This window comes from Choloepus didactylus, chromosome 9 (genome assembly GCF_015220235.1).
Source record: "Choloepus didactylus isolate mChoDid1 chromosome 9, mChoDid1.pri, whole genome shotgun sequence".
In the NCBI taxonomy this organism is placed as follows: Eukaryota; Metazoa; Chordata; class Mammalia; order Pilosa; family Megalonychidae; genus Choloepus; species Choloepus didactylus.
The window spans coordinates 116772908-116903308 of record NC_051315.1 but is presented as its reverse complement, the minus strand read 5'-3'; the positions used below and the strand labels follow the sequence as shown (position 1 = coordinate 116903308).

The 130401-nt window shown below is 39.1% G+C and overlaps 3 protein-coding genes, 1 long non-coding RNA gene and 1 pseudogene across 4 annotated transcripts in view; 3 read left to right on the top strand and 2 right to left on the bottom strand.

The window, feature by feature from the left end:
* The first annotated feature begins 12265 nt into the window (after window positions 1–12265).
* Window positions 12266–14180, top strand: LOC119544555 (annotated as a pseudogene).
* Window positions 14181–19357: 5177 nt separating this feature from the next.
* Window positions 19358–28369, bottom strand: MRPL44 (mitochondrial ribosomal protein L44). Its single transcript, XM_037850309.1, has 4 exons — window positions 28142–28369; window positions 26061–26529; window positions 23024–23202; window positions 19358–19866 (listed from the first exon to the last, which is right to left on the bottom strand). The coding sequence occupies exons 1-4, from the start codon at window positions 28315–28317 to the stop codon at window positions 19695–19697; spliced, it is 996 nt and encodes a 331-aa protein (XP_037706237.1). The 5' UTR covers window positions 28318–28369; the 3' UTR covers window positions 19358–19694.
* Window positions 28370–31177: 2808 nt separating this feature from the next.
* Window positions 31178–32231, top strand: LOC119544379 (GTP-binding nuclear protein Ran-like). The gene has a single exon (XM_037849818.1). The coding sequence runs from the start codon at window positions 31220–31222 to the stop codon at window positions 31868–31870; it is 651 nt and encodes a 216-aa protein (XP_037705746.1). The 5' UTR covers window positions 31178–31219; the 3' UTR covers window positions 31871–32231.
* A 439-nt stretch (window positions 32232–32670) lies between these two features.
* On the top strand, window positions 32671–97400 carry WDFY1 (WD repeat and FYVE domain containing 1). The gene is made up of 12 exons (XM_037849582.1): window positions 32671–32901; window positions 50881–50948; window positions 54907–54980; window positions 67609–67663; window positions 72268–72418; window positions 73856–73968; window positions 75701–75827; window positions 86706–86811; window positions 93071–93172; window positions 94721–94851; window positions 95918–96026; window positions 96826–97400. The coding sequence occupies exons 1-12, from the start codon at window positions 32765–32767 to the stop codon at window positions 96883–96885; spliced, it is 1233 nt and encodes a 410-aa protein (XP_037705510.1). The 5' UTR covers window positions 32671–32764; the 3' UTR covers window positions 96886–97400.
* Window positions 97401–125393: 27993 nt separating this feature from the next.
* LOC119544885 overlaps window positions 125394–130401 on the bottom strand; it is a 5459-nt gene continuing 451 nt past the window's right edge. The window contains exons 2-3 of the long non-coding RNA XR_005218953.1: window positions 129504–129643; window positions 125394–125471 (exon numbers count right to left, since the gene is read on the bottom strand). This is a non-coding gene — a long non-coding RNA (uncharacterized LOC119544885). The remainder of the gene's footprint in view (window positions 125472–129503; window positions 129644–130401) is intronic.

Sequence of the window (130401 nt, the reverse complement as noted above, 5' to 3'; positions counted from 1 at the left end):
ACATTCATCACCAAAATTAATTTTTGAACATTTTCATTACCACACACACAAAAATAATAAGAATAAAAATTAAAGTGAAAAAGAACAATTAAAGTAAAAAAGAACACTGGGTGCCTCCCCCCCCCCCCATTTCTCTACTTATCCATTCATACACTGGACAAAGGGGAGTGTGGTCCATATGGCTTTCCCAATCACATTGTCACCCCTCATAAGCTACATTTTTATACAATCGTCTTCAAGATTCAAGGGTTCTGGGTTGTAATTTGATAGTTTCAGGTATTTACTGCTAGCTATTGCAATTCATTAGAACCCAAAAAGGGTTGTCTATATTGTGCGTAAGAGTGCCCACCAGAGTGACCTCTTGGCTCCTTTTGGAATCTCTCTGTCACTGAAGCTTATTTCATTTCCTTTCACATCCCCTTTTGGTCAAGAAGATGTTCTCCATCCCACGATGCTGGGTCTAGATTCCTCCCCGGGAGTCATATTCCACGTTGCCAGGGAGATTCACTCCCCTGGGTGTCAGATCCCATGTACGGGGGAGGGCAATGATCTCATCTGCCAAGTTGGCCTAGCTAGAGAGAAAGGGCCACATCTAAGCAACAAAGAGGCATTCAGGAGTAGTCTCAGGCACAATTATAGGCAGGCCTAGCCTCTTTCTTGCAGCAACAGTCTTCCCAAGGGCAAGTCCCATGGTAGCGGGCTCAGCACATCAAACCACCAGTCCCCTATGTCTGTGAGCACATCAGCAACCATCGAGGTGGGGAAGCCCAACACCCCTGCATTCTCCACCAGCTTCTCAGTGGGGCTCTGTGTATTTTATATCATTGTTTTTTGTTTTTTTTTAAATTAAGTCTTTTTTTTTTAAATTAACTATTAAGTATATAAAAAAATTTTTTAAACATATAATAAAAAAACATTTCAAACAAACCATAACAAAGGAGTAAGAAAAAGACAACTAACCTAAAATAACTACTTTACTTCCAACATGTTCCTACTCTACCCCAAGAAAGTAACCTAACATAGCAACATTTCTGTGAACTTGTTCCTGTCATACCCACCAGAAATTAACAAACCATAGTCATTCTTGGGCATTCCCAGAACATTCAATTTACCCGTGATAGCTTATCTGTTCTTATTGGGTTATCGTTCCCCCTTCATTAATTGCTCTCTATCGCTAGTTTCCCTACATTCTACATTATGAACCATTTATTTTACATTTTTCAATGTTCACATTAGTGGTAGCATATAATATTTCTCTTTTTGTGCCTGGCTTATTTCGCTCAGCATTATGTCTTCAAGGTTCATCCATGTTGTCATATGTTCATCCATGTTGTCATATGTTTCACAACATCGTTCCTTCTTACTGCCGCGTAGTATTCCATCGTGTGTATATACCACATTTTATTTATCCGCTCATCTGTTGAAGGACATTTGGGTTGTTTCCATCTCTTGGCAATTGTGAATAATGCTGCTATGAACATTGGTGTGCAGATATTTGTTCGTGTCACTGCTTTCAGATCTTATGGGTATATACTGAGAAGTGCACTTGCTGGATTAAAGGGTAACTCTATATCTAGTTTTCTAAGGAACTGCCAGACTGACTTCCAGAGTGGCTGAACCATTATACAGTCCCACCAACAATGAATAAGAGTTCCAATTTCTCCACATCCCCTCCAGCATTTGTACTTTCCTGTTTGTTTAATGGCAGCCATTCTAATCGGTGTTAGATGATATCTCATTGTGGTCTTAATTTGCATCTCTCTAATAGCTAGTGAAGCTGGACATTTTTTCATGTGTTTCTTGGCCATTTGTATTTCCTCTTCAGAGAACTGTCTTTTCATATCTTTTGCCCATTTCATAATTGGGCCATCTGTACTACTGTCATTGAGTTGTAGGATTTCTTTATATGTGCAAGATATCAGTCTTTTGTCAGATACATAGTTTCCAAAATTTTTTCCCATTGAGTTGGCTGCCTCTTCACTTTTTTGACAAATTCCTTTGAGGTACATGAACTTCTAAGCTTGAGGAGTTCCCATTTATCTATTTTTTCTTTTATTGCTTGTGCTTTGGGTGTAAGGTCTAGGAAGTGGCCGCCTAATACAAGGCTTGAAGATGTTTCCCTACATTATCTTCTAGGAGTTTTATGGTACTGTCTTTTATATTGACGTCTTCGATCCTCTTTGAGTTAATTTTTGTGTAGGGTGTGAGGTAGGGGTCCTCTTTCATTCTTTTGGATATGGATATCCAACTCTCCCAGCCCCATTTGTTGAAAAGACTGTTATGTCCCAGTTCAGTGGCTTTGGGGGCCTTATCAAAGATCAATTGGCCATCGATCTGGGGGTCTATCTCCGAATTCTCAATCCAATTCCATTGATCAATATATCTATCTTTGTGCCATTGCCATGCTGTTTTGACTACTGCGGCTTTATAGTAAGCTTTGAAGTCAGGGAGTGTAAGTCCTCCCACTTCATTTTTCTTTTTTAGAATATTTTTAGCAATTCAAGGCATCTTACCTTTCCAAATAAATTTGATAACTAGCTTTTCCAAGTCTGCAAAGTAGGTTGTTGGAATTTTGATTGGGATTGCATTGAATCTGTAGATGAGTTTGGGTAGAATTTACATCTTAATGACATTTAGCCTTCCTTTCCATGAACATGGAATATTTTTTCATCTTTTAAGGTTCCCTTCTATTTCTTTTAGGAGAGTTGTATAGTTTTCTATGTATAGTTCTTTCACATCTTTGGTTAAGTTTATTCCTAGGTTCTTGATTTTTTTAGTTGCTATTGAAAATGGTATCTTTTTCTTGAGTGTCTCTTCACTTTGTTCATTTCTAGCATATAGAAACATTACTAACTTATGTGCATTAATCCTATATCCTGCTACTTTGCTAAATTTGCTTATTAGCTCTAGTAGCTGTATGGTCAATTTCTCAGGGTTTTCCGGATATAAGATCATCTCATCTGCAAACAATGACAGTTTTACTTCTTCCTTTCCAATTTGGATGCCTTTTAGTTGTCTTGCCAGATTGCCCTTGCTAGCACTTCTAGCACAATGTTGAATAACAGTGCTGTCAGCAGGCATCCTTGTCTCACTCCTGATCTTAGAGGGAAGGCTTTCAGTCTCTCACCATTGAGTATTATGCTGGCTGTGGGTTTTTCATATATGCTCTTTATCATATTGAGGGCGTTTCCTTCAATTCCTACCTTTTGAAGTGTTTTTATCAAAAAGGGATGTTGGATTTTGTTGAATGCTTTTTCAGCATCTATTGAAATGATCATTTGATTTTTCTCTTCTGATTTGTTAATGTGTTGTAATACATTGATTGATTTTCTTATGTTGAACCATCCTTGCATGCCTGGCATGAACCCCACTTGGTCATAGTGTATGATTTTTTTAATGTGCCTTTGGATTCGATTTGCAAGTATTTTGTTAAGAAATTTTGCTTCTATATTCATTAGGGAGATTGGCCGGTAGTTTTCCTTTTTTGTAGCATCTTTGCCAGGTTTTGGTATTAGATTGATGTTAGCTTCAAAAAATGTGTTAGGTAGTATTCCATTTCTTCAGTGTTTTGTAAGAATTTAAGTAAGATTGGTGTCAGTTCTTTTTGGAAGGTTTGGTAGAATTCCCCTGTGAAGCCATCTGGCCCTGGGCATTTATTTGTGGGAAGCTTTTTGATGACTGATTGGATCTCTTTGCTTGTGATTGGTTGGTTGAGGTCTTCTGTTTCTTCTCTGGTCAGTCTAGGTTGTTCCTATGTTTCCAGGAAATTGTCAATTTCCTCTACATTATCCAGTTTGTTGGCATACAGTTATTCATAGTATCCTCTTATAATTTTTTTAATTTTTTCAGGATCCACAGTAATGTCACCTTTCTCATTCATTATTTTGTTTATTTTGTCTTCTCTCTTTTTGATTTTGTCAGTCTAGCTAGGGGCTTCTCAATCTTGTTGATCTCCTCAAAGAACCAATTTTTGGTGTTATTTATTCTGTTGGTTTTTTTGTTCTCCATGTCATTTATTTCTGCTTTAATCCTTGTTATTTCTTTTCTTCTACTTGGTTTAGGATTGGTTTGCTGATCATTTTCTATCTTCTTCAGTTGCTCCATTATTTCTTTGGATTTTAGCTCTTTCTTCCTTTTTGATGTATGCGTTTAGCGCTATAAATTTCCCACAGTACCACTTTTGCAGCATCCCGTAGGTTTTGATATGTTGTGTTCTCATTTTCATTCTTCTCTATATATTTAGCAATTTCTCTTGGTATTTTTTCTTTAACCCACTGATTGTTTAGGAGCATGTTGTTTAACCTCCAGGTATCTGTAAATTTTCTAAGTCTCTGGTGGTTATTGACTTCTAATTGTATTCCACTGTGGTCAGAGAATGTGCTTTGAAGAATTTCAATTTTTTTAAATCTATTGAGGCTTGTTTTATGTCCCAGCATATGGTCTATTCTGGAGAAAGTTCTGTGATCACTAGAGAAGAATGTATATCCTGGTGATTTGGGATGTCATGTTCTATATATGTCTGTTAAACCCAATTCATTTATCAGGTTGTTTAGGTTTTCAGTTTCCTTATTGGTCTTCTGTCTGGTTGATCAATCTATAGGAGAGAGTGATGTGTTGAAATCTCTCACAATTATTGTGGAAACATCAGTTGCTTCCTTCAGTTTTGTCAGTGTTTGTCTCAAGTATTTTGTGGCACCTTCCTAGATGACTTTTGGAACCTGTGTAGAATCTCTGGACTGAAGAAAAAAAGATTCTCTCAAATCACTTTTTATATCATTTAACTTTGACCTTTTGATACACTTAAGTCAGTGAGTTCTCTAGGCCCTGTCTTACACCAAAGAGATCTAGTTATGAAAACTCCTTTTCTTGAGTGAACTTGAAATGAATTTAAGATACTGAGTTTGAACATAAGACAGGCTGAAATTTCCCTAAAATAACAAAATGGTAGACCTAAGGGAACATAGGGACAGCAACCAAGCATCTTTTTTGACTCTTAATGGGATTTGTACTTTCAAGTTGGCCTGAGACACAGTGGAAAATACAAGCAAATAGGGACTAACCCAAATAAGATGAAAGCTATATGTATTATTGGCCTTCGAGTCTTTGTTCTAAAAAGATCATGATAGGTGACCTAAAAACAGAGCTTCACCAAAAGACACGGAAAGTGGCTTTTGTACTGGTATCTTTTGTTTTCCTGAAAATGAAAGACTGAATGACCAATGAGCTCTGCAGAAAGGGGTCTAAGAAACTAAAGTAGGAGTGGCCAGGATTTGCTTTGAGAAGGTGAAGTACCAAATGTCCTCTCCTGGTCAGTTGTGGGAGAGAGATGAGGGCTAAGTAAGCTGGTGGGTGACTTCTATGTCATCAACCTCCCATGAATGCTGAGTGACACTGTGTCACTTGCTCACAGAGTGTCTACTTTGGGAGGGCAAAGAGTGGGTGACACCACTAGCTCTAAAGTCCCTTTTCTTTGGAGATCCTCCAGGCTGCCTCTTTGAGACCCCTCTCCCAAATCTTGAAGAAAAAGGGAGGTTTGTGTTATGATTTAAATAAGCAACAACTCCATCACTGTTCTGCATGATGATACCAAGTACATTGTTAGTATTTTCAGATTAAATTATTGAATATTAGGTAGCAAAATGGAAGAGTATTTTTTTTTACTTCTTAGTGCTTTAGCTCCATCTGATGTTTATAATCCTACCTACTGAAGATAAACTGAAGGGTGGCAGGCCTTTGTGCCTGTCTTTGCTAAATGAGAAAACAGTCCTAGGATGAAGAACTGAGTCCTGGTGACAAGTAATGGGGAGCTCCATGGACATTTTCAAGTAGTTAATTGATGGTTACCTGATTTTGACTATATTTGTCTTATTAACTATATAATCTATTGATAAATGTTTCCTGGCCCTTACTGATATGTTGTCTTGTTATGTAGATGCTGCCAACAATAATTTATGTAAAGAAATATCAGAAAGTCAGGAATACCCTTCCTTGCCTGATTTAGAAAGATCCGTCTCTAGCTATAATTACCTCATTACTCATATCTTCTGGAAAAAAAAAAGGATCAGAATAGAATATTTTGCAATTCTAATACCTCTAGTAAAAAGGTATTCTGCAGATAATCAAATGACAGAATTCTTCCTCAGTTGGGGGTGGGGGTAGGGGAGAGAAGGGGAGGTTAATATTTTCCATTTTCTCTTTTGTTTTCATCCTAGAAATTTTTCCTTAATCATTTGGTCTTCTGATATTAATAAGCACTAACAGGGAGCCAGATAAATGAAAAAGAGCACATGTTAATGGAGAGATAGAACCTGCTGAGCCACTGTACATGGAGGAGCCATTGTCTGGCCTGTGTGGCCCCAGGTCTTCTGATTCTCTGTAGAAGCCAAACTCATCAGTCACTGTTCTTCAAAATGCAATGGAGATCACCGAACTGAGCCATAATGGTCTTTTCAACAAATGGGGCTGGGAGAGTTGGATATCCATATCCAAAAGAATGAAAGAGGACCCCTACCTCACCCCCTACACAAAAATTAACTCAAAATGGACCAAAGATCTCAATATAAAAGAAAGTACCATTAAACTCCTAGAAGATAATGTAGGAAAACATCTTCAAGACCTTGTATTAGGAGGCCACTTCCTAGACTTTACACCCAAAGCACAAGCAACAAAAGAGAAAATAGATAAATGGGAACTCCTCAAGCTTAGAAGTTTCTGCACCTCAAAGGAATTTCTCAAAAAGGTAAAGAGGCAGCCAACTCAATGGGAAAAAATTTTTGGAAACCATGTATCTGACAAAAGACTGATATCTTGCATATACAAAGAAATCCTACAACTCAATGACAATAGCACAGACAGCCCAATTATAAAATGGGCAAAAGATATGAAAAGACAGTTCTCTGAAGAGGAAATACAAATGGCCAAGAAACACATGAAAAAATGTTCAGCTTCACTAGCTATTAGAGAGATGCAAATTAAGGCCACAATGAGATACCATCTAACACCGGTTAGAATGGCTGCCATTAAACAAACAGGAAACTACAAATGCTGGAGGGGATGTGGAGAAATTGGAACTCTTATTCATTGTTGGTGGGACTGCGTAATGGTTCAGCCACTCTGGAAGTCAGTCTGGCAGTTCCTTAGAAAACTAGATATAGAGCTACCATTCGATCCAGCGATTGCACTTCTCGGGATATACCCGGAAGATCGGAAAGCAGTGACACGAACAGATATCTGCACGCCAATGTTCATAGCAGCATTATTCACAATTGCCAAGAGATGGAAACAACCCAAATGTCCATCAACAGATGAGTGGATAAATAAAATGTGGTATATACACACGATGGAATACTACGCGGCAGTAAGAAGGAACGATCTGGTGAAACATATGACAACATGGATGAACCTTGAAGACATAATGCTGAGCGAAATAAGCCAGGCACAAAAAGAGAAATATTATATGCTACCACTAATGTGAACTTTGAAAAATGTAAAACAAATGGTTTATAATGTAGAATGTAGGGGAACTAGCAGTAGAGAGCAATTAAGGAAGGGGGAACAATAATCCAAGAAGAACAGATAAGCTATTTAACGTTCTGGGGATGCCCAGAAATGACTATGGTCTGTTAATTTCTGATGGATGTAGTAGGAACAAGTTCACTGAAATGTTGCTATAGTATGTAACTTTCTTGGGGTAAAGTAGGAACATGTTGGAAGTTAAGCAGTTATCTTAGGTTAGTTGTCTTTTTCTTACTCCCTTGCTATGGTCTCTTTGAAATGTTCTTTTATTGTATGTTTGTTTTCTTTTTAACTTTTTTTTTCATACAGTTGATTTGAAAAAAGAAGGGAAAGTTAAAAAAAAAAAAAAAAAAGAAAAAAGACAAACAAGGATAAAAAAAAAAAAAAAAAAAAAAACGATGTAGTGCCCCCTTGAGGAGCCTGTGGAGAATGCAGGGGTATTCGCCTACCCCACCTCCATGGTTGCTAACATGACCACAGACATAGGGGACTGGTGGTTTGATGGGTTGAGCCCTCTACCATAAGTTTTACCCTTGGGAAGACGGTTGCTGCAAAGGAGAGGCTAGGCCTCCCTGTATTTGTGCCTAAGAGTCTCCTCCTGAATGCCTCTTTGTTGCTCAGATGTGGCCCTCTCTCTCTGGCTAAGCCAACTTGAAAGGTGAAATCACTGCCCTCCCCCCTACGTGGGATCAGACACCCAGGGAAGTGAATCTCCCTGGCAACGTGGAATATGACTCCCGGGGAGGAATGTAGACCCGGCATCGTGGGATGGAGAACATCTTCTTGACCAAAAGGGGGATGTGAAAGGAAATGAAATAAGCTTCAGTGGCAGAGAGATTCCAAAACGAGCCGAGAGATCACTCTGGTGGGCACTCTTACGCACACTTTAGACAACCTTTTTTAGGTTCTAAAGAATTGGGGTAGCTGGTGGTGGATACCTGAAACTATTAAACTACAACCCAGAACCCATGAATCTCGAAGACAGTTGTATAAAAATGTAGCTTATGAGGGGTGACAGTGGGATTGGGAATGCCATAAGGACCAAACTCCACTTTGTCTAGTTTATGGATCGATGTGTAGAAAAGTAGGGGAAGCAAACAAACAGACAAAGGTACCTAGTGTTCTTTTTTACTTCAATTGCTCTTTTTCACTCTAATTATTATTCTTGTTATTTTTGTGTGTGTGCTAATGAAGGTGTCAGGGATTGATTTAGGTGATGAATGTACAACTATGTAATGGTACTGTAAACAATCGAAAGTACAATTTGTTTTGTATGACTGCGTGGTATGTGAATATATCTCAATAAAATGATGATTTAAAAAAAAAAAAAAAAAAAAAGAGAAATGGAACAAATAAAGTTTCAGTGGCTTAGAAAAAAAAAAAAAAAAAAAAAAAAATGCAATGGAGAGATGGAAGAAGATGGTGGCATAGAGAGGAGCGGAAGTTGGTTAGTCCCTCCAGAGCAAGTAAAAAATGACCAGGAATGAGTAAATGATCTGGAATAACTGCTGGGGGATAACCATGACTGTCCACACATCATGCACCAACCTGGATTGGGAGGAATGCCTGAGATTGCAGTGTGGAATCTGTGAGTGGAAACTGCAGATGCAAGCTGGGAGCCCCCTCCCCCCACGGCAATACAAACTGCAAAGCCTCACTGTGATAGTGAGCAGCACTCTCTGAACAAGAGAATATATCTCAGGCCAGCTCCAACTGGGGTATTAATTGGAAAACATGGACTGCTCAATGCAAGCTGTAAATCCCCAACAAGCAGACAGAGGCTTTTAGTGACAGCTGACCTTGAAGAGCCAGGGGACTTCTCTGTCTCGGGAGGGGGAGCCCAAAGGACCAGGTACTATCTCTGGCTGATGGGTGAAACTGGGGGCCGTGCACTGACCCTGAAAGGGGGATTTTTGTCCCTTTTTCTCTCTCTCAACCTGCGGTTCAGTGGAGAAAGCCTCAGCCATTTTCAGTTTGCAGTGCTCTGCAGTGAAGAAAGACTCAGTCATTTTCAGTTTGCAGTTCTCTGATCCAGACAAGAGTGGAGATAGCAGAGTCAGAGAAACAAAGAGCCTATTTAAATGCAAATGAAAATTCCCTAGGGGGTGTATCTTCCCTAAGAGGAAAGAGGTGGTGCCCAGCTCTACTACCCACCTTCCATTTAGAACCAGACCTCAGGGCCTGGGGGAAAGCAATTAAACCAGAAACAATTTAAGCTGATAATTAAAGGGGCCCACCTCCTTACACCAGTCAGGAGCAACAGGCTGACAGGTGCCACCTGCTGGGCAGGTTAGGAAAAGCACAGTGCCTTGAGGCCTCACAGGGTGTGTCAATCTTCTAAGACACACCCTGAGGGAAAGCTGGTGCTGAATATTACCTCCTTCTGGGATCTAAGCCACTTCTGGTCAGGGAAAACCTGATTGGGGTAACCAAGGAAAACAGATGCCTAGACAACGGAAAACTACAACCAACACTAAGAAAAACAAAGATATGTCCAAAGGAACAAACTTACACTTCAACTGAGATACAGGAATTGAAACAACTAATACTAAATCAATTCAAAAAGTTTAGGGAAGATACGGCAAAAAGAGATGAAGCATATAATGAAAACACTGGGTGTATATAAGGTAGAAATAGAAAGTTTGAAAAAACAACCGGCAGAATCCATGGAAATGAAAGGCACAACACAAGAGATGAAAGACACAATGGAGACATACAACAGCAGATCTCAAGAGGCAGAAGAAAACACTCAGGAACTGGAGAACAAGACACCTGAAATCCTACACATGGAAGACCAGGTGGAGAAAAGAATGGAAAAATATGAGCAACATCTCAGGGAACTGAATGACAAAGTGAAGAGCTTGAATGTACATGTCATGGGTGTCCCAGAAAGAGAAGAGAAGGGAAAAGGGGCAGAGGCAATAATAGAGGAAATAATCCATGAAAATTTCCCATCTCTTATGAAAGACATAAAATTACAGATCCAAGAAGTGCAGCATACCCCAAACAGAAAAGATCTGAATAGGTCTATGCCAAGACACTTAATAAACAGATTTTCAAATGTCAAAGACAGAGAATTCTGAAAGCAGCAAGAGAAAAGCGATCCATCACATACAAAGGAAGCTTCATAAGACTGTGTGGATTTCTCAGCAGAAACCATGGAGGCAAGAAGGAAGTGACATGATATATGTAAGATACTGAAAGAGAAAAACCACCAACCAAAAATCCTATATCTGGCAAAACTGTCTTCAAATATGAGGGAGAGTTTAAAATATTCTCTGACAAACAGACAATGACAGAGTTTGTGAAGAAGATGTCTGCTATACAGGAAATACTAAAGGGAGCACTACAGACAGACAGGAAGAGACAGGAGTGAGAGGTTTGGAGCACATTTTTGGGTGATGGTAGCACAGCGATGTAAGTCCACTGAACAAAGATGACTGTGAGTATGGTTGAAAGAGGAAGGTTAAAAGCATGTGGGACATCAGAAGGAAAAAGGAAATATAAAGACTGGGACACTATAACTCATTGAAACCTGGAGTGCTCAACAATTGTGGTAAAATACAAATAAGTTTTTTCATGAGGGAGAACAAATGTCAATCTTGCAAGGTGTTAAAAATAGGGAGGTATTAGGGGAAAAATACAATCAATGCAAACTAGAGACTATAATTAACAGGAACATTGTATTATGCTTCGTTTAATGTAACAAAGGCAATCTACCAAAGCTAAATGCATGTAAGTGGGGGACATAAGGGAGGGGTGTGGGACTCTTAGCATTGGTAATTTTGTCTGACTCTTTATTCTACTTTAGTTTAATGCTGTCTTTCCTTTTGTTGCTTCCCAGATGTCATGTTTATTTTTCTTACTTTTTTTTTTCTCTTCTCTCTCTACCTTCTTTGACTCTTCCTTCTGCTTTGTGGAAGAAATGGAGATGTCCTTATATAGATAATGGGGATGGTGGTGAATACTTAAATATGTGACTATATAGGGAACTATCAGTTGTTTACTCAGGATGGACTGTATGGTGTGTGAACAAAACTGTCTTAAAAATGGGTTGATGAAGAAACTTTGAGGGCACTATATTGAGTGAAATAAGTCAGACACATAAGGACAAATATTGCAGGGTCTCAGTGATATGAACTAATTATAATATGTAAACCGATAGACACAAAATGTAAGTTACCAGGATACAGAATGAGGCTAAAGAATGGGGAGCAGTTGCTTATTATGACAGAATGTTCAACTAGGTTGAACTTTAATGTTTGGAAATGGACAGAGATGACGGTAGCATGTTGCGAGAATAACTAACAGTGCTGAATGGTGTATGAATGTGGTGGAAAGGGGAAGCTCAGAGTCACGTATGTCACCAGAAGGAAAGTTGGAGATTAAAAGATGGGAATGCATAAAACAGTGCATAAAACAGGGGCATATAGGGAAAAATATATACCTATTGCAAACTATATACTACAGTTAGTATTTAACATCCTTTCACCAACAGTAACAAATGTGCTATACCAATACTATGAGTCAACAATGGAGGGGGGTTGGTTAGTGGTATGGGAGGATTTGAGTTTCCTTTTTTTGTCTTTATTTCTTTTCTGGAGTAATGAAAATGTTCTAAAAGCTGAAAAAAAATTGTGGTGATGGATGCACAGCTGTATGATGGTACCAGGGGCAACTGATTGTACACTTTGGATCTCTGGATAACTGTATGGTATGTGAACAATCTCAATAAAAAAATTTTTTTAAAATGCAATGGAACCCTCTATGGACTATATCTTGACTGACACATTGCACATGGCTGGACCCATATAAACTGATCTTATTGGACACTGTCACAGCCTAAAGGGACTATTACTTTTGTATAATGCTGATTCCAAAGTAGTTCTGGTACGGGGCCCTCAAAGACAATGGCTGCACTTATCTGCTGTCTGGTGTGTTGCAAAGGGAAGGAAGCCACTTGATGTCCATTCACCCCAACTTGGGATCCTTCACCATAAACAATGGGGGCAAGATATTTCATCCAGGAGAGCTGTAGCATCTAGTGCCAAATCCCAAGGAAATCCAGCAGGAAAGAAGGAAGGACCTGATACTTTACAAGACAAATCTGTTAGTTTGTATTGATGATTTAAGAAAACATATAGACAATATGGAGTTTTGATTCCAGTGTGCCTAATAACTTCTGGTGTTTTGGTTTAGAACATTTTATTACGTGGCTATAAAAAGAGTGAATGTTGTCTCTTTCCTGGAACTAATTGGGTTACCCAACAGCATAGTGAACATTCTGAAAATTTTGCAGAATGGAAATGCACTCACGGCATGCACCTTGCTTAAGGTTTCCACCCCTGCCCGGTACACCTTGACTCCAGGAGGAACAGCCTTGGCTGTGAAATATTTGCATCATCGTGGCTACATGTCAACACCTCCCCCAGTTAAGGAGTACCTACAGGACAGAGTGGAAGAGACAAAGGAGCTTATCACCAAGAAAATAGAAGAAACAAAGGATAGATTCACTGAAAAATTACAAGAAACATTTTTTAAAAAGTGGAATAATATAATTTAAAATAAATAAAATAATAATATAATAATAACAGATTATAGAAAAGCCATGCACCTTTAACCCTTGGAAACCATGAGCAAGGATACATTCTCCTGATTGTTTTTAGCTACTTAAATATACCAGTTCTTTGAGCATTAAAGAACAAAAGATACCTTTTTTAAAGTTAAATATCACCAAAAAAGTCAGTGTTTTTTGAAAGGAAATAATGTACCCAATATAAGAATTTCACATCAACAGCAGCACTAAGCAGTGGTTGCTGTCTTGTAAGTCAGAGTTCTTTTTGAAAGTTGTCAGAATCATCCTCACTGTCTGGTTGCCAGCTGTACTATAGGTGGGCACAGCATGATTCAGATAACTGACATGGTCCTTGGACAGGATGCTAATACTGGGTCTTAATTTTTAATGTTGTTCATTGCGTTATCTGTATTTAGTTCTCAATATGGAGACAAACAGTTATCATCAAAACTGCCTGTGAATAAGAGCATATTTAAAGTCTTTCTATAAAAACAGCATGTAAGTTATATACGGGATAAACTATAGGGTTTTGATGAAGTTGAATTAAAATTGAAACATGTAAATAAGATGCATTGGTTATATGTAAATGAAAGAATTGATCTTTAAAAAATGATTTTTACCTGAAGCTTCTGGTAATCAATTTTTTTAAAGCAAATACATATCTGGTCACAGTTCTTTTTTAAACTTGTATTTTGGGGATGATCATCTAGAACATAAAACATTGTGAATTGTCTGTGTTCTCTTTAATCTTTCACAGGACAAGTGAAAATAATTATACCTTGTGTTTATTGTTGAAATCAGATCCTCTTAAGCAACAGCTCAAGCTTGTGCTTCTCAACTGGTTAAGAGTTTGGGAGACAAAACAGCAGGTTGCCACAGAGGTTGCTTCCTCTCCCTGCCTTTCATCTTAGCAAGCTGGTGATCCTTTCCCGGTGATGTCCATTTCATTATGGAGTAAAGTTTAAAATCATAACTTCTGTGCCAGTTTGAATATATTATGCCCCCCAAAATGCCATTATCTTTGATGTAATCTTGTGTGAGCAGATGTATCAGTCTTGATTAAATTGTAATTCTTTGAGTGTGTCCATGGAGATGCGCCCCACCCAACTGTGGGCGATGACTGTGATTGGATAGTTTCCCTGGAGGTGAGGCCCCGCCCATTCAGCATGGGTCTTGATGAGTTTACTGGAGCACTATATAAGCTCAAACAGAAGGAGCAAACTTGCCGCAGCCAAAAGGGACACTTCGAAGAATGCACAGGAGCTGAGAGAGGAAATGCAGTTTACGGAGACATTTTGGAGACAGCCTTTGAAAGCAGACTTTTGTTCCGGAGACGCTAAGAGAGGACAAACGCCCCAAGAGCAACTGAGAGTGACATTTTTGAGAGAAGCTGAAGCCTAGAGAGGAATGTCCTTAGAGAAAGCCATTTTGAAACCTGAACTCTGGAGTAGATGCCAGCCACATGCCTTCCCAGCTAACAGAGGTTTTCTTGACACCACTGGCTGTCCTCCATTGAAGGTACCTGATTGTTGATGTTACCTTGGACACTTTATGGCCTTAAGACTGTAACTGTGTAACCAAATAAACCCCCTTGTATTAAAAACCAATCCATTTCTGGTGTTTTGCATTCTGGCAGCATTAGCAAACTAGAACAGCTTCTTTGAAATATCTTTGTTTGAGCATTTTACTTGAATTGTTGATAGCAAAGCTAGGCAATAAATTATGAAATTCAGCCACTATCAGATACAAAAGTTGCCTTGAGTTTGTGGGGTGTTTGAGTTTGTGTCTATTTCCTTTGCTCTAAATGCTTTTACTACGTATCTAACCCTTGAATTGATATTTGGGAGAGGAAATGGTCTCTTTAAATTGTCATTGTTTTCAGTTATCTGATGAGGCATGAGGTCAGGGAACAGCCAAAAACTGGCAGGCTGGGATCACCGCTGTTTGGCAGGATTATTCTGGTTTGACAAAATTTAGAGAATAGTTTAAAGGGAAAAAATGTTTACATTTGATAAATGTAACTATTATCCTGGAAGCCTTTTAAAATTAATACACTGTAATTGGAACTTCTTTTGGGGGAGGAGGTTAGTAGAGAGGCTGAGAGCTATGTAGCTCTGATCAGGGCTAGTGGTTTGTCTCCTAGTACAGGTTGTTGAATGCACCATTCAAACCAACAGCACAGTATCATATCTAAACATGATTAACATGCTTTTGCTTGTTTATTAAATAATCCATATTTTTACAGCCCTTAAATGCTAAGATATTAAACTTTTTTTTTCTTTAACCACTTGAAACTATGCCTGTGTTTTCACATCTTGTGTTATATGTAATTCTTTCATCTAACACACTTCCCTTTTATTTTTCCTATTGTGCAGGGTCTATTTTCTAATGGAGATAAACTGGGGATTCTTAGAAGTCACTGATAATCCCGAGACTAGAATTTCTTTTTCTTGAGTACCCATCATTTGTTCAGTCCACTTGAGTTGTGCTGCCACCCAGTCTCATAGTTGTGTTATGCTTAGCCAGTTAGAGCAAATAGGATGCTGCTTATGGGGGCTTTGAAATTCTCTAGTAAAAAAGTCTCTGATGATGTGGGCAATTCTTTTGTCATTATTTGGCATCAGGAATGCTGCAAAAAATGCTGTTGCTAGCATCCCACTAACCTAGTCCTTAAGGCAAGCTACAGATAGCTCACAGGGAGACATCTATAATATATTGGGTTTAGACTACTGCTATCAGGTTAACCAAACACAATAATGTATGTTGAAGTAAATAAATTATCCATAATGTATGTTGAAGTAAATTAAATATATATTGCTTTGGCAGTAAACCTTACCCATCTATAAGCACGAGGCAGGTGGCTTCCTCTCTGTGCCTGACATGTATGTGTCTAAGGACAATGACTGAGATTTAATTTACATAATGGTTGAGAAGGGCTTGCTCAGCAAATCAGTAATTGAGATGAAAGATGGATTAGGTAAGGAACTTAGTTTGTTCAAGAATAGCAAAAACAGCCTTTTAAAGTACCACACCCATAAAAAATGCCCTTTACTGTCTTAAGACAGCCTTTTGCATACAACAGAATACCATTTACAGATTTCAACAAAGAAAAAGAATGCATAAAGATTACCTTCCTCCCAATATTGAAAGTAATATAATTATGCCTCCAGATATAATCTACAGTCTATCTCTTGTGCCAGAATCTTCCCACATCTATCCTGGTATTTTTGAAATGGTATGTTTATAAAATGTTTTTGTGAGACATGGTTCTGAATTATTATTAAAGAATTCCTTCTGAAAAAAAAAAAAAAAAAAATGGAAAGCAGATGTTGCCAGTGCCTAGAAAGCTTTCTTTTTGAGGAGCATGTGTGCTTACAGTTGTGACTTTTTGATTGCATGAATTTTCTACCAGAAAAATTGTTCTTAGTTTGAAGGAAGGGGTTTAAATCTAACAATCATTCTTGGTGTTCTACAGAGAGAACTGTGGCTTTCAAGTGCTCTGTTATCCAAATATAAGAGCTGCAGCTCTAGGTCCTAAGGAATAGTGGTAGAATGTCTTTACAGACTGAGGTTTGGAGAGATGATAAAGAGGTCAGTTCAGGGGAAGAAAAACAGTGTATTTATAGATCCAGAACTTGGGCGCCATGCTGCCAGCTGAGTGTCCTCCAGTGGGGCACCCCTCAGCTGGGGAATGTTGTGAGCTGGCTCCCCTGGTGGGAAGAATATCCACATTTGGTTTTAGGAAGTGTCAAGCCAGACACCAGGATTCCCTTGCCTGTGCAGTGGATTTTCTCCTATCATAAAGAGAAGTAGGGAAAAGGAATAATAAGGGGCGAAAACGTTGTCTTAAATTTTTTTATCTGTGGCAGCCCTGCCCTTTTCCCTCTTTCCAGTAAACATAAGAATTCAAACTTCTATCCCTTGGCATCAGAAGTGAATTGTTCATACATCAAATTCTTAACTTACAACATCTTGAGGTGAAGGGACAAAAGTTTGCTACTTTATGTAGACATATTCATAGAATATTAAGAGTTGTTAAGGAGCCTTGAAAAGTCATGTTTCAGTGTAACCATTTGCCATACATACATACATATACACATATACATACACACACACACACATATATATATATAATCTGTCTATATAGGTAGAAAATGCCACATTCCCCATGATGGCACTTTTTGTACTATTTAACTGTGAAATGATTAGAGCACCATCTTGTGGCCAGTATCAATACAATGCTGACACAGAAGCCCCTATTCATTCCATGCTGACTTAGAGTACAGTTTTGAGTAATAGTTCACTTTCTCATTTCTATTTAAAAGCACTTTGAGAATAATATCCTTACATTTCTGGCTAAGGAATTTTTTGGTGCAATTACTTTGGGCTTAGGGAACTGGACAGTGGGTAAAGGTGGGAAAGGGGTATCAGAATTTCAAAGAAAATGCATTTGATACTTTTCTCTGGTGCCAACTCAGTATTAAGTGCTTTTATAACCCAACGACTTACTTGTGTAAGGATAAGACCTTATTCAAAAAGTCAGTCCTCTAAATGGTCACTGAATGATTGGTGTCGCATGCTCTATTTGATAACACCCACAATTCTCTTGCCCACACATCAATCTTAGGCAGTATTTAGCCTCATACGACAAATTAAATAGCTTGCCCAGAGGTCCAAGCTCTTTCATATGAACTGCAAAACTATAAAAATAATTGTTTCTACATTCCAGTCCATATTTTATTGTGCTTTAAAAAATTATAATTTAATAAAATTTAACTTAAAAGAAGACTACTTAGAAATGTGTTGAAATCACATTCCTAATGAGAACTCCTCAATTGCAAAACAGATTTTATGAAATAGGTCTACATTTGTTCCAATGTAATCCTAGAAATACTCAAAGATCAAGAGCTTGGGTAAGAATAAGGATAGTTCCTTTCCAACCTTAAGGATTAAGGTCCTGCAAATTGCCCCAAGCAGAGGAAATTAGGGATCTCATTATCATCACTACTTGATGGGGTAGGGGGTGGTTTACAATAAAAAACAAGATTACTGACTTTATAACTGAATTTTCCAAAGATCTTAAAGAAAAAAAATGTTCACCTAAAAAAGAATTAAGATAATACTCTTCAGTAGAATTTGACATTTTGCAGATGCTGGATGAGTAAATGGTTAGAGAATATTTACCATATTTTGCTTCCCAGAAACTTTCTATGATTTCCCTCCTATGGTATCAATAAGATGCTTATTAAACCATGCTGACTGTGGATGACACATGGAAGTGGCATTTTATTATTGGGATTGGTCCTCTATCTCTGTGTTCAATCATTAGGACTTGGAGTTAACACCCAGTCCTCAAGACAAAGAAACAGAATAACATGACTGTTTAGATGGAGAAAAGAAAGGTGAAATAACTTACATTTAAACTACTAATTTAGCCAATTGACTATTTCTCAAACTCACCCCTCTAAAATAGTCTTTGCTCTACTTGTGGTAGCTTTAAGCTCTCTTACACATGACTTAAGTTTCTCTCTCCTAACCAGTTCCTGGAAAGGAATTTCAAAGGGCCTGAAATACTTTCCATCATTTTTCTTTATAAAAAGACTTCATGGCTAATATACTGTCTCATTTTAACATTTTACCTTTTCTCTTCTCAATTCCCAAGTATCCATTTTTCTCTTAATTCTTGAGTTACTGGCAAACTGAATCTAAAAATTACTACTGTTACCAATACATTTAAAAAAATAAATCAAAGGGAATTTGCAGTAGAGAAGGATTACTGAACACAAGAAGTAAAGAACCATAAAGACACATTCAGTAAGATTTGTCCTCTACTGAGTTAAATTCATTAATACAGTAAAATAGAACAGTGGTTGGTACACAGTAGCTATTATGATTATGGAATGTTAAACTGAATTCATAAATACATTATTTTTTCCAACAGTAAAACTGCATTAGCATCATTTTAAGCTGCTGTTGAATTTATTTTCATAGAAAAGGCAATTTCATAAAAGCACAAATAGTACCTCTTCTGCCATTTATTCATTTTATAGAAATTGAACAACTAAGAAATGTATTAAAAGTCCACAGAATTTTAAAACTAGACAGAATCTAGAGATAATATAAATATATGCCTAATTGTTATAATCTGCACCTTGCATTTCTAGAAGAGTGATAACATTACTGTGTAAACTAATGTAACATTAGAGAGGCAAGGTTCATAAACTTCCTAACATCCCTGGGCATATCAAATTAAACTACAATTTACCATTTAGAGAAAGAATAACATTTTATTGGTATTACAGCAAAGTACACGTAAAATACATATTCAAATTATGATACCTCAAAGCTAGAGGGGAATAAAATATACCTAACTGTACGAACTACGTACAGTAATAAAATCAAGGACTTTAAGGGAAAAAAGTTAAAAAAAATATCTTTTGACAAATCAAAATGTGACCTCATTAACGCTTCTTTAATTTTAGGTACACAGTACGGAGAATGGGACATAGTTCTTTATAATTTGAAAAATGTCTGGCATTGAACATCTTGACATTTGTCTCATTGTTTTGCTCACAAATTTCAGGTTGCCACATCTCTTGACTGGCTAGGTGGCAGTGATGAACTTCTCTGCTCTCAGATTCTCTTTGGGCTTTGAATAATCCCAGGGTCGTCTATTCTCAGTGAATCCATAAAGTTTCCTAAGTGCCACTCGAGCAGCTTCATCTTCTGCAACCAATACTGTCTCCCCAGGTCCTTCTGCAATCAACTTTTTATCACTAGAAAGAAAGCAGACAGTAAGTAGTCTTAAATTACATGGTACATCATAAAACCTATTACACAAATCAGTTCTGCTTTCAAGATCCTATTTTGGTAATAATATCTACCAGAAGTAATGCAATACATTTGGATATATATATATTTTTCTTACTTTAACAGATTCTGTTGCAAATTCATAATGTATACAGCAGTTAGACCACAAAACATTTACATTTCCATATAAACAACTCATTAGAAAAATCACTTGATTTTTCAAGTCAAAGAAGCAAGGCACATCTGTATAGGTATGGAATTTTATTTTCGTTTTTGTTTTTTACTGTTGCTGTGAGAATTGGAAGATATTTAATGAAATATCTTGTTATAAAATCCTAAAACTATTAAAAATATTCTTGGGAGCAATGATCAGATTATTTTTTAACTCATTTTGAATCTGTGATATAACATGAGGAAAGATTCTGTTGAAAAAAACAAAGATTTTGGGTTTGTTATCTAAACTTGAAAACAAATGAAAAACCTGTATTTTAAATGAAGAGCTTTAGATCTTCAACATCATGCTGAGATTTTTTAAAAATTATTTTATATATTTATAGTTCACACTCCAGTAATTCAGACTCTAATAATTTACCCCCAAAAGATGCTGAGGTAGCAGTGTTCTGCTTTGCTAATGCTCCCTTTATGCAAAATACGAAGTGGATTTATTAAGTTACAAGTTTACAGTTCTAAGGCCATAAAAGGGTCCAAACTGAGGCATCAACAAGATGATACTTTAACTGAAGAATGGCTGATGGCGTCTGGAACACCTCTGTCAGCTGGGAAGGCAGAAGGCTGGCGTCTGCTGTTCCTTTGCTCCCAGGTTGCGTTTCAAAATGGCTTTCCAGAATGCCTCTGGCTCTCTCTCAGCTTCTTTAGCTCCTGTGCATCTAAGCATCAGGGTCCTCTCTTAGCTTCTCTAGAGCAAACTCTGAGCTAGCATCTCCAAACATCTCCAAGTGTCAGCATCACAGTCACCTCTTAGCTTCTTTCCAAAATGTCCCTCTCAGCTGCTCTGAGCTCCTTCTGTTTGTGAGCTTTTACAGGACTCCAGTGATTAAATCAAGACTGACCACTGAATGGGCAGGGCCCATATCTCCATGGAAATAATTTAATCAAACGGTTTGCCCACTGTTGATTGAGTCACATCTCCATGGAGACACTCAATCAAAAGATTCCAACCTAATCAACACTAATATGTCTGCCTCCACAAGACTGCATTAAAGAATATGGCTTCTGGGGGACATAATATATCCAAACTGGCACACACAGTAAATGATTACAAAATGTTGACTGTTTAGTCTTCTATTAAAACTAGGTAAAATAGAAATGAGTAATCCTCTGCTTTACTGATATTTCTGTTATTATAACCAGCAAACTCTTGTTTAAAAATGTAAAAATATTCCTGCAAGGGAGCAAAGGATATAAATCTCAAGCAACTAAAATCCTGTTTTTTTACTAAATAAGTATGGTACACATACATTACTTATCAATCATATTCAACTTTTTCATGGAAATTTCCTGACCCAAAATTTCACCTATGCAACTACACAATCCTTCTGAAAACTTTATGCCGAACAACTTCACTTAATAACTTGGATTTAATGTAAACTGACTTGAGAAATATTAGAACCAAAAAGAAAAATGAGCAAAGCAATTCATGTAAAAGAACTACAATGGGGAAAGAGTTTATTATGAAACATTTGCTATGACAGGAATTTGAAATGAAACAACGGTTGATCACATAGGCTAAACTTTATAATTATACATATACATATTTGCACAAAGTGAGGAATAGAGGAAAACATTTAAGAGTTAATTTTAAGCACAAAGTTTTATCATGTTTTAAGTCCAAAGATGGTGAAATTGTATCACGGATGATGTTTTGAAAAGTCACTATGTAAAACCTAGGAATAAACTTATCAGGACCCAACAATGACCACTGTCAATAATTTCACAAATTGCTTTTTATGCTTTCTTTTTTAACCTAAGAGATCATTCCCCCTAAATTTCCCAATGTCATTAAAAATTTTTCAAAATGTCACCTGCAACAGCTGTACTATAGTTTATCATTTCCCTCCTGCTAGATACCAAACTTGTTTCTAACTTTTTGGCTAATTTTTAAAATGTTCAAGTTTATTAATTCAGCAACTACTTGTGTACCAGAAATTGTTCTATGTATGGGGCATAAAGAAGGGAAACAATAAATGAACATCTTTGTTCACACATTTTTGTCTGCAATGTTAAGATACACCCAGAGGTGGAAATACCAAGTCAAAGGACATAGAAAATCCAAAGATTCTTGGCACACTGTCTCAATTACTTAAAGAAATATTGTACTTTTTTTTTCTTCTACCAACAGTGTTTGAACTGCTGACAAGGAATGTGTTTTTTAAAGTTTGCCAATCTGATAAACTATAGTGTCTCACCTTTTAATTTACATTTCTTTAATTAAAACTGAAGATGAAACTTTTTGCACTATCCATTTATTTCTTTGTTGACGTCTGTTGTTACTTTTATACCTATAAAGTCATTTGTGATACAAAGATTAGAAAAACATTTAACTGAATTTTAAATTTTAGAGACTCAGTGTTACAGTTAACACTTTAATCCACTAGAAATCCATTTGGGGACAAGTAAACTTTTTACTAACAAAACCAAAAACTTCAAGAAGGATTGATTTATACATTTTGAAAAACTAGATTCTTTCTTTTTCAGTTCTAGGCTCACCAGAAGTTGCAGCCATGAGTGGATTACAATTAAATCTATAATATGCCTAAGTCAAAACATATATTTTTATACAGAAAATTTTTAGATTCATGTGTACTTCGTGAAACATAAAATATAGATTAATGTATACTTCGTGAAATGTTACAATGAATAGTCAGCTATCAAAAGCTACTTTTAGTAAATCATACATTACTTACCTTTCCCTAAGAATGACATTCAGCAGGAAAATTAATAGTATAGAGATCAGAAGGAAACCAAGTAGTAAAAAGATAATCATGGGGATGAGGTTGAAAAATATCTTTTAGTGCAATTAGAGGTTATGTTAAAGAATTGAGAAAAGTACATCTATAAGGCTTCCAATCAACATTATAAAGTTAACATGAAAATTTTACTAACCAGTATAAACCAACAAAATATACTGGCAAAGCTGTGGTGGTTCCAGACTGCCTAGTAAGTCTAGGTTCAGGAGGCGAAATATTCCTTTTCTTCAACTCTTCTACCAGTAGTCCCATGGGATTTATTATCTTCCAAATCTCAAAGAGCTCTTTTCCAGTCAATTGAGTAATTAGGAAGTCCTGCATATAAAAATACAATTTATACACTTACAAAGAAAATAAGAATCATAATTCAAAGTACACCTTTAAATGAAATGAGAAACTTAATGGGAAATAAAAAAGTATTTACTTCATTGTTTAAGTTAATGATTTGTGAAAATCATTAATAAATACTTTAAAAGACTAATTGAACTGAGAAACACTTCTGAACATTCAAAGCAGAAGGCACTTCATTTGCTAATTTAAAAAAGTATGGAAAAGATGGAAACAAAATTAATTTTCACAACAATTTATATACTGTGATAGAAAGGGTGAAAAGGGGGAGGAGGGGAGAAATTAATAAAAAGTTAATTTCATGACAACACTCTCCCAACAACCACAAGAACTCTTATTTCAGCTTCATTAATTAAAAATGTTTATAATTCCATTCTCATTAGAGGATTTTGAATCTTTTTATGTACAGAGAGTGAGATGCTTTAGGAGACATGTATGTGTATGGATGCATGTATTACTGGATTATTATTTGTCTTACAGAATAACTGGCTGTAGGGTAAGGAAAAACAATTCTTTTCTAATGACCAAGCTGTGAGTAGGAATACAGAAAATAATCTCAGTTTTTCAGGGGTCATTACCTATGCCTCCTCTTTTTTCCTACTGCCCCTGGTCTTATTAATTTATTATTAGAACTTTCCAATCTCATGCCCCTAGAGCAGGGGGGGGGGGGCAATATGACAGAAGTACTGATGTTCTGAAAACACATATTTCATCATGAAACTCTCCCACTTAAAACGTCTCCAGCGTCTCTACCTTAGCCTTTACAAGATCATCAAATACACACTCCTTAGTATGACTAAAAATAGTGCTGCTCAAATTTTCAAGTACAGAAGAATCTTCTGGAGAACTAGGCAAAACCCAGATTCCTAGACCCTACTTCCAGAGATCCTGATTCAGTAGCCTGAAGTGGTGCCTCTGTGTCGGCATTTCTAGTAAGTTCTCAAATGATGCTGTTACTGATGCCCAGACCATACTCTGAGCAGCACTGACTGAAAAGACCTCCCGTAAACCAGCTCCTCAAGGTCCAGACTCGTCTCCTGTCACTCCCCCAGATACAATATGACCCAGTCATACAAAATGATTTGTAGTTCCCTAAGCATTAGCTCTTTCTTGACATTCCTAGAATGTCCTTTTTAGGGGCAAGATCACTTCAGTAAAATGTTCCCTAATCCTGCTCAACAGAGTTGGTAGTTGCTTCTCTGATCTCCCTCTGCACCTTCTGCATTCTGTACTTCCCACATTCCACCCTGCCTAATGAGCTGTAAGTCCCTAAAGGCAAGGAGCTCATCCTATTTAGCCTTCTGGCTCCAGGGCTTAGCACAGTGACTGGCATGGAGTAGACAATAAACATTAGTTGAGTGAGTGAATAAAATAAGGCAATTCAAACCAGTTAATTCTGCTAGAGACAGCAATGGAAGACATCGACACTCTTGACTTAGAAAACAGGTATCTGAACTATGTCTAATGGGATCTTAAATTGAAAATGTCAAAAAAAAGCACTAAATTGTGGTAAACGAAAATTTCCAAAATGGTTTGATAACTACCTTGGGGAAATTTCAGAGAAGTGTCCCAAACTGGTTAAAATTATAACCCCCTCCCCATTCCCCAGAGGCTACAAGGATAAAGAGTCTAGAAATCGAGAGAGAAGACTTTGTGAGGAGAATTTCTTTAAAACAAGCTATATTGTAATTAACTCTGGGGTAGGTGAAGGAGAGAAGAGCTGTTCTTTCCACCTTAAGCCCAGTGGGCTTCAAAGGGTCCGATCACCCCTGGAATCTGCAACTGCTGTCAAAGATGTAAAAATCCTTGGGACCACATGTGGAACTCATACAAGGGATGTCATTTTTAAAGGTATCCATTCCAGTCAGGATAGTTTTCTACCAGGAAACGAGAAGCTAAGAAGGGAAAGAACAGCCAAGAAACATGACTAGAAGGTTTCAGCAGGGTGTTGTAACCATCAACCAGGCTCAGAGAACATTAAGCCAGCTTACGGCCATCAAGTCAAGTCAGAGCCTTCTGTTCTCCTTTCTCCTTCTCTCTCCTTTAGCTCCAACTCCAGAGGGGTCAGCTAGCATACCCGCTAGCAGATAAGCCACCTGTTATAGAACCTAGATGGGGGAGGAGGAAGACAGTTCTTACCTATGAACAAAGTTTGAAGTGTTAATTAGTACAGGTATTCTTTGCTATCAAAACTATCAAAATTGGTAACAAAATAAAATGACTAGAAGGTGCTTAAAATGGAAAATGTTATGTTGTATGTATGTTACCGCAATTAAAAAAAAAAAAAAAAAGATTCTAACAGCAAGGGAGGTTGGTTTAAAGGACCTGACATTCAAATGCCTGAATCAAGACTGTTTTTTGTGACTTAAAGTGATTGGGTGGCCTTTCTGTCATCTGAGTGACCAAAAACTTGTTTTCATCCTAGGATGGAGGATAACATGGCCTTCAATTCACAGATTCTAAAAGGGCAGTGGGAGTCAAAATATGCCAGTTACATAAGTAGTTTTTTAATTAACTAAGTTATTGGCTAACAAAGTTGGTTATATATCACAGGAACTCAGAAATCCTAGATGTGATCTCTTGGAAGAACAGAATAGCAGCTCGTACTTAAGCATGAGGCTCCTATGCCACAAGGCCCTGGCATAGTGTCCTTTGGTCTCATTCATTCACCAAACAGCTACCAAGCATCTACCATGTAGGCACTATATATGGTTCTAAGAATGCAAAGCTAAAGATCACAAGGCTTACAGTCTTTAAGAAATCATAAACCTTTACTTTTGTCTACCTCAAGAATGTCAGAGCATGTGCAATTAATAATTACCTACCCTGATGAAAATTGCAGTCCTCTGAGGTCCACTGCTCTGTAGTAGGGCTCCAATTACTGCAAAGAAAGTCTGCTGTAATACAGGTGGGGGAACTGGAAATTCTGCGCTCAGTGTTAACTGCTCCACAGCCAAGTTCCTAGCCACATGACACACTACTTCCTCACCAGTGAGAAAATCTACAAGACTTTTGATGCCTTCGGTGGGCAAGTCTGGATACACATCTTCAAGAAATTGTGTGAGGCAAGTTTGTGAAAAAGATGTCCCTTGTTCAGATAGTTCTTGATTATCTTTAAGATTCAGAAGAACAGCTTCCTTCTCTATCCCAAGTTTTTGGCGTTTGGCCTCCTCACTTTTAATATAGCAGCTATTAACAAATGCAGTTTTGAGAAGATCTATGGAAAAGGTTTCATGTAACCGATGTCCAAATGCTTGTATTTCAGCATGGTAATCCCAGTTGGGCTTCTCTGAACTGAAAATGTCAAACAGAAGACAGTAAGGGATGGTAAAGAGAACATGTCACTATGATTTAAAATTCTTCATTGTGCTGTAATTTTAAGTATATAAAGGGGAAAAAAAGGTTACTTTTCCTTTAGTGCCAGGCTCTGATTTTCTAACTGTTAACACTCAAGTCAGATGATTACTTGCTATCCTTTGCTACATGCTATGTATGTTGTTGGATTAATTTTCCCTTTGAATTAGTTGCCACATTAAAGTGCTTCTTCAATATGAGACACTAAGCTATTATGTTAACTTTCAAGTTCCTTGGTTCTGCTCTAACCATGAAACTATGTTCTAACTTAGGTATCAAATGTAATTTCAACAATTCAGGCTATAAACAATAACTACATTATATTTATTTTGCATTTTACTGACTTAAATTTTGGAATTTGGAATTTTCCATTTAAACAAGCACTTGAATAATCTATCATCAATATTATATAAATGAGTTAAAAACTCATCGTTTTCAAGAATGGGCTAAAAGGTTTTTTTTTTTTATTAAAAGAAAGATGATAAACCCAAAGAAAAGTCCTTGTAAGTAAAAATGGCAACAAAATACAAAGAACTGGGCTTAAGGTCACAAGATTTATATAATCCATAAAATTTCTTCCAATTTTAAAAGTCTATGTTGCCTATCCTCATAATATTCAAAGAAATGTGAGTTAAGGGATGCTTTTTTTTTTCCTATTAAGAAAAGAAGGCAATATTCTATGTTGGAAGACTGTAGGTATATGGATACACATATTCCTACTGGTGGAAGAAAAAACTGGATTAATCTTTGTTTTGGAGGGCAATATGAAAGTAGGTATCAAAATTTCAAACCATGTGTAAGTTCCTCGAGGTTTAAGTTCAAGGACATTCTTTGTCACATCGGTTGTAACAGTAATAACATGGAACACAAACGTCCAAAAATTGGAGTACAGGTATACAACGGACAGGCAGCCATAGAAAAGGAGGTTCAACCTATTTGTGCTGCATGACAAAACGTCAAAGATACATTATTAAATAGAAAACGCAAGTTGCAGAACCACATGTACAGTGTGATCTCATTTGAGACTATAAAAACCTGCCCGTTTTCTGCCAGAATTCCTACTAGTGGAACAAGATTAATTAGGGTAAAAACCTAAAGCTAACCTTTTTTTTATTCAGGACAGTGGACCTGTAGTTGTACGTAATCTTTTTCTTCCCCCAAACCCCAATGCTGCAAAGTGCTTTATTCCCTACTACATGTATCCGAAGAATTCCCAGGCATTACATAACGGGAGTTACAATACACTCCAAATTCACATAAAGATTACCCTCTAGTCGGCCTCATTTCTCACAACTCTGGGTTGGGAGGATTCTAAATGGGAGTTTCAAAGCATAGGGGACCGCCCGGCGCTCTACCGCCTTGGCAGAAATTCACTTTCTTTGCCTCAGGTAACGCTTCCCGGTCTCACCGGGGCTCTACCGCAAACCTCGTAGGTTCGAGCCAGGACTGCATTAGCAACCAACAATCCTCCCCGCCACTGCGCCGAAGCCGCGGGCGACAGGGCCTTGGGTCCACGACCGCTAGCCCTACCCCTTCCCGAGGCTGCTCCTACCGGCGCACGGGCGGCGGCGGGCACCGGAGCAGGCGCCACCGCTCCAACTCCTTCTGGAAGCGTAAAGCAGCGCGGAATCCCTTCTTCACGCCCCGAACTGGCGGGGCAAGTATGGGGGCCGCCGGAGCCAGGAGGCACCGAGGCCGCAGGGCCAGCCTCACCAGCCCGGAAGCCATTGCAGGAGAGAAATCGGCGGTGGGCGGAAGGAATAAAATCGGACCGGTGTCGCGGTTACACACTCCTGCAAGAATTAGCAGGGAGAGAAAGAGACCGCGCGAGAGGCCGGCGGCGGGGCCAATACGCGGAGGGCGAAGCGGCTGCGGCTCCGTTTTACTACGCATGCGCAAGGGCTGCTGCTTGCCACCTAGGGGTTACTTTCAGATAAACAGGGCGTCGGGAAGAAGGCAGTTGGTTGTGTTTTGTTGACTTCTTTTCTTTCCCATTAATTAAAACAAAACACCTGTTTCACTCCGCTTAAACAAAGCACTTAAATTCTCAAAAATAAAATATTTCTTGTTAAAGTTCCAAACCATCAATCCAGCCACTGTTCAGTGAGCAAATATTTACTGAGCTGCTGCTTTTAACCCGCCACGTCTCCAAAAGCTTTCCTTTCAGGAGCCCTAGGCTAAGAAATACTGATCAACCCAAATTAAATTTTTATTTTAAAAAAATCTAACAGTACAAACATTTTTTTAAACCATAGAAAAAAAGCCTGGAAAGAAATACACCCAAATGGGAACTTTGTCAATTATTAGTGAATAAATCTTGACCAAGCTGGTTAGTGTCTTTCTGTGGCTTCTACTTGTTAGTGGCTTTGGCATCTCCCACAGTCAGCCGGATTAGACTCCTATGACTTTGATTGTTTCTATAACCTCAAAACATCCTCAAATATCCAGTTGCCAAGTCCTTTTTTCAATTTACTACCACAGCAGCCACCTGACTGCTCCCCTTACCTCTCTTCCAGGCTATTGTAATCGTCCTCCAAACAGACCTTCTTCTACCTTTTTCTCCCTTTTCCAGACCCACCTCATCTACACTCATCTCCCTGAAACACAGAGTCAAGCATTTTCCTACTCAGCTCAAGAATCATCTGATGTCTACTGACAAGTTGACAAGTGCTACTAATTCCTTCCCTCAATCTCTTTTCCTTCTGTCCCACTCCCCATACCTTCTTGTACCTACTACTCTGCAGACCAGCTGCTGTAGAGCTAGCTCTGCAGCATCAACCAAGTTCCTAGCCTTCAGGAACTGTGCAAGGTAATAAATGCATGTTGCTTTAAGCCACTGGGTTTTGGAGTAATTTGTTATACAGCAGCAGATAAAGAATATAATGGGATCAAATCAATCGGGTCAAAATGACAAGATAAAAAATATTCTGTGTTCATGAGCCTCAGGGGAAGACTGGGTCTAGATGAATGTATGGGATTTTACTATATGCAGAAAGGATGAGAGGAGGAACAACATTCTACAGCATGTGCAAAGTCAAGGCAAGAATGAATATGACTTAGTAAATTTCCCTCTAAAAAGGTGGAAATTGTCCCACTCTTTAATCCCTAGATAAAGATTCTCTTTCCTGTCATCAGAGATCCTTTTGGGAGATGAGTTTGAGAAATCTGGGGAAAGAGAATCTCAAGCTCAGTGTCTCCATTTTAAACTAATGTTTTTTGATACTTGTGCTAAACTGAGCAAAGCTTGGATCTGAGCAGAAGGGGCTATTGCAGGAAGAGGATTTATCAAAGGGTTATAAATGTAAGTAAAAACTAGTTATGAAAGAGAAAGTGAAGATATTAGACCACTGTGGTTATAATCTTGAACTTCAAACTTTTGTGTGTGTGTTTTTTGTTTGTTTTCGGTAAATAAGTCACTGTAGACGTTCTTTGCAATGTTATTATTACGCTGGCCTGCAGCTTAAGTCTTGGGTAAAAACCAGATAACAGTTGTAAAGAACTCCTGACAAAACTACTAAACAGGGTCATCAATTCTTCTTTCCTCTTTGGGATGAATAAATGTCTCTGTATCTTTTGGAAAGGCCTAAGGGTGGTGAAGCTTGTCCCACAAAGGAGAAGAAGGAGCAAAAAGAAGGGGAAAGAAAAGAAAAGGAAAGGAAAAGAAGTCACTGTAGATTCCATGTTCAGTCTATTGCACAGATTCAACAGGTTTTGAATAAACATTGATTAGGTAAATATATCATATGCTGGAAGATGCTGATAAAGTTTTTAAAGTTTTTAAAAAGTATTTCCTCTTGATTGGCCTTTTCCAGATTATAGTCATTAAAAGTTGTAATTAAATAATCTAGATAATCTAGATAATTCATGTAAATGAATTCTTTCATGAGACTGTTTATATTAGTCATATTGTACTTTTTAAAAATTAATCGTTGGCTAAGTATCACATTATAACTTATGTATGTGATGTCATATTTTTCAATGAGTTCTCCCCACTATTCCTAATGATACGTCTAATGATAAGTATCAGTACTGCAGTAACTGTATCCGTCAGACTCTAATAGAGAAAGCAGAATGTACACCAGATCGTTAATGGAGGAAATTTATTACAGGAAACTAATTACAAAGGTGTTGGAAGAACCGAGAGGCCAAAGAAGGATCTTAGGGTAACCTACAGATTAGCAACAGCAGGACTGGAAGGACACAGGTAACAAATGTGTTACCAGATTACAGGACCAAGGGGACCCAAAACCACAGGAGGGGCTGCTGAGACCAAAGGCAGAATGTAGCCACCGAGGAGACACAGTCCCTAAGCAGAAAGAAAGGAAGAGGAATGCCCTGCTTTGTTTTATCTGTGTTTCAATATGATTGTAGTCTTGTATGATGGTCACAGAGTAGTCTGTGTGTGTGTTTCACAGGGGAACACCAAGGCTGAGCTGCGAGGACCTGGTCAGCTCCTAGGTCAGGGGCTGCTTTCCTGTTTCTCATTGTTATGCGACCGTACGCAACTGTTTTAACTCGTCCCATCTCAAAAAACTCTTCTACCGCTCAGTCTATTAAAGTTATCAGTATTAAATGAGAAGATTCGCTCAGTCAGACGGGGGACGGAGACGCTTCTGGAAGAACCATCGCGATGGCCGCCCAAGGAGAACCCCAAGTTCAGTTTAAACTTGTATTGGTTGGCGATGGGGGTACTGGAAAAACTACATTTGTGAAACGTCATTTGACTGGTGAATTTGAGAAGAAGTATGTAGCCACTTTGGGCGTGGAGGTCCATCCCCTTGTGTTCCATACCAATAGAGGGCCTATTAAATTCAACATGTGGGACACGGCTGGTCAGGAGAAATTCGGTGGCCTGAGAGATGGCTATTACATCCAAGCCCAGTGTGCCATTATAATGTTTGATGTAACATCAAGAGTTACTTACAAGAATGTGCCTAACTGGCATAGAGATCTGGTACGAGTGTGTGAAAACATCCCCATCGTGTTGTGTGGCAACAAAGTGGATATTAAGGACAGGAAAGTTAAGGCAAAATCCATTGTCCTACACCGAAAGAAGAATCTTCAGTACTATGACATTTCTGCCAAAAGTAACTACAACTTTGAAAAGCCCTTCCTCTGGCTCGCTAGAAAACTGATTGGAGACCCTAACCTGGAGTTCGTGGCCATGCCTGCTTTCGCCCCCCCAGAGGTTGTCATGGACCCGGCTTTGGCGGCACAGTATGAACACGACTTAGAGGTTGCTCAGACGACCGCTTTGCCGGATGAGGATGACGACCTGTGAGAACGTGAAGCTGGAGCCCAGCGTCAGAAGTCTAGTTTTACAGGCAACTGTCCTGTGATGTCAGTGGTGCAGCGTGTTTGCCACTTTATTATATAGCTAAGCAGAACATGTGCTTAATCTTTGGGATGCTGACGGAGATGAATGGGCTTCGGAGTGAATGTGGCAGTTAAAAAAAAAAAAAAAAACCTTCATTTTTTGGACCTGCATATTAGCTGTTTTGGAACACAGTTGTTTCCTTTTTGAGTTTCAAATATAAGACTGCTACAGTCACATCACAATATTCAGTGGTGAAGTCTTGTTTGTTACTGTCATACCCATTCCTTTTCGTTTAGAATCAGAATAAAGTTGTATTTCAAATATCAAAAAAAAAAAAAAAATGAGAAGATTCATGTAAAGAAACTGAGCTAGTGCCTGGTGTGTATAGTCACTGCTAAATGAGTAGTATCTACTTATTTCAAGGATCCTAAGATGCACTGTATTTTTTTCACATTTTAACATCTTGTAAATAGGGGTATGCCCTCCAAACAATGGCTTCTTCGAATGCATACAACATTGTATTACTATTTTCTGAAGGCTTTGATTTGGGGAACAATTCCTTGTCCCCTCCAATTGCCCAATCCATTCCTGGGTGATTACTTCTTATCTTTACTACTTTCCTCACTTCTCTGTAGGCTCCCTCCGTGTTACCCTCCAGGCCGAGTAATTCTGGATGCACGGCTTCCCCAGGCAATACGGGCGCTGATGCGGCAGCATTCGCGAACTTACGGTGGCGCGGCGCCCACGCGGCCGGGGTAGTCGGAGAGAAACCGGCGCGTCCCCGCCCGCCCGGCCGTCAGCTGATGGGCCGCCGGCCGGGGAGGTCGCCGCCGCCGCCGCCGCCGCCGCCGCGCGAACATGGCGGCCGAGATCCACTCCAGGCCGCAGAGCAGCCGCCCGGTGCTGCTGAGCAAGATCGAGGGACACCAGGACGCCGTCACGGCCGCGCTGCTCATCCCCAAGGAGGACGGCGTGATCACCGCCAGCGAGGACAGGTAGCCCCAGCGGGTCGCGCGCGGGGCCGAGCCGCGACGCTGGCGGCCCTCGTCCGGGCGGCGGCGGGATGTGGGGGGCGACTGGGTTCGCGGCCCGGTCCTTCCCTTCAGCCCGCGGGGATCCCCGGTCCCTTCCGCCCCCCGCGGGCCCTCCAGTCCTGACTCCTGCCGCGACCGTCCGGCCGGGGACCCAGGCTCCCTCCGTTTCCGGCCCCAGCCGCGCCCCTTTAGCTGGAGATGCCGTCTCCACCACGCTCCTCTAGGCCGGGACCCCCGTTGCAGCCTTGAAGTGAGGAGCCCCTCTAGTCTGCACCCGTCCAACCTGGGACCCCGCCCTTCCGCGCCTCTCTAGCCTGAGACCCTTTTCCCTCCACCTCGGGACCCCCATCGCGCCCTCCAAGTCGGGACCCCCGCCCCGCCCCCTCTAGCCTGGATCCGGGTTCCCACCGCGCCCCTCCTGCCCTCGAGGGCCCCCGCCCCGCTCTCTGCTAACAGCTCTGTGGGGTTTTGCCTGGCGCTCGGAGGTGTCCGCACCTCTGGAGGACTCTTGACTCTCCCCCGGTCAAGCCGCGGCCTCTGGAGGAGCAGCGGCCTGGTTACAGTGGGCCCTCCTGATGGGATTCCCTCCCTTCTCCCTATAAACGCTCAGGTCTTCTTTGCAGCAACCCCCTAGGGGCTCTCACTCTCTTCCTTCTTGCTCTTCTCTCCTTGCTCCGGGGCTCTCTTTCCCGGAATACCAGGCCCCTAGACCGGTTATTTTTGCCACAGATACTAAATAGAACCACCTGAACTCTTACTTACTAAATAGCTTTTCCAAAAGTGACTCACTGTTTTAAAAACTTAAATGCGTTTATTTTAAAGGAAACTTTTTTTATCTCTACCATTACCGGAAAACCAGTATCTTACAAGAATAAACTAATAATGAACTAATAACGATTAAAATAACGCACATTAGCACCTACAGTGATCTCTTTCTTGTACTAAGACCGGCTTGCATTGGATGTTCACTACACTTTGGAAAACGCTGATCTGGTCCAATTTTCTCATTTTACCCAAGAGGAAACTGAGGCCCTTGTTGGTAAAGCTAGATTTTCTGAGTCACAGAGATACTGGTGATGCCGGAAAAGCAACCCAGGACTTCCCATCCCAGCTGTCTGTCTTCAGAGGGTTGTGTGATTGGATTGGAACCATATTATCATTTGTTTGAAAACTTTAGGGGCTTTCAGTGGCTTTATTGTGTGAATTTGGAGGAAATGACTGATGTTTATTGAGTGGAACTGTGTTTTTTTGGTACAATTAATGGTTTTAAATGGTGATATTCCAAAAACTTAAAAGATGTTCAGGAAGATGGAAAGTACTGCTTTTCCCTTAAGGCTAAAGGCCTAATCCAGCCTTTTGCAATCACATCTTTAGAATTAAGTAACATTGAGAGCCTCTCCTGAATGGGTAGAGAAAACCTGAAGCCCCCAGTTCCTGTGTGACCTTTGTATTTTGTTTTTGAGTGAGCTTATGCCTTTTTCCTCAGCTACATTGTGAGCTTACATGTAGCACTTGTGCAACTTTACGTGTAGCAAACCTCAAACTGTATGGGCTGACTGCTGGGACTGGGTGCGTGTGTGTAAGCAGGAAGAAAATGAGGGAGAGAGAGAGGGATGCATGAACCACAGGGAGAAATTGGGAATGAAAAAGAGGCAAAGGACAGAATAATGACATTTGCATGATATGAATATGATTTTGATGCAAACACTTTACAAAAGTTAGCTGTCTTTACTCAGTGAAATGTTTTATTCATGACTATGTATTTAGGGTAAATTGCTGAATATTTGAGTTACTGGCCAGGAGCAGTGCTGATAACTGTTTTATGGAAAGTGATTACATAGCAGCTCTGGGACTGAAACATTCTGGGGAAATCAGTTCATTTTTCTCACTTGGGCACTACTGTTACTGCAGTGCCCTGGCAGATTGCTGGGCAGAGTGAGGGTTAACTCCTTGGGTTTCTATTTTGTGTTTCAGATCCATGGAACTTCCTTGAAAGAGGGACAATCTTTTTAGTAGGTACCATACTTTATGGAGATGTCATCAAAGCACCTGACTTTTTCTGTTGTTGGTGGTGATGGATTGTTTTTAAATTGTCATACATACATGTGGTATTCCTCAATCATTCATTCATTTATTCAGAAATACTGTATTTATTGAGTGCCAGGTCCTGGGGAAACAACAGGGATCAAAAGCCACAATACCTGCCCTCATATGACTTCTGATTCATTGATTTTGATGGCACCTGACGTGATGAAAGCCACATCTCTGAGGGAATGGAATTGACTGCCCTTAATCATCCAACAAGCATTTATGGGACACTGACCATGCTAGGACTGTGGGGTGGAGAGAGGACTGACACCAAATAGCTCTTTTTAAGGGGCTAGACAGTCTATGAAGTGATGGCCCTGTGTACCCGGCATCCAGAGTTCTGGGAAGACACAGCTCCTTGGGGTGGGGCTGGGGCTTGGAGGAAAGCCGTCTAGAGGAGAGGTCATTGGAACTGGTCTTGATGAATAGGGGAGTGTCTGTATGAAGGAAGGAGGAATGGACATCCCTTTCCAGACAGAGGGAAAGAACAGGAGGGAATATTGAGGAGTAATGAACCATAGTTATTTGGAGGTCACTGGAGCAAAAGGTGTGGGAGGCAATGACCGGAGAGAGGACTGAATTGCTGGAAGGTCCAGTGTCCAGTTTGGGAAGGGACCTCCTTGGATGCTCACTCAGGAGTGTGGACTTTATTTTGCAGGCAGTGAGGAAACGTTAAATAGTTCAGAGAAGGCAAATGACATGATCAGAATTTGCACTTTAGCAATAATGATAGCAAACCTTTTTGAGATCCTCTCCTCTCTACCAGGACAGAATTAGACCTTAACTTATGTTACTGCATCCAGTCCTCACATTCCCCCTTAAAAGAGTACAATTCTCCTTCCCTTATCCTAGTTCCAAAATTTAAAACATTCTGAAGGGCAAAAGTTGCAGGGTCTTTTTGTTTTTTGTTTTTTGTAAATTGGGCTTGAAATCTCATTTGGTGCTAAAACTTCACCTGAATAGCTGAATATATTTATTATCTGTATCCTATGCAGTGTGAATATTCATCTGTTTTATTGCAGACATAGCAGTGCATTTAATTGCAGATGCTGTTGCGGACCCCTATTGGAAATGTTATGGAGTAATGGTATATGTGTTAATTTGCAATCACCATTTGACAGGTCAGGAAACTGAGGTACAAAAGACGTTGAAGTAACTGCCCATGGGCACCTAGCTAGTAAGTGATAGGGCTGAAATTTGAACATAGGTCTGACTCTGAGGCTCTAGTTCTTTCCATAATGCACCCCATCTCTTTACCAATTTGGAGAAACTGAGTCCAGGCAGTGTTAAGTCAGCAAGTGTCTACTCTAGCAGCAAGTGTAAAATGCTGGAATTCTACCTTTTGCTGTAATTCAATTATCCTTCCTTTCTTTCTACTAGTTTTTAGGGTTTAAAAAAATTGGCTTGCACCTTTCTATGCAAGTTTTGATTTAATGCTTAGAGAAGTAACTTTTAACATTTAAAGTGGGATCTAATTTAAATTAATTCATTTTATAAAATCTAAAAGCAGTGAGAACCAGCTGAAAGCATTTTTGAGAGGAAAAGTGAAACGTATGAGAGTTGTCCTGAATTTATTGTCCATTTTTCTAAACTCTAGGCCTGTGGTTCAACCAGGGATGATTTTGCCCTTAGGGGACATTTGGCAATGTCTGGAGACATTTTTGGTTGTTGCAACTGAAGGAAAAGTGCTGGTGGCATCTAGTAGGTAGAGGCCAGGGATACTGCTCAACATTCATCAACACGCAGGGCAGCCCTCCACAACAAAGGATTATCCGGCCCCAAATGTCAGTAGTGATGAGGTTGAGAAACCCTGCTGTAGGTTTAACATGTTTGTTTTTCTGTTCTCTGTAGAACAGTGATTCTCAAACTTGAGCGTGCATCAGAGGTGATGTGTTAATCAAGGGGGTTTGTTAAAACTTGGATTGCTGGGTCCACCCCCAGAGTTTCTGATTCCGTAAATCTGGGAAGGAGCCGGAGAGTTTGCATTTCTGACAAGTTCCCATTGCTGGTCCCAGGACCACACTTTGAGAACCACTGCCCTACAGGGAAGGAGTTATTTGTCACTTGTGCTCGTCTAGGTCAATTTGCTGTGGGAGAAATACTATTTACACTTTTTTTCCTTTGTCAGCTTCTGGGAGGTGTTTGCCTGGGGTCATCCATGTGTACCCACCTATTTCCCAATAGAACCAAAGTAGGTAACACAGAGCTAAGTAGAAATCCCCCCAAAAGTGTTAAACTAATGTGGAATATCAAAGAATAATTCTATCATACCTGGAGTCACTGGAAATTAATGGTTTGGGCAGTGAGCTTAGTGTCTGTCTGGTTAGAAATCTTCAGGGGTTACCATGCTGTGGGGTGTTGCTGTGAAGTACTCCTTCAAACTCATTCATTTCTATTTTGTTGGAGTAATAAATACCTGAAGTTCTTTTATTTAAACTTTATTCTTCCACTAAACCTAAATTAATGTTTTTAATTTTAGTTTCAAGGTGTCTGAACTTTGGAACTAGAATACTTGAGCAGACAAAGTATAAGAACAATAACTTCCCGAATGACAACTGTCTTTATTCTTGAATCACTAAAGTAGGATTGTCTTTCTAGTCAAGAAATTCAATTGTAAGTTCAAGAATTTGAATTGCAGCAGTCACTTTCCTGGTAGGGCAATCAGAAAATGAGACTGCACTTTCAGAATAGAACTGAACATGGTGAGAGAGCAGGAACTGATTCCCCAGATGAGCTTGCTTTTTGAACTTCTTTGCTGTGTAATGCATCAAGTTTTTAGAAAGTCAGTTGGTTGAAGGGTGGACATTTTAAAAGGTAAAAACTTCATTTTAAAACCTTTTAAATAAGTTAAGGCTGTAGGCCTTCAGTCTTCATTTTTCATTTTTGAAAAATAATATTTGGAGATGAGCATGCTTATTTACTTTTGTTTCAGGGACCTGTAGGCCAAGATTGGATTCTCCAGGAAATGCATTTTTTTTTTTTTTTTTTTTTTACATAAGTTGAACAAAAATAGATCTGGCATGTTGCAAAATGTTTTAGGATATTGCACTTAGACTGGTAAACAATAAAGATTACAGAAAACCAACTTTAAGAATATTTTTGGTTGCTGCTTTTTTATATATATATACCACATATTTACTTTAATATATTTGTTTCCTCTTCAGACATTTCTAAGCAATTCATATGGTTTTGGGGAAAAATGTATATACACAAATTGTTCATGTGGAAACGATCCTAAATAAACAACTTGATTTCTAAGTGTTGTACTTAGAGGATACCTGGCATTTTTGAAAGTTGTTAGTTTATACAGAAAATCAGGGTGTTAACTTCTGTTTTTTAATTGTCACACAGTGCCTAAGTGCAGACTCTTTAATTTACTTTATAAAATGAACTGAAGAAGTGGGAAGGAGGAATCATGAGGGGAATGCTTTTATCCCTCTTTTGTTATACTACTAGGCCTTCAATGTTGCAACCCTTTTTGTTTTGTTTTATTTTAAGCATAGTTGTTAAAAACAGAGACTTTGGAGCCAGAATGCCAGAGTTTGAATTCCAGGCATGAGAATTTGGCATGTTATTTAATCTCTTTGTATCATAGTTTTCTCATCTGCAAAATGGAGATAATAATAGTATCTTCCTCATGGGATTTTGTGAAGATTAGATGAATTAATATAAGTAAAACACAGAGAACAAGACCAGGAACAGAGTAAGCACTATATAGGTGTTAGCTATTATTATTTTCATTCCCATTTATTTTCCCTTTAATTATTTTAATCTCACCAAAAGCTAAAGATATCTCTTCTCTGCATGTGTGCAAGCACATGCACATGTGTATACATTAAATAAAATGTTTCCTGCCCAAAACAATACATTTTAGGAGTCACTTAGAAACCTAAATCCTTGTAACTATTTTTGAATCCCACCTTTTCTTCATTTTCATATATGGTCACTTACAAGTCATTTCAGTCATGTTAGTTTTCCTTAAGAAGTCTTTCCCTACTATATTGGGGTTCCCAAGACCACACCAAGGTTGTGATTGGAGAAATCACAGGACACAGCATATAGAGGGCCTCATGGTTATGATTTATTATGGCAAAAGAATACAAAGCAAAATCAGCAAAGGGAAAACGCTTATGGGTGAAGTCCAGAGAAACCAGGTGCAAGCTTCCAAGGGTCCTGTCCCTATGGAGTCACACGGCACATGCTTAATTCCTCCAGCATTGACTTGTGACAGGTATGAAGTATTGTCTACCAGAGAAGTTCATTAGAGACTCAGGTTTTTACTGGGAGCCGGTCACGTAGGCACCTTCTCACTGGCATGTAGCAAAATTCCAGACTTTCAGAAGGAAAGCAGGTGTACAGCATAAACCATATTACATTTTTTTTTTTTTCTGTACAGTTAAAGCCACTCTTGTGAGTTAGGGAATGAATGATCCTGAAATCCAGGTTTCCAGATGGCAGCCAAGGGGCCCCCTTGTAAGCAGGCCTTTCTAAGAATTGCTGTGGCAGGCCTACTGTGGCAACCCCTCTGCATAGCCGCCCATTATTGCCCCAGTGCCTGGACTCCTTGTTTCACCTCTTGATTACTGCAGCGGCCTGTTAGCTTGCTTCCCCAGTGTCCAGGCATCCATTCCCTACTTGAGCCTGTCCTGCCAAGCTCATATCTTGACACTGCTTTTATCATGATTTTCCACTGCCATGCCCTTTTATTAACTTGTTATTTGATTATGTCTGTAAAAGAACTTTGGGGATCCCATAACTTGTCCCTGCCTGGTTTTATTTCCTGCTTTATATCTTGCTTCTCAGTGGCTCTTTCATGTACAGTAAAGCCAATATGCCCTCCGTCCCATTTCCCACCTTGATGCTTTTGCTCATGTACCTCCCCTCACCAGGGATGGCCTCCCTTCTCCTCTCTCCCATATGCAAATCCTCCTTCACCATCTGGGTCCAGTTCAAGTTCTACCTCCATTGAGTAATCCTGCATAGTCCATCAATCTCTTTCCTTTCTAAGCTTCCTTCTGTACTTGTGGTTTCTTATTTATTATGGTTTATTGATTATAGTCAGATATTATTTACTGTTGCTTCATGTTTATTCATCTTTCCAAATAGTTTGTACCTCCAGAGAGCAGGTCACATAGCAGAGAGACATTTTAGGTAAAGTTTCCCTGTTAAAATTTTTTTTTTCTCTTTTCACCTCACCTATATATTTGATTTACCTGCCTTCCATCAACAGTGTGCAGTTACAAAGACTAATGGGGAGTAAGGTGTACATGGAGTGAAATCAGTGTTAACAGGTGTAGGGGGTATCTTTTGTGTTCCAGGTTACAGTTTGGAAGAAACACTGCTTAGTATGGAAATTCTGGGCCACCTGCTCAGCTACCTGCAGTGCCCCAAACAGGCTTCTTACTGCTGTCTTCTCTCTCCCTGCAATACCCTTCCCTAGTCTGTGTGCTTGACTAACTCCTTCTCATCTATTGGGACTCATTTTAAATACCATCACTTCTGGTGAAATCTTTGCCAAATCCCCCAGCCTACCACACCTTAATTGCGCTTCCTAACATTAACCTACCCTTTTACCATTCCCCTACCTCTTATGACATTATATTACTTGTTTACATGTTTGTCTTCTGTAACAAAATGATGAATTTCTTAATGACCAGGCCTTTATTTATTCATTTTTAATTTCCTATCACCTGTAACAGTGTATGGCTTGTAGCAGTGTCTCAAATGTTAGTTTGAGTGAATCAGGAGTAAAGAAGCATGGAACAAAATTTTAAAATAGGCAACTTGTTCCTTTCTATCTCAAACTGCTTCTTTTGGTTTCTTTAGCCTTGTGTTTCAAAACTTCTAGACTGTGGATAGAGTTTGATACTTTAAAAAAAACAGCAACGTTTCATGGACTCTATATTGAACCTACTGTGTCTAGATTACTCCTGCTCCTGAGGGATTGGGATGGGTTTAAGCCTTTTTGGTGGCACAGAGGCCACAGAGAATCATTTTGATGCTAACAGTGAGAATGTAACAGCAAGAACAATTTCTTGAGTAAAAAGAAATTACCTACAGGTAGAAAACCAGCCATCTGACTTCTAGAAAGGCACAGCTAGATGGGTGGTGCAGATGCTGGAATCATTCAAGTGAAGAGGACTTCTTCCCATATCCATAAGAGAGCCACCACGGTGAAAGTCCGCCTGTGACGAAATCAGCAATCTGACACTCTGCATCGGCGAGGACCTTTGAAGCTGTCTAGTGTATAGAAGGGGGTGGAAGTTTTCATTTTTCTCAGCCAGTCTAATACTCCTCTATAAAAAGAGGGTAATTTCTCTACCTTTTAGTTCCAATAATCAATTCAATGAAAATGTAGTGTTTTTCTCACTTTGTTGCTGATAGAGAAGGACTTCCTTCTGCAGCAGGAATGAAGAGGTCAGAGTTCAAGACGCTTGGCTGTAAAGAAATAGCTATTTAATAAAAGCAGATTGCACAGATGACTATTTATTTTCCTTTTCCCTGTAGGCTAACATCTTAATGTTCTAGAAACCATCCACAGTACCAACGTTATACATTTTTGTGTGTATACCCTGTAGGTACTGTCAGACTAGAGAAAAATATCTTTTGTTGTAGGTGGAAGAAATGTTTTTGAGATTTACCAAGATATGAAATAGTATCAGCAACCCCAAAAGAGGGACCAGAAAGTCAGATTTCCTCAAGATTACCATTTCCCCAGAATTTAAGACAAATGAAGCCCTGGCCTTGGTTTGTAATATATTGTATGCTCTGTACTTTCTTTTTAGTTGATTAAGTGAATAATCCCTGTATATCAGTTTGCAACTAATGATGGTTAAGTTGCTTTAATTCTGCCCTTTGGGGATGATTAGGGTGTTTTTGAGAAATTTTAAAAAATATATTAAGTTTTAGAAATGCCAATGTTTTGGGCGAGGTAGAACTTGGCCTTAAGACTTTGGGGAAACACTTGTGTGCTGCTTTAGTTTATTTGTCAAAGCATGGGCATGATTTTCAAGGTAATCATGCTGGAAAATAATATGTATTGTATTATTCTGAATGTATGTTTCTGTGGAACTCCAAGTTTAAAAACTATATTAATCATGATTCCTGGAAGATGCCTCCTGGTTTGAGAGCTAGTGCTTTTCGGAAGAAAAATCATACTTTGCATCTTTGATCCTACTATCTTATGGCCTACATAGTTGAGGCTTTATAGAATAGGTGATTGCCTAACATTTATTTTTAACTTGCGTTTAATTAGCTTCTTTAGGGGGTCAAACAGAGGTGACTGAAGGAAGTGAAAAGAAGTCCCTTTCCCTATTTTGATCATCAGGCATTCCTCGGAGCAAACCAAAGATTTAGCTCCCTGAAATAAATACTTCATTTGTAATATGTGCAAATTTGGAATCAAGTATTTTAATTAAGAGTTAAAGTGGAGTTATTTGCTTCTTAAGTACTTGTAATCTGTGGCACTCAGTGAGCTATTTTTATTTTCAATTTTAAGGTCAGCTTTCTAAGTATCCTTAAGGGTACACTACTTATTTGGAACAGATAGCGTGATGTCAATTAGCTGTTGCTCTGTAACAAGCCACTCAGTGGGTGAGCCCAGGGGTCGCCTGGACAGTCCTTCTGGTCTCAGCCGGGCTCACTCATACGTCTGTGGTCAGCTGTGTGTGGGGGGTCAGCTCTTAACTTGTCTCTTTTGCGTGCCCAAGGGTCAGCTAGCCGCAGGCTGTTGGAGTGGCGGATGGCTTCAGGTGGGACAGCTAGGCTCTCCTCCTTGTGATCTGTCATCCTCCAGGAGGCTCGCTCTGATTGGTTCATATAGCATTGCCAGGCTTCCAAGAGAGGGAGAAGATGCAGGCAAGGCCTCTTCACTCAGGACTGGCACTGTCACTTCCACCTCATTCTGTTGACCGAAGCAAGTCACAAGCCAGCCCATTTTCAAGGGGTGGAGAAACAGATCACACCGCTAAAGAGAGGAGCTGCACAGCTGCACTGTAAAAGGGCATGGATGTAGGGAGGGAGGGGTAAAGAATTGGACACTTCTTTGCAGTTTATCTACTACAAGTATATTGCATGCTGTGGTTACATGCAACTAAATCTAGACCAGGAGGTAGTGAGAAGTTTCGTTAGAATCACTGTTCCTGTTTGGCACAAAAGTCATGATTTCTTTTAACCAAGTGAGAGATTTGTAGTTAGACCCAAACTTTTCCGTACTCTGGGTTTATTTGGAAAAGAAAGTAATTTACTGCTTCATGTCCCCTAATATCCTCCTTATTGTTTAGCAGTTATTGCTTTGGAGAACCAAATGTGGAATTTTCTGAAAAGCCTTTATTAATTGTTCTGTTTGTAATTTAACACAGAAGGCTGAATGCTTTGAATTATTTACCTTTGTAATATTTTGAAATGTGAATTTTCATCATGTTCTGATAAGGGAAAAATTAAATTGGACAAAATAGCCAACAGAGTTAGAAAATCTGATTCAGCACTGCTGTTGGCTTGTATGATTTAGGATTTTATCTCCTGGATATTGCCTCTCTGCATATAAAAAATGACTGTCATGTCTGTCATCTTTGCTACCTCACAGGGATGTGACATCACGTTCCCACCAGACCACAGCTTTTCTTCAATCCTGGTGTGTCTAGAATGTGTGAAGGAGCATTGTCACTGCAACAAGGGCTCACCGGTGTGACCTTACTAAAGAGTATAGCCAGGACACATGTATGAAAAGGCACAGATTATCACCTCGGATCTTTCAAAGCCAGAAAGCCATGTCCCTGTTGGAAGTATCCTCTCTCTCCCTTCCCTCCCTGCCCTCTGCTCTTTTGGGAATGACACTCCCAAGGTCTCTTCCTCTGCAGTGCTCCCTCCCCTCTAGCCGTTGTGTCCAGATCCCTTTCTGCTTATTGGTGCCAGGACTCCCCACCCCCCTGCACTGACCTCCATGGATGTGGCATCAAATTCCCTAGTAGACTCATCTGGGGGCAGAACAAGCTCCAGACTTCTGAGCCTGAGCTGAGGCACAAGTTCACGATGACGGGCAACACAGACCACAGAGTGAGAGTCTGCAAAGCCTCTCAGAGTCTGCCTCACTGAAAAAAAGCAAAAGTCGTTCCACTGTAGTCGCAATAGGCTCTGATTCTAGTGCTTCCCGGTGTGCAAGTGCTTGAGACTCCTGTTTGACATGTTTGTTTTCAGTGTTGAGGATTTAATGGACATTTTCTTTAGGGAGTGGAAATTTTTTATGTTGAAAATTGTAGACAAAATAATTCTTTCAGTGCCTCAGGGCTCATTACAAGGAGAGTGTATAATTGTGGGCTTGTTGTTAGTGCTTAGAGATGGAGAAGTCAGCTGACTCTGCTCAGCTCCTAATTCTCAGAACTCTCCATCTTTTCTCTGGGGGCCCCTCACAAGGAGCCACAGTGGCTGTTTTCCTCACAGGTGTGCTCCCTTCTCCGTGCCTGCCTGCCCCTCACCTGCCTCCTCACCTGCCCAGCCTTGCACAAAATTAGCTATATAATTTGTTGTTATTATTTCATAACATTTATAGCCTAACATTTCATAAATGTTTTCTCACGGTTCCGTGGTCTTCATACCTATTTTTAATGACTGTATAAGCTATTGAATTAATTTATGACTAACCCATTTCATTATTAAAAATTTTTTTCCCAATTGTTTACTCCTTTGAATAACACTCATAGGAACTTTTTTATATGTACTTTGTTTTTTAATTGATTTCTTCAAGACAAGCCTGAAATTCCTGAGTCAATATTTATCATGGTGGTGGTTGTCCTATTACTGTGATTATTATTAGAACTGGGAGAGGGTGGGAGGGACTCACTATAAGAAGTAAAATTTTGCCAAAGATTTAATGCTAATTTACAGTGCTCATAAAAAGATTATGAGGGCCTTAGAAATGGCATTTATCATGGTCTTGAATTGTTTCTTTGATTATCCTGCATAGCAATACAGTTTAAAAACATTTCAGTCTGAAATACCTAAAATAAAGAAATGTGATTCAACTTTGACACTTTTATCTGTTAAACAGCTGGCTTATCGACCATGCTGAAAAATAGATAAATAAGGTGTTGGTAAATGGCATGTGTGTAGTATAGTTGTGTGTATATAACATAGTCTTACATGGAGATACTTTGTCTAATCTTTCCATGGAAAAAGTTATAGTTATATTAATTCAGGACTTCTCTAACAGGGAGTGCAAGGGGATTGATGGTAGAAGTCCTCCACAGGGATTGTATCATGGGGCATGGGGAATATTGAAAAACATTTATGTCGGTTCAGAAAAAAATGGTACATTTCCTTTCTAAGTACCCTTTGGAAAAATATCAGACTATTGTTTTTAAATAATTTAAAAATAGAGCTTGGCAAAGAGTGAACAAACATGTTTCTCAGGTTTTGGTTTTAAGGAGAGATTTTTTTTTTCAGATTGGCATGGTCTTAGAATATTAAAGAAAGTCCATATATCATAAAAAAGGTAGAATAAGCAGCAAGATAAACATAAAATAAGTGTAGTTGAATAGGCATAAAGTTGTTAAATTATTAAAGGAAGATTTAAGCTGTGTTATTCTATATTAGTGGAGAGAACAGCTTAGATATTCATCTAGAAAGAAAATATTGTGATTTATGTAAAAATAAAACCATATGTTCTTGACACTTTAGTGATGCCTTATTGATACCATCTTGGAGGGACTTCCGGAAGATGGCAGTTAGGAGAGACAGGGCAAAAAAACACCTCTGTGAAAAATACCAGATAAAAGCCAGAAAGTCACTAGAACACCAGTCCCAGTGATGCACCAGCTGGACAAGGTCTGCTAAATCCACAGGAACCATGCATTTAGTGAAACCGGGAGTCTGCATTCTTAAACGAGTGAATATCTGGCAGCCACACTGTGGTGTGGGGAAACCACAGGTTGGCATTTGGAGTCTGACTAGTTCTTTTTAAAAACCCAAAAGCAGCTGCGGATATGGCAGCGAGAACCACACAGGGAAGCATGGCAGGAACGGCATCTCCACAACCTGTGAGTACGCCTCAATATCTGGCGTGGACGATAGTCTTTCGCGCACCTGCTGCTAATTCTCTTGGAGCTAGGAAGGCAGAGGTAAGCCAAAGGGGAAAAAACCACGCCCCTTACAGCCATCTTCCTGGCGGGCCGGGAATGCTCCTGCCCGGTGCCAGTGCCACAGCCCAGAGCTGCGCCAGAAAACCCAGTGCAACGGGAAGTGTTTCCAGCAATGCGTGCACACGCCACAATATCTGGCATGGACAGTAGCCTTTCGTGCACCCGCAGCTAATTGTCCCGGAGCTAGGAAGGCAGAGCTGTGTGAAAGGGGGGAAATGAACATGCCCCATTCAGCCATCCTTTCAGCAGGCTGGGAATGCCCCTACATGGCCCAGCAGCCCAGAACTTCCCTTGAGGGTCAGCGCGCACTTGTGACGTAGCACAACCTTCCCTCAGCAGAGGCCCTAGAAGGGCACAGCTTGGAAGAGGGACCCACTCGGAAATCCCAGGGACCCTATGCCAATACCAAGGACTTGTGGGTCAGTGGCAGAGACAATCTATGGTGAGATGAAACTGAAGGTTTAAACTCTTGGAACAGCCTTAAATCTCCAGGAACACCTGGGAGGTTTGATTGTTAAAGCTGCCCTCACTCCCTAACCGCTCAGACACACCCCCCACATTCAGGGCAGACAGCACCAACTACACACGCAAAACTGGTGCACCAATTGGACCCCACAAAAATCAGACCCCCATACACCACAAAGACAAATTTGGGGATAGCTGGCTTGAGAGGAATAGGTGGCTTGCAGATACCACCTGCTGGTTAGATAGAGAAAGTGTATGCCACCAAGCTGTAGATCTGACAAGTTAGAGAGAAGTCTTTGAATTAGCATACATATCCTAAAAGAACCGCATCAAGTTAAGCAAATGCCAAGAGGCCAAAAACAACAGAAAATTTTAAAGCATATGAAAAAAACAGATGATACGGATAACCCAAACTCAGACACCCAAAACAAAAGATCAGAGGAGATGCCATACTTGGAGCAATTAATCAGAGAACTAAAGACGAACAACGAGACTGTGGCACAGGATATAAAGGACATGAAGAAGAGCATGGCACAGGATATAAAAGACATGAAGGAGAGCCTGGAAGAGCATAAAGAAGAAATTGCAAGAGTAAATGAAAAAATAGATGGTCTTATGGAAATGAAAGAAACTGTTGACCAAATTAAAAAGATTCTGGATACTTGTAGTACAAGACTAGAGGAAGCTGAACAATGAATCAGTGACCTGGAGTACGACAAAACAGAAAATGAAAAAACAAAAGAAAGAATGGGGAAAAAATCAAAAACATCGAAATGCACCTCAGGGGTATGATAGATAATATAAAACATCCAAATACAAGACTCATCGGTGTCCCAGAAGGGGAAGAGAAGGGTAAAGGTCTAGAAAGAGTATTCAAAGAAATTGTTGGGGAAAATTTCCCAAACCTTCTACACAACATAAATACACAAAGCATAAATGCCCAGTGAACTCCAAATAGAATAAATCCAAAGAAATCCACTCTGAGACATATTCTGATCAGACTGTCAAATACTGAAGAGAAGGAGCAAGTTCTGAAAGCAGCAAGAGAAAAACAATTCACCACATACAAAGGAAACAACATAAGACTAAGTAGTGACTACGCAGTGGCCACCGTGGAGGCGAGAAGGCAGTGGCATGACATATTTAAAATTCTGAGAGAGAAAAATTGCCAATCAAGAATTCTTTGTCCAGCAAAGTGCTCCTTCAGATTTGAGGGAGAGCTTAAATTTTTCACAGACAAACAAATGCTGAGGGATTTTGCTAATAAAACACCTGCCCTACTTGAGATACTAAAGGGAGCCCTACCAACAGAGAAACGAAGAAAGGAGAGAGAAATATGGGGAAAGGTTCTGTAATATTAGATGAAGAAGCATTTTTTAAGCCATGTAGTGACCACTGAATATAAGTTTGGCTTTATTATCATCATAGTCATCATAAGAAACAACCCTGTATTAAATTATTTTTAATTCTGTATTTCAGAGCAGAATAAACAGACATTGCAGAATGGTGACATTGTGAAGGAGAAAACATACTTGGTATCACATCCTATTCCATGCTACCATTTCTTTCACTCTATTTCAAATGGATAACTCAGGTATATGGTATGGCATTCTTTCTGAAACACTAGAAGTCAGAAGATGAAGACACTTGCCTCATTTTTCTGACTTGCTGGTTGTAAATGTGGTCATCTCACTTAACTTGTAAGATGACTCTTAGTTGCCTAATTGATAAAGCAGGAATTAGACTAAGAATAATTAAAAACTTTAAATTTAAGTTGGAAAATACAGACTTCTTTTGAAAATCCAAAGGAATACTCTTATACTCTTTGAGAGCATTGAAAAATGTGTATTCTCAATTATGTTTTATTGGTTGTAGATTAGATGCCATTGTCTGGAGATAAGCATGGGATATATAGAGCAAAGGCATGCAGAGAGCAGTGTTGGTGAAAATGTCTATTTATATATGGAGAGACATCTGTCATTGTAGTCATTGAACCACTAAATTTAAGTGGCAATTATTAACTTCTATTTCATACACTGAAACAAAAGAACATTAATTGTGGACCCAAGATTTACTATTTATTGCATAGTTAATGGAAAATACTGAACCATTTTAGCTTCTGAGTTCAGATAGAGGGTTTGGCAAAAAAAAAAAAAAAAAAATCTATTTACTGTCTAATCCCCAAGCTTGTATAGTTTACAGTGAGAATTCCTATAAACAAAACAAAATTATCTCAATGCATTTAGTTCCTTGGTTCAGATAAAAATAATCTGAATAGCAAGGGTTATGTGTAGGCATGTTTATAAATATACAAAGGAGGAAAAAGGGGAAGTATTGATCTTATTCAGATTTATTCTGAAACCTATGTATGGTGAGAATAGTGCTACAATATCCTCATTTATAAAATTTATAACACAGCCACTATTTTGTGATATCAAATAAGATGACTACAAATATCTGAAAATTAAATACTATTCTGAAACTTTAAAAAAATAATAGAGGGGCATATAGGGAAAAAATATACCTATTGCAAAGTAATTACAGATAGTAGTATTTTAATGTTCTTTCATCAACAGTAACAAATGTACTATACCAATACTATGAGTCAACAATTGAGGGGGGTAGTTAGGGGTATGGAAGGATTTGAGTTTCCTTTTTTTTGTCTGTATTTCTTTTCTGGAGTAATGAAAATGTTCTAAAAATTGAAAAAAAAAATTGTGATGGATGCACAGCTGTACGATGGTACTGGGGGCAATTGATTGCACGCTTTGGATCCTTGGATAATTGTATGCTATGTGAACAATCTCAATAAATTAAAAATTTTAAAATTAAAAAAATATATATATCATCTTGGAGTTTTTAGTAATTTGCTCTTGTATAATGTTACTAACCTATATTACTGTGTTTGCTTTCAACTTATGAATAGTAGATTTTGCTTCCAATTTACTGAATAGTCTATGGAATTTGTTGATTTTTAAATAAGCAACCCAACTTAAGCCTATTTTTACCACCATTTGCTGAAACAATAGGAAATATTCTAAACATAACACAAATTCCTATACTGCTAATAGAAAATATTCCACCCTGTTTAAGACATAAGTTCTTGGGAGTGCTGGAGTGTTAGGGATCAGACTTAACACTGATTTGATTTAATCTGGGAAGTGGGAGGTTTTAGCAGTTTGTAAGGAAGGGGAAGGGTATGGTATTTGAAAAAGAGAAGGAAGGGTTTTCTAGATAGAAGGTATGACACAGAGGTAGCAATCCAGGTGAAATGCTTGCTTTGGAACCTGCTTCCTAAGCAGGGGTCGTCCTCTCTCTGCCTGGATATAGAGACAATTTTCGAATGAAACACCCTGAGGAATAATTTGTCTGTCTGGTCAGTTTTTTCAGGTTTTTTGTTTTTTTTTGTTTTGTTTTGTTTTTTTGGGTTTTTTTTTAGATAAAAAAGAAAAGTATTCAACCTTGGGCTATTTTAGTTATTTTTCCTTTTCCTGTACATGTACAAGATTTCCTCCTCTCCTTGTTATGTTCTGATGAAAGAGACACAGTATGGCCTCCTGGGGATTTGAAGACTGAGAATTATTGGTGAATGAGCAAAGGAGTAGTAGACTCTGCTTTTATGCGACTCTTCTTTCCTTTTTAAGGATTCTCCATAAGCATTTTCTTTTCTTTTATGACTACTGCTTCCTCATTTGGCTCAGTCAAGCAACCTTTCCCACTACTTGTTTTAATAAATAAGTGTGGATAATATTAATTCTCAGTTTTCTTTATGTATCATTGTATAATTTGCATTTTCCATATTATTAAAATTTGTTCGAAATCCTAACATCTAGTTACTGCATAATTTACCATAAACGGTCATATTGTAACTTGAAATGTTTATGTGACTTGTATGTTTTTACTATTAAACCAATTTTATGATGAACTTCCTTACATATAAATCTTCATATTTGATTATTGGTATATATCCCTCAAAGGATCAATGGCCTTTTTCTGCCTTGACAAATATTGTTAATTAGCTGTTCAGAAAAGTTACATTAATTTGTATTCTAACAACAAATTATGAGAGGGATGGGCTTGCTTCACTCGCCAGAGGGCCTAGCTCATGTGGTATCTTCAGAGGTACTGTCCAGTTGATTAACTTTATAAGGTCATTTGGGACATAAATGATTTTTTAAAAATTAAGTTTTGTTGGAGCACAAAAGAAGATAAAATTACTAAGGATCACTCTTTTCTTTTCTTTCTTCCCCAGAACCATCCGAGTATGGCTGAAAAGAGACAGTGGTCAATACTGGCCCAGCATTTATCACACAATGGCCTGTAAGTAGCTGAACTATCCCACTTGAAGAAAATGTCTCTCGTGTCTTTGGTGACTTAAATTCCAAAGTGTCTGAATAAAAAAATGCTGCTAGGTTTCAAAATGAGTTTCTTAGTTGCCTAACACCTCTGACAGGCTGTGGTAAATGACAAGGAAACTCCCATTTCCTTTGCACAGGAAGTTGGGTCTTACTGGCTTAACTGAAGTGGACTTGAGCAAAGGCAAAGAAACAAATAAGAAGCAAAAGGCCATTGTTTTTCCCCACCCTGGTTTTCTTTTGTCTCCATTTGTTATTTTGGGATTGGTTTTTGGCCAATTTACATTAGTAGTAACTTCGTACTTAGTAATAGCTGATATTGACGCTAAAAAAGGGCTGTGTTATCTTCCATGGCTTCATAAACAGCCTCCTGCTCAACCTTTTAATAAACCTCTGGATACTTTTGAGAGATTTGGTCCAAGGTACAGCACATTCTAAATTAAGAATTTTCACAGTTCACAAATAAAATAAATCTAGTGAAAGCTACTGCATCAAGATTTTAGAACAGCCCTGGGATGAAGTGATATAAAATTACATTTAAATGCTAGCCTTTTGTGTAAATCTTAGCATCATTCTTTCCCACTTCTTTTCTTCAGCCTTTCTTGAAAAGCCCTTATCCTGCACCCTGGGTATCCACCAGGCCCAAGCTAGGGGTTGAACCCTACTACCCCAAATAGTCACACAGAAAGTAGGAAGGTAGCCAAAGTTACTAATTTCCTGTGGTTTTTGGTGCTTGATGAGGCATTTTCTTCAGATAAGGATTTCAATATTCAGAGGACTCCTTAGTAAAAGGTAGAAAAGACTTTGGTGTTTGCTGGATGGTTTGTTACTGAACAAAATTCTCCAAAAAAGAGTTCTGGACAGTTATTCCAGACACTGTTGACACTGCTCATGGCTTTCTTAAGAGTTAGATCAGAGGCCATGGAAACTGTGTAAACATAGAGCAGTCAATTACTCTGCAAATTTCAACTAATCACCACTTTGTGTTGTCCTTCCAAGCACTTCCCTTCTCCATTAGCACTTTCTCACTTGTACATATATCTATGTGCATGCAGTGTTTGGATTCTCTAGTCATTTTCACAAAAATTAATAGTTTAACAGAATTTTCACTGTTTTTGCCTCCCACCAACAGCTGGGGCAGGCTGGTCAACTTCACCCTCCGTCTTGACAGTCAGTCAGTGAGCATGAAGTAGACTTGGATACTGCTGTAAAGATGACTATTATAAAAGGAACCATCAAACTTTACAATAAGTGGCACATTAGAAGGTCTACCTGAAAACCTGACCACAGTTTATTGTCCCCAGCAGTGGTCCCTCCTCATCACCCGTGGCCGCATGGACTGTAAACAGATACTGTTGGCTTCTCACTCTGAAATGTGAAGTGACCGATGTCTTAGTAATGGTGCTTGTGGAACCATTTGATAAATTTACTTCGGGAATTTGGGGAGCATGGTAGAGATGGGTGGGTTACCCTGGGCCTCTGAGCCCACTTTTCACCCAACTGGGAAAAAAAGTTTCTGTTAGGCTGGTGAGTCCTTACTTCCCAAGCTGATCACTGGAAATAGCAGCAGCCCCGGGGAGCTTTTCCCGGTGCTGGGGAACACGTTACTGTCTCTATGAAAAATTGGTTATTGCTGTCGCTACTGCTGTTACAGCTCGTGCCTCCTTTCTCCTTCCTTGTATTCCGCCTGTAACTTATCTCCTAAGGCCTCCCCTTGGAGTTCACGCTCATTAGAATAGGTAGAAAGAGACTGAGATGAATTTTGTCCTATATTTATTTTGGTTATTCTTTGGCTTGTATTTTCCCCAAATAGTACAGCTTTGTAATTAACCTCTCTCTCAGGGCACCAAAACCCCTAGCAATTGAAAAACAGGACTTGAAATGTCTGCATGCATTCTTGAGTGCTCTCTCTCCCCTTCTCCCTCTCCCCCTCTCCCTCCCCCTCGATTTGGGTCATGTGGCTCTGCACTGGGTGGCTGAGCCCTGCATGTTTATACCCACATGTGTTCAGCTGGTTGCTTCCAGATGCTGCTTTATTGCCTCCATCTAGAGCTGTATCTGCCAATAAAACTGCAAGAACACTGCCAGAAGAAAACAGAGTGAATGAATTATGAGGAATAACTGCTCCCCTGTTTTGGGGGTTCTGTTTTATTTCAAAATTAAATTCAAAATGTGAGAAGAAAAGTACCTGGTTGGCTCTAGAACCTATCTGCAGATGACCAGCTTATGACTCTTTCATGGTCACGTATCAATTTAAACTTGTTTTTTTTCCCCAGTGAATGGACAGTGCTCAATAAACCAAACTTTAGTATTTTGCTATATGTAGTCCAATTATGTTTCATGACATTGGCTCATATACCAAAAACAACTCTCAGAATCTGCTTTATCTGAAAAAAAAAAAGGTAAATTTTAGTTTCTGTAAGTATCAGCTATGTGCCATATGCTTTTTTTAAATAGTATCATTTTAAGAAATCGTCACAGCAGCTGCAAGTAGATGATATTTTCACCATTTTGCAAATGAGGAAACTGAGGTTAAATAAATTGCTTCTGGTTAGAATCCCAATCCATACGTCTTTACTCCCAAAGTATGCTTCTTGCCACAGTTTGGGGTGGGTTCACAGACTTTGTGTACAAAAAGCCAGAAAGTGAATATTTAGGCTTTATGAGACATACAGTCTCTGTGGCAAGTACTCAGCTCTGCCATTGTAGTATGAAAGCAACTATCAACAATACATAAATGAAAGAGCATGGCTCTGTTCAAAACAACAACAAGAACAACAAAACTTATTTACAAACCAGGTGGTGGACTGGATTTGGCCCCTGACCAAAAACTAAGTGCATCTCCAAAACCGTTTTTTTTTTTCTTAAGTAATTTGCGTTGCTTATCTCATTAGATGCTTTCCTTCTAGGAAAAAAGCCAGGATATTTTTACGTACAAAACAAAGACAGCTTTTTTCATTTTTAAGTGTAAGAATTCTTTAGCCTCATAAAATTATTCAACACATTGCAATTTTTAAACAAAGGGGGACTTTTACATAGTTACATACAGTTTGTTATAGGACTGGGCATAAAAGAAATTGTAAAGAAGCTTAAAACTAACTTATTAAAATCTAGTACCATCAAAGACTAAGCAAAAAATGATGACAAGGAATCTTTGAAATCATCAAACCTTGATGATTTGATTGGTCAAGATAATTTTATGCATGGTTATTAACTATTTGTATGAAGTGATATATATCTTTGAGGTTATAATTCTTAAACACAATTGTTCTTCCTAATCTCAGACATTAATATGGTGGATAGGGTGACCAGTCTTCTTGTCACTTCTAATTGTTTCATGTACAGGTGATTGCTTGTGGTACCTACCTTTCCAAGAGGTAATTCTTGACTGCAGCTAAAACAGTCTCTCTCCAGACTGATCTTGGAGCTTGCTGTAGTTTTGCCTTTGGGTATAATCCAGTATTAAAGTTTACGTTCTTACATTGGTGGACAGTATCAGCCCATTGCAGAGAGAGAAATTTAAATTGAACTATTTTCAAGTGGTGACTTCATTTATAAGGCATTTTTATTTTTTTCTGTTTTTTTTTTTTGTGTCTGTGTATATGTGTGTGAGTTTTACTTCAAAATACATTCAGAATGTTATTTTTCCTTTTTTTTTTGTTTTTTTTTTCCTAGCATGCATTCATTTCTTTGTTGTGGATCCTCCTCCATGGTCAATTAAAATTATTTAGGTTGAGATGAATACACATTTTCTCCCCCAGACATTCCATTTTTGAAATCACATTTGCATCATTATTTAAAAAACAAAACAAAATATCTTTGCCCTCTTTTTTTAACCTAAATGGTATATAGCTCTTTTTTTTAAATAATTTTCTTTAAACATGTTTAGCTTGCTGTTAATGTGGTCTTTGTCTTTCTGACAGCTCCTTGCTCTGCCATGACTTACCATCATGATAGCAGACGGATATTTGTGGGCCAGGATAATGGAGCTGTAATGGTAGGTAACTTGCAGATGTGTTCGTTATATTTATTTTGACCTCCCTATGTTCTCCCATGTTAGACTGAATAAAATTAATGAGTGCCTTCTGTGAGCTGACTGTTTGGCATAAAAATGTTCAATTTGGTATAGATATTAGAACTAAAAATGGATTAATTTTAATTAGTGTTCAATTTTAAACGCGTTCCGTGGAGCTCAGTATGCTGTCCCATTGATACTTTGGTGCTCAGGGTAGCCCATAAAATACAGCTTATGTACAGTGAATTTGAGACCTCTGTCATCCCCATTCCTGAGCTGTGAAGTCGTCTGGGTCAAGGAAAGACTGATGAAGAACCTCTGCCTCACTGTGCATGTGCGTGTGTGTGCGTGCACGATAGAAAGAGAGAGAGAGAGGGAGGGAGGGAGGAAGGGAGGGAGGGGAAGAGAGGAAGAAGGAAGAAAAAAGAAGAAGGGAGGTCAGAAGGAAGAGAAGAGGGAGAGAGAATGAGGTTAAAGACGAGCCATTCATTCAGCCAATGACTCTTTAAGGAATTGGCTTCTCAAATTATCTGTGGTGAAGGACCAGATTCTTAAATTTTCAATCCATTATGGACTGATATTTTATGGGCCTAATTATATATATGTAAATATATATATAATTGAGATATAATTCACAGTGGTTTCTAGTATATTGACTTGATTATATAACCATGACCAGTATCTAATTCTAAAACATTTGATCACCCCCAAAAGAAATTCGTATCCATAAGCAGTCACTCCCCGTTCCCCCTGCCTTCCATCCCTGGCAACCACTAATCTATTTTTTATTGTTATTATAAATTTGCCTATTCTAGACATTCCATATAAATTAAACCATACAGTATGTGGCCTTTTGTGTCTGGCTTCTTGCACTTAGCATAATGTTTCCAAGATTCATCCATGTTGTAGCGTGAATCACGACTTCATTTCATTTTATGGCTGAATAATATTCCATTGTACATATACCACATCTTGTTTGTCCAGTCACCAGCTGATAGACTTTTGCGTTATTTCTACTTTTTGGTTATTATGAATAATGCTGCTATGAACATTCCTGTACAAGTTTTTGTGTGGATACATATTTTCAGTTCTGTTGGGTATAATTGCTGCATCTATGGTAATTCTGTGTTTAAACTTTTGAGGGTTCCAATTTCTCCACATCCTCATCAACACTTATTTTCCTTTTTTTTTTTTCAAATTCTAGCCATCCCAGTGGTTGTAAATGAAATGTTATCTCCTTGTGTTTTTGATACGCATTTCTCTTTTGCCTAATGATATTGAACATTTTTTCATATAGTTTTTGGCCATTTGCATTTCTTTGGAGAAATGCTTATTCAGATCCTTTGCCTACTTTTAATTGGATTGTTTGTCTTTTTATTATGGAGTTGTAAGTGTTCTTTCTATATGCTGGCTATTAGACCCTTTCAGATCCATGATTTGTAAATATTTTTTCCCATTCTTTGGCTTATTGTTTTACTTTCCTGATAGTGTCCTGTGATGCACCAAAGGTTTTTAATTCTGATGCAGTCCAATTAATCTGTTTTTTTCTTTGGTTGCTTGTGCTTGATTGCCTTACCCAAGGTCACAATGATCTATACCTGTATTTTCTTATAAGAGTTTTATGGTTTTAGCTCTTACATTTAGGTCTTTAATTTAAGTTAATTTTTGTATATGGTATGAGGTAGGGATTGAAATTCATTCTTTTCACATGGGAATATGCAGTTAATCCAGCATTATTTGTTGAAAGAACTATTCTTTCCTTCATTGAGTTATCATGGCATCCTCGTCAAAAATCAATTGATTGTTGATTACCAGAGTTTTACTTTCAGACTCTCAGTTATATTTCATTTGTCTATATGTCTGTGCTGTGCTAGTACCACACTCTTGATTACTGTAGCTTTGTAGTAAGCAAATTTTGAAATTGGGAAGTGTAAGTCCTACAACTTTATTCTTCCTTTTCAAGATTGGTTTGACTATTCTGGGTGCCTTAAATTTCCTTATGAATTTTTTAGGATTGGCTTGTTAATTTCTTAAAAAAAAAACAAAAACAAAGACAAAAAAACAGAAAACCTTAGAATTTTATAGAGATTGCATTGAATCTGTAGCTCAATTTGGGGAGTATTGCCATCTTAAAAATATTGAGTCTTCCAATCCATGAGCAGGTGATGCCTTTCCATTTATTTAATTTCTTTTAACAGTGTTTTGTAGTTTTCAGTGTACAAGTTTTACATTCTGTTGTTAAATTTATTCTTAAGTATTTTAATAGTCTTTTTGATGTCATTGTAGGTGGAATTGTTACGGTGCCCGCGAGTTAAAGTACGAGACAGCCAAACAGAATTTAAAGAGCCTTTTATTAGCCAGCTAGCAGGCGGCTGCCATCTCTCACTCTGTACAGGGAGTTCAGCAAGCAGCCCCCACCTGTGTGCGCTGGTGCCTTATATAGACAGGAACCGTATCCTAGAAACGCAAGCAAGCAAGCTATTCTAACAGAAGCAGAGTTGGCAGTTTAGCTCTTGATCACAAAAAACAATTACACAAAGAGTTTCACTTGGAACTGGAGCAGTTATTGATCATACAAAACAATTTCACAAAGAGTTTCACTTGGGACTGGAGCAGCTATTGATTATTAAAGGGTTACAAAAAGTTTCACTTGGACCTGGAGCAGTTATTGTTAAAAGGGTTACACTTGGCTGATGCGTGCAACCGCAGCTTTGCCTCCCCTAAATGGTAAAGTTTTGATTTCTTTAACTGGTACAGGCCCAGTCTCACTCCCCCCTCCTCATGGCCTAATGCTGTTTACACAACACGGTTGCTTTGCAGATGTTTTGGGATTAAGGGAAAGGGACCTCACTTCAGAATTTCCTAATTTCATTTTTAGATTGTTCCTTGCTATGTAACTGCTTTCTGTGTATTGATCTTGTGTCTTCAAGCTTGTTGGCCTCATTAATCAGCTCTAAGGTTTTTTGTGAATTCCTTAGATTTTCTATATGGAAGATCACGTCATCTGCAAACAGAGATAATTTTACTTCTTCCTGTCCAATCCAAACACCTTTTTTTTTTTTTTTTCCTAAATGCTGTGACTAGAAACTCCAATACAATGTTGATTAGAATTGTTCCTGATCTTGGTAGGTGGGCTGTGCATTCAATCTTTCATCATTAAATATGATATTAGCTGTGGGTTTTTCATAGGTGCCCTTCATCAGGTTGAAGAAGTTTCCTTCCAGTCCTAGTTAGTTACCTTTAGCATGGAAGAGAATTGGATTTTGTTAAATGCTTTTTCTGATTCTTTTGAGATTTTTTTTTTTTAAATGTTCTGTTAATATAGTATGTTTTATCAATTGAATGCTTGGGTTAGTTCTTTTTTAAATATTTGATAGAATTCACCAGTGAAACCATCTGGTCCTGGGCTTTCCTTTGTGAGAAGTTTTTAAATTACTTTTTTAATCTCTTTGCTTATTATATCCCTATTCATATTTTCTCCTTCTTTAGTAGTTTTTTGCAGTTTGTTTCTTTCTAGGAATTTGTCTATTTCATCTAGGTATCTAATTTGTTGATTTGCAGGTGTTCATGTGTTTCCTTATAATCCTTTTTACTTCTGTAAGGTTTACAATGTCTCCCTTCATTATTGACTTTAGTAATTTGTATCTTTCTTTTCTTTTTCAGGATAGAGGTTTGTCAAATTTTCTGATCTTTTCAAAGAAACAGTTTTTATTTGATTACTTTTCTCTTTTGTTTTTCTAGTCTTTATTTCAATTCTGATCTTTATTATTTTCTTCATTCTGTTTTGCTTTGGGTTTTGTTTACTGGATTTATATTTTTGATATTATATTATTCAATGAGAAAGCCCACTGATGTCATACTTGGATGTCACTGTTATATTAATTTGTTGTAGAAGTTTCTAAATACTTTCCATTTCTTACCTTCTCTCATCAAGACCAGTGGTTTGCAGACAACACTTTGAGTAGCACTGCTTTAAAGAACTGCAAATGAAAACAAATCATAAGACTTAGCTAGTGGGAGCACATTAAGGCTGCAAAGAATAAGCCAAGGTAGTGAGTACAGTGGCAAGAATAGGCACCGGGGGCTGTGAGAGCACAGGCCAGGTACCTGAATCTAGCTCAAGATAGTCCAGGGCCAAGTCAGAGAGGATGGGTGGGAGTTAACCAGGCAAAGAGGGTCGAGAAGGACTTCCAGGCCCAGGGGACGACAGTAAGAACAAAGGCACAGTGTGGGCAGGGAACAGAATGAAGCAGGGTTGCAGCATCAACCACCTAAGACTGAAGAGGCAACTGGAGTAGGACATAGAGAACCTTGAATACTCAAATAAGTATGTTCAACTACTTACAGAGCACTAGGTGTCATGCAGAAAGCTAATTGTGGGCAAAACAGGCACAGTCCCTGCCTTATGCCCTGTGGGAGTGACGGATAATATACAAATAAACCAATAAATGTTAAATTGCAAGTTGTGATAAGTGCTGTGAGAAATGAACAGGGCACAGTGCAAGAGTCCTATCCGTGAAGGACTTTAGTTGGGAAGGAGCTGGAGGTGTTTGAGGACTTAGGGTTGGTTGTCATAGATGGATGGTGTTGGGCAGGGGAGAGGGACCTGAAAAGCAGTAGAAAAGTGGGCAGAAGCCAGGTTGTGGGAGGCCCTGTGGTTCTGGGGTAGGTTTAATATCTTATTACAAATGCATTGGGAATTTATTGGATGGTTTTCAGCAGATGAATGCCATGATATACTTCACCTTTTTTAAAAGATCATTCTGGCTGGTCCAAGCAGAATGGGTTAAGGAGTGGTGTCGTGGCAGTCTGGGTGAGAGGATAGTGGCAGAGAAGATGTAGAGAAAGGGATGGATTTGAGATACGTCCTTGAAGATCTTTGATAGGTGGGATGCAGGAAGGGGAGGAAGGAAGAGGAAGAAGTCATGGATGACAACCACATTTTCTGGTTTTTCAATGACGTGGACATTGGTATCACTGACTGACATGGGAAAGGCTCTGGGGGTTGTGGGGAGCAGGCAGGTTGGAGGCTAGGGCAGAATGAGGAATCAAGTGTACTTTGAAATACCTGTGAGACAACCTTGTGGAGCTGTGAAGTTGACAGTGGTTATACAAGCCTGGAGCACAGTGTGGAGGTCTGGACAGGGAGTACAAATTTGGAGTCATCAGCTTATAGGTCATTTTTCAAGCTGTAAGAATGCTGTGCTCACCTGGAGAGAGAATGATAGAAGGCAGGGCCCAGGCCTGAGTCCTGAATAATTCCATCATTTAGGGATGGGATTAAAAGGGGAACAAGTCAGGGTAGAAGGAGAAATGAACTTGCATAGTCGTAAGAATCATTTAGGTGATATTCTCACAAGCATTGGGGGCTACCAAATTAGAAAGTTGAGCCCTTGACCTTGGGGCTTGCCCTTATGAAGTTTGTTACTACAAGGGAGAGGCTAAGCCTACTTAAAATGGTCACCTCCCAGAGACCTACAAGTCACCTCCCAGAGAAACTCTTTTGTTGCTCAGATGTGGTCTCTCTCTCTAAGCTAAATCTGCAGGTAAACTCACTGTCCTCCCTCCTACATGGGATGTGACTCCCAGGGGTGTGGAACTCCCTGGCAACTTGGGACAGGACTCGCAGTGATGAGCTTGGCCCTGGCATTGAGGGATTGAGAAAACCCTCTTGGATCAAAAGGGGGAAGTGAAATGAAACAAAATAAGTTTCAGTGGATGAGAGATCTCATATAGGGTCAAGAAGACATTCTGGAGGTTATTCTTATGTATTATATAGATATCCCTTTTTAGTTTTTAGTGTATTCAAATAGCTAGAAGGAAATACCTAAAACTGTTGAACTGCAACCCAGTTCTTGAAGATGACTGTATAACTATATAGCTTACACTGTGTGACTGTGTGATTGTGAAAACCTAAATGATTCTTATGTCTATGCAAGTTCGTTTCTCCTTCTACCCAGCTGGCTCACCCTTTAATCCCATCCCTAAATGATGAAATTATTCAGGACTCAGGCCTTGGCCCTGCCTTCTATCATTCTCTCCCCAGGTGAGCATAGCATTCTTATGACTTGAAAAACGACCTATAAGCTGATGACTGTATAACTATATAGCTTACACTGTGTGACTGTGTGATTATGAAAACTTTGGGGCTCCCACTCCCTTTATGCAGTGTATGGACAGATGAATAGAAAAATGAGGACAAAAAGTAAATGAGAGAGGCGGGGCAAGATGGCAGCATAGAGAGGAGTGGAAGCTTAGTCCCCCTGGAACAACTACAAAAAACCAGAAACAACTAGTAAACAATCCAGAATAACTGTGGGGGGACAAACGAGACCATCCACTCATCATACACCAACCTGAATTGGGAGGAATGCCCGAGAACACAGCATAAAATCTGTAAGTAAAACCTGCGGATCCAAGTCATGAGACCCCCTCCCCCATAACCTGAGCTGCAAAGCCTCGTGGTGCCAGAGAGAAGCTCTCTCCCAGCAAGCGAATATAGCTCAGCTGAGCTCCACCTGGGGTTTTAAGTAGTGAGTGTGAACTGCTCACTACAGGTACGCATCCCCAAAAAACAGACAGAGGCTTTGGGTGACGAATGACCTTGGAGAGCCGGAGGGTCACCTTGGACTGGGTCTGAAGGGGACTATCTGTTTCTTTTTCGGCTCAGTGGAGAAAGCCCCAGTCATATTCAGTTTCCAGGGCTGTGACTCTGGGAAGGGTGGAGACAGCACAAGCAGAGAGCGAGACCATTGAAATGCTAATGACCTCCACCTGGGGGCTCTTGTCTTCTCTAGGAGGAAAGGGGTGGGGCCCTTTCCATTCAGAACCAGACCCAGAGCCTGGGGGAACACGGCCACACCTCCTCACACCAGTCAAGAATTATAGGCTAACAGGCGTCACCTGCTGGGCAGAAAAGCACAGTGACCTGAGGCATCACAGGGTGGAGCAATTTTCTAAGACACACCTGCAGGGAAACCAGATACTGAATATTTCTTCCCTCTGGGACCTGAGCCTGTTCTGGTCTGGGAAAACCTGATTTGGATAACCAAGGAAGCCATGCCTAGACAACAGAAAATTACAACCTACACTAAGAAAAACAAAGTTATGGCCCAGTCAAAGGAACAAACGTACACTTCAACTGAGATACAGGAATTTAAACAACTAATGCTAAATCAATTCAAAAAGTTTAGAGAAGATATTGCAAAAGAGAGGCTGTAAAGGAAACACTGGGCATATATATGGCAGAAATCAAAAGTTCAAAAAAACAACTAGTAGAATCTATGGAAATGAAAGGCACAACACAAGAGATGAAAGACACAATGGAAACATACAACAGCAGATCTCAAGAGGCAGAAGAAAACACTCAGGAACTGGAGAACAAAACACCTGAAAGCCTACACGCAAAGGAGCAGATGGAGAAAAGAATGAAAAAATATGAGCAACGTCTCCGGGAACTCAAGGATGAAACAAAGTACAATAATGTACGTATCATTGGTGTCCCAGAAGGAGAAGAGAAGGGAAAGGGGGCAGAAGCGATAATAGAGGAAATAATTAATGAAAATTTCCCATCTCTTATGAAAGACATAAAATTACAGATCCAAGAAGCGCAGTGTACTCCAAACAGAAGAGATATGAATAGGCCTACGCCAAGACACTTAATAATCAGATTATCAAATGTCAAAGACAAAGAGAGAATCCTGAAAGCAGCAAGAAAAAAGCGATCCATTACATACAAAGGAAGCTTAATAAGACTATGTGCGGATCTCTCAGCAGAAACCATGGAGGCAAGAAGGAAGTGGTGTGATATATTTAAGATACTGAAAGAGAAAAACCGCCAACCAAGAATCCCATATCCAGCAAAGCTGTCCTTCAAATATGAGGGAGAGCTCAAAATATTTTCTGACAAACAGACAATGAGAGACTTTGTGAACAAGACACCTGCCCTACAGGAAATTCTAAAGGGAGCACTACAGGGTGATAGAAGACAGGAGTGCGTGGTTTGGAACACAATTTTGGGAGATGGTTGCACAACAATGTAAGTACACTGAACAAAGATAACTATGAATATGGATGAGAGAGGAAGGTGGGGAGCATGTGAGACACCACAAGAAAGGAGGAAAGATAAAGACTGGGACTGTGTAACTTGATGAAATCTAGAGTATTCAACAATTGTTATAAAACATACAAATATGTTGTTTTACGAGGGAGAACAAGCAAATGTCAACCTTGCAAGGTGTTAAAAATGGGGAGGCATTGGGGGAGGGATGCAATCAGCAGAAACTAGAGACTGTAACTAATAGAATCATTGTATTATGCTTCCTTTAATGTAACAAAGGTGATATACCAAGGTGAATGCAGATAAGAGGTGGGGATAGGGGAGGCATGTTAGACACTTGACATTGGTGGTATTGTCTGATTCTTTATTCTACTTTGATTTAAGGTTATTTTTCCTTTTGCTTCCTAGCTGTCATTTTTTTTTCCTTTTTCTTTTGCCTCTCTACCTTCTTTGACTCTCCCTCCTGCCTTGTGGAAGAAATGTAGATGCCCTTATATAGATAGTGGTGAAGGTGGTGAACACATAAATGTATGACCATGCAGAGAACCATCGATTATTTACTTGGGATGGAATGTATGGTGAGTGAACAAAACCATATTAAAAAAAAAATGGGTTGATGACAAAACCCCAAGGGCAATATACTGAGTGAAATAAGCCAGACACATAAGGACAATTATGGCAGGGTCTCACTGATAGGAATTAATTATAATATGTAAACTCATAGACTTGAAATATAAGGTACCAAAATATAGGACGAGGTTTAAGAATGGGGAGTGGTTGCTTAGTATGAGCAGAATGTTCAACTAGGATGAACTTAGATGTTTGGAAATGAACAGGGGTGTTGGTAGCAAGATGTGAGAATAACTAACAGTGCCGAATGGTGTGTGAATGAGGTGGAAAGGGGAAGCTCAGAGTCATATATGCCACCAGAAGGAAAGTTGGAGGTCAAAAGATGGAAATGTATAAAACTGAATCCTATGGTGGGCAATGTCCATGATCAACTGTACAAACACTAGAAATCGCTTCCATGAACCAGAACAAATGTATGAGAATACAATTAGAAGTTAATAATAGAGGGGCATATAGGGAAGAACTATATACCTATTACAAACTATATACTACAGTTAGTAGTATTTCAACATTTTTTTCATAAACAGTAACAAATGTACTATATCAATACTAGGAGTCAACAATTGAGGGGGGTTGGTTAGGGATAGGGGAGGATTAGAGTTTCCTTTTCTTTTTTTCTTTTTTCATCTTTTACTTTATTTCTTGTCTGGAGTAATGAAAAGTTTCTAAAAATTGAACAAAAATTAAGTGTGATGGATGCACAGCTGTATGAGGGTACCCAGGGGCAAGTGATTGTACACTTTGGATCTTTGGATAATTGTATGGTATCTGAACAATCTCAATAAAAATGAAAAAAAAAAAACCTTCAATCATAATAAAAGAAATGTGAATTGAAAAAAAAAATAAATGAATAAAGGGAGGGATAGAGAGGATGGGATGTTTTGGGTGTTCTTTTCCACTTCAACTTTTACTCTTATTCTTTTTTGTGTATGGTAATGAAAATGTTCAAAAACTGAATGTGATGATGAATGTACAACTATATGTTGGTGCTATGAACAATTGATTGTACACAGGGGATGATTGTATGGTATGTGAATATATCTTAATAAAATTGAATTAAAAAAATTAAAAAAAAAATCATTTAGGGAACTTATTGAAATGCATATTCTCCAGCTCCATCCCAGACCCACAGCTTGAGAATCTCTAAGCAGGGGCCCAGGAATCTGTATTTTAGCAAGTCCTCTAGTTGAACCTGAGGGTCATGTATGTCAGGGGAACACTGCACAGTGGGAAGGCTTTGAAGAGCTTTAAGAAGGGCGTGATGGAATAGTGAGGTTTCTGTTTTGTTAGCTCAGCGTGCCAGTGTGTGGAAGATGGATATGAGGGGGCAAGTCTGAAAGCATAGACGCGAGTTACGAGGCTGTTTCAGGACCCCAACATGAGATTGTGAGACACTGGAGCAGTGGTGGAGAAGAGGCAATGGCTTCAAGAACTATCCAGGAAGCAGGATTTGGTGTTAATTAGATGTGAGTATTGAAATAGAAAGCAGTGTTAAAGTGACTTCCAGATTTCTCAGCAGGAAGGTGGTGACTGGTTAGCTACCCTCTGCAACAGATACAGAGGGAAAAGATGATGAGTTGTTTTGACAGGTGTGCACATGAGTATAACCCTCAGGGTGTGTTCTAGGCTGGGGGTTGGGAGTTCTCTGAATATGTGTTGGTGGGAGGTACTGCAGTGGCTGACATCAACTAGGGATAGTTGGTAGATTGAGAAGAGCAGAGAGCCAAGGTAAGATCCCTGGGAATATCAGTATCTAAGAGAAAATGAGGACTTTTTGCCCACAGAGGAGATAGAGCACAATGAGCAAAATAGGAGGAAGGCCAACTTGGAGGGCTGTGAGGTCAGCAGGGGTTAATTACAATGTCCAGCACATTAGAGAGGGGATAAGATCAGGATTGGAACATGACCTTTGGGATAGCAATTAGAAGGCAGCTGGTGATAGCAGGGAGACCCCTTTCAGTGCAGCAGTGGCAGTGCCTGGTGGGCAGTGGCTTAAGGAGTGTCCAGGAGGTGAGGCACAAGAGAGCTTTACTCCTTTAAAAAAAAAAGCATAGGGAGGGTGGGCTAATCTTTCGAGAAGAGGAGAAGGGACACTGTAGTGTAGTCAAAAGGGTTTTCTTGGTTTTTGTTTGTTTGTTTTGTTTTTTAAATTAAAGGAGATGCCTTACCCACGTTTAAGGGCCAAGGCGAGAGAGTGAGGATGAGGCTGTCTGTCAATGCTGTCTACACAGCAGTCGGCAGGTGGCAGGAGCTGGGTGGTTGGGGCTGGATGAGCTCAGTGTCCTCAACTGAGGGCTACTGTAGATAAATTACATCTCAGCGAATGCCACAGCTCTCGTTTTTCTCCTACTCCTCACAATCTTATAGGACTATCATGACAATGTGCATCCACTTATATATTAATCAGGGTTCCTCAGAGAAACAGAACCAACAAGATATTTTATATATATATATATATATATATTTTTTTTTTTAAAGAATTATAAGGAATTGGCTCATTTGATTGTGGAGTCTGGCAAGTCTAAATTCATAGGGCAGGCCTACGAATTCCTGGAAATTCCTGAGTTTGTTGTTGAATTCTTGCATCCGAATCCATTAGGTCGAAAGTCAGGATGGAGTCAAGGATGGAATCTAGAGGCAGAATTCCTTCTGCTCTCTGGAACCCTCCCCTCTTCTTGCTAGTAAGAGTCCACCTGATTAGATGCGACCCAGCTGCGTTATGAATGCGGCGCCTCTGTTACTTGAGGTCAACTGATCGTAGATGCTAAGCCCATCCACGACCCACCTCCACGGTAACCACTAGGCCAGTGTTTGACCAAACAGCTGACGCCACAGCATAGCCAAACTGGCACATAGAATTAGCCGTCACAACATGTGTGACAAGAAGCCATGGAGTGCTAGTTACAGTTACTTCCTCCAGTGGTGGTGACAGTCGTGCATGTTTCTAGGGATCTTTTGTATGGCTTTTGATTTGGGGGCAGACTCTGTTGGCTATAGGATGGTATGTTAAAAGTCAGATTTCTTCAGCAGATTGGGGTGACATAAACCCATTGTATCATTAGTTGGCAGTTGATCTATTGTTCTTCCACCCAATACGGATTAGTATGTGCAGTGCTGATACTCTTTTGTGCTTTGCAGAAACAAGATGAAGAATAAGAAATTGTTATTCCTTTGTGGGTCCCCCCCCTCAGTTTTGGTCAGTTAATAAGTCATGTCCATGTTACTGGGAGCCCTAAGAATTTATCAAGTTAACATCCATCAGTGGAATTCTTAATTAGTGTTTTTTCTTCAGATTTTTATCTGTTAGTTTCATGCAGAGGCTTACTTTTTCATTAAAAAAGTATTTAGTTTTAGTTTTTTCCAAGTTATAAAGTACAGATAATCTATAGAAAATTTAACAAATAACGCAGTATAAAAAGAAGAAAATCACCCATGAGCTCTAAATTTCTTTTTTTCCTGGTGTTCGTATATTAAACATGTATAGTTTTCCCCCTTATTTGGCTGAGATACCCAGTATCTTTATTTTTTTTTTTTTTTAGCTATAGCTGAGAACTCTGTTAATAAGGGGTCTTTGCAGTTTTGCTTTCTCTGTATCATCTTGAGGAATTTTTAATGTAGCCAAGAGAGCAAAATTAACAAAATACCTCCTTTGCAGTTAGAGGGAGAGGGAACACAGGCACTCACTTGTGGGGAAAGAACTAGTCAAAAATGCCGCCCTGGTCAGCAGCACTTCTTTTATTCAGTCTGGTCCCCAAAAGAAATGGTGGCCTGAGGACAGGGCCGATGAAAGAGGCAATTCATGTCATTCTTATGTAGCTCATCTTGTGATAACCATTTCTGGATTTCACTTCTTTTTGAAAGTTATGATTATTTCACTTTTAAAACCATAACTGTTTCCTTATTGTGTGTTTTTACTTTTAGGAATTTCACGTTTCTGAAGATTTTAATAAGATGAATTTTATCAAGACCTACCCAGGTAATTATAATAGATGCACATCTCTCACACGTATACACACAAAACTGGAACACCATCTCTTGTGACCAAAATTAGTTTTTTATGCTAACTTTCTAGTTTTGTTATCTCAGTCATGTATGTGAGGCTTTTAGCTCCTCAGGATTATTTACCATCCCTCTCCTGCTCATTGACATTTACTTTTATATAATATTCCATTTGGATGCATGTGTCAGATTTACTTTAACCATTCTTCCATTATAGGACTGAGGTACTGCTTCCATTTTTTAACACACATAATATGTAGTATGTATATGTGTATGTGGTATATCTGTCACTGTGTGTGTGTGTGTGTGTGTGTGTGTGTGTGTGTGTGTGTATGTGTATGTGTATCCTTGACTGCTTCTCTGGCTCTAAGTCTGTAAATCTGATTACTTCCTTAGAACACATTCCTAATAGTGGAATAACTGGGTCAAATGTTATAAAGCTTTTTAATGCTCTTGATTTGTTTTGCAAATTGTTCCCAGCAATAGGGTTAATTTTTAAAATCCCATGAGTAAATGGCTGAGAGTGCCTGCTCATTTAGTCTTCACGATATTGTTGCCTTTTAATCTTTTTGTTAGTTTGACAGACAAAAAAATTTCTCAAATTGAAAATTATTTAGACTTTGTGTAATGTTGACCATTTGTCATGACTATGTCTCTTCATGATTTTGCCCTTATTCCCAGCAAGCTATAGAGTTTTTCTGATTGATTTATAAGAGCTTCTCACTGTAAGTCGATCAGTACTTTGAGCATCTATGGCATGTACATTTTTTCCAGTTTTTATTTTGCCTTGTAAATTTAGGTATTTTTAAATTTAATATAAGTTAAGTTCCTAATGGTAACTATAGATTGAAGTTGCAGAATCAAAACAACTTGATTAAGTTGTAGACACCATCTGACCAGTTCAGACTTTGCCTGATGGAATAACAATTAATGTTATTTTATTCACCCTATTTTTAAATCTTTATCATGTTTTATAATCTATGTTTCATGCTTTGGATAAAGGTAAAAATTAGTCTAGATTTCACATCTTTGTGAAATCTGGCTTAGTAGCAGGATACAGGAAAGACATTTTGGAATTTTAATTAGAAGACTAAATTGTTTTTCCCTAGATATCTTTTTACCTGTTCCAGATGTGAAATAGGAAAAAAATGGTACAATGACAATATATTTTAACTTGGAGTATGTTGGTCAGGGAAACTTTTGTGATGATGAATAATACTTTCTGATCTTGCATTGGTATATAATGTTTATTGTTACAGTGTTATAATATTTGTGCTTCCTTTTAAAAATTAAAACAGCAAAAATATCAATTTTGAGTTCTCAGTTATCACTTGCAAGTTTTTCTTTAGAACATGTGTAAGTCCTTTTATGAAGTACATACCTGGGAATTTGGAGACATTTTTAAATGCCTAATAAATATTTTATCAAAAAGCAGATTCCTTAATAAAATAGTTTGTCATTAAATTCTTTATCAAATTATTTCCTATTTACATGTCTATTGGCATTTTTATCTATATTTTGGTTTTCAGAGCTCTCCATGGACTATAAGACCACATAGTTTTTGCATTGGTTTCCAAATCTTTGCGTTCATTGACTAGTCATTTTAAAGAACATACTGGACCATGCAGTGTCTGCAGGGCCTCCCCTAGCCTAGATACTCCTCCTCCAGGTACTCCTCAGGTTCAGGTGCTCCACCTGCAAATATTCTCCAGCCCTAGCTGTTCCTCTTTCTGGCAGAAGCCGAGGCTCACTTGCATCTTTAGTCCCCTCCATGAGTGAGGCAAACCAAACCACCTTGGGGCCCTTGGAGCTCCCCACAGCATCAACCATGTCCCCTGAACCAGGCACTGGGGCCTGGGTATGGTCTGTGCTGGTAGGGATTGTACTGGGGGCTGTGGTCCTCTCTTGCCTTATCGTACTTGCTGGCAAATGCCACCTCTGCCGGCACCAGCTACCAGCACCACCCACTGCCTGGGCTGGGAAGAGGGACCACCCGGAGGTGGGTGAAGATAAGGATGATGATGGCTTCATCGAGGACAATTACATTCAGCCTGGGGCTGGGGGCTGAGGTGGTGGGTAGCAGGGACAATCTCTCCTTCTGAGTGCTGACCTTTGGACTCCCACTCCATGCCAAACAGCTCAAGGGTAGTGGGAACCACATGGGAGCCATGAGCCTCAGGGACAGAGGTGGCTGGGGCTTAAGGGTAGAGCAGGTAAGGACACTATTCCCTGCCCAACCCATTCTTCATCCTGGCCACCACAGTGACAGTGATCATCTCTTGCTCAATAACCCTCAATGGCTCCCTGCTGTTCTCAGGATAAAGCCCAACAAGGGCTTGAGTGTGAAAATGAGGCCCTATGTGATCAGGCCTCTGCTGGCCCTTTGGTTGTCTTTCTTGCTTTTCCCTACTTCACTACCAGCTTAACTAAATGTTTGTTATTCCCCCAACCATCATGCTATTTTTTTAAGCACCTTCACTCATGCTGTTCTCCTGTTTAGATTGCCCTTCCATTCTCCTAACAAATCCTCATGGCAGTGATAAAAGAAACCCTGTTCACTAGACCCCAGGTGGCCTGCCTACCTGTCAGCATTTCAAATGTGTCCAGATGGTAACATTATAGTAGTTAAAAACCAGTGCCAAGTTTCCTATTGAACTTTTCTTCCTCCACTCCAATAAGGCGGGCAATCCAAATTGTTATAACATATTACATTTTCACAGGAATTCATAAATCTGTCTTCCTTTTGACTTAAAGTTTTTAGAAGTTACTCATTTAAATTTTTCCTGAACTGGAACCTGTGCATAAAAATGTTCCTTATCACTCAGAGCTGGAAGACACCACTCAGACATCCCTTCCCCCAGTAGGCTTTCTGCGAGCCCCTCCCTTTAATGACACCCTGTGAATTTCTCTTCCATTGCCCTTGCCATGTTTTGTTTTAATCTTTATTGCACTTATTGTGCCTGTCCCCTCCACTGGACTGGGAGCCCTTTGAGGCCATGGGCTGTGTCTTATTCTGTATCTTCAGAGTGTCACATGAGATGGATGCTAAATAAATATTTGTTGAATTAAAAAAAAAAAAAAAACACATGGGGGAAATAGTAAAGGGGTTGCCTACATTTTCATTTTACCTAGTCAAGGAGTTTCAAAAATAAAAATGAAACAAGAAATTACCGTATTTTACCATAATTTCATAAAACAGGACATTTTAAAACAACAGGAGAAAGGCCATAATCTTACAAATTGGGCAGTTCTTCCCAAGAAAAGATAGCTGACTACTTACTCCAACCTTTTTGCCCCAAAATAGTGTAAACCTTGTCACTGTTTGGCCTGAGTTTAGCAACTACAGGTTTAGTGGGTAACGCGTGTGTTTGGGGTCAGGCAGGCTCAGTTAGTATGTCACTTACTAAACTTTGGGCCTGTATTTAACCTGTTTGCTCCTCAGTTTTCTTATTTGAAAATGGGCACAGTATGCACCCTTTGAAAATTAAAAATAGCACTAAAGGAGAAAAAGCACTAAACACCACATCAGTCACTGAGTCAGGTCTCAACCATGGCAGTTGTCATTATCTGAGATGTGGTTTATGCGTGTTTAGGATGTTAGTGATTAGAGCAACCTTTAAATTTTGGGCAGCTTCACAAGTGTTTAATTGTTCAACATGACATCTTAGCACTGGATGAATCTGAGTTTTGCAGAGACTTCTGGGCAATGTCTGGCTGAGTCCTTCCGAAGCAGCCTGGACTGCTGAGAGCAAGGTCAGCATTTCTCTGTCTAGCCTCTGGCTTCATTAGTCAGACTGAGCATTTATTAAACTTCTACCTTATGCGACGTCCTGCACCAGATTCTGTGGGAGCTGCAGATGAAGTAGAAGTCAGGTCACTACTCTGGTTGAGGCTTATGGTAGAAATGGAAATATAAATATTGTATTTGAGAAGTTAGCTAAGATAGGGTATACTTTCCTTATTCTCAGCTCTTATTTTGGAATAGAGCAAGTACCTTTTTTCTCTTTATGAATAGTAAAAAGTTATACCCAAACAAATTATTCCAGAAATGAAACACTTAAACTGTTTTTTTAATTTCAGAAAATTGCAATTGCTCTTATTGGCAATGCCAGTGTTTTGTAAAGGGTCAAAACAGTAGAGTTACAGAAAATAAATGAATATTGTTTTGCTAAGAAAAGAATGCTGCTTTCCATATGGAACTCATTGATAGGTGTTTCTCAGAGCAAAATAAAAATGTCCTCTTGAGTACACTAAAAAAAAAAATATTTTCTAACCTATTATGTGTATCCCTCTTGAACATTACTCTTAATGATTTGTAGCTTCAGGTGTTGCCTTCCATGTGGAAGGCAGAGGACGGGGCATTGGGAGCAGCCTGTGTCAGTGTTTTGGGTAAGGCAGATGATCTGAAACCTGTTAACAGAGCACGGGGATTCCCGGATGGGGCTGTTGAGACCGCAGAGCCCGTCTGTACCAGCCGACCAGCTTGAGGAGTTCAGCCTGCCTTCCTACCCCATAGGGAGTTGTTTCTGTAGATGATGTTTCTTCCTGGAGGGTGCAGACTTTCCCTTTCTGTTCCTTCAGCTCACCAGAACCGGGTGTCTGCGATTATCTTCAGCTTGGCCACCGAGTGGGTGATCAGCACGGGCCACGACAAGTGCGTCAGCTGGATGTGCACTCGCAGCGGCAACATGCTCGGGAGGCACTTCTTCACCTCCTGGGCTTCCTGCTTGCAGTATCCTTCCAGATGCTGACCCTTCTCCCTCCCAGCACCTCTTTTCCTCAATGCATAATTTTGAATCTGATCAGAAATTGTTGACTGAGGTCTGAGGACTGAATCATTCCTACATATTTTACATAAAATCCAATAATTACTTTATTTTTCTTTAGTATAAAATTGGCTTATTAAAAATAATAATTAAATGACAGGGGTTTGTGACCCTGGAGTGCATTCAGGGGCTATAGGAAGTCTATAAACTCCTTGAAATTTTATAGAAAACTTTTGTTTAATACCTTTTTATGTGGAGAGGGTCCATAGTCTTTATAATATTCTCAAAGATGCCCACAGGATCCCCAAAATGTTAGAAATTTCTGCCTTAAAAATCTTTAAATGTTATGACATTTTTTCCCATAGAGCTCACCCTTGCTTATATATACTTGTGATTTCTGTGGATTTAGTGATGGCAAGACCAAACCTTGGTCAAAAACATGCAAATACCCAACAGTAGATTTTCTCTCCCAGTTGAATGTCCAGCAGAGTAAAAGTCTTTCTGTTGAAAATCTTTAGTAAAAATGTTTGCTACAAATAAATTTAAAGTAAGCATTTAAAATAGTACAATACACTTTCAGATCAAACCAGGGAAAAATACACGCATACATCTTGAAACTAAGTGTTTCTGTTATGTGTTAGACTTCTCACAGAATCAAATAGTCCCAGCCTAGCCTGCCTGCTCCTTTTGACCTGTATTTTAGAATTAAAATAGTAGTTACTCTATAATGCATAAACTACTGATTTCTGACAATGTCTCTGGGCACAAACTGACTAAAAAGTAATGAGTTGTCACCAATAGTTAATATTAAAATTTTAAATTTACTGCAACTCCAAATAACTTGCAGTGGTATTTTTAAAGGTGAACTATCCCCATCATTTTAAAGTAAACAGTCCTCTTCATTTAAAGCTTAATCATCTAGGCCAAAAGAAAGATGCATTCATGTCCTGTATCTGCTGTCAGTTTTACATTATTTCCAGAGATATTTCATAGCCATTTGATTTCAGGTCTTCCTTGCTGTTTTCATTACTAATTTTACTGTTTTGCACTTTCTTATAAATTGATAGACTTGTTATCATTTCTATTTACTCTGCCAGCTCTTATGCTTCTTTTTAATTGCTTGTTCCTAGGATATTGCTTGTTATAGTAACTGGTACACAGTGAATTCTTGTTGAATGAATGGATATTAACTTTCTCAGTAATATCGACTGTTTTAATTTGTCTTCAGTATGTAAGATTGCATGAATTTTAGTTGGGTATTTCCTTTCTATTTATAATTTTAGGTTTGAACTTACTCCCTTTAAAATGCACATTTTATGTTTTGTAACTTTGAATAAAGCTGATAACTTTTATAGAAGGGTTTCAAGACAAGTTGTGGTTTAATATCCATGACTGCTTCTCAGATATGATTTTGATACCCAGTATGCTTTTGTTGGAGATTATTCTGGACAGATCACCCTGCTGAAGCTTGAACAGAACAGCTCCTCAGTTATTACAACTCTCAAAGGACATGAAGGTAGGCTGTATAAATAACCTCCTACAGTTTTTTTCACCTAGTTTGGACTTCCAGATTCAGTTCCCAGCTCTGTGGCTTCATGAATGATCTCCAAGACTAGGATATCTAGGAGAAGGTAGGGTGCTGGATTTGGTTTTGTATTGTCAAAATTCCTTCTAAACTGCTTATGTGGATAATATTTTCTATCTTGTTTACCTTTCTAAATTAAATTGTTTTCAGAAGACCTTTATGAAATTCCTTGTAAATCCCAAGACCTTTGAAAGAATTGTTAGTATTATTATTTTTGTCAGTTTCTTGGATCTATGAGCAAGACCTGATGGATCAATAAAATTAAAGGAAATGTATGGTTGGTGCAGCCTCTATTTGGGAAATATACCCTGGATAGGGACCGAGGGAAAAAAAAATTACTGGGTGGAGTTTCGTTATTTCTACAGTGCAGTAAGTTGACTAGGCTCTTTGGCAAGCTTTTAGATTCTATTAGCTGCATTGGGTAACTCATCAGGTACCGATGTGTAATGAAGTTTCACTGGATGCTAAGCTATAATACTGATTTTATGCAGAGCACAGGATCAAATTCTCATGTGAGTTGCAAATTAGGAGTTTTGAGGCCATCTGTTTTAGATTGAAAAAATGGTGATTTGTTGATAGAGTTAATTATGGTCTTATTTATGACTATAGTATTTTTGATTTAACAAGTTAAATGTATTCTATGCTTTCTAGCTAATATGTTTAGATGAAATAGGGTTTGCTAGGGGCAAGATGGGTTCTGATGACTCCTTTGTGTAGTATTCACATTGAAAGGCCTCTAGCTGAAGTGTGTATAGTATGGGGCACGGAATTAAACATGGGCAGGATTCATGAAGAATTAATCCCTGTAGCTGGTTTTGAAGAATACTTCTTTTATGACTTTTGTTTCTGAAAAGTTGATGTGAGAAACTAGTTTCTGTTTCTTGCTTCTAATTATGGCCCCATCAGTTCTGTATAACCACCAAAAATGCTATTAGCTTGTGCGACTCGTTCAATTTTCTTAAGTTTATTAAAAATTGTTTCTAGGCAAGCAGTAATCAGTGGGACAATGAAGAGATCTTTTGAAAGAGAAATACATAGAAAGAAAGATTTCCCCAAAGATATCAAATTTGATAAATTAGCAATCTGGATAGGAAATATAAGGTTTGAATTTTTTTAATCTAAGCTTTCTGGCATTATTGTGTGATATTCCTGCAGACATTTTTTTCTAAAGCACAGTTTTTATTTATTAAACGTAGACATCTTGGAGTAAATTGCCTGCAAGGTCCCAGAGACCTGGAATAATCTAGATTTTTATTTTGTATGAGATGACCACAGTAAACTTTTACTGGCTTTCCTCATTAAATAATAGTAGCTATTTGTTTTTTCTAGACACTTCTTCTGAACTAGCCTTTCATATATATTAAGTAGCTATATAAAGTATATAATTTTTTGGTGTGAAACAAGAAAAATTTCTTCAAAAATCTTTGTATTCAAAGTAGTTTGATGTACAACAGAAAATTCTAATCTTAGAACTATGGGTAAGGGATGTGCTGTGGCTTCTCTATGATTCATGGTAAAGTGGTGGTTCGATGACCTTTTGTACAATAAGGATCCATTTTTAAAGACTTGGCTGGTCCTCGTTTAGTTTGCAGCTGTCAAATTTGTATGTCCTCATGTAGAGTTATAGGTAATCAATCTCTCTCTCTCTCTTGGAAACCCCCAGGTAGTGTTGCCTGCCTCTGGTGGGACCCTATTCAGCGGTTACTCTTCTCAGGAGCATCTGACAACAGCATCATCATGTGGGACATCGGAGGGAGGAAAGGCCGGACGCTCCTGCTTCAGGGCCATCAGTGCGTGACTACAGGGGGTACAGTTGGGGGTGGGGAAAGAATCTGAGTTTGAGAGGATGCAGGGGAAGCATTAGCATTCTAATACTACAGATATTTGAGTGAACTTCTCTCCAAGAGTGGAAGTAGAGAATTTGTATTATGATAGTGAAACCACATATTGGTGGTGCACATTTAAATTACGAAAATCAAAACAGTTTCTTTGTTACTGCTCAGTCTCTTATTATATTTAACAGTTATCCCCTTGAAGGATATTTGGGAACTATGAATCTTAACTTTTTGACAAGTATTTTGTTTTGGCACTGCTGAATATTTAAACTCATTTCTTTTCAGATTCCTTATTGTTTCTGCAAATGTAATTTCTTAAATATAAAAGTGGTCTCCAACTTTGATATAATCCCCTTTTCTGCTTTATACACTGACAATGCAAACCACCTTCCCTATGCCAATCTTGAACTTTTGAACATTTTGATCCATCTGCTGGTAGTGCTGTGGGACAGCCAGGAGGTCAACTTTGGCACAATCACCATTTTTACCTGTGTAGCTGTGTTCATACAATTATTTTTTACAACTCATTGCATTTGCCTTTTCTATAGTAAAAAAAGTGGAAAACTAAAAAATAAAAATGTTGGTGCCACTAGTAAGATGCCTGTAGCTCTTAACATTAAGGCAGTTGAGACAAAAGTGTCCAGCATCCCTGGGAGGGGCTATGTCAGGCTTCTTTCCTGCTCCAGCCACATGCCTATATGTCCCCTGAGTTAATGAGCACATTAACTGGTGCTCAATGTCAGGTACACTGAAGTATTGAAAATCATTGAGAGGGGCGGGGCAAGATGGCAGACTGGTGAGCTGTAAGTTTTAGTTACTCCTCCAGGAAAGTAGGTAAAAAGCCAGGAACTGCGTGGACTGGACACCACAGAGCAATCTGTCTTTGGGCATACTTCATACAACACTCATGAAAACGTGGAACTGCTGAGATCAGCGAAATCTGTAACTTTTTGCGGCCAGGGGACCCGCGCCCCTCCCTGCCAGGCTCAGTCCCGGGGGAGGAGGGGCTGTCAGCTCCGGGAAGGAGAAGGGAGAACTGCAGTGGCTGCTCTTATCGAAAACTCATTCTACTGATTCAAACTCCAACCATAGATAGACTGAGACCAGACACCAGAGACTCTGAGAGCAGCCAGCCCAGCAGAGAGGAGACAGGCATAGAAAAAAAACAACACGAAAAACTCCAAAATAAAAGCAGAGGATTTTTGGAGTTCTGGTGAACACAGAAAGGGGAAGGGCGGAGCTCAGGCCTTGAGGCGCATATGCAAATCCCAAAGCAAAGCTGATCTCTCTGCCCTGTGGACCTTTCCTTAATGGCCCTGGTTGCTTTGTCTATTAGCATTTCAATAACCCATTAGATCTCTGAGGAGGGCCGTTTTTGTTTTTTTTTTTTTTTAAATCCTTTTTGCTTTTTCTAAAACAATTACTCTAAGAAGCTCAATACAGAAAGCTTCAAAGAATTGCAATTTGGGCACGTCAAGTCAAGAGCAGAACTAAGAGAGCTCTGAGACAAAAGGCAATAATCCAGTGGCTGAGAAAATTCACTAAACAACACAACTTCCCAAGAAAAGGGGGGTGTCCGCTCACAGCCACCATCCTGGTGGACAGGAAACACTCCTGCCCATCGCCAGCCCCATAGCCCAGAGCTGCCCCAGACAACCCAGTGTGACGGAAGTGCTTCAAATAACAGGCACACACCACAAAACTGGGCGTGGACATTAGCCTTCCCTGCAACCTCAGCTGAATGTCCCAGAGCTGGGAAGGTGGAGCAGTGTGAATTAACAAAGCCCCATTCAGCCATCATTTGAGCAGACTGGGAGCCTCCCTACACAGCCCAGCAGCCCAGAACTGCCCTGGGGGGACGGCACTCACCTGTGACATAGCACAGTCATCCCTCAACAGAGGACCCGGGGTGCACAGCCTGGAAGAGGGGCCCACTTGCAAGTCTCAGGAGCCATACGCCAATACCAAAGACTTGTGGGTCAGTGGCAGAGACAAACTGTGGCAGGACTGAACTGAAGGATTAGACTATTGCAGCAGCTTTAAAACTCTAGGATCATCAGGGAGATTTGATTGTTAGGGCCACCCCCCCTCCCCGACTGCCCAGAAACACGCCCCACATACAGGGCAGGCAACACCAACTACACACGCAAGCTTGGGACACCAATTGGGCCCCACAAGACTCACTCCCCCACTCACCAAAAAGGCTAAGCAGGGGAGATCTGGCTTGTGGAGAACAGGTGGCTCGTGGACGCCACCTGCTGGTTGGTTAGAGAAAGTGTACTCCACGAAGCTGTAGATCTGATAAATTAGAGATAAGGACTTCAATAGGTCTACAAACCCTAAAAGAACCCTATCAAGTTCAGCAAATGCCACGAGGCCAAAAACAACAGAAAATTATAAAGCATATGAAAAAACCAGACGATATGGATAACCCAAGCCCAAGCACCCAAATCAAAATACCAGAATAGACACAGCACCTAGAGCAGCTACTCAAAGAACTAAAGATGAACAATGAGACCATAGTACGGGATATGAAGGAAATCAAGAAGACCCTAGAAGAGCATAAAGAAGACATTGCAAGACTAAATAAAAAAATGGATGATCTTATGGAAATTAAAGAAACTGTTGACCAAATTAAAAAGATTCTGGACACTCATAGTACAAGACTAGAGGAAGTTGAACAACGAATCAGTGACCTGGAAGATGACAGAATGGAAAATGAAAGCATAAAAGAAAGAATGGGGAAAAAAATTGAAAAACTCGAAATGGACCTCAGGGATATGATAGATAATATGAAACGTCCGAATATAAGACTCATTGGTGTCCCAGAAGGGGAAGAAAAGGGTAAAGGTCTAGGAAGAGTATTCAAAGAAATTGTTGGGGAAAACTTCCCAAATCTTCTAAACAACATAAATACACAAATCATAAATGCTCAGCGAACTCCAAATAGAATAAATCCAAAAAAACCCACTCCGAGACATATACTGATCACACTGTCAAACATAGAAGAGAAGGAGCAAGTTCTGAAAGCAGCAAGAGGAAAGCAATTCACCACATACAAAGGAAACAGCATAAGACTAAGTAGTGACTACTCAGCAGCCACCATGGAGGCGAGAAGGCAGTGGCACGATATATTTAAAATTCTGAGTGAGAGGAATTTCCAGCCAAGAATACTTTATCCAGCAAAGCTCTCCTTCAAATTTGAGGGAGAGCTTAAATTTTTCACAGACAAAGAAATGCTGAGAGAATTTGCTAACAAGAGACCTGCCCTACTGGAGATACTAAAGGGAGCCCTACAGACAGAGAAACAAAGACAGGACAGAGAGACTTGGAGAAAGGTTCAGTACTAAAGAGATTCGGTATGGGTACAATAAAGGATATTAATAGAGAGAGGGAAAAATATGGCAAACATAATCCAAAGGATAAGATGGCCGATTCAAGAAATGCCTTCACGGTTTTAACGTTGAATGTAAATGGATTAAACTCCCCAATTAAAAGATATAGATTCGCAGAATGGATCAAAAAAAATGAACCATCAATATGTTGCATACAAGAGACTCATCTTAGACACAGGGACACAAAGAAACTGAAAGTGAAAGGATGGAAAAAAATATTTCATGCAAGCTACAGCCAAAAGAAAGCAGGTGTAGCAATATTAATCTCAGATAAAATAGACTTCAAATGCAGGGATGTTTTGAGAGACAAAGAAGGCCACTACGTACTAATAAAAGGGGCAATTCAGCAAGAAGAAATAACAGTCGTAAATGTCTATGCACCCAATCAAGGTGCCACAAAATACATGAGAGAAACACTGGCAAAACTAAAGGAAGCAATTGATGTTTCCACAATAATTGTGGGAGACTTCAACACATCACTCTCTCCTATAGATAGATCAACCAAACAGAAGACCAATAAGGAAATTGAAAACCTAAACAATCTGATAAATGAATTAGACTTAACAGACATCTACAGGACATTACATCCCAAATCACCAGGATACACATACTTTTCTAGTGCTCACGGAACTTTCTCCAGAATAGATCATATGCTGGGACGTAAAACAAGCCTCAATAAATTTAAAAAGATTGAAATTATTCAAAGCACATTCTCTGACCACAATGGAATACAATTAGAAGTCAATAACCATCAGAGACTTAGAAAATTCACAAATACCTGGAGGTTAAACAACACACTCCTAAACAATCAGTGGGTTAAAGAAGAAATAGCAAGAGAAATTGCTAAATATATAGAGACGAATGAAAATGAGAACACAACATACCAAAACCTATGGGATGCAGCAAAAGCAGTGCTAAGGGGGAAATTTATAGCACTAAATGCATATATTAAAAAGGAAGAAAGAGCCAAAATCAAAGAACTAATGGATCAACTGAAGAAGCTAGAAAATGAACAGCAAACCAATCCTAAACCAAGTAGAAGAAAAGAAATAACAAGGATTAAAGCAGAAATAAATGACATAGAGAACAAAAAAACAATAGAGAGGATAAATATCACCAAAAGTTGGTTCTTTGAGAAGATCAACAAGATTGACAAGCCCCTAGCTAGACTGACAAAATCAAAAAGAGAGAAGACCCATATAAACAAAATAATGAATGAAAAAGGTGACATAACTGCAGATCCTGAAGAAATTAAAAAAATTATAAGAGGATATTATGAACAACTGTATGGCAACAAACTGGATAATGTAGAAGAAATGGACAATTTCCTGGAAACATATGAACAACCTAGACTGACCAGAGAAGAAATAGAAGACCTCAACCAACCCATCACAAGCAAAGAGATCCAATCAGTCATTAAAAATCTTCCCACAAATAAATGCCCAGGGCCAGATGGCTTCACAGGGGAATTCTACCAAACTTTCCAGAAAGAACTGACACCAATCTTACTCAAACTCTTTCAAAACATTGAAAAAAATGGAACACTACCTAACTCATTTTATGAAGCTAACATCAATCTAATACCAAAACCAGGCAAAGATGCTACAAAAAAGGAAAACTACCGGCCAATCTCCCTAATGAACATAGATGCAAAAATCCTCAACAAAATACTTGCAAATCGAATCCAAAGACACATTAAAAAAATCATACACCATGACCAAGTGGGGTTCATTCCAGGCATGCAAGGATGGTTCAACATAAGAAAAACAATCAATGTATTACAACACATTAAAAACTCGAAAGGGAAAAATCAATTGATCATCTCAATAGATGCTGAAAAAGCATTTGACAAAATCCAACATCCCTTTTTGATAAAAACACTTCAAAAGGTAGGAATTGAAGGAAACTTCCTCAACATGATAAAGAGCATATATGAAAAACCCACAGCCAGCATAGTACTCAATGGTGAGAGACTGAAAGCCTTCCCTCTAAGATCAGGAACAAGACAAGGATGCCCGCTGTCACCACTGTTATTCAACATTGTGCTGGAAGTGCTAGCCAGGGCAATCCGGCAAGACAAAGAAATAAAAGGCATCCAAATTGGAAAAGAAGAAGTAAAACTGTCATTGTTTGCAGATGATATGATCTTATATCTAGAAAACCCTGAGAAATCAACGATACACCTACTAGAGCTAATAAACAAATTTAGCAAAGTAGCGGGATACAAGATTAATGCACATAAGTCAGTAATGTTTCTATATGCTAGAAATGAACAAACTGAAGAGACACTCAAGAAAAAGATACCATTTTCAATAGCAACTAAAAAAATCAAGTACCTAGGAATAAACTTAACCAAAGATGTAAAAGACCTATACAAAGAAAACTACATAACTCTACTAAAAGAAATAGAAGGGGACCTTAAAAGATGGAAAAAAATTCCATGTTCATGGATAGGAAGGCTAAATGTCATTAAGATGTCAATTCTACCCAAACTCATCTACAGATTCAATGCAATCCCAATCAAAATTCCAACAACCTACTTTGCAGACTTGGAAAAGCTAGTTATCAAATTTATTTGGAAAGGGAAGATGCCTCGAATTGCTAAAGACACTCTAAAAAAGAAAAACGAAGTGGGAGGACTTACACTCCCTGACTTTGAACCTTATAAAGCCACAGTTGCCAAAACAGCATGGTACTGGCACAAAGATAGACATATAGATCAATGGAATCGAATTGAGAATTCAGAGATAGACCCTCAGATCTATAGCCGACTGATCTTTGATAAGGCCCCCAAAGTCACCGAACTGAGCCATAATGGTCTTTTCAACAAATGGGGCTGGGAGAGTTGGATATCCATATCCAAAAGAATGAAAGAGGACCCCTACCTCACCCCCTACACAAAAATTAACTCAAAATGGACCAAAGATCTCAATATAAAAGAAAGTACCATAAAAATCCTAGAAGATAATGTAGGAAAACATCTTCAAGACCTTGTATTAGGCGGCCACTTCCTAGACTTTACACCCAAAGCACAAGCAACAAAAGAGAAAATAGATAAATGGGAACTCCTCAAGCTTAGAAGTTTCTGCACCTCAAAGGAATTTCTCAAAAAGGTAAAGAGGCAGCCAACTCAATGGGAAAAAATTTTTGGAAACCATGTATCTGACAAAAGACTGATATCTTGCATATACAAAGAAATCGTACAACTCAATGACAATAGTACAGACAGCCCAATTATAAAATGGGCAAAAGATATGAAAAGACAGTTCTCTGAAGAGGAAATACAAATGGCCAAGAAACACATGAAAAAATGTTCAGCTTCACTAGCTATTAGAGAGATGCAAATTAAGACCACAATGAGATACCATCTAACACCGATTAGAATGGCTGCCATTAAACAAACAGGAAACTACAAATGCTGGAGGGGATGTGGAGAAATTGGAACTCTTATTCATTGTTGGTGGGACTGTATAATGGTTCATCCACTCTGGAAGTCAGTCTGGCAGTTCCTTAGAAAACTAGATATAGAGCTACCATTCGATCCAGCGATTGCACTTCTCGGTATATACCCGGAAGATCGGAAAGCAGTGACACGAACAGATATCTGCACGCCAATGTTCATAGCAGCATTATTCACAATTGCCAAGAGATGGAAACAACCCAAATGTCCTTCAACAGATGAGTGGATAAATAAAATGTGGTATATACACACGATGGAATACTACGCGGCAGTAAGAAGGAACGATCTGGTGAAACATATGACAACATGGATGAACCTTGAAGACATAATGCTGAGCGAAATAAGCCAGGCACAAAAAGAGAAATATTATATGCTACCACTAATGTGAACTCTGAAAAATGTAAAACAAATGGTTTATAATGTAGAATGTAGGGGAACTAGCAGTAGAGAGCAATTAAGGAAGGGGGAACAATAATCCAAGAAGAACAGATAAGCTATTTAACGTTCTGGGGATGCCCAGAAATGACTATGGTCTGTTAATTTCCGATGGATGTAGTAGGAACAAGTTCACTGAAATGTTGCTATATTATGTAACTTTCTTGGGGTAAAGTAGGAACATGTTGGAAGTTAAGCAGTTATCTTAGGTTAGTTGTCTTTTTCTTACTCCCTTGTTATGGTCTCTTTGAAATGTTCTTTTATTGTATGTTTGTTTTCTTTTTAACTTTTTTTTTCATACAGTTGATTTAAAAAAGAAGGGAAAGTTAAAAAAAAAAAAAAAGAAAGAAAAAAGACAAACAAGGGAAAAAAAAAAAAAGATGTAGTGCCCCCTTGAGGAGCCTGTGGAGAATGCAGGGGTATTCGCCTACCCCACCTCCATGGTTGCTAACATGACCACAGACATAGGGGACTGGTGGTTTGGTGGGTTGAGCCCTCTACCATAAGTTTTACCCTTGGGAAGACGGTTGCTGCAAAGGAGAGGCTAGGCCTCCCTGTATTTGTGCCTAAGAGTCTCCTCCTGAATGCCTCTTTGTTGCTCAGATGTGGCCCTCTCTCTCTGGCTAAGCCAACTTGAAAGGTGAAATCACTGCCCTCCCCCCTACGTGGGATCAGACACCCAGGGAAGTGAATCTCCCTGGCAACGTGGAATATGACTCCCGGGGAGGAATGTAGACCCGGCATCGTGGGATGGAGAACATCTTCTTGAACAAAAGGGGGATGTGAAAGGAAATGAAATAAGCTTCAGTGGCAGAGAGATTCCAAAACGAGCCGAGAGATCACTCTGGTGGGCACTCTTACGCACACTTTAGACAACCTTTTTTAGGTTCTAAAGAATTGGGGTAGCAGGTGGTGGATACCTGAAACTATTAAACTACAACCCAGAACCCATGAATCTCGAAGACACTTGTATAAAAATGTAGCTTATGAGGGGTGACAGTGGGATTGGGAATGCCATAAGGACCAAACTCCACTTTGTCTAGTTTATGGATGGATGTGTAGAAAAGTAGGGGAAGGAAACAAACAGACAAAGGTACCCAGTGTTCTTTTTTACTTCAATTGCTCTTTTTCACTCTAATTATTATTCTTGTTATTTTTGTGTGTGTGCTAATGAAGGTGTCAGGGATTGATTTAGGTGATGAATGTACAACTATGTAATGGTACTGTAAACAATCGAAAGTACAATTTGTTTTGTATGACTGCGTGGTATGTGAATATATCTCAATAAAATGATGATTAAAAAAAAAAAAAAAAAAAAAAGAAAATCATTGAGTGTGCCCCAAATACTAAATTGCAGTCTCTGTTGGTTACTCACTGGACTTGAGCCATTTGGCTCTGTGTTTGCATGTGTTGGAAAAGTACAGAATAAAAATTGACATATATAAAATGCAGGAAATATGCCACTGGAAATTGTTTCTGAAAGGCAAGAGGTAATCAGAATTTTATGATATTTTTAGCTCCTTGGGAAGGTAAGCCTACCTCCTGCAATGTATGCTATTCAGCTGCCTTGCCTGTTTTCCCTAACATGTTAGATGTGCAAATTGGAAGCAACTTGTGGACATTCCATCCCTTTAGTAAAGGAATTTGCTGTTTTTATTTCTGCAAGTGATCGCTCTAGATTTTTTTTTCCTGGTTCATTATGATACTTTGCAATAGTTTATTATGCATTTTAATTGTAATGATCTTTAATAACAGTTACAATATAAAAATGTTATAAAATAGTTCAACCACTAAATTAACTCTTATTGCTGAGGGAAATGATTCACAACAAGGATAAGAATGGATAGTAGTCATTTTCTTTCTTTCTGTGCTTAATGGGCAGTTTTTTTGTTTCTTTCTTTGCTAGCTGGTTGCTCTGAAACAAGGTTCTTATTTTTAAAGAGAAACTTCATTTTCCTTGCTATGTAATATATAAATAATAATAATAAAAGAGCCATACCAACCGTGGCTACATTTCCTTTATCACCTGTTTGAACCAGGCAGTGTAGCACAGTGGTCAGGAGCATGGGCTACAGATCTGCCCCCCTTGATTTAAATCTCATCTTCACTGAGTCACAAGGCCTGTGGCACATTGCTCAGCTTCTCTTTGCTTCCATTTTCTCATCTATAAAATGGGGGTATTAATTGAACCCACCTCTCAGGGCTGCTGTGGAGATTATCTGAGTTCATTTACGGAAGGGGCTTAGAGCAGTTCCTGGCACCTAGTAAACCCTAAGTGCCTGCTGGTTGTTGTAATTGTTAGTATTTTTATTCTTATACACTGTACTCTTAATTAAAATACCTTGTTTTTAGAAGGTAGTTGTAAACTTTTCAAATAATAACAATATATATGAAACTGATTTCCTAGATATCTTAACAGGAGTTAAATCCTTGTCCTTTTAACTGTTTTTCCAAATCCCATAATTTAAGATTTCAATTTGGTATAGGGCTCAGGACACTTTAAACTGTTCTCTCTTAGTCCTGAGTGTTTCGTGTTCAGAAGTAGAAGAGTGCTGCGTTTTCTTCCTTGTTAGTCCAAAGATCACTTCCCACCTTAAGGCAGGTGTGTTTAGACGCTACAGGCAAGGACTTTGACCCTGGAAGATTGTATGTACTGTGCGTTCTGTGATACTAGATGCCCAACTCGTTTTTCTAAATTCTAAAACGTATTTCAGTCAGGAGGATTAATGCATGGTTTAGAGCTGCTGTGGTCAACTAAGCTACTCTAATACTAAGTACTCTAATACTCTAGAGGTTCTTGCTCTCTGGTCTTGAATATTGTTCCAGGAACACCCCTTTCCTTTCCTCCTTGTTGGTTGGGCTATATCTCTTCACTATAAGCAGAATTAAGTTGAAAAGTAGCCAAGAAAAGTTCTGCACAAAAGTCTTCAGGCCAGCAGATTGTTTTCTTGGGCATCTAGAGGAGCAGGAAAGGGGCAGGTTTCTTCCCCCCTTCTAAGTGTGTGTGTGTGTGCATGCTTGTGTGCATACACATGCTACCAGTGATCTCCATTGTCTTTGATTACTTGTTCATATTAGTTGTCTTCCAATAAGGGAGTTTCTCATCACGTGCTCTTCTTTGTTTTTGAACAAATAAGATTAATCTTGTGCACCTGAAAACGAAATCATGGCTATTGGTTCAGAAAACTATAGTCCTCATTTCATCTCTGTCCTGCAAGTCTTAATGACTGATTTGAAAGTAGTTGTGTTTATTTTATAGAAATGCTTATTCAGTATAATGAGTTATCATTTCATCTCTGTCCTGCAAGTCTTAATGACTGATTTGAAAGTAGTTGTGTTTATTTTATAGAAATGCTTATTCAGTATAATGAGTTATAGAATGCAAGTAAAGTTTATACCAGAATCTGTATTACCATAGCAAATAGAGTCAATGGTAAAATGCCAATTACTCATTCCAATGAGGGGAGAGATTTGAACTTAAATGGAAACAATTTTTCTTTTTCCCATATTTAGAAAAGTGACTGTTATGTGTTTTGTTTGCAGTGACAGGGTACAGTCGCTTTGTTACCTTCAGCTCACGAGGCAGCTTGTTTCTTGTTCCTCCGATGGTGGAATTGCAGTGTGGAACATGGATGTTAGCAGAGAAGAGGTAAGAAGAAAGAGCAAGTCAAGGCTGACCAGGAGAGGTCCCTGAGCATCTGGCTTCTTGGTTTCCCCCACTGCTGGGTGTAGATCCCGACCGAGGTGCAGACAGTTCCAGCTTCTCACTGTTCTGCTTATTGATTATTGTCCGATGGGGTCCTTCATGCCATTTTGCATCACATCCTCTACTTATTGGAAAGTTTTCCACTAGTGATAAGCAATACACACAGTCAGATTGAGCAGCTAGTCACATTTTCAGCTTTGAGAATTACACTGAGAGAACACTTGAGAAAGTCTCCCAGCATAATCAGGGAACTGGAGTGTATACAGGTGTAGAGGTCCTCTACTGCACTTCTTCAAGTGCCATAGATATCTGTTATGCAAACACCAAGAGGTGCTTCAGTGATTCCATCAGGGAAGTATGTTGGTGTCAGACATTTTTCTGGGAATGTATATCTCTATTTCTCTGCTTTTATTTTCCCTTGAACTCTGTTCTGCTGAGTCCATGTCGATAGTAGTATACTAAAAAGCCAGCTGATATTCACATAATGTTCATTTCAAGAAACCTAAGCTCTAACTTTGGTTGGGCCACTAAATAGTTGTGAAATAGTTTTTGGATAAGTGCGTTAAATTCTGAATCTTCGTTTCCTCTTCCATAAAGTGAAGTGGTTGAATTCTATGGGTTCTAAGATCCTTTCCATTTCTATAGACAGACACTCTAATTGTTTAAATAATCTCTCTTTTTATGCTGCTGTGAAAATTCTTGACCCTGTCATTGTCCAATTGTTCAACTGTTTATTTCAGACAGATTTCTGAAAATAGACTTATTGGGTTTAAGGATATGTATGTGCTTAAAAACTTTTTATAGACATTGTTAAATGATTTCCAGGTTGTATTTACATTCTCATCTCTACCCGCACTGGTATTGTCTGTCTTTTCCAAGTGGTATCTACAGCTTGTGATATAGCTAGCAAAAGATTTGAAGCCAGAGAAGATTTTAGAGTACCAGTGAGATGTTAATGACATTTAGATTAAATTCAGAAACATGTATTGAGCATAAATGGCTATAAACTAGGGAAAGAAATATACTTATAAATGGTTTATTGAAATTGCATCACACTATGTAATATGCTTAATGAAGTCACGTGATTTGATCAGTGCTGTGCAGCTATGCAGTGGACACTGCATTAATGCAACATTCCCATCCATCCCTGCATGAGTTTGTTTTGTGTTGTCTTAAATGAGCCTGACACTCACTGAACAAACCTGCATCTTATCACACCCCAGAGGAAGTAATCAAATCTGTAACAAAATATAGTGACATTAGTCTTATTTTCAGACTTTATGGCAACCATGTTCGGTACACAAAATTCGTGCAGGCAAAGATCTAGTAATCTAGTGAAGAAAATAGACTAGCCTAAAAATACTAAAATGCAGTCCATAATATGGAGTACAGATTGCTAGGTTATATAGAATTGTTTGGTAACTTTGTAAGACCGGTCAAGTAGAGAAAATTCTGATTACATGCCTCCTGGTTTATTTTCCTTTTTGAATTTTCTAGAAATCTTGGTAAGGCTTAGAATAACTCTTTATTAAATATATGTAATATTGGCTCAAAATTACAGAATATATGATATTTCTTTTGCAAAGATTTATTTGAAATGTGTTTTATATTTATTAAATACTAGTTATATGCATCAAGAACTGCTAGTACCCTCTTACATTCTGTGAGCTCCTGGCTCATCATTTTTTCAGTCACGCTCTGAGAGAGCAGAAAACCCAAAGATTAGGACATGTTCACTGGCAAATAAGGGAAGAGACCAATGGGACCCTGTGTTACTGGTGGCTCATCTAAGGGTTTGACAACTGGCATTTCAGTCCAGTATTCTTGTCATTGATAAGTTCTTTTAGAAAAGGTAGTTAGAACCTGGAAGCAGGATTCTTACCTTCAAGGTTACAACACTGTGGAGTTTATTTGTACATCTAGGGAAAGGAAAAAATAGCTCCATCACTCATGGTGCTTCCTGTGTGGGTAATTCACTTCCTTGTTATAGTCTGCGGAAGATCGTCCCAAACCATGTGCACATATTTCACTCTGCAACTTATCATCCTAAATGGTTTCCTAAATGGGAAAGCAAATTGTGTCAGAAAGATGCATTGCTTTTAGTATTGTTTCTTTTTTACCAGCTAAGTAAATGTAGTGCAAAGTAAGCAGCCTATGATCTAAAGGGTTCTGACCTGAGTTAGAGTTTTGTATGACTGGGATTTCTTCAGGCAAGAGAAAAGAGGATTGATCCCAGATCTTCTGGCTCCACAGTGTGTGCCTAGATTTTCTTTCTAAGTATTTGGAAATACTGACTGCAGCTGTTCCAACCCACTATTGCTGTTCACTGCTACACTGTCAGGTTGGAAGGCAATTTGTCTCCTATGCTGAATCATAGTTAGAGGGGCTCCTTTTTTGGAAGTAGGCATAAAATACAAATGAGCAAGTACAAAAAGTAGAGAGAATGAATCCTCTTGGAAAGAGAGCTTTATTTTAAACTAGGAGGTTATAGAATGTATAGTATTTTACGTCAGTACCATGTAGATTTGTGCAATAATTAGTAGTAGCGGTACAATGAAAATATTCTTGTTATATCATCTTTGTTCTCATTGGCAGACAGAACAAGATGTATAAAAGAGGATGAAACAGAATACTTGATTAATGTTCTCTTTTGTTCCTCTCAGCACAAAACAAAAATAAAACTTTTTCTCCTTAGAGAATAAGCTTATAATAGAATGGCTCATGATAACTTAAAGCATAACATTTAATGTTAATTCCAAATACTAAAAGAAAAACTTTTGGATATTTCTTATATTAGGATACATTCCAAAAAGCCTTTTTCTTTGTGTGTGTGTGTGTGTGTGTGTGTGTGTGTGTGTGTGTGTTTTCAAAGATTCTCATCTCAAATTATTTAAAGCGCAGTTTTCTTCCCTTGTGTTCCTACACCCTCTAGCCCAGCAAAATAATGTTCTTCCCTAAACTGTCTTGGGCAGACTTATCCTCCATGAAGGCAAGGACTCTGTTCTAATTGGTCATCGTGTTCCAGAACCGTGTTGGTGCTTGGAAGTAGGAGACCCCACATGCTGAACTGCATGTGACCTATTTACAGAGGGTGTTTGGAGTGTAGTGGACAAGCAGGATCAGGCCACGTGGGTTGGAATCGTGGACCTCCATCTACTAACTGTCTCTGTGGACAATGTGCGTCAGTCTCTGAGTTGCAGTTTCTTTACCTGTCAGATGGAGATGAAATTGCTCTGCACCTCCTAGGGATGTAAAAATTCAGTAAAATATGCATATAAAACACTTGACACAATGCCTGGACTTATCTGGCACATACTGCATGCCAGGCCCTGTTCAAAGCACTTCACTTAGTTAATCCTCAGCTCTGTGAGGTCAATACTGTTATTTTCCTATTTTAATGAGGAGGGAACCAAGTCACAGAGAAGTTAAAGAACATGCTTGAAGACACAGTGCTGGGAATTGGCAGAGCCAGGATTTAAATGCAAGAGATGTGATCCTGAATCTAGGCCAGTATGACTACTCATGATCATTCTTGGATCACTCTTGAAAGATGACTTATCTTTATATTAAAAGAAATGCCACTGCTTAAAATTGAGTCACTTGAAACACTCTAAAACGTTAGAAACCCATTGATGCATTACTTAACTGACACCGCTAGGGAATGAGGCCTTTCCTGTAAGGGAGTTTTCTAAGTAATTGAAACATAATTAATTCTTCAGATCCCCTACCCTTATAAAAATAACCATTTTGATGAAAATGTCTAGATTTGACATAATGTACTCATTTCTTGATTATGCAGTGCCATCATTCCCACCCTGAACCATCGCATTGCATGGTAATACAACTTTCTGCGTGCATTTTAGTTTCTTTCTACCTTCATGTAGAAATGATAAGGGCAGTTTCTCTTGAAACTACTATTCCTGCCCCCAGTTCTACTCATCTCAATCCCTTCTAGGACTGATGTTAATCTGTTGTGAATCAGAAAAAAAAAAATTACTGTTGTGGATCACATATTAAACTGCTGACGGTCTAAATAAGAGGCTAAGGGGGGATAAGCGCAGTTTTGTTTAAGGATGTTTTGTTACCATATCTGGAAACATTTAATCCCCCTTCTATTTCCGTTGGGGACCAGACATCCGAACTCCAGACCACTAAAGTTTGTTAAGATTTTTATTATAATGTAAAACCTAGTTGGTATTGTGTGGGCAAGGAAAATAGAAAATTAAGCATACAGAATGTATATAAAAGTAAATTTCTGCAGCACTGATGAATAATTGACAAGTTTGCAAATCAGAGTTCTTCTCATAGTCGTGTTTTGGTATAGTAATTGAACACCAAGTTCCTGGCTATTAAGTATAGAAAGTATAATAGTAAAATAAAAGTTAAAAAAAAAAAAATAAAAGAAGACATTGTTCTGTCTTCATTAAAACCTACATTCTATCTTCCTTCAAACACATGAGCCCTTACTACAGTGTTTGCAGTTGGCTGTGGTGAATACATTTCTGCACTGTTTTTTTGCCTCATGTGACTATCATAATGCAAGAGTTACACTTTAAGTGTCCCAAATATAAGAGTAGGAAGCTGTAACTGCTTTCCTCCCTCTGCAACAAAATATTCCTGTGCCGTTGGCAGTAGACCCCACCTTCATCTTCACTGCGTATTTCTGAGGGTGGTGTAATTTGAAAATTCGGTGATTCCACCATCATTGCCTCTTCTTATCAGACATACAGGAAAAAATGATTTTTTGCTCCATAGTCTTTGTTCAGCTTAATTTATAGAAAATAGTGTTTTTTATTATTTTTATTGAACCTAATTCTTAAGTGATGGCTTTGGATTAGACTTTTAATAGGATCATCCTGCAGTCAAGCACAATTTATAATTTTTGTTTAGAGAAATTTTTCTCAGTTCTAGCTCTAGTAATTTTTTTTTATTAAATTCAGTTTTATTGAAATACATTCACACACCATACAATCATCCATGATATACAATCCACTGTCCACAGTATGATAACATAGTTATGCATTCATCACCACAATCTATCTCTGAACATCTTCCTTACATCAGAAAGAACCAGAACAAGAATAAAAAATAAAAGTGAAAAAAGAACACCCAAATCATCCCCCCATCCCACCCCATTTGTCCTTTAGTTTTTAACCCCATTCCTCCACTCATCCATACACTAAATAAAGGGGGTGTGATCCACAAGGTCTTCACAATCACACTGTCACCCCTTGTAATCTACATTATTATATAATTGTCTTCAGGAGTGCAGACTGCTGGGTTGGAGTTTGGTAGTTTCAGGTATTTACTTCTAGTTATTCCAGTACATTAAAGCCTAAGAGGTGTTATCTATATAGTGCATAAGAATGTCCACCAGAGTGACCTCTTGACTCCATTTGGAATCTCTCAGCCACTGAAACTATTTCGTCTCATTTTGCATCCCCCTTTTGGTCAAGAAGATACTCTCAGTCCCACGATGCTGGGTCCACATTCATCCCCGGGAGTCACACTCTGCGTTGCCGGGGAGATTTACACCCCTGGGAGTCGGTTCCCACGTAGGGGGGAGGGCAGCGTAGCTCTAGTAATTTTGAGACTTTAATTCATCTGTTTCACAAAAATTTATGGAGGGGTTACTCTGTGTCAGACTATGGATACATAAAGATGAGTAAGACCCAATCTCAGTTTTCAAGTACTCTTTGGTTAGGGAGCTGGGTGGGGGGGAATGTGCCCAGAGAATTATAATAGAAATGAGTTTACTACTAAAAGGAAGGTCTGCAGGACAGCGGTGGTGGGAGCACACAGCAGGGAAGGACTCACTCTGGAGAGCTGAGAAAGGAGAGGGTGGAAAATCTATATGATATTTAATGCTCCCCCAGTAGAACAATTGTATCTTTTGGACCCATCCTATCGGCCACCTTGTGACCCTACAAGCCTTTCCAAATGGTGGCTCACCAGATTCTGCAAGAAGTGGGTTTTTACTCTACTGGATATAGGTTTCAAACAACTTTGGTGTAAAAAAGAAATATGTAAAGAAAAGCCTTACAAGTTTACAGTGAACTTTTATTTGTTCATTCCCTCTTATTTATAGATTATGGCAGAACTAAAACAATGATAGTCCCAATAAGATCTAGAACTCTTTGAATAATTTCTGAAAAGTCTGTGAAAAGTCTGATGTTGGCTTTGGCTTGCTCCTCCCTTTCAGGCTCCTCAGTGGTTAGAAAGTGATTCTTGTCAGAAATGTGAACAACCTTTTTTCTGGAATATAAAGCAGATGTGGGACACTAAGACACTGGGGTTAAGACAGGTGAGTTGCCAATGTTGAATTGTCATGGGGCTAATCATGTACTTTGTTATTTGTTTAATTAATCTTTCTTTCTTTTTTTTTTTTTTTTTTTGTTGGAATAACACTTTCTTCCTGCAAATTCTGTTAATTCCTACATCTTTCATATCACTACCGTTGTGTGGCTAACAATGAGCAAGTTTTTTCCTGGTGCAAAGGAGAGAGTTACCTAACTATTCCCTTGCTTGTCCTGCATTGGAAAAGCAGGGATGCATACAAAATCCTGAGAATCTGTTTGTCAAGAGATGGAAGATCTTTCCATTTAGCACTATTACTTGTTAAAGTCAGTGTGTCCTGTATGCCCAGCAGGAAATTAGAATAAATTAGGGCATACAATTATATGCCTTACTCTGTTAAAAATAATAAAAAGTTAAGTAATGATTTAGCTCTCGCTAGAATACTCTGACCCTAAGATTTTGAGATTATTCTAAATTGTTCTATTCTAAGTATACCTGGAACATTTTTATTAAGCATGTTTTGAGTACTGGATTTTTTTTTTTAGTTAAGAAACATGCTCCAAGTAGCCCATAGATTTCAAAGATGCTCTTAGCGCTCTAGGTATTCATGAAATACTAAAGTTCTACAAAAAAATACATATTCCTACAGCATCCTTGAAGGTAGCCTCTCACTCAAGGTGAGTATGAATTTGTGCTGTTAAGTAAAAAAGAATGCCAGTTTCATTCCTTTCATTGTTGGTCGCACCTCTATGAGGGATTACCTGAAGTTTACGTGAGTTAATAAACTTTGGTTTACTTACAAGGCTATTCTATAGTAAAGTCTAATTCAGACTAGCAGGCAATGCAGGGATCATTTTAGCACTCATAACATTCTAATGCCCTGGAATAGCCTCTGGATTCTGTCATTAACCAAGTTCTCACAATGCATGTCTAGTGGTAACTAGTGCATCATAATTGATGAGTGAAATATATCCTATTTCTAATGGAAACATGAAAAAAATCACTTACACTCTTATGTGCTAACAACTAATAGAAGAGTGTGAAAAGTGGTAAAAGAATATATCAAAATCAGTAGTAGTAATAATTGGACTGTTTTGGAATGTTCTTGAAGCTTATTTCTAGAATCATATTTGAAAGAGTAAAAGAAATAGCAAAACATATGAATATGCATATTAGCTTCTTTATGAGGACATATTATATTGAAAACTTTATTTCAAAACTTTTCTCTGAAATAGGAATAGATTTTTCCTTCCCCAAATCTCCAGCAGGCTGGGCTCCTAAGTTCAACTTTGTTGTAATAATGTGTTTGTTGACAACTAGATAAATAATATAAATGAATAAAATGTGGTATATGACTACTAACTAAGGCCTCGTCATTTAGAAATCCTTGACTAGTGTTGAAATTTGTTTAGTTTTAATTGATGTATTGAATTGTGGTGATTATAATTCAAGGCAAATCTTCTGTCACTCCCATTCCTCAACTCTTAACGGGAAACTGTGTGCATCAAAGCAAAGGTTAACCTCCGTGTTTTCCTCCTTCCGGTTGTCCTCCAAGCATCACTGCAGGAAGTGTGGGCAGGCCGTCTGTGGGAAGTGCAGCAGCAGGCGCTCTAGTTACCCTGTCATGGGCTTCGAGTTCCAAGTCCGGGTTTGTGACTCCTGTTATGACTCCATCAAAGACGAAGAGTGAGTGCCCGTGTATCTTTTTATTGTGCTTCTGAAATGTGAAGAGCCTGGGAAATAATTTCTACCCAGATATTTGTCTCTTCCGAATTTCATAAACAATCTTTGAAGAGAGGCTTCTGTTCTAGCAGCATGACTTAAGATCATTACTGAGGTTGTGAGGTCAGATTTCTCCTGAACACTGTGAGGAAGGATGTGACTAAGAGCAGTTCAGCCATTCGTTGGACATTTCTAAGCCCTTACACTAGGCAGGACACTGTGAGGGTCAAGGGCATTGGTAACGTCATCATGTAAATGGATGGCAGTGACTTTGCTGACTGTGTACAAAAAAATCCCATTTTCTAATCTTTGCTTACATGTATATGTAAATTTAATTACAGAGAAAACTCTAGAGACCATTGTCCTTTCTTCCACAAAAATCTGATCTAGCAGTTCTTAAATAACTATTTGTATATAAGAAAAAATCTATTTGTATTACCTGTTTCCATTCTGTCCTGACTAAGGCAGATCCTTTAGGGTAGAACCAACATTTTGTTTCCATTCCCTATGAACCGTCTTTTAAAGTAGTCGACTGGCAAATCTTGACAGAGGCCAAAATCGGAAAGCTAGTGCAATCACCCTTGCAGTTGGTAAAGGAACTAGTGATTGAGGTTAAGGCCGTCAAGCTTCCAGAGCACAATTAGAGCCAGACCTGTCAGCAGGTGGTGGAGAGGACTTGGGCAGTCCTTCAGGCTTCTGGTGCATGTTGGCCCATACCATATGGGCTTATGGGGTATGGTTCTTCCGTATTAAATGCTCTTGTTTTTATGTCTAGGAATGCATCAGCCTCTCCACTAAAGAAGATGAAAATCAGTTGTGAGGAGTTTTATTAAAATTTTTATGAAACAATCTTTCTGTGAATCATGCCTTAAATTATAACTTCAGTTTTCAAAATTGTAGCCACATTTTTAGGAGCAAATTTTAATACCATTATAAGTATTTCTTCTATGCCATTGGAATAAAGAAAACTTATCCCTTAGCTCAAGGTACAGCCAGGTGTGTTTTAAATGATCTGTTTTCTCTTTGTTAGTCGGACTTCTCTGGCAACCTTTCATGAAGGAAAACATAACATTTCCCACATGTCCATGGACGTTGCTAGGGGACTAATGGTGACCTGTGGGACAGATCGTGTTGTAAAGGTAACCTGGCTTCACTATCTCAAGTTTAGATTCTTCCACTGCCATCCCGTGAATGGCATTTCTAGTATAATTACTCTTTCTGACTGGCAAGCTAGCTTCCCTTTTTATAAGCAACCCATTGTCAATTTAACACCCTGAGTAACAAATGGTGAGCCTATGAGTTTCCACTCCCTTAGCAGTGGTTAGTTCCAGTGGAGTTTTCCTTTGTCTCATCAGTCTTGTGAGTGAGCTGAAGAGCTGCCAGGCACCCTTCTGTCACTGACTGTTGGCCCTGAGCAAGCTCAGCATCTCTCCCTAGAGCTGGCCTAGGCCCCAGCAGACTCCTCTCTGTCGTCACTTTCCCTTCCTAAAGGTCCTTTGCATCCTGGGCAGAAGGCTTCCTGTTGTAAGGAATAACAGCTTTTTTTTTTTTTTTTTCCTTTAAATCCTTGGGTTACTAACATACAGATTGAAGTGTTTTCTACTTAATATAACTCTTGGGTTGTGAAACTATGAAATGTTTTATATTCCCAGTGGGCTTTTAAAGGAAAAAACCCCACTAAATTTATAGTAAAGTATTATGATGAATTTTCAGGTGTCAAGATCATACTTATAGGCTTTTATCATGTTTTAGTGAACCACATTGTTTTATCACTGCATAAATCTTAGGAGATTTTGTAGTGAAAGAAGGAAGAGAATGAGACAATTAGTCATTTAAGTACCTTTCCAAGTTTAACAGCTGTTGTTTTTCAGTGTTGTCTTTCACTGTTGGACGATGTGATCGGTGGTGCCTTCTCCCTGAATCTTGTTTCTCTTACAGATATGGGACATGACACCTGTGGTTGGTTGCAGTCTGGCAACTGGATTTTCTCCACATTGACCCCAGAACTGAGTGATTTATGCACCTTACAAACAGCAACCTTCACCAAATGAAATCCTTTCCATGTAGCTCCACAGTCACTGTCATGTGAATGGATAGTAGCTGCTTAAAAACAAATCAGCATTTTTAAAAAGACAAAACATGTCAAGGTGTGTTTTGGGTACCCGTGGAACTACCTGTGGGGACTAATATGGAAACGGTTTACCTGTAATGGCTCCTTGAGGAATGAAATTACATCAACATAATTTCCTTGTGAACAGTGAGCTGGTGTGTATTGAAAGAATAATCTAGCAAATGAGAGTTTTAGAGGGAAAAAGACTGAACCCAAAAGATAATGGCTCAGAACTTTCTCAAAGCAGTTCCAAGTACAAGCACACTCCTACTCAGACCGGGTGACTTTCAGAGGGCTCCTTGTGGTGATCTGTGGTTGCAGCAGGAATTAGGGGAAGGAAAATTTGTTCTCTCTTTCTTGAGGGGTGGCAATAGGAATTAAAGAAACCAGAGATTTCTCCTTATCTGCTGGCGGTATGTGAATATTCTCTACACTTAGCTATTGATAACCTTAATGATATATGTTCTCTTCAAGTAGTGCCATAGTCTACACCTAGTATTTGGCTCGCTTCAGTTATTCCTCTTCCTGGACAATATGCCATGGGTGCCCCTTTCTAGGTGTTACTAAGATAGTTGTGAAATTTCTATACTAATCAAGCCAGTCCACAGTCTGCCCTTTGTCCCAAATGTGCTCTGAGGACAGAACTTCTTTATGGTGCTGTTAATGTGGGAGTCACACAAGCCGCCTGACTTTTTCTCATTCCTGTTAGTGACAACTAATGGAAAGCCTGGCTACCAGCAGGGTTGTGATGGGAAGTGATCAGTCTGTTCCATGGAGCAGCTCAGTCTTCCTCCTCCGAACAGACCCGGTCTATTTATGGTTCCAAAATGAACTCAAGTGCTGGGTTGGCAATTTAATGTATGCCTCGGAAGATTACTCCAAAGCTTGTAAACTTGTGCTGACTTTTAGTTGAAATTAACATTTATTAATATCTCATAAAAGGAAACTGGTGACCCGGAGCAGTAATCCTTAACCAGGTCTTGCACAGTAATTCTTAACTTGCAAATTGCTTTCACAACAGGATCAAAATCTATTTTACAAAATAGCATTTTTAAAGCTCTTGGCCACTTAATACCAGGATGGGGAAGAGGTGGACAATGGGGAGCCTGTCTTTTAATATGCAGATATTTATTTGTTTCAGTACATGTGTCTATTACTTTAGAGCTCTGGAAGTAAGTGGAGAGGGACGTACTTTTTTAAGGGACAAATCTAAAAATAGATAGCAACAGTATTTTTGTTAGATTTACTAATGTATATTGATAAGAACTCCCTTTTTCACTTTGTTGGCATCATATCAAGACAACATGGTCATTCTTCTATGGTGAAGCTGAGGCATGGACTCTTTTTGTAATCACAGCTTAGAGGGACTACAACATTTTAGAATGGTAGTTCAACTAAGATGCTTTAATGGTCATGTGGTGCAAATGGGAAGCAAAGGAAAGGAGGTCAGGTGCATCGTCTCCTAGAATGATCTGCATTGGAAGTTGACTTGTCTTCAGAATAAGACCGAAGGGTTTTATTGCTCCTTATAATTTGTGTGTTGTATCACCTGGAAAAGATTTTTCTTTAAAAATTTTTCCTAGGCTCTTTGCAAAGTGGATATTACAAACATAGCCTGGATGAAAAATTGAATGATGTTAACTTTTAGACTACAATGTTGAATGTTAAGCTTCATGTATTAACTTCAGTTCAGTTAATCACTCAGCCACTAGGTGCTGTCCTGGGGATTTTATTAAGGCCTGAAAGGAAAACAGAATGTAATTGATTCCTTGCCTTGTTGAAAAGTGCTGACTTGTGGTTTTGTTTTCCTTTAACGTGTAAAATGTGATTTTTTACATTTCTGTGGTGGAGTGGGCAGAATGGCACAGTTGCTGAGAATACTCCATAGCTTTCAAACTTTTTTATGTTAAAAAATCCTTAATGAAAAACAGATTGTTTCACAGAGAACATGAGGTTGTTATAGTACCTCCTAAGGTGAAAAGTTAAATCAATCAAGGAAAATTTATATTTAAGGAAGAATTGGAGTGGGGTATCTTGGAAAAGGAAAGGAGAATGTTTTAATATGGTTTTCTCTCTGCCCAAGTATATTATCATTTTTTTAAAAATGCACAAGCAGACTTGTCCCTGTCACATATTAGGTAGCAAGTGGGTAATGATATTTTTTATAGAGGTGGGCAAAACTTATTGTCTCAATTTTACTGACTAAGAAGATAAGGAAGGTACAGGAGGCTTATAGTTATTGCCTTATTGTGACCACATTACTCCTAAATGGTTCATTTAAAACAGATCATCCTGTAGCAGTTTATTGGTCTTTCATTCCTGAAAACTCAAGCTTGTTGGTACAGATAGGGATTAAGAAATACAGAATGTTGGACAGGGTCCTTATATTTAGATCTGGTATGTTTGTGATAAGGAAATACCAATTGTTCACTGTAAACATGTTTTAAAATTGCCCTTTGTTAGTCCAAATGATAGAAATGGCATTAGGTAGAAAAATATTATTCATTACATTCTACACCTCTGTTTACTATGTACTAGTACTGTCTTGCTCTCTAGAGAATATAAACAAAAAATATTGTTCTAGAATATGTCACTGTGTTCTTATGCTCCCTCTAAAGAATTCAGTTTGTTAGTATCTACATTTTTTTAAGTTGATCCAAGTGTGTAATAAATATAGTGGTGACTCAGACCCAAGGAGATATTTTTAAAAATCAGTTTTCAATAAAGTACTTTCTATTTCCATTACTGGATCTGGTATCTCCAGAAATGTGAGAAACCAGTTACTATTAATCATAAACCACCTGCTCATTGTAAATGTGAGGTTTAACAAATAAGTAATACATACTGTATTTATTCAAGTGTCTATTGCTTAATTGTTAAATGTGAGCAGATTATTGAATGCCTATTCTATTTTCTGCAGTTTACTATACAATGACTACTTGAATAAGTTGAAGCTTAAGTGTGCAACAAATTTATATTAGAATAAAATTTAAAGTGTTTTTCTCTATAGCCTTTTCTTGACTGGGGAATCAAAATGTTAATTAGTACATTTTGTTCTTGTACTAGCTATGTTTCTATAAAGTATGGTGCCCTGCGCATCCCAGAGAGGCCAGAAAACTTTGTTCTTTGCTTCTGTTTGTGGGTTCTGTTTTTGTGGGTTTTTTTTTTTTTTTTTAAGAATACATGTACAATAAAATGTTCCTTGCTTGTTACTCTGTTCCTTAATTTAGCTTTTTTATGTCTGATCTGGACGAGGGACAACAATAGTAGCTACCATTTATTTAGCACCCTCTGTATCCAGAATACTTTACCTATATTATTTTATTCAGTCCTGGCAACAATTCTGCAAAGCATTATTTTTCCCATTTTGCAAATTAGAAAACTAAAGTTCCAACAAATAGAAGATTCCAGAGTCCAGCTCTGTCTGGCTCGAAAGCATTATTCTTTCTCCATACCCCCTGCCTTAATGTGCTAGCATTTTGTTTTGTTTGTATTATCTTGTGTGAGGTATGATAAGGCCAGGTGCGGATCGAGAGAGAGAGATAGAGACTGGAAGAGTTTGAAAGATTTATTTTACTCACAGTTCCCTGGAGAGAGAGGGCAGCACTCCATGCAGGGCCACATGGGGAAAACACGAGGGACAGTTAACGAGGCAGAGAGAGAGCGAGTGGGACTGGGAAAGAGGCTTTATTTGGGCTTCTGTGGACAGCTTGCGAGGGTGGGGTTGGCTGGCTATATTTGAAAGTGGCATGTCTGCAACTTGGGTCAGAATTATGTAGGAGTAACAGAGGTATAAGTGGGGCTTGGCCACCTGGGTATCTTAACGCATCAATTTCCAGAAGATATAAAATGTAGTTAATAGATATGTAATGTGTGTTTTATGTAAGGGAGGTATGTACCATCTCTTTTGTAGTTTGTGAAGCTCTGCTTGAGCCGTCAGCTGGCACTGCTCAGGATGGGTAGGCTCTGAGTGCAGCCAACAACATGGAGACCCCACGACCTCTGACCTTCTGTTACAACAGCTCCTTTTATGAGTCAGTGCAGGGTCATTCAAATCCAAGAGAACTGATTCCTCAGCTAGACTTACAAGAGGTTAATTTAGAAACAGAATGGCAGTTTATTGTGTGTGTTTCAAAATTGATATAGCTTTATTTTCTCTGATCATCCAAAGTAATATATGTTTATTAAAAAATAAACATATAAAAACAGATTTAAAAAAAAAACCTCTAACCCTATCACCCAGAAGAACACTGTTAAAACTTGTGCTTTGTATCTTCCAATGTTTTTTAATGCATATATATATGTATATATAATGCACACTTACATGTATATTTTTAATGGGACCATACTTTTTTCCCACTTAATATTTTATAGGTAGTTTGTTCATGTCAACAAATAGAGCTGTGCTAGCATTTTAAATCGCTGCATAGTTGGAGGAGACGTAAGTGTTGGACCTCAGTATGTTTCCTTCTGCCAGCCCCGTGCTGGAATTGCACTTCTCCAACCCTTTGAGGTTAGGAGAGGCCACATGACTTGCTTCGACCAATGAAATGTGGGCAGAAGCATTTAATTTCTGGCAAGAGGCTGTCTATCAGGATGGTTTCTAGAATCCACAGTGGTCATGGAAGCACGTGTTGCTATAGAAGTATGACACTAAGTCACCCCGTGGAGCACAACGACGTGGATATGCAGTGGACTTTGCATGAGAAAGAAATCAATTTTTGTTGTTTTAGTCCACTGAGGTGATGTGTGTGTGTGTGTACACGCACATGAGTGTTTTAACTGCAGCATGATCTGACCAATACAGCAGTATTCCATTTTGCCATTACATGGCTATGCCATCATTTATTTTACCAATCCCATATTGAAATTAGATTTGTGCATTTTTAGATTATTTACAATTTTTCACTATATTTAAAAATATTGAGTATTCTTGTATGTTCATCTTTGCTGACTCTTCCAATTATTTTCTTAGGATAAATTCTTAGAAGTGGGAATTCCTAAGTCAAAGAATATACATATTTTAAGTTTTTTATTCTTACTGCTTATAGTAATTTGCAGCTGTTATGTACCCCATAAAAGATCATGTTCTTTTAATCCATTTGTGTGGGTGTAGACCTGTTGTGGGTGGGAAATAATCAAAACAACCTTTTGATTAGGTTATTTCAACTGAGATGTGACCCACCTCATTCAAGGTGAGTCTTAACTCTTCTCTAAAGTCCTTTAGAAGAGGATAAAGGGCACACTGAAAAAAACTAGAAAAGTTTAGAGGAAAAGCCCCTGGAGGAGCTGAGAGAGGACACACATTAAACAGAGAGCAAGCCACTGAAGCTGGAGGCCGAAAGCAACGACACCCGGGAGAGAAGTACCAGCATATGTCACCGTGTGCCTGGCATGGAACAGCGGGGTCCCAGATGGCCAGCATCCTTTCTTCTGAGATCGTATTGTCCTGTTGATTCCTTAATTTGGAAATTTTCACAATCTTAGAATTGTAAACTTGTAAGCTAATAAATTCTCAGTTGTTAAAAGCCAATCCATTTCTGGTATATTGAATTCTGGCAGTTTTAACAAACCAAAAATACTGCTAATACTGCCTCCCCCCCCACACACACACACTCCTGCTTTAGTTTCTTTGGTTGTTCAAGTAATACCACGCAATGGGTTGGCTTAAACAAGGGGAATTTATTGGCTCACGTTTTGAGGCTAGTACAGGTCCAAATCAAGACCTCATCAAGGTGTTGCTTTCTTTCCAAAGACGTATTCTGGGGCTGGCTGCCGGTGATCCTGAGTCCTTGGCTCCTCTGTCACATGGCAATGCACATGGTGGCCTCTCCTGGCCTCTCCCTTCTCTTCTGGTTCTGTTGACTTCCAGCCTCTGGCAGCTCCGTCTTTGGCTTTATCCATCTTTCTGAATTTCATTCTGCTTATAAAGGACTCCAGTAAGAGGATTATGACTCATCCTGATTGGAATGGGCCACATCTTAACTGAAGTAACCTCATCGAAAGGTGCCACTTACAATGGGTTCACAGTCATAGAAATGGATTAAGTTTAAGAACCTGTATTTCTGGAGTACATAGCTCCAAACCACCACACCTCCTCACCTCACCCCCGTTGCCAACATTTGAATTATTTTGAATAGGCGATAAAAAGGGTATATTTTAAAGGCTTAATTTACAGAATTCTGATTTAATAATTTACAATGAGAATTATAGCTGTCAAACAGATCCAAATTTCTGTGGGAGAATCCATGTAGAAACCAAATCATTATTGGAAGGCTGCTTAGAGGACAGCGGTGCAGAAGAAGAGAGGTTGGATGACAGTATCAATGTCATCACAACAATCCGATGCTCTCATGTCCACGAGTACTGGGCAGTCAGCTAGTCTCTTTTCACTTGGAAAGTGGAAACACACCAGCAGTGGAAACACATCTGGCCCTCTGTTTTCACATTGCACCTAGCTTAATACCTATTTGTAAAAGTATTCCCAGGTGGATGCTTTAGCTATAGCTTTCTTTCTCGTGCATCATTTTCCAGTCTTTGAGTCTTTTTGACTAGGCTTGGATCTCTCTCCAAATTTTTCCACTACACATACAAAACATCCCTTGGGAAGCTTCTTTGTATATTGATTACATATGGTTTCTCATGAAAGTTGATTAACACATTCTAGGACCACCTTTTGACTTCAGGCTTGTCATTTTTTAATATGGAAATAGAGCTTCAGAAATAACATCCCACATCAAATCCAGGTGGAAAAATGAAGAGTCAAACTCTGGTCTGCCTGATTTCAAAGCCCCTGCCCATTTTTCTGGTAACCCACATTGGCTCTTTCATATTTGAAGAAACTTTAGATCCTGTATTTAACATTTTGGAAAAAATTAAAGCAAAAGAAATTTTTCACACTAATAGCAAAGACAATATGGCTCTGTATATCAGCATATTTTCTCCCAGCCTTGAATTTTGAGATCAAAAGGGGCATTAAAATGCCATTCACCATTTTTTTTTCTTTGGTATCATGAATCAATAGTGATACTGATATAGGTGGCTTCTGTGATGACATTTATCATGCCAAGTTTATTACAGATCAATAATTCATTTCATATGTACTCTAAAGAGCAGTGGTTCATAGTCCATGTTTTGTGGTTCTCTGTTGCTTTTGAGTTTATTTCAAAACTTTAAAATAATTCCTTCTAGAGAGTAAATTTTATTTTTAGCTGAAATAGATTAAGATTAATGCACAGCAAGAAAAGTAGGGGTGTCCCCAAATCAAGCTAATGAGTTAGAAACAACTTGACAAACACTCTGCTAAAGCTTGGTTGGTAAACCTATGACACTCATAGGGAACTTTTACTTAAATCTGTCCTCATAATGGGAATTATCATCTGTTCCTAAAACATTTGGGAACAACCAATCGTCATAAGCTCTACCATTAAAATCAACCCTAACTAACCAACTCATAAGATAGTTGCATGATTTTAATATTTCAGAAGTACAGGTATGTGGTATTAAGTTTTGACAACATGATGGTAAACAACCAGGTAGTTCAATAGATGCAGATCTTTTACAGTTAATTCTGAGATATTGAAATTTGCAGGATTGCACAGTTTGTTGAATTCAAGATACCTTAATTCAGAGGAAGGGAAATTATTTTTGAACAAACACAAGTTTATTTAAGTCATTCTTCAATACCTACCACATGCTTTAACTTATGTCATGAGACTTGCCACATGCATTGTAACGGTCTGGTAATATGCCTGCCCCTCCCTCAGGGCCTATGATGCAGGACTTGCTCAATCCTTGAAATCTTTAGTCCTTCTGATTTTCTAAATCTTTTCTGTGCTTCATTCAGTTATGAAGTAGGTTGGAGGGTGATTCGTAGACACGTTTCCTCCCATATTTTGAAATGCCACATTAGGTTTAGTATGTAGAAAGTTCTGTCAAGTTCTCTTTGTGCTGTTACCTGGAATTAGAAGAACTAAATCGGGGAGTAACTTCTACAACTAGGAACATCTGATTGAATTAACCTAGTATAGTATTGAAAAGAGGAAGAGAGGAAAAAGAAACATATGGTCAGATAACTAGAAATGTGTTCATTTTTTAATTTACTTGTGTAAGGAAATAATTCTTTATGTGTAATTTGCAGTGTTATTTCTGAGTTATTAATGTGCTTGCATATTTCTTATAGTTCTTTCTCAACTATGATACTAATATCTTTTCGCTCCCAGAGTCCTATCTGCTGTTAACCTAGCAAATGAATCCCAAGTTGCAAAATGTAGGTAAGCTTGCAGACACAAACCTGTACCTTCAAAATACCATCCAGATATGGCCACTTCTCACCAGTCTGCTGCTACTACCATGGTCCAGTCCACCATCACCTGGATTATTCCAGAAGCCTTCTAACTGGTTACCCAATTTCTGCCTCTGCCCATACCAGTCTGTTCTCAACACAGCTGTTAAAATATGAATCACATCACACCACTCTTGCAGAAACCCTCCAACAGCTCCCATCTCATTTAGAGTAGAAGCCCAAGTTCTTAAAATGGCTCTTGTTTTCCCCTGACATCTCCTTTGCTTACTACAATCTAGCAGCATGTAGTTATCCCTTCCATATCATGACTTTCCCCATCAATGTTTCGATATTTCACAGGTTGGCATAAGAAATTAAATGGGAATTTTGGGGGAATTTTGCGGAAGCTGCAGACAATACAGAAGGCCAGCAGATGATACAGGAAAAGTTTAGAAACTCAGAAATGCATAAAATAAATATTTAGTATTGTATAATATCAACATATTTTCTCTTTTAATCCTGTAAATATACATACTTTATTTTTTAAAGTTAAAATAAGTAAAATGTTAAAGCTGCAAAAAAAAAAAAAAAGCTATAGCCAGCAGATGACATAAAAGTTTAGTAACTCATAAATGCATAAAATGTATATTTTTTCAAGGCCAAAAGCACCTTTCACTCTCTTTGCAAATCAGAGCTGCTTTGGCCAGTGGTCTCCTCCAGAGCTTAGCCCTCCTGTCAGCCAGAGCAGCCTGAGGCACATGGGAAGTGCAGGGCCCTCTGTCCTGTCTGTGCCTGCATGTAGCCTCAGCCTGGAATCCTGCTTCTTCTCCTGGGCCGGTGCTCCCTAGAGGACCCAGGATTCCCCATTTACAGTCCACAGGAGTTGGACTGAGGGTCTCCTCTGCTCCCTTTGGAACAGACCTCCCCTTGTCCTGGTTGTTCTCTGGAGTGACATGAAGCAGGCAGTCCTTTGCCCTGGGGTGTTTCAACTTAATTGTTTCCCACACTGTCCCAGCTGTCTGCAAGTGGCTTCTTTTCCTTCAATGCAAACTCTGGGAAGGCCAAAACATTTTAAGCAGCTCTTCCAGATCTTGGGGCCGTGCACCTAACCCCTGCAATATGGAAGGGTTAATTGTAGTTCTTGTTTTCCTCCCTTTAACCTCTGAGGCCCACGCATTTGTGCATACAGCAGCTTGAGCACAGTGTTAGGCACATAGTAGGCACTCAAAAATAATGACTGCTTGTGTGTGTACAATTTGGGTGCTACAGGCATAGATGAAAAAGAAAGTGTGTGAGTTTTCTTAGGGAGGAAGTCTGTAGTGGAAGAGTTTTGAGTGGTGATTCCCACTCCCCCCACCATCCCATCGTTCCTACCCAACCATTCCTCCCTCCAAGCCATTGTTACACTTTCCAAAGGCCAAAAGGAGCAGTTAGAGGGAGGTGTGGGAGAGGTTGTGGGGGATAAGCACTAGAAGGATATGGTGAGGTATGTCTTGTCTTTGTAAAATGCTGAATTCTAGTTCTGTTGTCTGATCATCATGAAACTTATTTGACGACAACTCCACTTTGCAGGTTCATGTTTGATGGGTGTGGTGGTTTTTAAATATTTCTTCAAATTCTTATCCTCCTATTGAAGAGTGGGTCTGTGTACCCTCCCCTTGAATCTGGGCCAAACTTAATGACTCACTAGTAGAATGTGGCGGAAGTGACACTGCAATGTCAAAGGCTTGGTCATAAAATTGCTATGCAGCTTCCACCTGGGTCTCTCGGGAGCCAGCTCTGTGGGGCAGCCTCGTGCAGGTGTTCTTGTCTGCAGCTGAGCTGAATTCCCAGCTAGTAGCTGGCATCGACTGCCAGCCATGTGAGGGCACCATCTTGGACATCAGCCCAATGGGGCTGTTGGATGGCTGTGCCCCTGCAGGAAGGCCCCAGGTGAGCTCTTCCCAAATTCCTGACCCACAAAACTGAGCAAAATAAAATAGTTGTTTTAAGCCACTAAGTTTTGGAGTGATATTTTACACAGCAGTAACCTGAACATGGGCCACTGGACTCTTAATTCCTCTTCTGGGGGCCAGCAGGCAGAGCAGCCCCCAAGCAAAGGAGGTGAAGAGGACACAGACAGCACGATGAGGGGCTTCTTCAGCAGGGCCCAGCTGTTCTTCCGTCAGAGCACTCGAGCCTATGCTCATGGGTCATGGTTCTCATTAACTTCAGACTTCCCCCGTGTTGCTGCTCACCAAACCCATACCCCCCTCCCCAACCCCCAAATTTTCTTTGAGGTTTTCCTTTTGGCCACATTGAATTTGGTTTTGAACTAAACAAGTCTGGACTAAGCAAATTCATTTTTTATATTGGCCATATTTAAGAGTATTGCATTTTTCAGTGGTTTTGCCAGTTATGTAATGCCAATTATACACCACGGTTAGAGCATGAAGAGTTCTGAATTACTGAATTTTCAATTTGCCAAGCACTGAAAACTAACTATATAGTTTTGTTTTGTTTATTCCTTTAGGTATAAGTTCCTATAGGAAAAAAGTTTGTTCCTTTTTCCTAATGTGACTCATACTATATATGATGTGCATTAAATCGTATGTATTTTACTTATGTTAACAGAATATAAGTCATTCATTGAAAAAATATTGGGTGCCTACGACATATAGGTTCTATTCTAGATGCTTGGAAAAAACAGTGAACAAAGCAGGCAAAAGATCCCTGCTCTTGTGGAGTTTACATTTTTGCAGAGGGAGACACAATAAATAATAAACCTAACAAATAAATAAATTGTGCATGACACTAGAAGGTAGTAAGTGCTATGGATCAAAGTAAAAGTAGAGCAAGTTAAGGGTGATGGGGAATGCAGATGTGGGGCAACTTGCAGTATTAAACAGGGTGATGTATGTACAAAGAATTCTAAGGAGGTGAGGAAGATAGCTAAGTGGAGATCAAAGAAAGAGGTCCCAAGCAGAGGGAATAGCTAGGGTAAAAGCCCTGGATAGGAAGGAGTGAGTTTGATATGCCCAGTGAACAGCAAGGAGGCCAGAATAGCTGCCCTGGAAAGAGTGAGGGGGAAGAGTTAGTGGAGGCTAGAGAGGTAGGTGGGGGCTGGCTCACGTAAGGCCTGTAGGCCATTGTAAGGACTTCCGCTTTTACCAAGAGTGAGGTGGGAGCCATCAGAAGTCTTTGAGTACAGGAGTGACAAGATCTGACCTGCATTTTAAAAGGCTCAATGTCCACTTTGCCTGTAGGGCAAGGTTAGAAGTGGGAGGCTGCTGAGTCTCCCAGGTGAGAAACAATAAAAGGCTCAGCCAGTGGTAGAGGTGGTAGAGATGGTGAAAGGTGGTAGGGTTCTGGATCTGTTTTGGTGGAGGAGCCAGCATGATTTCTTGTTGCACTGGTTGTGAGTGCCAGAGAAATGGACGAACCAAAGAAGACCAAGGTTTGACCTGACCAACCAGAAGGGTGGGGCTGCCATATAGTTCAGGATGGTTATGATGAGAATTACTGAACCAAAAAGAGGTGTCATGGAACCCTGGTTTAAGCATGGTTTAAGTTTGTACTCGAAAAATAAATTAACATATGCAGAACTTAACCATACACCATGTTTAATACTATATGTATTTTTTCTTTATTTCACACAACATCTGTGAGTGAGCTACATAATATTTTCCCTTTATAGACAAGGAAACTAAGGTCCAGTGAGTTTAAGGACCTTGCCCAAGTCACATAGCTGAAGGGGAGGGGCCAAGATTTAATTCCAGACCTTGTTGACTCCCAAGTCTGTTTATTCTTTCTGCTACACCCCTTTCTCAAATGGTACCTTATCAGTTGACGTCTTCATTATATACTTCTTTCTCATTATAGGTTACTTAACTGTCCGATCTCTGCATAAGACAAAACTATTAATTAAATGGTGGCACCGCTTTCTAAATCTTGCCTCTCTTGAGTCAAAAGATACTTCTGTATCTTCATGCCCACAATCCCCTGGATTTCTTTTCCCTATTTATTCCACCTGAATAGCCTCTGCTCTCACTGTTATCTGTTATAGCTTGAACACAGTGCTGCAGAAGACTGTTGAAGCCAGGTTGCTTTTGGTCCTAAGTATGGTTTTCCAATTATAGATATGTAACTTATAACAATGCATGTGTAAGTATCTATGGTTTCCAAGTATAGGTAGCTGAGACTCTGATTTTTGCAGTGCTGATTTTGGAGCATTTTATTTTATTTTTAGATTGTTTTTTCCAGTTTTTTTTTTTTTTTAACTTCTTATTTTGAGATATTTTCAAACTTACAGGACTGTTACAAAAATAAGGCAAACTCCACACAGAGAACTCCCGACATATTCCATCCCCCTAGACACCCAAACCCACCAATTTTAACATTTTGCCACATTTGCTGTTATCATTCTATCCGTCTTTCAATCTATCTATCTACCCATCCATCCATTTTCTGAACACTTGAGTGTAGGTTGTATACATCATGCTCCTTGAACACTTAATATTGCCATGTGAATTTCCTAAGAACAAGGATATTCACTTATGTACCCAACTTAAGTGCAGTTATCAAGTTCAAGAAATTTAGCATTAATGTTAAAGCTTACAGTCTATATTGCAATTTTTTTCATTTATCCCAATAATGTCCATTTGAGCTTTTTCTCTTCCTTTATTAGATCCTATCCTGGAGCAGGTATTGCATTTAACTGTTGTTGTCTCTTAAGTTGCTTGCTTGCTTTTTTTTTTTTTTTAATTGTGAAACATACATATAGCATAAACTTTGCTGTCTCAAGCCCTCCCAAACATACCATTCAGTGGGATTAGTCACATACCACCTTCCATTACTAAAACTTCCCCATTTTCTAACACAGAAACCCTACACACTTTACAGATTAACTCCTCATCCCCTGCTCCCTGCCCCAGCAACCTTTACTCTACTTTCTCTATAAGCTTGCATTTTCTCCATATTTTCTTTGTAGTTACCATGGGGTTTAAATGTAACATCCTAAATCTGTAACAATCTTGTTTTCTCTGATACCAGCTTAACTTCAATAGTAAATAAACTTTCTTCCTTTACCCCTCCATTCCCCGACTTGTATGTAGTTCTTGTCACAAATTTCATGTTTATACATTATGAAGACAAAGCCACTGATTTATTATTACATTTTATGCATTTGTCTTTTAGATCCTATAAGAAGTAAAAAGTGGAGTTACAAACCAATGTTAGAAACAAGCATTATACCTTAAAAACACTCACCCAGTTGTGGAGGAGAAAAGAATTTATTCACGATCTTGCAAGAACAGACTCCCAGCCAGAAACATGGCAGATGCGCCAAAAAAAACAAACATGGCGACAGTTATATCCTACACCTAATACGCACATCCCTCTTCTGTTTCCCCTTTGGCTGGGTACTCCAGAGGTTACAGCCTATCCGAGAGAGGTAACTAGCCCGTCTTTGAGATTTTGAATTGCACAGCCTATGGGAGAGAGCTCATCCAGTTTAAATTTCCTGCTGAGAGTTCCCGCCTTATTGATTATAGCTAGCACCAACTCTGGGCTTATGTCAGGGGCTCTCTCCTTCCCTTTAACCACAGAGCCCGTTTGAGCCAGTCTTGTCTAGTTTCCATTTTCCCTACTCCACGTTGCCTTTATGTGAAAGCTAAACTTAACCCTTTCTTACACCAAAAATACAGTAGGACTAGCATTTATATTTACCTAGTTGTTACCCTCACCAGAGATCTTTGTTTCTTCAAGCAGCTTCAATCTATTGTCTAGTGTCCTTTCTTTTTAACCTGCAGAGCTCCTTTTAAAGGCATCTCTTGTACACCTGCTTTAATAGTGACAAACTCCCTCAGCTTTTGTTTATCTGGAAATGTCTTAATCTCTCCCTTATTTTTGAGAGATAATTTTACTGGATTTAGAATTCTTGGGTGGCAATTTTTTGCTTTCAGCACTGTAAATATGTCATCCCACTGCCTTCTTGCCTCCATGGTTCCATTGAGAAATTGGCGTTTAATCTTATTGAGGCCTTCTTGTCCATAACATTGCTTCCCCCTTGTAGCTTTCAGAATTCTCTCTTTATAGTTGGCATTTGACAGTTTGATTAATATGTCATGGTGTGAGTCTATTTGAGTTTATCCTATTTGGAGTTTGTTGAGCATCTTGGATGTGTACATTCACATTTTTCTTTAAATTTGGGAAGTTTTCATCCATGATTTCTTCCAGTATTCTCACTGCCCCTTGCTCTCTTTCCTCTCCTCTGGGACTCCCACCATGCATTATTTGGCTCGCTTGATAGTGTGTCACAAGTTCCTCAGGCCCTGTTTACTTTTCTTCATTCTTTCTTCCTTCTGCTCCCTAGACTGGATGATTTCAATTGTCTTATCTTCCTTTCAGGGAATTATAAATTTCTGTTACTGTGATCTTTCACTCTGTTTGATTCCTTTTCATAATTTGTGTTCATCTGTCATTTTTCTGATTTCCTTTGTTTCTTTGTCCATGTTTTCCTTTTGCTTTTTGAGCATATTTAGCATCCTTTTTTAAGTCTTTGTCTCCTATGTCCAGGTCTGGTCCTCCTCATTGATGGTTTCTAATGCTTTAATCTTCTCCATTGCCTGAGCCATCATTTCCTGTTTCTTTGTTTCTTTGTATGTTTTGTAACCTTTTGTTGAAACCTGAATATTTTGATATTCTAGTGGGTTATCACTGGAATTTAGACTCTGAAGTGTCTGTTCTTTAATGTTTATCCAGCTAGTGGCATGACAGAGCATTCCATGAATGCCAGGAGCTGACAAAAAAAAAAAAAAAAAAAAGATAAAAAGAAAGCATCTTTCCCAGCCTTTGCAAATTGACCAACTTGAATGTGCTCTTTTAGAGTATGTCCATACAATGAATTTAGAGAATAGCTTGAGGCCAAAGTGTAGGGGCTGTCCTGAGTCTTTCTGCACATGTGTCTTATCCTGGGCATGGTCTTATCTTGGCCCTAGGAATTCCGCTATTAATGCAGATACCAATATCTCCTCTTCCCTAGGAAACAGTTTTCTCACAGTCAGGGCATTGCACTGTATTTCCCACAACCAGCTATCCCTTGCCCCAGGCAGTACCACCTGACTGCTCTCCTACAGCACTCTGTAGGAGAGCTCTGAGCTACTTTCTACATGCAGGAAGGGGTCCCTCAGGCCACCACCAGATGGATTGGGCCAAACATACGTGCTCTCAGTAGGTGCACAAGGATGACTCTGCTCCCTCCAGAATCAGGACCAGGGATGCACACTGGGAATGCAGGCTGGCTCCACACTGGGCAGATGAGGGCTGGGGCAGGGCCAGCCAGGGGCCATGAGATCCTACCATTTTTAATTAGTCTTTTTCTTGATTTGGTGCTTGCCCTATTACTGAAGGCCTTTAACTTTTCTGGAGCTTTGAAAAAGATATTTCTGTTTGTTCTTACTGGTTGTTCAAATCTTCTGTGGGAGGACAAGGTCCTGAAACCTCTTACTTCACCATCTTGATTTGGGGGGGGGAGGTGGTTAATTGATCTTACTTTTGACTTTTTTACTGTGGTGCCTGATGATCTATTAATTAGGAATACCTGTTAAACTGTGTTTTTACCTGTTAAACTATGTTGTACCTTGAGGGACTTCTATTATATGCACAAATTAACAGAGGGAGAAAAATGATGAAATGTGGAAATTCTGGCAGCTGCTGCCACATAATAAATGCCTGGGTCCTGAGGTGGGGGTGGAGGTGAGGAACCACTCCGGAATGCTTTTCTTAAATGCCTATGTCTCTTTGAGAAGCGGATATTGTAGCTGTTTTATGATCCTATTTCTGGAATAGCCATTCCATAGATACATTTTAGAAGGGCAAAGGGCATCCACTGATACCTCTATTGTTACCAGAGCCTATTTGGTGTGAGGGGTACGTGCAAAACTGCAACTGCTCCAGAACACATCAGGGCTTTTTCATCTTCATTTACATTAAATGGAATCGTGTTCACCTTCAAGCACTTTCTGGGGTCATTACACGGTGCAAAATCTAAGGAGGCACTCACTCTCAGATGCTCTAAGTGCAGGGTGGATACTCCTGTGGTCTTATCTCCTTAGCTGTTCTGCCCAGGCACCTCACCGGCCTCCCACCCTGCTCCTGACCCTGAGTCACATTACCCAGACCTATTTCCTCTTAGTATTTATCACAATCTGAAATGAATACGGGACGGATGGGTGTCTAAGAATGAATCCAGCCTGGGGATTCAGGATCAGAGAAGGGGGCCACTAGAGCAAAAATGCCTGGGGCTCATGGAATATCTAACACAGGCTTAGTCACAACACCTGGAGCAGTGCCTGGCACAAGGCGCGTGCTCAGCAAACTGTCATCACACTAACAGCCAGTGAAAGGAGCATATGCCCCAAATAGAGATTTTGTTGTTGAGTTCAGACCTTGGGCAAATAGTTTCATCCCTGTAGGCCTTCTGTTTCTATTAACTACTGCTTCTAATTCCAGGTTTTAATCTGGGTTGAAAGAAATGCCCAAAGACTTTCTTATCCATCTGATGTTCCTACGTGAGTGTCACCAAAATCACCTGTCTGTGTGATTTAGAAAGGCTGCCAGGTTATCCAACATCCTTCAGAAACCAATCTAGCATTCTTGCTGAAATGGGAGCTGATTTTCTCTGCTTTGGGTGAAAATAACTGCTTATTGTTCTCCCTTCACTGGCCTTTCCTTTACCTGACAAGTGACCTACTTTTCTGGAAGAGTTGTAAATGAATCTCGGAGTGGATTCTTAGAACACGTAGCTGAAGTGTTAAATGGATCACAGTGTGTGAAATTTCAAGTCCCAATAGTAGAAAATTCACATTGTTTGCTTCAAAGAACATACAGAATAACCTCTTAGGACTGATGATTGATATAGTTGATAAACTTAAAAATTCAGTTTTTGTTATTTTAGGTGACAGCCTTTTAATTATTATTTTTATTAGCTCTTTGTCTTGGGAAGGGGAGGCAGTGTGTGGATGGATAGAAGTGCAACCTTGAAGCCTCCATTTCTGGGCTTGAATCCCAGCTCTTCTTTCTATGATAAGGAAGAGTTTTCTATAAAAATGTTCATCAGTGTTTATATCCTGCTTCTTGACTGAGTTTGTTTATTGTTTGAGTGCCGACTGCTTTTAAACAATATTGCATTTATACTTCTCAAAAAAAAAAAAAAAACCCAAAACCCCACTTTGTTTGTCTTCATAGACCTGGATTATCAGTGGTATACTTGTAATGAATTATTTGAAGATTTTTCTGCCACATTTCAACCAGAACTTGTGAAAGTGGTGTTCTGGTTTGCTAATGCTGCCATTTTGCAAAACACCAAAAATGGATTGACTTTTATAAAGGGGGTTTATTTGGTTACAAAGTTACAGTCTTAAGGCCATTAAGTGTCCAAGGTAAGGTGGCAGCAATAGGGTACCTTCATGGAGAAAGGCGATTGGCATCTGGAAAACCTCTGTTAGATGGGAAGGCATGTGGCTGGCATCTGCTTGCACCCAGGTTGCATTTCAAAATGGCGTTCTCCATAATGTCAGTGTCAGCTTTCAACAGCCATCTTCAAAATATCTCTCTAAGCTGCAGCAAGCATCTGGGCCTGCATGGCTCTTTTTAAAGTACTCCAGTAAATCAATCAAGACCCACCTGAATGGGCGGGGCCACACCTCCATGGAAATAATTCACAGTTATCACCTACAGTTGGTTGGATCACATCTCCATGGAAACAACTTAATCCAAAGATTCCAACCTAATCAACACTAATACGTCTGCCCCCACAAGACTGCATCAAAAAACATGGTGTTTTGGGGGACATAAGACATCCTCATTCCTTCCCTTGGAAGCAGCCATTATGTCCACCCTCCGGGCCACCACACCTCCTTCAAATATCCCAAAAGTTTGTTTCTTCTCCTATGACATTCCATCCCACACTCAGAGAAAGAACTTTGGAATTGGAAAATACTATGCTAATAAAAGTATATTATTTTTACGAATAATTTCTGTATCAATATTTCTATGACATAGGACTTATTCAAAATGCTGATTTCTCAGGCTTATCAATGAAAACCATGTTAATGTCCTAGAATTTAATTTGGAAAAACATATTCAAAATAAGAGAAATTACATTCTTTTCCCCAATTCTGCTAGATACAAATAAAGCAACAAAAACTTAAAAATTTAACTTATTAAACATATACTAACCACTTCTCTAACATCAGTATAGCTCTGATTATATCTGGCCATTCAAGGATGAATTAGAATGCACTTGGGTTTATTGACCAATTTTAAAATTCTCTGATTTTTGCCCTACAGGGTCCAGCATTTACTACTGATTTTTTTTTTTTAATAGTTTCCGTGAACCTACTGAAATTCCCCATTTCTGCATGCATGATGTCTATTTTTCCCACTAGATAGTTTAGCATTTTTATAATAGTTACTTTAAAGTACCCATCTTATAATCCTAGCATCTGGGCTGTCTGTCTTTGGGTATGTTTCTCTTGACTGTTTCCTCTCTTAACCATGGTTAACATTTTCTTTCTTCTTTGTGTCTTGTAATTTTTGATTGTGTACATTTTGTATAAAATAACAGTAAATGCTGAAACAGATAATATTTTCCTCTGGAAAGGGGCACACTCTTTCTTGTGTCGGGCTATTGAAATGAGGGCTGAGTCGATCTGACTTGTTCGTCTGCATCTCGGGTTTGTTGCATCATTAGCTGGCTTCACTTCACTATTAGCTTCATATGCTTTGAGAGTAGGATCAGGACTTTCTCTTCAGCCTGGAGTCTGAGCTCTGTTGAGAATCTGGGGATTCCTTTGGACTTTATAGCTGTGCTTCCTCCTTTTCAAACTGTGGGAGATCTCTCTGCTTTTATAGTCTGGATTTATGCTGTTTTCTGGGCACTGATGATTTCTTTTTTTGTCCTCTAGTCCTATCTCAGATTTTCTGCACCTAGGGAGATCACTTTCCTTCTGACATTCCCTACAGCAGTCTCAGTTCTTCTGCCCTGCTTCCCAGCTCTTGGCAGCTGAAAGGCTAGAGTACCCCACAGTGATTTCTCTCAACTATTGCTCTGACTCCTATATCCCACTCCTCAATTTCAGAGTGTGACTTCTTTACACTTGGTGGAGGTCCCATGCTCCTTAGGAATGATCTCTCTCGGCTCACCTGCTATGTTTCCAAGCCTTTAGCATTCTGTCCCTGAGCATTCAGTGAAGACCTACGGGAAAGAGTTGGCAGATAGGTACACAATCACCCTGCATCTAGGGACCCTTGGAATTCTAATATGTCACACTGGCATATAGCAGACCATGAAAAGTTGGTTACAAGTTGGCTGGTTTTTCTTACCCTCGTGTATTAGTTATCTGTTGCTTGTGTAGCAAATTACCCAAAACTTAAAAAAAAAAAACCACTTAAATTAATACATGTTTATCATCTCACAGTTCCTGTGGGACACGAATTTGGGAGTGGCTTAGCTGGTTGATTCCAGTTGAGGATTTCTCATGATGTTGCTGTCAAGTTATTGGCTGGTTTTGAACTCATCTGCAGACTTGACTGGGGCTGGAGGATTAACTCTAAGATGGCTCACTTGCATGGCATTTTGCAGGCGCCCTCAGTTCATCACTGGTGGTTGGCAGGAAGTCTCAGTGCTGTGCAATGTATATCCCTCCACAGAGTTCCCAGAGTGTCACCACAATAAAGCAGCTGGTTTCCCCCAGAGCAAGTGATCAAAGAAAGAGAGAACAAGGAGGAAGCTGCAATGCCTTTCCTGACTCAATCTTGGAAGTTATGTGCCATCACTTCCATATCATTCTATTTGTTAGAAGCAAGTTACTAAGTACAGCACCTCAAGTGGAGGGTAATTAGACTCCACCTTTTGAAGTGAGGAATCTCAAAGAATTTGTGGACATATTTTTACCCCCCTCCCCCATGTATGTCAGATTTCTCCTTCTGTTAATGCTCTGTCAGGAATGAGAAGAGCTGAGGGTCTCTTCTTTCTATGGAAAGGCTTATCACTTTCTGGAGTTTTGTTTACTTGAGATTCTTTGCATCATCAACTCTCCAAAGGATTCAGAAAAATTGATGTCTTTTTTTGTAGCTATCGGGATTTCTTTTTGTTACTAGAATAAGATCAATGGTCTTTTGTGACCTTCTGTATCCTAACTGTAAGCAGAAAACTCCCTCCCCTTGAGTCTAGAGTCTAGTGGGAGAAATAGCACTTTTCAAAAATACATTGATTTTATCTTTCTACATATCTGTATTAAAAGGTACAAGATATGATGCGATCCCAGAAGAAAGGACATTATGCCCATTCTAGCAGGCTAAGGAAAGCTTCCTGGAGGAGCAGTCATGTTGGCTGAGCCTGGGAAGCAGGGTGTGGCATGGTATTCCAGGATAAAGATAAGCAGTGAAAAAGGCATGGTGGCATAAAATGTTATGAGTACGTTCCTGGAAACCTCAAGCAATTTCTCATTACTAAAGCATCTGGTGAGATGGGGAGTGGTGGGAGATGATGCTAGAGAGGTAAGCATGGGCCAGGTAGTAGAGGATCTTGCATGCTATTCTAAGAAGCATGAAATTGTTCAGACATTGAGAGCAGTCAGAGAGTTCTTAAAAATGAGAATGACTTGATAAGGCGTATGCTGCAACAAAGTATGATGGCAGGTGAAATGTCTTTTATTGCTTAAGCTTCTGGGCAGATTGGGGCTTTGTAAACTGGGTTCATTGATCTAGCTTTGATTATTTCACTTGGTTTCACTGAATTGGCTGTGAGTAGCATAATAAATGACTGTTTAAGAATGTTACAGACATTATATGGCCCTTAGGAAATGGTATAGGAATTTGTAATTATAGAAGTGATGTAAAATACATTTACTGTGTTTGGCTCAAAGAAGGCTACAGTCCTGTTGCATTTATTATTTTAATTATCCTACATGTATTTATATATTATAGCTCTGTAGCTTCCACATTTAAGAAGCTGTTCATTTACTGGCACCACCTTATCTGTGCTTTAACTCATGGGCCAAATGATCAAGCATGTTCTTTGTCAAGAATCAGATCACAATATTGCATTTTGCATGGATTCTTTTATGTTTATTTTCTACTTTCTTCAAAGTTGGACACACATGTAATTTAAAAAGTTAAATATTTCCACTAAGTTATAAACCATCTCCACACCCAGGACTGCTCTCTAGAAACAACCACTTTCAACTCTTTTAGATAGTTCTTCTATTTTTCTTCATGTTTCTAAATATGTTTACATTGCTATTTCTTGATTTTTCAGTTCTATGTGGTATCTACTGCATTGGATAGTGGTTAATAACAAGGATTCTGGAGCCAAACCTCCTGGGTTCAAATCCACGTTCTGCTGAACACTTGGCTGGGTTATCTTAGACAAGGTACTTAACCTCACTGTGCCTGAGTTGCTTCATCTGTAAAATTAGCAACACTCATCTTTTGAAGAAGTGCACCTGTGTGGAAAGTGCCCTGTGAGACAACCTCACCCTGATATAGGAGAGAGTTGAGGAATGTGGCCCAGTCCCATCCTGAGTTCCTGGTTCATAGCCTTAAAAGAACGTAGGGCACTTTTACAAAAGACCAATCCTGGGCAGTGCCACTCAAGTGCCCTCTGACTCAGCCCTGGGAGTGCCTGTTACCCAGTTTCTTGAAAGAGGGAGCTATAGAAGCTGAACCAGCAGGGTTAGGAGTTTGGGGGAGGATGAGTCTCCAAGGGTGGCCAAGGGTGCTCTGGGGTCAGGGAGTGAAGAAACCCTCTTTAGGCAGAGGAGGGAGCTGCAGTGGCCAATAATCCAGGCCCAAAAGGAAGGGAAGGAGAGAGAGAACCTGGAGCCCAGGAACATTTCCTCAGTGCGTTCCGTTCTGAGTCATTGCAGTTGTATTTGTTGAGCGCCCACTCTGCTGTGGGTCCGGGTGGTGGCTAAGAGTGTGGGCTGTAACTGGAATCCCACTTCAGGGCTGTGTGGTCTCAGTCCAGTTATTTAACCTCAGGCCTCTGAGTTCCTTATCAGTAAGATAGGGAGACTAGTGTTGTAGTGAAGATTAAACACATTAATACAAGTTTAAACTGCTTTCAACAGTACCTGCCATATACTCAATGCCCCGTAAATTTCAATTATTTTTATGAGACAGCCTGGCCAGAAGATCAGAAATTTAAAGAGGCAAGTTGTTCAGGGGCTTCCTCCCAGCTAGTGGAGTCTGAAAACCTTGTCAAGGCAAGGATAGTATTGGGCAGACCCCAGACCCACTTTCCAGCCCTGCCTTCTGAGTGGTGTTTGCAAAGCTCAGGTTGCATGCCAGGATTTTGCATATGATGATTCTTTCTTCTTTGGTTCTTGGCTGGCCTTTGTTACTCATGTCCCTTCTTCAGGGTGCAGAGAACACAGTGTAATGGGTGTGCTTGGGGAGTGCCATGGACGTGGATAAGCTATAATTTGGACAAGCCTGTGAAGTTGGGTAGAAAATTGAAGTTACAAATTTTGAGTAGATGAAAAATGCCCAAGAGACCACTTGATCCAAACCCCTGCCTCTTGTACTTGAGGACCCTGAGACCTGGTGAGGGCAGCCACTTGACCGCTCAAGTCAAAAGCAAGCTAGAACCCAGACATCCAATTCTCATCACAGACGCCTGGGATTTTAGAATCAAAAACCAAAGGTTACTGGCTTTACAGATGATAAAACTGGGGCCCAGTGAGGTTGAAAGGCAATTCATTACTGGCCTTACTTCCTAGCTCCACTGAATTTGAACAGATTTCCTTGCCTATGAAGTTGATTTGAAGAGGTGGCAATCAAATATACTCATAGAATAAATAAAGTTCTTAAGAATGGTCCAGTAATATATAAAGAACATTTCCCCACTTAATTCCTTTCATTTTCTTCAGCTAGGAGTAAAAAAAGGTTCTTACTAGTAGCTATTACTCAAAACGAACACAGGGGGTCTCCACTGCTATGTCTTTGCTCTGAACTTCCCACAATGTTCCTGGAAAGGAATGTTACATGTAAGTCTCATAAAGCTGCTAGAATAGCCTTTAAATCACAGGTGGGGGATAGAAAATGTTTACTTACTGCTCCGGGAACTTCATTTCACCTGGAATCAAATCTGAACTAATATTCAGACTCTCATTTTGCCTGGCATTGGAGGTTTCATAGGAGAGGACTTTTTAGGCCAAAGTTTAAAGATCACTAAATGAGAGTAATGAAAAATATGGGACACTCCCAATATCCACATTCCAAGGCAGTGACTTCCTGTACCACGGAGAAGCTTGGATAAGTGAACCTGAGACGTGACACCGTTTAAATGTGATCCAAAGAGAAGGGAGTAGGAGAGAGCTGGACAAAGCTTCTGTTCTTGAATTCTTTAATTATGGGAACTACTGAGATTTGGATGCCATTTTGTGCAGAAAGCTGAAAAAGAGGTTCTTTTCTAATAAAAGCCTAACTCTTTACCAGAGCACACAAGGCCCGTCTCATCTCTGAGATCTTCTCCTGTGGCCTCCTCCTTGCTCCCTACTGTGCTCCAGCCCCACCTGCCCTCATCCAGTTCCTCCAAGTACTCACCTGTCCTCCCTCCCACCCCTGTCCCCTGGCTGGGCCCCTCTCAGCCTTCAGGTTAAATGTCCCTCCCTCAGAGTCTTTCCCTGAATCACCCTAAGTAGTTTCCCCATTATTCTCTATCACTGACCACTGGTTTTATCCATTATAGAACTTATAATTTCCAATTACACCATTTTTGCTTCTGTTCTGGTTTATGGTTGGTCCCTCCACTCGATTATGAGCTCACCTCGGGCAGGTACTGTCTGTTTCACTCACTGGTGCCCATGTACCTAGCATAGTGCCTTGCACATAGTAGGGACTTAAGGAAACAATGGTGAATAGATGTGGCACCTGTGAATAAGGACATGGCTCTAGGAGCCTGCATAACTGGTGAGTTCTCTAATTATTTGTATTAAAAAGTGAGGAATATCCTCTGCCTGGAATCTGGGATTCTCTACCCAGGCAGGCCTCAGGGTTCACCTTTGATCAAAGAACTGAGTCTGCAACAAGTAACTGAGTGTTGGGGACTGAATGGAACTGAAAAGTAACTTCTCTGGGGCCTTCAGAACATGGTAGCCAGGGGTGGAGAGGGAAAGCCTGAAGCTCGAACTCCTCTGTGGTCCTGGGGGAGAAATGGTCAGAGTGAGATCCTGGTTTTTGCCTAGATGTGATTCATAAATTTTGGTACAAGAAGAAGAACAGCTAACTTTTATTAAGTGCTTACTATGTACCCGGCATGAGGCTAAACACTTTTCAGGTATTATTATCATAGTTAATTTTCACCACAAAGCTATGAGTTGGGTACTAATGTCTCCATTTACAGATGAGGACAGTGATGCACAGAGGGGTTGGGTAATTATACTAAGGCTGCAGAGCTAATTCATGGAGTCCAGGACTAAGGCGAAAGCCTGATCTTAGGGGAGGAGCTCACAGCTGCTTCCCTATAAGCCTCTGATCTCCTGATTCTGCATCTCTGTGGATAGCACTTGGGCAGGCATATCTTCAGCATGTTCCCCCAGTGATTCTGGCACATCAAAGTTTGAGAGCCACTGGCTCAGGTAAGAGGGGGTCAGAGGTCTCACGTCTCCTATGGCATCGGCAGGACATTTTCCATGGGTGTGTGAGTTCTGTCTTCTAATCAGTGGGACACTGAACCCTCTTCAGGCTGGGGCAACTAACTATGTGCCTCAGGCTGGAGGAGGAAGGATAAGTGCTGCACACAGGATGGGGAACCCTCTTCAGAATCTTGCCCGCAACTTGGAATAAAAACAGCCAAACGATTCGGGAATGAATGGGAGAATTTTTAAAAAAGGCTCAAAGTCTGGATAAAACACACACAGGAAGTGGTAAGATAACAATAGTGGAAAGATAATGGGCTTCAGAGGCAGTTTTAGTTTCCTAGGCTGCTCAAGCAAATACCATGAAATGGGTAGTGTTAAACAGTGGGAATTTATTTGCTTCATGGTTTTGAGGCTAAAAGATACTCCGAAGCAAAGGTCTCATCAAGGCGATGCTTTTTCCTTGAAGACTGGCTGCAGGTGATCCTGGCATCCTCTACAGCATGGCAAGGCACATGGTGGTTGCTCCTGGTCTCTTCCTTCTCTTCCCGGTTCCACTGATGTCCAGTCTTTTGATTCTTGTGACTTTCTCTGTCTGAATTTTATTCTTCTTATAAAGGACTCCATTAATAGGATTAAGACCCATCCTGACTGAGATGGGGCGCACCTTAACTGAAGTAACCTCATCAAAAGGTCCGATTTACAATGGGTTCACACCCACAGGAATGTATTAAAATTAAGAGCATGTTTTTCTGGGGTACATACAGCTAAAACCACCATAGGCAGGGTGATCCAAAATTGAATCCCAGTGCATTTTACTAGTGAAATGATCTTGACAAGATGTTTACTGATTCTGAGCCTTGGTTTCCTATAGAATGGGGATAACAGGACATCTGGAACAATCCCACTCCTTTTTAAAATGTGTGACTAGAGAAGATGTGTGTGGGAGGGGGGGAAATGTGGTGTAAGAAAATGAAGAAAGGGCAGGAGTCTGCACAGAAAACTTCCACTGTTGAATAAATTCCTAGTAATTGTTTCACTCATCTTAAATGACTAGATTAAAAGGGCAAAGTGTTTGTTTTAAAGATAAGATTAGGAGCCAGTCCCTATTACCTATCGTTGCCAGGGGCAATGCAGAAATTAAGATTAGAGACAAAAATATCTTTTGGAGACTGGGAGCAGGGGACACACCGCCTGTTGGGCGAGTGCGTGAGTCCCGTTTCCAAGACCCTTATTTATTATGCTTTTAGGGTAGAGTAATGCTTTACTGTGCACGTAGACATTTTCCCATGGTTGTTTACATTGGTCTGCAAACTGCTCTTAATCTCAATGACAACAACAGAAAACAGTCCTTCAGCCACATTCTCACATCCGGGCATACTTGAACGAGGTGTGTCTTGATAGTGTTCCATCTCAGCAGGGGCCTAGTGTTCCAGGCCCCCACCTCAAGTATGCAGGAAGGAGAGGAGGAACTTCAGGCCCTGTTTCCCACATGTCCCCCTTTTTATTTTCTTATTGCAGACATGATGGCTGGGAGTGCAGATTTCTCAGTTAAATCGGAGACTGCTTGTCGCATGCATCGGAGGACTAGACATAAACATAAAAGACAAATTAGTATCATAAAGACACTTCCAATATTTCACTACTTAAACTTTTAACCCATGGTAAAGGATTTAGCTGTTGTATTCCATCAGCAATGCTCTGAAAGATTTTAGATGAGGATAAAACTTGGAGATTTGCTTGCTGAATTGCGTGAACATTGGCTTATAACTGGGAAATATTAATAGATAAATTTTCATGATGTCCCATTAAATGTTTTTTAATTTTATCCCAGCTTACTGCCGAAGAATTGTATTTATGTGGAGTTATGCAAAAGGTGGTTATATTTCAATCACACGTTAATTGTATTCTATGCCTTAGATTTTCTATTTCTTCTCCAAGTAAGAGAACAGCATTTTCTAAGTTAACCAAACACTGGTTAACTTCTTTATCAATTTTCAGCTGTTCTCCCCAAGCTTTACTAGTGTTCTCATGCCATGTTTATACAAAGTGTGCCATCTGTACTGATTGATGAAGCGCGGTGCCAGCTACAGCAGCGGCAGTGGTTATTGCTGTTAAACCTAAAATAAATGCAATTACTATACCTAGAAATCTTTTTACTCTATGTAACACTTTATTTAATAATGCTAATACTATATGCATATCAGGAGACTATTCCCAGGGTCTTTCCTGAGTTACTGGGATCCAGAGGCCCTTTCTTCATCGTAAGATAATTAAGGTAAAATTGCTGTTACTTAAGGTTCTATTTGCACAAGAATATAAAGCACAAGTGGCATTAGCATTACAAGAAACTTCCTTAGAACTCATGTTAAGAGAGAGATTACCTATCCAAAATACATATGGGTCTCTAACACAAGCTTGCACACTAAAGTGTTTGAACTTAGTAAAGTTTAAAGTGTAATTATTTTTATGGGAACATGTTTCATTCCATACTTTAATATACTGTAGAGCCATTGGAATTTTCCAAATAGATGTTTGAGGGGCATAGCTGTTTAAAAAAGGCCATGGTGGGACCATTCCCATACCATGCCATATTATAGATTTTCTGGCTTCTGTTTGCATGCTATCAGTATCATTTAGAAGGGATGCCAAATTATGCGTATGAATTTTCCAATTAAACTGTTCATGTGCCGAGCAGGACGCGTTTTGGCCACTGCAGTTCTGCAATGCGAACCCCTTAGGGGACCAGTCAGTTACAATTCCATAGGAACTATGAAGCAGTAGCACACCAGTAGTCCCTCGACAAGTTTCCCAATGTATTCTCATTAAGTCTGGAGACCAATACTCTGGCGCTTGCAGACAGGACGCTGTGGAGTTCCATCATTTATACTACTATTATGTTGGTATGCAAAACTCTGACCTGTCAACAAATATAACATAGAATGAGAGACATTTCCATGCTTTGGAATTATTGAAATCCATGCTTGTTGCTCAAAAGATAAACATTCTTTCCCGTGTCCCAAACATAGCGGTAAATGTAAGAAGGCTAAAGTAGAATTATACTGAGTGCCTTTCTCTTTAGGATGTTCTGGTAGCCTGTCATCCTCCGGGCCAGGAAGGCATGCTGTTTCATTGAGATAAATAAGAGGGGCTGGATCATTCCATTCCACAGGCTGTAATAGAGGAGGATTGGGGATATATGCCCAGTAAGTATAATTACAAGCATGGGCATCTACTAAAGGAAGCATACTTACAGGAGTAGTTACAATAGCAAATAAAGCATCACCAGATTAGAGGGGGTGAACGGCTGGTGCTCCTGCCATACCAGCCATTCAGCCTGTTGGCACAAATTTTTAATTTGTCCCCATGTAGGAGGAGAAGCCTCAGTGGTGGCTGGTGTCAGTCCGATGCAAGTTGTTTTCAGTGAGAGGCCCTCCATTTGCATCACCGGAGGTTCTATGTTCCACATGAACTTTCTGTTTTTCTTGCTCATGGTACAGTTTCAGGTGTCGTGCGGGCACCTAAATAGGAGTCTGATCTTCACCTGGAGAGAAACAAGCAAAACCTCCCCCCCATGTTAACAATTTTCCTATTGTCCACTGCCCTGTCACAGGGTCCTTCCACCACACAGGAGGACTTTTAGTAAAAATATATTTGGATGTAGTAGGAGGGCTGAAGAAATGTTTTTCTGCAGGAGTGCCATCAAGTTTTTCATAAAAATTTAAATAATTCAAGGTAAACAAAACACGGGAGAGATGGACCGCAGGAGTGATTTTATCCATACTCTCATCTCCCCCTTTTTGTTTCTGTAAATTGTTTTTTAATGTTTTGTTACAAAATGTGAAGTTGATGAGGTTTGGAATAGCATTTAAGTGCACCCTATTTAGATCATTGGAAATTACATTTTACAAAATGAATTTTATTTTTAAATTAAGATCTTAATAATTTTACTGTAATGACATAATAAATCACTGATAATTTATAGAATATTTATTAAACTGTAGTTGATTACACCAGTAGGTTGAAGAAATTTAGTGTTTCAATAGTTACCCTAACTCAACTCTTTATCTTGCAAAGCATTGTTTTGTTATTAGAATAACAGAAAGAATGTGAAATAGTTGAGGAAATTTACTTCTATTGCTCACTATGTGGTTATACAAAGAATAAAGAAGCAGATCTTTTATATTTTACTAATTTTATATTTTGTTAACTGAATTACAAAGTTTCTGATGTATTCATGATTATAAATTATATATTAAAGTTTTTAAATGAACAGTCTTAAATATAACTGGGCACTTTGATATCAATTACAGTTTAAATTTACAAGATTAAATTTATAATTTTACCAAGTAGGAGAAATATGAGCACAATACATTAATAAGAATTTTTAGAAGTGAGGATATTGCAAGTGAATTAAATTTAGTTTAGATAAATGGACTTAGTTTGGTAAAATTGCTTACAAAAAGGAAAGTAAGTTAAGTGTTTTTAAAGGCAAAGAAGCTATTAATAACATGAATTATATTCCCCTATATTTTTCTAAGTACTGCTATCATTGGAGCATGATAGACATTATATATATATACACACACATATATTTATATAAATTATAGAAGTAATAAAGTGCTTGATTTAACTCTTTTTAATTTAAAAGATAACTAAGTGAAGTGGTTATATTTTCCCAGGCTTTATTTTTACAGTATACTTATGGGACTATATTTATACAATTTTTAAAAATAGTTTCCACTTTACTTACATAATTATTTTAAAGATTCAATGTTTTAAAATATATTTTAAAATATATTTTAAGTGTCTGTTATGTGCAGACAGACATAATTAAATATAATATGTCCTCAGTGAAATTTATTCATAAATATTTAAAAGTAGTAGAATTCAGAGAGATACATTATCTTTGTTAAGAGTAGGACAACAAGCAAATCCATAATATAATACTATTGTGGTAAATCTCATTTAATGACAAGTTTATGGGTGAGAAAATATTCCCTTTATATATGTATATTTTTAATGAGACAATAAATAAGTTAAATAAAATGGCTACCTGAATTGGGCACTGCTGGGAGGAACTCTTTCTAGGAAGTATTTTTTATGAGACAAAGAAAACACACACACACACACACACAATTGACTTGCAGGGGCGTTCTGAAAAAATGGAATTGACAAAACAGATTTTTTTGCCTTTTACATTGATCACTCAGGAAAACAGTTTTATAACCTTTTGCTAAGAAATAGTACCTTAATAATCTAAGGAAACTTTTAATAAAAGCACATTTTAAAAAAATATTTCATATTAAAAGTTACCAAAATGATTTTGGAAATTGTTTTTAAGCAAACATTTTACAACATACAATTATGATGATGAGAAGTAGGATAGGAAAAGCAGGAAGAGAGTGGCTAGGTTGACAGTAAAATAGCCAGAGTATATTTTGTGAATTATTAGGCACATACATACAACATTGAATATTAATTACTGCTTTAGGTGGTGGTTAGAATATTTAATGCTATTTTGTTTTACAAAACCACTTTTTTTCTAAGTTGTGAGATTTCATTTTTAAGTAGTTATTACTAGTTTTTACTATTTTCTAACTTTGACCACAGAAATAATTTTTTCCACAAACCTTTTACAGCTTTCTGTATTTGTTTTTTTAACTTTGACTACAGAAATAAATTTTTCACTTCACAAACTTTCTGCAACTTCCTGCATTTATTCAGGCTTCATTCTACATTCTTAAACAATCAGTTATTTAGAGCAAAGCTACTTTCTCTTTCCCTCTAATTAGAAAAACATTTTTTATACTTTTTATACAACACGCTATTACCATTAAAATCAAACTTGCCACCTAGGGAAACTATTCCTTAGAAACCTGCCACCTCCTACCATCAGGTGGTGCACAAATGAGCAAAAGAGGATTCAATGGAGTTAAAAAAAAAAAAAGTCCCAATCTTTGTACACGTATAATTAATCTACAAATTCCCATTTTAATTAACCTTCAAGCTGTTGTTTTTAATTCAAAGTTGCTTTTCAACATTAATTTTAACTTGGTGTGTTTGATTTTAGAGAGTGTGCCGGTTTGGATATATTATGTCCCCCACAAAGCCATGATCTTTTAATTCAGTCTTGCGGAGGTAGACTTATTAATCTTTCTGATTAGGGTGTGACCTCTTGATTGAATGTTTCCATGGAGATTTGACCCCGCCCATTCAGGCTAGGTCTTGATTAGTTTACTGGAGTCCTTTAGACGGAGCTCACACAGAGAACAGGAGGAAAATGCCCCAGGATATTCTAAGATAGGACACACAGACATTAGACACTTGGATGCTGATAGAGTTGCTTGGTGATGCTTTGAGATGTTAGCCCCGAGTGTGCTCTGGAAAAGCTAAAAGAGGAAAAAATGTCCCAAGTGATGCTTGCTTATGCTTAGAGATTCTTTGAGATGCAGACAGAAGGATGTTTCGAGATGCTAAGCTGACAAAAACCCAGAGACACTTTGGAGAAAGCCATCTTGAAACCAGAACATCAGAGCAAAGAATTATCAGATGCCAGCCACATGCCTTTCTAGCTAACAGCGATTTTCCAGACACCACTGGCTGTTCTTCAGCGAAGGTATACTGGGGTTGATGCCTTAATTTGGACATTTTCATGGCCTTCAGCCTGTAAATTTGTAACCAAATAAACACCCTTCATAAAAGCCAAAAAAATAAAATAAAATAAAACTTGCCAGAACAATGCCAAACATTCAAAACACTTTAGTTAATGCATTCTGAAACAGCAATAAACAATGTTTTGGCAGGGATTAATGGACTGTATAGGTGTTACATTGTTCCATTACAGGACACCGAGAATTGTTAGGAATAGGAATTTGCTTTTTGTGTTGGTCTTCCTGCAAAGGCAGAGGAGGCGGAGGCGGCCAAACTTCCTCCTCTCTAATTATGTCATTATTTTCAGACTCCACAGGGAGAGCCCTGGGCTGAAGGGATGATTGAAGGGGACATAGGGCGGTACAAACTAGCCCCCAGGTCATTAAGGTTGAGACCAATATTTTGCTTCCTAATTTATGTTTCTTTTTAAGGATGTAGCTGACCAGTTTTCAAAATTTCAAATTTAAAGTGCCTTGTTGAATAGAAGACAGCTGGGGGTTTTTGTTCCCAGTACAGGTGGGGGAGCGGAGGGCGATGGAGAGTGTGGCTTAAGGGGGAGAGAATCCTCAGCCTCTGGGTCTGCCAGATTATCATCATTATTCTCCTCCTCATCCTCCATTGGGTGGGGCTTTAAAACTGACTTAATCAAGGTCCAAGTGGACAAAATAGTGACTGGCAAAGGGATACCCTGTATATGCAATTTTTTTTTAAACTCTTTACCCACCTTATCCCAATCACTATATTCCAGGGAGCCAAGAGAAGGAAACCAAGAGCAATATTTTTCTACAATTTGCAAGAGCTCTAGAATATGAGATTCATTAGCCTTAGCACCACCAGCTTTTAAGAGCTGTTGGAGGAGATAGACATAAGGTTGATACTTGGTTGTGCTGTCTCTGTTTCCCATAGTAACCCTGCTTTACAAAATGCTCAGGAGTCTTCTTACCTAGAGAAGTAGTGAGGCCTCTGCTCCACCTGAGTTCCTGCGCCAATATCATACACCTCAGTCGATTAAACGAGCCTTCCCCCGAACGGAGCGGACCAGCCGCTTTGAGATTCCAGCCCCAGGTTGGGCACCACTTGTTGCTGGAGGCAATGCAGAAGTTAAGATTAGAGACAAAAATATCTTTTGGAGACTGGGAGCAGGGGACACACCGCCTGTTGGGCGAGTGCATGAGTCCCGTTTCCAAGACCCTTATTTATTATGCTTTCAGGGTAGAGTAATGCTTTACTGTGCATGTAGACATTGTCCCATGGTTGTTTACATCGTCTGCAAACAGCTCTTATCTTAATCTCAAGGACAATAACAGAAAACAGTCCTTCAGCCACATTCTCACATCTGGGCATACTTTAACGAGGTGTGTCTTGACAGTGTTCCATCTCAGCAGGGGCCTAGTGTTCCAGGCCCCCACCTCAAGTATGCGGGAAGGAGAGGAGAAACTTCAGGCCCTGTTTCCCACACCTATTAACACTGTGTTTAGAATACTGGCTCTTAACAGAAAAAGCCAACATTTGACTAGATACTTATGATGGCATAATATTGTAGGGACAGAAATTAGAAGCCAAAGTACCCGATCTCTTTAATCAAAAGAAGAGAAAGGATTCTCTCATAACTTTCTGGATGTGGGAGATACCCTACTGACATTTTCTCAGGTAACAATCTCTGCGTTTGGAGAGCCACCAAACACCAATATTATGCATTCATATTACCCTTAAAAGAAACTTGAGGCCATCTGGTCACCCAAATCCTGCTTGCCTGTGCAGATTATTATTATGCTTTTTTCTTGAGTTTCACATGAAATTTGAGTGTGGTTTGCACTACTGGAGACAAACTTGGTGGAGCC

What these genes read in the sequence shown, in the direction of transcription:
- WDFY1 (XM_037849582.1), top strand. Translation starts at nt 32,765, where the DNA reads ATGGCGGCCGAGATCCACTCCAGGCCGCAGAGCAGCCGCCCGGTGCTG. An exon ending in TCCTGGGCTTCCTGCTTGCA is followed by an intron (nt 72,419 to 73,855) that starts GTATCCTTCCAG and finishes ACTGCTTCTCAG; the next exon opens with ATATGATTTTGATACCCAGT. An exon ending in AACTCTCAAAGGACATGAAG is followed by an intron (nt 73,969 to 75,700) that starts GTAGGCTGTATA and finishes GGAAACCCCCAG; the next exon opens with GTAGTGTTGCCTGCCTCTGG.
- MRPL44 (XM_037850309.1), bottom strand. Translation starts at nt 28,317, where the DNA reads ATGGCTTCCGGGCTGGTGAGGCTGGCCCTGCGGCCTCGGTGCCTCCTG. An exon ending in CCGCCGCCGCCCGTGCGCCG is followed by an intron (nt 26,530 to 28,141) that starts GTAGGAGCAGCC and finishes TGACATTTTCAG; the next exon opens with TTCAGAGAAGCCCAACTGGG. An exon ending in GGACTGCAATTTTCATCAGG is followed by an intron (nt 23,203 to 26,060) that starts GTAGGTAATTAT and finishes TTTTATATGCAG; the next exon opens with GACTTCCTAATTACTCAATT.
- LOC119544379 (XM_037849818.1), top strand. Translation starts at nt 31,220, where the DNA reads ATGGCCGCCCAAGGAGAACCCCAAGTTCAGTTTAAACTTGTATTGGTT.